Source organism: Pseudophryne corroboree, chromosome 4 (assembly GCF_028390025.1).
Source record: "Pseudophryne corroboree isolate aPseCor3 chromosome 4, aPseCor3.hap2, whole genome shotgun sequence".
Lineage (NCBI taxonomy): Eukaryota > Metazoa > Chordata > Amphibia > Anura > Myobatrachidae > Pseudophryne > Pseudophryne corroboree.
The window spans coordinates 432,241,416-432,385,594 of NC_086447.1; the positions used below are offsets into that span (position 1 = coordinate 432,241,416).

General features: G+C 42.5%; 2 long non-coding RNA genes across 2 annotated transcripts; both read left to right on the forward strand.

Moving 5' to 3' along the window:
• Positions 1-3,468: 3,468 nt before the first annotated feature.
• On the forward strand, positions 3,469-4,727 carry LOC134911475 (uncharacterized). The gene is made up of 3 exons (XR_010176606.1): positions 3,469-3,553; positions 4,358-4,411; positions 4,674-4,727. It is a non-coding gene; the product is annotated as an uncharacterized LOC134911475 (long non-coding RNA).
• A 33,760-nt stretch (positions 4,728-38,487) lies between these two features.
• On the forward strand, positions 38,488-97,971 carry LOC134911476 (uncharacterized). The gene is made up of 5 exons (XR_010176607.1): positions 38,488-38,576; positions 39,422-39,500; positions 92,135-92,232; positions 96,711-96,843; positions 97,666-97,971. It is a non-coding gene; the product is annotated as an uncharacterized LOC134911476 (long non-coding RNA).
• Positions 97,972-144,179: the final 46,208 nt, after the last annotated feature.

The window sequence follows — 144,179 nt, forward strand, 5'->3', positions numbered from 1 at the left end:
TGTCAGTCAGTTACATGGATTAATACAGGACTCACAAAACTCCCATTATCCATAGCTGCAGTTGCCAAATGTGGTGACATGCACCTGAAACAAAAGGGGTGGGATAATTAATTGCTGACGAGGAGGGAATGGAGAGACTACAGCCAGGGAGGAGCCACCCGAGAGCAGGTGCTGCACAGGCAGGCGACATCACAGCACATGACAGTCATGTGACTGTCAGTGCTGATGTTGTAGCCACACTGAGACTAGCACTTAAGGCCCATACACACTTGCTGAGAAAATGAACGACGTCACTCACTTTCCCCCTTCCTCAGCGACGTCGCTCATTTTGTCGGCAAATGTGTATGCTGCCAGCGACGACCGATGCGCGGCCCTGCAGGTCGGCAACGATCGTCGCAGTCGGCAGTGCATGCATGCTCTTTCTGGACTGTCGGCAGTGCATGCATAACCGGCGGCTGCATGACGTCACTGAGCGATATGAACGGTCATATAGCTCAGTGTGTATGGGCAGCTGCCGACCGCTCGGCCCGGGAGGGGAAACACCAGACAACATCGCTCATAGAGCATCGTCGTCTAGTGTGTATGGACCATTAGAGCCAGGCTGGCAGGTTAGTCATATGTGTAGGCAGGCACTGCCTGAGCCTAATTTTTTTGGTAAGAATAAATCCTTATTTAGCTCATCATGGCTACATCTGCGCTTAACGTGCACTCTCGGCGCGTATAGGTGCACCCATTCATGCGAGCGTAGCTGTCTGTAACTGTCATTTGCTCCATGTGTGAAAAAAAAACACACACTAGCCTCCACGTTAAAAAAAAAACCATACACATATACCCCACATAAAAAAAAATCCACATACTGGACCTTAGCCTCCACATGAAAATAATGAAATGCACTGGAGTATACTCAATACTGTACATGCCAAACACAAACTGCATTTGTATAGTATATAAATCCTGTCCTGTAGATAGACAATGATGCACATGTAAACAAGTTCAACTAAATTATTTTATTTTATTAATTCTACTTAGAATAATTCAGTAAGAACCTTTGGTAAATGTTAGTCAATTTGTTTGGAACAAAATGCAGAAATGCCTGCCCATGTTATTCCTCAATAACAAATGAATCCAGCTTCAGTCTGTAGCTATATATACTCTATTCACATTTGCCACTTGATCCACATTATTTGCTAACAAGAAAATTACACACCAAACCTTCTATATACTTTGACAAAACCGTGTGTGGGCACGGTACTGGTAGGCGCAGACGGGCAGCAGCCACGATGGGGTGATGAATGCACAGGCAATGAAGGGAGGAAGACTAGATCAGTCAGTGGGGACCAGGAGTTGGGAGGCACCGATGGGCAGGCAGCTACAGGTGAAGCTAACAGCGCAGGTGGTCATTGTCAGTACAGCAAGTGGAAGATGGCACCCTTGCAGATTTGTGCGGCACGTGACTGAGTACCTGGCATAACTGGGCGGCCAACCCTGACTGAATAACAAGGTGCACACAACTCACATCCCAACCCTATTGGTGACCATGTTACTGAGGGGGTGATTCATACCTGATCGCTGCTGTGCGTTTTCGCACAGCGGGGGATCAGGGCATAACTGCGCATGCACCGCAATGTGCACACGCGTCGGACAGCAACAAAGGGCATCACTGGTTAGCGAGGGGATGGAGCGAAAAAAACAAACACATGGGCGTTCGCAAGGTGATTAACAGGAGGAGGCTGTTTGTGGGTGGTAACTGAGCGTTTATTGGGACTGTCCGTAAAAAGCAGGCGTGCCCAAGCGTTTTCAGGGAGGGTGTCTGACATCAGCTCCGGCCCCGATCAGCCTGTTCTCATCACACAGGAGGAGTAAGTCCTGGGCTGCGCACACACTGCACGCACTGGATTTTTGTAGCTCTGCGTACACATAGCATCGCACACTTGCACTGCGAATTTACACTCCCCATGGAGGCGGCGACTGTCTGATCCCAGGACAACAAACTGCAGCCCAGCGATCAGATCTGAATCACCTCCTAAGCTCTCTGATTCTGCATAACTCTCCCATCGGAGCCTTAGTCATACCATGTACACAAAGGGGGGGGGGGGGGAGATATTGTGCTGCTGTTACCCCCTCCTCTGCTTCCATCTGCCCAGCTACAGAAAGAAGTGTGTCACTGTATCATACATATAAACCCTGACTGCACACGACTATACCGCAGCAGTGTACAGTGGTAGCAGCGCTGATCAAGTACCATCTCACTGCGGTGTGGGGGGTGCTGTGACTGCCGGATGAGAGGCCAGGCTGCGCGGCCCTTCTTCTCGTTGTCCCGAGGTGCCAGTAATGCCCCTCATGCTCAGCGTGAGAGGTAGGTGCCGCGGTGCAGTGCGCCCAGGCCCCTCATCTCATCCTCCATAGTCTGTTTTTCCCCTGGGTCCTAGAGCAGAAACATATCAGCTGGTGGCACCGCTGCTCCTCATTCTCCCCTATGACCCTGTGCAGGGACGTCAGCGTACTGTGGCTGAGCCTGCCGGAGTCCCTGTGCCTGGAGCTCCTCATGCGCAAATGTGGCTGCTTCGTGTGAGAGCTGCGAGGAGGAAGACTGGATACATCAGCGGTGACTGAGCCAGTAAGCACTGACGGGCAGGCAGCTGCGGCTTAAGTTGTCAGTGCAGCCTGCCCTTGAAGCTTGACACCATACGCGGCTGCGTACCTGGCGTAATTGGCCAGCCGGCCCTATGTGCATGGGCAAACGCAGGATTTATGCAGGGGTGTTTCCAAAGATGGTCTGGAGATGGGCTGGAGCCTATAAGCGGGGTTTGTTAGTGTTTGTGTATGAACTGTATGAATTATACATATATATACTATATATATATAAGTACACTGGCAGCAATAATTACAAGACAAACACAACATATTTCTAGTCTGTACTTACACCCCGTCCCCTTCATCCATACTGCTTAACTTACCGCTGACTGAGATCAGCAACAGGAGCAGCACAGTGGATACAGTAGGTCACTCACTGTGACTGGAAGAGGAGCTGGCCGGGTGCCTAACTCAATCAGGCCCCGCCCCCCTTGCAGTGTGCCCTGACATGTAGAAAGGGGGCGAAGCCAAATGCCGATTGGGGGCGGGGCTTAAATGGCGGGTAGCAGGGGGGGAAAATGCTAGCCTGTGTGGAAGAGGTGAGGGGTCGTAAGTCTGCTGCCGGCATTATCTAAATGGAAGGATGTCTCTCAGACAAGAGACATCCTTCTGTGTTTTTTGTTAGAGGATCAGTGCCGCCCTCCAGTGGCTGGCGCTCTAGGCAGCTGCCTAAAGCTGCCTAATGGTAGCGCCGGCCCTGCATCCGGCAGCCACAATAGATGTTACCTAAAGTAACCTTACTTAATCTGATTGTGTGGCCTGGAATCCATTGTGTAGGGAAGAATGAGGGGGTTGTATGGCCTGACATCTGATACTGGCTGTATCTACCCAACAGCTAATGCTGTGGCCAATGTGTTTAATACAGGCACCCCTGGACCAATTCCTCCGCCGCCGGCATTTGCGGACCCGCCTCGTCCTGGTAAGACATTTTTGTTAAGTTAAGGCTCATTTCACCACTGTTTCTAAACCTTATTACCCACCCTGTGCCTCTTATCCTACACCTCCCACTGTGCCTCAGCTTCCCCTTGTCTTTTTAGCCTATCCCTGCTCCTGTGGCTGAGCCTCCCCATGTCTCTGCTGTGGAACATCATGATGTCATGTAAACTGTGCTGTATAGGGTTCCTTGGAGGCCTGGTACAGTACAGTATTTACAGTCATTTATCTTTTTTCCCATAAAACAGGTACCGGACAAGTTCCAGTGCCTATTACAGTGACAATAAATATTTGATCACCCCTGCAAGCGTCTATTTTTATTTTTGAGATTTACGGGCATTGCATAGGAGTCACTTTATAAGTGGGACATAAGGGACACTCCTGGGGACATAAAGGGCACTACTACTGGGGGCATTTCTTTTATAGGCTCTACTGTACATAAGGGGCACTAACAGTACAGTGGCCATAGCATAAGGGGCAATACTGCTGTGGGCATTGTATAAGGGGTGGAAGAACCCAGCACTGATTTTGCCTATTACAGTGACAATAAATATTTTAATTGGTTCTTGATCACCCCTGCAAGCGTCTTTTTTTATTTTTGAGATTTACCAGTGTCTGTGAAACTGATCATAGATGTGCTAAATTTAGCACATCTACGATCTGATCTGAATTAGGCCCTAGGTGCGATTTGCACCTTGTGAAATGTACAGTAAACCATGAGGGTATGAATGCTTTTGTTTGATTACTGCTGGGGACAAAGGTAATGCTGTGGCCAATGTGTTTAATACAGGCACCCCTGGACCTATTCCTCCGCCGCCGGCATTCGCGGACCCGCCTCGTCTTGGTAAGACATTTTTGTTAAGTTAAGGCTCATTTCACCACTGTTTCTAAACCTTATTCCCCACCCTGTGCCTCTTATCCTACACCTCCCACTGTGCCTCAGCTTCCCCTTGTCTTTTTAGCCTATCCCTGCTCCTGTGGCTGAGCCTCCCCATGTCTCTGCTGTGGAACATCATGATGTCATGTAAACTGTGCTTTATAGGGTTCCTTGGGGGCCTGGTACAGTACAGTATTTACAGTCATTTATCTTTTTTCCCATAAAACAGGTACCGGACAAGTTCCAGGACCAGGGCGCTATGGCCCGGACAACCTGACTAGGGGTACAGTCATAATAGTGTTATTTTACATGCATACTGTTCATAAACTTTGATAAAGTGCTGTACAGTGGCCCTCATTCCGAGTTGTTCGCTCGCAAGTGAATTTTAGCAGATTTGCTCATGCTAAGCCGCCGCCTACTGGGAGTGAATCTTAGCATCTTAAAATTGCGAACGATGTATTCGCAATATTGCGATTACACACCTCGTAGCAGTTTCTGAGTAGCTTCAGACTTACTCGGCATCTGCGATCAGTTCAGTGCTTGTCGTTCCTGGTTTGACGTCACAAACACACCCAGCGTTCGCCCAGACACTCCCCCGTTTCTCCGGCCACTCCTGCGTTTTTTCCGGAAACGGTAGCGTTTTTTCCCACACGCCCATAAAACGGCCTGTTTCCGCCCAGTAACACCCATTTCCTGTCAATCACATTACGATCGCCAGAACGATGAAAAAGCCGTGAGTAAAAATCCTAACTACATAGCAAATTTACTTGGCACAGTCGCAATGCGGACATTGCGCATGCGCATTAAGCGGAAAATCGCTGCGATGCGAAGATTTTTACCGAGCGAACAACTCGGAATGAGGGCCAGTATACTGTACAGTACTCAACCTGTCTTACTGTTCTAATACTGTACATTGTTTTTTATTTTCACAGACCAACTCCGGCGATTGGTTCTAATTCTGAGGGCGGTGGTCCTTCAAATTTTTCGTTATATTTTACGTTGTTTATAAAAAAAAAGTATTTTGTGTTTTTTTCCTTCTAGTTTTTTTATTAAAGTTTTTATATAATTTACAGTTATTTTGTGTTATTATAATTTGTGTTAGTTTCCACCTTAGTACACTAAGGGGGGTATTCAATGCCGGACAAGGGGGCCAGAAGGTTCTGAAAATGGGACTTTTCACACGTTTTATAGGTAAATCATTTACCGGTAAATAATTTTCTCGTAGTCCGTAGAGGATGCTGGGCGCCTGCCCAGCGCTTCGTTTTCCTGCTGTTAATTGGTTCAGTACCACTTTGTTTAGTTGAGCACTGCATTGTTACTCGGTAAGTAATGTTTCAGCCATTGCACATCAGCTCCTAACTGTCATGGCAGACCCTCCAACATGACCCGCCCCACTAGGTACAAAATGCTCTGTTTCTGGACTTCCCTCTTAATTTATGATTTCCATCACCTGTGTTGAACTAGTTGAATGATAAGAAAGCTGTTTCTTCACAGGTGATGGCACTAATAAATTAAGAGGGAAGTCCAGAAACAGAGCATTTTGTACCTAGTGGGACGGGTCATGTTGGAGGGTCTGTCATGGTACAGACTGTTTTTGAAAATGAACAGTTATGAGCAGATTTGCTGGTGCAAATTTTCACTCACAGAGAAATGTATCACAAGGAGGGCTTTCTGTTTGCTAAGAAATGTCATTTACAGTATGACATACACAGTATTGTATGGCTGTCCCTCCCCCCAGACAAACACCATTTCTGCAGACACAAGATTTCTAAACAATAGAGTTAATCCACTTTACTCTGAATACACATTCAACTGACATTTCTTAGCAAACAGAAAGCCCTCCTTGTGATACATTTCTCTGTGAGTGAAAATGACATTTCTTAAAGCAACCAAAGAGGTTACTGCATATGGAGTTTGGCCTGCATGCTACAGTAGATCTCGCTGCCCTGCTTCATGTAAGAGAGAGAGAGGAATAAATTTGCAATGCACACCACCAAATACAAATTATTATTATATTAAACAAAAACAAAACAAAATAAATACATTTTACACATTATCAGCTATTCTATAAAATAATATATTTGCTATTGAAAGCAACTGGCGGATTCTCCGGAGTAGCACTGTAAAAAATAAAAAAAAATGGACAGTATTAGAGCATTAACACAGGTTCAGTTTTTGAATAGTATGCATGTAAAAATTAGTGATGTGCACCGGAAATTTTTCGGGTTTTGTGTTTTGGTTTTGGGTTCGGTTCCGCGGCCGTGTTTTGGGTTCGAACGCGTTTTGGCAAAACCTCACCGAATTTTTTTTGTGGGATTCGGGTGTGTTTTGGATTCGGGTGTTTTTTTCAAAAAACCCTAAAAAACAGCTTAAATCATAGAATTTGGGGGTCATTTTGATCCCAAAGTATTATTAACCTCAATAACCATAATTTCCACTCATTTTCAGTCTATTCTGAACACCTCACACCTCACAATATTATTTTTAGTCCTAAAATTTGCACCGAGGTCGCTGGATGACTAAGCTCAGCGACCCAAGTGGCCGACACAAACACCTGGCCCATCTAGGAGTGGCACTGCAGTGTCACGCAGGATGGCCCTTCCAAAAAACACTCCCCAAACAGCACATGATGCAAAGAAAAAAAGAGGCGCAATGAGGTAGCTGTGTGACTAAGCTCAGCGACCCAAGTGGCCGACACAAACACCTGGCCCATCTAGGAGTGGCACTGCAGTGTCACGCAGGATGGCCCTTCCAAAAAACACTCCCCAAACAGCACATGACGCAAAGAAAAAAAGAGGCGCAATGAGGTAGCTGTGTGACTAAGCTCAGCGACCCAAGTGGCCGACACAAACACCTGGCCCATCTAGGAGTGGCACTGCAGTGTCACGCAGGATGGCCCTTCCAAAAAACACTCCCCAAACAGCACATGATGCAAAGAAAAAAAGAGGCGCAATGAGGTAGCTGTGTGACTAAGCTCAGCGACCCAAGTGGCCGACACAAACACCTGGCCCATCTAGGAGTGACACTGCAGTGTCACGCAGGATGGCCCTTCCAAAAAACACTCCCCAAACAGCACATGACGCAAAGAAAAATGAAAGAAAAAAGAGGTGCAAGATGGAATTGTCCTTGGGCCCTCCCACCCACCCTTATGTTGTATAAACAGGACATGCACACTTTAACCAACCCATCATTTCAGTGACAGGGTCTGCCACACGACTGTGACTGAAATGACGGGTTGGTTTGGACCCCCACCAAAAAAGAAGCAATTAATCTCTCCTTGCACAAACTGGCTCTACAGAGGCAAGATGTCCACCTCATCATCATCCTCCGATTCATCACCGTGTACATCCCCCTCCTCACAGATTATCAATTCGTCCCCACTGGAATCCACCATCACAGCTCCCTGTGTACTTTGTGGAGGCAATTGCTGCTGGTGAATGTCTCCATGGAGGAATTGATTATAATTCATTTTAATGAACATCATCTTCTCCACATTTTCTGGAAGTAACCTTGTACGCCGATTGCTGACAAGGTGAGCGGCGGCACTAAACACTCTTTCGGAGTACACACTTGTGGGAGGGCAACTTAGGTAGAATAAAGCCAGTTTGTGCAAGGGCCTCCAAATTGCCTCTTTTTCCTGCCAGTATACGTACGGACTGTCTGACGTGCCTACTTGGATGCGGTCACTCATATAATCCTCCACCATTCTTTCAATGGGGAGAGAATCATATGCAGTGACAGTAGACGACATGTCCATAATCGTTGGCAGGTCCTTCAGTCCGGACCAGATGTCAGCATCAGCAGTCGCTCCAGACTGCCCTGCATCACCGCCAGCGGGTGGGCTCGGAATTCTGAGCCTTTTCCTCGCACCCCCAGTTGCGGGAGAATGTGAAGGAGGAGATGTTGACAGGTCGCGTTCCGCTTGACTTGACAATTTTCTCACCAGCAGTTCTTTGAACCCCTGCAGACTTGTGTCTGCCTGAAAGAGAGATACAACGTAGGTTTTAAATCTAGGATCGAGCACGGTGGCCAAAATGTAGTGCTCTGATTTCAACAGATTGACCACCCGTGAATCCTTGTTAAGCGAATTAAGGGCTCCATCCACAAGTCCCACATGCCTAGCGGAATCGCTCTGTGTTAGCTCCTCCTTCAATGTCTCCAGCTTCTTCTGCAAAAGCCTGATGAGGGGAATGACCTGACTCAGGCTGGCAGTGTCTGAACTGACTTCACGTGTGGCAAGTTCAAAAGGTTGCAGAACCTTGCACAACGTTGAAATCATTTTCCACTGCGCTTGAGACAGGTGCATTCCACCTCCTATATCGTGCTCAGTTGTATAGGCTTGAATGGCCTTTTGCTGCTCCTCCAACCTCTGAAGCATATAGAGGGTTGAATTCCACCTCGTTACCACTTCTTGCTTCAGATGATGGCAGGGCAGGTTCAGGTGTTTTTGGTGTTGCTCCAGTCTTCTGTACGTGGTGCCTGTACGCCGAAAGTGTCCCGCAATTCTTCTGGCCACCGACAGCATCTCTTGCACGCCCCTGTTGTTTTTTAAAAAATTCTGCACCACCAAATTCAAGGTATGTGCAAAACATGGGACGTGATGGAATTTGCCCATATTTAATGCACACACAATATTGCTGGCGTTGTCCGATGCCACAAATCCACAGGAGAGTCCAATTGGGGTAAGCCATTCTGCGATGATCTTCCTCAGTTGCCGTAAGAGGTTTTTAGCTGTGTGCGTATTCTGGAAAGCGGTGATACAAAGCGTAGCCTGCCTAGGAAAGAGTTGGCGTTTGCGAGATGCTGCTACTGGTGCCGCTGCTGCTGTTCTTGCGGCGGGAGTCCATACATCTACCCAGTGGGCTGTCACAGTCATATAGTCCTGAGTCTGCCCTGCTCCACTTGTCCACATGTCCGTGGTTAAGTGGACATTGGGTACAACTGCATTTTTTAGGACACTGGTGAGTCTTTTTCTGAGGTCTGTGTACATTTTCGGTATCGCCTGCCTAGAGAAATGGAACCTAGATGGTATTTGGTACCGGGGACACAGTACCTCAAACAAGTCTATAGTTGGCTCTGCAGTAATGATGGATACCGGAACCACTGTTCTCACCGCCCAGGATGCCAAGGCCTCAGTTATCCGCTTTGCAGCAGGATGACTGCTGTGATATTTCATCTTCCTCGCAAAGGACTATTGGACAGTCAATTGCTTGGTGGAAGTAGTAAAAGTGGTCTTACGACTTCCCCTCTGGGATGACCATCGACTCCCAGCAGCAACAACAGCAGCGCCAGCAGCAGTAGGCGTTACACGCAAGGATGCATCAGAGGAATCCCAGGCAGGAGAGGACTCGTCAGAATTGCCAGTGACATGGCCTGCAGGACTATTGGCATTCCTGGGGAAGGAGGAAATTGACACTGAGGGAGTTGGTGGGGTGGTTTGCGTGAGCTTGGTTACAAGAGGAAGGGATTTACTGGTCAGTGGACTGCTTCCGCTGTTGCCCAAAGTTTTTGAACTTGTCACTGACTTATGATGAATGCGCTGCAGGTGATGTATAAGGGAGGATGTTCCGAGGTGGTTAACGTCCTTACCCCTACTTATTACAGCTTGACAAAGGGAACACACGGCTTGACACCTGTTGTCCGCATTTCTGGTGAAATACTTCCACACCGAAGAGCTGATGTTTTTGGTATTTTCACCAGGCATGTCAACGGCCCTATTCCTCCCACGGACAACAGGTGTCTCCCCGGGTGCCTGACTTAAACAAACCACCTCACCATCAGAATCCTCCTGGTCAATTTCCTCCCCAGCGCCAGCAACACCCATATCCTCCTCATCCTGGTGTACTTCAACACTGACATCTTCAATCTGACTATCAGGAACTGGACTGCGGGTGCTCCTTCCAGCACTTGCAGGGGGCGTGCAAATGGTGGAAGGCGCATGCTCTTCACGTCCAGTGTTGGGAAGGTCAGGCATCGCAACCGACACAATTGGACTCTCCTTGTGGATTTGTGATTTCGGAGAACGCACAGTTCTTTGCTGTGCTTTTGCCAGCTTAAGTCTTTTCATTTTTCTAGCGAGAGGCTGAGTGCTTCCATCCTCATGTGAAGCTGAACCATAGCCATGAACATAGGCCAGGGCCTCAGCCGTTCCTTGCCACTCCGTGTGGTAAATGGCATATTGGCAAGTTTACCCTTCTCCTCCGACGATTTTATTTTAGATTTTTGAGTCCTTTTTTTACTGATATTTGGTGTTTTGGATTTTACATGCTCTGTACTATGACATTGGGCATCGGCCTTGGCAGACGACGTTGATGGCATTTCATCGTCTCGGCCATGACTAGTGGCAGCAGCTTCAGCACGAGGTGGAAGTGGATCTTGATCTTTCCCTATTTTTGGAACCTCAACATTTTTGTTCTCCATATTTTAATAGGCACAACTAAAAGACACCTCAGGTAAACAATGGAGATGGATGGATACTAGTATACTTATGGATGACGAGCGACTGCCGACACAGAGGTAGCTACAGCCGTGGACTACCGTACTGCGTCTGCTAGTATAGACTGGATGATAATGATATAAAAAATCTATATATATCACTACTGCAGGACAGGTATATATTGTATAATGACGGACCTGCTGGACACTGTCAGCACTGCAGACTCCTAAACTACTAGTATGAAGAAGATAGAAAAAAAAAAAACCACCACAGGTAGGTATACAATTATGGACGAGCGACTGCCGACACAGAGGTAGCTACAGCCGTGGACTACCGTACTGCGTCTGCTAGTATAGACTAGATGATAATGATATAAAAAATATATATATATCACTACTGCAGGACAGGTATATATTGTATAATGACGGACCTGCTGGACACTGTCAGCACTGCAGACTCCTAAACTACTAGTATGAAGAAGATAGAAAAAAAAAAAACCACCACAGGTAGGTATACAATTATGGACGAGCGACTGCCAGTGCCGACACAGAGGTAGCTACAGCCGTGGACTACCGTACTGCGTCTGCTAGTATAGACTGGATGATAATGATATAAAATATATATATATATCACTACTGCAGGACAGGTATATATTGTATAATGACGGACCTGCTGGACACTGTCAGCACTGCAGACTCCTAAACTACTAGTATGAAGAAGATAGAAAGAAAAAAAACCACCACAGGTAGGTATACAATTATGGACGAGCGACTGCCGACACAGAGGTAGCTACAGCCGTGGACTACCGTACTGCGTCTGCTAGTATAGACTGGATGATAATGATATAAAAAATATATATATATCACTACTGCAGGACAGGTATATATTGTATAATGATGGACCTGCTGGACACTGTCAGCACTGCAGACTCCTAAACTACTAGTATGAAGAAGATAGAAAAAAAAAAACACCACAGGTAGGTATACAATTATGGACGAGCGACTGCCGACACAGAGGTAGCTACAGCCGTGGACTACCGTACTGCGTCTGCTAGTATAGACTGGATGATAATGATATAAAAAATATATATATATCACTACTGCAGGACAGGTATATATTGTATAATGACGGACCTGCTGGACACTGTCAGCACTGCAGACTCCTAAACTACTAGTATGAAGAAGATAGAAAAAAAAAAACCACCACAGGTAGGTATACAATTATGGACGAGCGACTGCCAACACAGAGGTAGCTACAGCCGTGGACTACCGTACTGCGTCTGCTAGTATAGACTGGATGATAATGATATAAAAAATATATATATATCACTACTGCAGGACAGGTATATATTGTATAATGACGGACCTGCTGGACACTGTCAGCACTGCAGACTCCTAAACTACTAGTATGAAGAAGATATAAAAAAAAAAAACCACCACAGGTAGGTATACAATTATGGACGAGCGACTGCCGACACAGAGGTAGCTACAGCCGTGGACTACCGTACTGCGTCTGCTAGTATAGACTGGATGATAATGATATAAAAAATATATATATATATCACTACTGCAGGACAGGTATATATTGTATAATGACGGACCTGCTGGACACTGTCAGCACTGCAGACTCCTAAACTACTAGTATGAAGAAGATAGAAAAAAAAAAACCCACCACAGGTAGGTATACAATTATGGACGAGCGACTGCCGACACAGAGGTAGCTACAGCCGTGGACTACCGTACTGCGTCTACTAGTCTAGACTGGATGATAATGATATAAAAAATATATATATATCACTACTGCAGGACAGTTATATATTGTATAATGACGGACCTGCTGGACACTGTCAGCACTGCAGACTCCTAAACTACTAGTATGAAGAAGATAGAAAAAAAAAAACACCACAGGTAGGTATACAATTATGGACGAGCGACTGCCGACACAGAGGTAGCTACAGCCGTGGACTACCATACTGCGTCTGCTAGTATAGACTGGATGATAATGATATAAAAAATATATATATATCACTACTGCAGGACAGGTATATATTGTATAATGACGGACCTGCTGGACACTGTCAGCACTGCAGACTCCTAAACTACTAGTATGAAGAAGATAGAAAAAAAAAACCACCACAGGTAGGTATACAATTATGGACGAGCGACTGCCGACACAGAGGTAGCTACAGCCGTGGACTACCGTACTGCGTCTGCTAGTATAGACTGGATGATAATGATATAAAAAATATATATATATCACTACTGCAGGACAGGTATATATTGTATAATGACGGACCTGCTGGACACTGTCAGCACTGCAGACTCCTAAACTACTAGTATGAAGAAGATAGAAATATAATGAATGACGGACCTGCTGGACACTGTCAGCAGAATGCGTTTATATATAGAATTTAAAAAAAACACACGAGTGTTTAACTTTTTCAGGCAGACAATATACTGGTGGTCACTGCTGGTCAGTCACACTGGCACTCTGGCAGCAAAAGTGTGCACTGTTAAATATGTACTCCTGCTATAACTGCTCCCCAGTCTCCCCCACAATTAAGCTGTGTGAGCAGTGAGCACTACTCAGCACAGTCAGATATACATAGATGATATTATCATGCAGCACACTGAGGCTGAGCACAGATATGGTATGTGACTGTGTATCGTTTTTTTTCAGGCAGAGAACGGATTATATTAAATAATAAATAAAACTGGTGGTCACCACTAGTATAACTATCAGCAAAACTCTGCACTCTCTGAGTACTCCTAATGCTCCAGTAAATCAAGTGTCTCACTCTCTATCTAAACGGAGAGGACGCCAGCCACGTCCTCTCCCTATCAATCTCAATGCACGTGTGAAAATGGCGGCGACGCGCGGCTCCTTATATAGAATCCGAGTCTCGCGATAGAATACGAGCCTCGCGAAAATCCGACAGCGGGATGATGACGTTCGGGCGCGCTCGGGTTAGCCGAGCAAGGCGGGAAGATCCGAGTCTGCCTCGGACCCGTGTAAAAAGCGCGAAGTTCGGGGGGGTTCGGATTCCGAGGAACCGAACCCGCTCATCTCTAGTAAAAATAAGAATTTACTCACCAGTAATTCTATTTCTCGTAGTCCGTAGTGGATGCTGGGTACTCCGTAAGGACCATTGGGTATAGACGGGCTCTGCAGGAGACTGGGCACTCTTAAAAGAAAGATTAGGTACTATATCTGGTGTGCACTGGCTCCTCCCTCTATGCCCCTCCTCCAGACCTCAGTTAGGGAAACTGTGCCCGGAAGAGCTGACATTACTAGGAAAGGATTTGGAATCCAGGGTAAGACTCATACCAGCCACACCAATCACACCGTACAACTTGTGATAACTATACCCAGTTAACAGTATGAAAACAATAATGAGCCTCAGTTACAGATGGCTCAAAACAATAACCCTTTAGTTATGCAATAACTATATACAGGTACATGTATTGCACGGTCTTAAGTTGCTCAAACCAATGTGATTTTAGGAAATCCAACACCACGTTGAGATCCCAAGGTGCCACTGGAGGCACAAAAGGAGGCTGAATATGCAGTACTCTCTTAACAAACGTCTGAACTTCAGGCAGTGAAGCCAGTTCTTTTTTAAAGAAAATAGACAGTGCCGAAATCTGGACTTTTATGGATCACAATTTCAGGCCCATAGTCACTCCTGCCTGTAGGAAGTACAGAAATCGACCCAGCTGGAATTCTTCCGTTGGGGCCTTCCTGGCCTCACACCAAGCAACATATTTTCGCCATATGCGATGATAATGTTTTGCTGTCACATCCTTCCTAGCCTTTATCAGCGTAGGAATGACTTCATCTGGAATGCCCTTCTCCGCTAGGATCCGGCGTTCAACCGCCATGCCGTCAAACGCAGCCGCGGTAAGTCTTGGAACAGACAGGGCCCCTGCTGTAGCAGGTCCAAGTTCTTCTTGTACTATTAACTGATTTTGTCCGGTGTCTGTGTACAAACCATAATGGATGGTCACCAAGATGTCACATTAATGACATAGTGATCCAGTGGCATTGTGCATTACATATTTAGGGCTATTTGAAGCAAATGAACTGGAAAAGAAGTTCGTAGCAAATGGCCGGTCCCGCCACCTAAGCAGGATCAGAAGCTCCCCCCTGAAGTAGCGTCTCCCTGCCATTTTTGCCTGATGCCGGATGCAGTCCGCAAACCAAGGATTGAATCTGTAGCCCACAATGCGTGCAAACTGAATTTGCTTCCCCACCGCCTGCAATGTGTTGTACCCATAACGTATTTTATCCGGTGTCTGTGTACAAAACATAATGGAGCCCAGCTGGAAATAATAAACAGACCAAACAAGTGTATTTCTTTAAAAAAAAAACATATAAAAATAAATTCACCCAAAAAAAAAAAAATACTCCGGTGTCAACAGGATTCGAACACAGGACGCACGGATTGCAAGTGGACACTGTAACCACTATGCCACTGCTGACCATGTTTTGTGTTGGCACTCCAGGTAAATATATGATGTGATGTGATGTGTTGTACTATTAACGGATTTTGTCCGGTGTCTGTGTACAAACCATAATGGATGGTCACCAAGATGTCACATTAATGACATAGTGATCCAGTGGCATTGTGCATTACATATTTAGGGCTATTTGAAGCAAATGAACCGGAAAAGAAGTTCGTAGCAAATGGCCAGTCCCGCCACCTAAGCAGGATCAGAAGCTCCCCCCTGAAGTAGCGTCTCCCTGCCCTTTTTGCCTGATGCCGGATGCAGTCCGCAAACCAAGGATTGAATCTGTAGCCCACAATGCGTGCAAACTGAATTTGCTTCCCCACCGCCTGCAATGTGTTGTACCCATAACGGATTTTATCCGGTGTCTGTGTACAAAACATAATGGAGCCCAGCTGGAAATAATAAACAGACCAAACAAGTGTATTTCTTTAAAAAAAAACATATAAAAATAAATTCACCCCCCCCAAAAAAAACTCTGGTGTCAACAGGATTCAAACACAGGACGCACGGATTGCAAGTGGACACTGTAACCACTATGCCACTGCTTACCACAATATGACATGGCACTCCAGGTAAATATATGATCTGTTATGATGTGTTCTACTTTTAGTGAACGCGCGGCACCGTGCTTAACATGGAGCATTCGCCACCTAGCGGTGAAAATGTGTATTACATGGCGTGGGACATAACGCACGACATAACGTTATTACAACTCGCGATTCAGGACCCTAAATAGCGCGCTATGAGCAATGGTGTATGAGGATACATCTGTAGAGGTAGGAAGACCCTGCTCACAAGATTACAATCTATAGGGAAATAGGCATTGATACACATAGTTAGGTGCTACTTATTGCATAATGGTTCGGCCAGACAGCAAAGGTTCTTAATAGACTGTATGATATGGTCACTTAGCAATGCTGGCCTGGGGTCAGGAGGATGTGAAATTGAAGAAGGAAAATATGTGAGGTTATGTGTGGATTGTACAGAGAGAATGTAATTAGAAAGGGAGGTTGATTAAGTGATTTCCGGAATTTGATTAGCTTGCCTGAAGAGATGAGTCTTCAGGGAACGTTTTAAGGTTTGGAGACTAGAGGTGAGTCTTATTGTGCATGGGAGGGCATTGCACAGAGTGGGTGCAGCCTAGAAAAATTCCTGTGATTTTTAGTGGGAGCGAGTAATGTGTGTGGATGAGAGACACAGATCCCTCCACGTCTCATATATGCCATCAGTCCATTCCAAATCCTCCTCATCTGTCCCTACCACACTTGCCTTATTTTCAATTTGGCATTTAAAGTATGGGGGAGCGGGGCTCTATCATGTCTCGTTACGGCTCTTTTTTACCCATTTTGTTTCAGTCATTGACACAATGACTCAAAAGAGCAAACATTGTCATCAGCGACAGAGTACAGCATCAGCAAATGCATACACACTTAGCGGTGGGGGTGGGGGGGAAGCAGTGGCTATGCTGCATTTGCATAATGCCATAGCAGGGGAGACACTTGGTATGGGGGCCCCCTGCCATAACATTAATCTGCCCCCCCCCCCCCCCCAAACTAGTCATCCCAGGGCTGGAATTCCTCAGAAGTGGGGACCCCAAAAAATAAAAATGGGGTCCCCCCTCCCGAACAATAGCCATCACATAGCTATGCCCCGCACCCCTGGTGGCAGTGGGTGCGGGGTTCATTGTTAATATTGTTCTTTACAGGTGGCCTACAGGTCCCAGCAAGCCTGCCCGCTGGCACCTGTAGTCCACCTGTAAAGAATATATGAAAACAAAAACACCACACTATCTTTAAAAAAAAAGTTTATTAATCAGGGTCTTCACCTGGGGGCGGCAGTCTTTAAGATCTTTTGCATGGCCGCCGCCTTCCCAGGGCTTCCAGCGTCTTCACCTGGTGGGCGGCGGTTGTTAAGCTCTTTTGCATAGCCTCCGCCCATCCAGGACTTCCGGCATCTTCTGTCTTCAGGAGCTCTTCTCTGCTCCTCCTCCACCGATGGACTGACGTGCCACTGCCTCGCGCTGACTTTTATAAGTCAGCCGGAGAGGGCAGAGCGATGACGTGATTGGCTCGTGGCAGCCATCTTGAATTTAAAAAATTACGCTGAGGCGCCATTTTTGAAATTGGTACTGCTCCGCTGCCAAACTCTGCAGAATGGCCTGTCACTAATACTCTCAATGCCGCCCGCACCTCCGCCACCTTCCTCACCTGCACCTCTGCCACCCGCACCTTTGCCGCCCGCACCTCCGCCGCCAACGCCGCCTGCACCTCCACCACGACCACACATTGATTGACAGCGGATCCAGTAACGGATCTGCTGGCCAATCACTGTGGCCTCACTCACTGTATGAAAGCAGCACCTCTAATGGTGTCGCTTTCCCATGTATTTTCAATGGGCTTTTAATGCCCATTGCTTGGCCCCGCCCGCTCCATCCCCCCGCTCTTACACCTTTCCCCATTCATAATGGGAGGCACCACGATCGGTGCGTCCCAAACTCATTTAGAAAGGGAATTTGATTAGATTAATATAAAGTAGATACTTATGAAACATAATATGTGTCATAAGTATCTTTTTTATATTATTTTAATCATTAATAGCAGAGGATGCACTGCCTCCCCTGCCTCCCCTGACTGCACGTCCCTGTTAATTATACAGAAGATGAAAAAAACTATATTGACATACATTAAAGTTCGTACAATTGATGTGCTGTATGCTAGACTTAATTGCATGAGCCTGCCTGACATGCTACAAACCATATCCAAGTGGAAAGCTTCCTGGGTATGGCAGCTAGTATAACTTTCCTTTGGATTTGGTATTGATTAATTAAACACACAAAGACTTTGCTTCTGGTTGCATGGACACCATCTAAACATTGCGTACAGTGATTTGTGCCTGCTGGATGGATATTAGAGAGCAGTGCATATAACAATGTAAAAGTCTTCACATTTTGGATACAAGTGTTTGCTAATTGCTTTTCATGTCCAAGAACATATTACTGGGGAAGAAATAAAAGGACAGAGACCAGACCTGCTCAACTGGAGATGGTTGCGATTAGTCACACATCTTCAGTACTTTGCCAATGTCTATTTTAAAATTTACCATGCGGAATTCTATTTCCCATGCTGCCAAGCCCTACATTTTTCAGTATTATCAGAGGTTTCTTTAAAGATTTTACAAAACCCTTTGAATGCCTGCATGTCATATGCTGTATATTTATCAAGGCTGCATCATTTAAGTCTATAGATGTTTAAAATTAAGGCTGAAAAATACAATACATTACAATACATTTGTACCCTATATTCCATTGTGCAGATTAACTCTGTGGTGTGTCATTTCAGAGCCGTAACTAGGGATCAGTGAGCCGTGCCACTGCACAGAGTGCAGGACTCTAGGCGGCTGCAATGTCACTGTTCTGTAGCTCTTGCTTGCATGCATGGGCAAATTCAGGAGAGGGCACCAAGATATGTGACCCCCTGTCATTTAGGAACATTTTGTTTTATCTGAGTGCTGCAACAGGCTGCAGAAATACACACCGGTACTGTGGAGGATGGGGGGTGCCCATCAGAGTCAACAGCACTGCAGTCAGGGACATGTAGGTAATGGCCAAATGGTATTAGTTCCCTCAAGGCACTGCACCTGCACCCCACGACTGGTGCCCCTTTGCCCCCCCTAGCCCATAACGGAGCATGACTTTGTACACTGCACTTAAATAAAATAGTGTTGCTGCACTTAAATAAAATTAAATTAAAATATATCTAAATGACATGGGGGCCCCATTATTCTACGTCCCATTACCCTTGTGTGCCCCCCCCCCCCCCCCCATTATGTGCTCTGTGGCATGACAACAGAGACAATTGGATGCGTTGATTATTTTGTTTGCTAATTAGCCAACTAACATGACTGAGAGATTATTCATAGATTAAGTTACTCGGAGGATCTCAAGGAACATATCATGAAAGCCCAGTCAAAATCATTTCAGTACTTCTCGAGTTTATTGCAAAAACACATACAAATATATACATATATATATATCTGTATATATAAAAATAGATGTGTGTGTGTGAGTGGTACACATGGGACTTACAATCTGTAAACAAATACTGTGGGGGTAAAACACCCCTTGCACTTCTTGGGGTGGGGATGGGAAGGGGGTGACATGTAAAAATCCATAGTTTTCGGCCATAACTCTGGAATGCCTGGAGCAATTTACACAGAGGCACACATGGGTAGGGGCACAGGCACACATGGGTAGGGGTATAGGCACCCACAGGTAAGGATAGAGGCACACACGGGTAGGGGCAGAGGCACACATGGGTAGGGGCAGGGACACCCACAGGTAAGGATAGAGGCACATACGGGTATGGTCAGAGGCACCCACAGATAAGGATAAAGTCACACAAGGGTAGGGGCAGACGCACTTACAGTTAAGGATAGAGGCACACACGGGTAGGGGCATTGGCATACGAGTAGGTGCAGAAGCACACACGGGTGGGGGCAAAGGTACACTTTAGTTCTGAAGTTAAGCAAGGAGACCTAGGGCCCTTTGACATAGAGTCAGCCTGCAAACCTAACATATTTAACATAGAGCAGGCAGATTTTTAGCCTGTCATCCTAGCATTTACAGCACTGAGCAGGGCAACATCAGAGGTGGGACGGGGTGGATTATTCTCCTCAGCATCAGCATTTTGACAGCATCAATAGGGGAAGCCCAGAGGTGCGGCCTGACAAAGATTTAAATTATTCTTTCAATTCCGTTGCAAAGCACGGGTATTCAGCATTTATATATATACATATATATGTATAGAAAATGCGTTTTTGACCGGCACTCCACAATAGAAACAATAGCACCTGGGTGCCCTCCCAATGACCTTTGACGGACTGCATGTACTGGAAACAAACGGGCGGCACTTCAAAGGATTTCCAAAAGTAACACGACAGCAAGCAGCTTGTTATATATAACGTGCCTGAAACGTTGATATAACAAGCTGCTTGCTGTCGTGTTACTTTTGGAAATCCTTTGGAGTGCCGCCCGTTTGTTTCCAGTACATATATATGTATATATATATATATATATATATATATATATATATATATATATTAGAGATGAGCGGGTTCAGTTCTCAGAGAACCGAAATCCCCCCCCCCCCCCCGAACTTCACAATCTGAACCGGGAACCAAGTCCGCCACGGAATTTTCCGCCAGACTTGGCTCCCAGAACAAGGAAAAATGTCATCATCCTGCTGTCGGATTCTCGCGGGTTTTGGATTCCATATATGGAGCTGCGCGTCACCACCATTTTCATTCCGGACTTTGAGAGTGAGGGAGACAGACCTCTGTCTCTCTCTGTGGGTGGTGGTGTCAGGCAGGGTCAGTGTGTGCTCTCTAGGGGTGCTTTTAGGGGTGCTGTCCCGTCACTGTGCTGTTAGGGGTGCTGTCCTGGCGGCCACTGGTGTTTCTCGTGCTGTTAAGGGTGCTGCAGCTGTACATGGGTGTTGCTGTCCTGGCTGTTGTGCTGTAAAGGGGCACTGTCCTCCTGTATGCTGTGAAAATAAATGTACACTGGCACTGTTTTGTATGCTGTAAAACTTCAGGAGTGCAGTGAAAATAAATGTACACTGGCCCTGTTTGCATGCTGTAAAAATTCACAGGTGCTGTGAAAATAAATGTACACTGGCCCTGTCTTGTATGCTGTAAAAATTCAGGGGTACATAGACAAAAAGGAACACTGGCCCTGTCTTGTATGCTGTAAAATAGAGGGGTGTTGTTCAAATACAGGGGTGCTGCCCTGTCCTGTATGCTGTAAAAATACATGGGTGTTGTTAAAATAAAAGTACACTGTCCCTGTCCGGTATGCTGTAAAAATACAGGGGTGCTGTTGTTAAAAAAAAAATTACACTGGCCCTGACTTGTATGATGTAAAAATACAGGGCTGCTGTGAAATTAAAGGGGCACTGTTCTGTGTGCTGTAATAATAAAGGGGTGCTGTCCTGTGAAATGGAGAGCAAAAATTTGGAGGAAACAATAGTTAAAGATCAGGAACCACTTCCAGTTCCTAGTACTAGTGCTGAAGCTGCTGCTGCTGCCACCAGTCATGACATTGACAATGCAATTCCATCAATGTCATCTGCTAAGGCCGAAGCCCAATGTCATAGAGGGCATGTAAAATCCAAGAAGCCAAAATTAATAATCAGGAAAAAAAAAAAGAAATTATCTGATGAGAAATGTAAAATTGGCAATATGCCATTCACAACACAAAGTGGCAAGGAAAGGCTAAGCCCTTGACCTATGTTCATGACTGGTGGTTCAGCTTCTCATGAGGATGGAAACCTTTCTCCCTCTCTAAAAATTAATAAAATTAAGCACAGGAAAAAACAACTTTGCATTCAGAGATATCACAAATCCCAAAGGAGAGTCCAAGTGTTTCCGCGGTTGCAATGTCTAGGCCTGACATTCCCAAGACTGTCTGGGAAGAGGAGGCTCCTACCACCATTTGCACGCCCCTGCAAGTGCTGGGAGGAGCACAGCCAGTCCAGTTGTTGATATTTAGATTGAGGATGTCACTGTAGAAGTACACCAGGATGAGGAGGATATGGGTGTTGCTGGCGCTGAGGAGGAAGTTGACCATGAGGATTCTGATGGTGATGTGGTTTGTTTAAGTCAGGCAGCGGGGGAGGCATCTGTTGTCCGTGGGATGAAGAAGCCCATTGTGATGCCTGGACAAACTACCAAAAAAGCCACCTCTTCGGTGTGGAATTATTTCTCCACAAATCCGGACAACAGGTGTCAAACCATCAGTTGCCTTTGTCAATCCATAATAAGTAGGGGTAAGGATGTTAACCACCTAGGAACATCCTCCCTTATACGTCACCTGCAGCGCATTCATCAGAAGTCATTGTCAAGTTGTGAAACTTTGAGAAATAGCGTAAGCATTCCACCTAAATCCCTTCTTCCTGTTGTGCCCAAGCTCCTGCTAGCCACACCACCAACTCCCTCAATGTCAATTTCCTTCTCAATCAGGAACGTAAGTAGTCCTGCAGGCCATATCACTGGCATGACTGACAAGTCCTTTCCTATACAGGATTCTTCCAGAGGATCCTTGAGTGGTACGCCTACTGCTGCTGCCACTGCTGTTGTTGCTGCTGGAAGTCGATCTTCATGCCAGAGAGGAAGTTGGAAGACCACTTGTACTACTTAATCTAAGCAATTGACTGTCCAACAGTCCTTTGCAAGGAAAATGAATTATGACAGCAGTCACCTTGTTACAAAGCGGATTAATGAGGCCATAACAACTATGCTGGTGTTAGACGTGCATCCGGTATCCGCAATTAGTGCAGTGGGATTTAGACAGTTGATGGACATACTGTGTCCCTGGTACCAAATCCTATCTAGAGTCCACTTCTCTAGGCAAGCGATTCCTGGACTGTACAGGGACATTAAGAAAAGTGTCCTCAGTGTACTGAAAAATGCAGTTGTACTCAGTGTCCACTTAACCACAGACGTGTGGATAAGTGGAGCAGGACTACATGACTGTGACAGCCCACTGGGTAGATGTATTGCCTTCCGCAGCAACAACAGCAACAGCACCAGTAGCAGCATCTCAGAAATGCCAACTCATTCCTAGGCAGGCTATGCTGTGTATCACCATTTCCGTAAGAGGCAAACCACTGACAACCTCTTACGGAAACTGAGGAACATCATCGCACAATGACTTACCCCACTTAGACTCTCCTGGAGATTTATGATATCTGACAACGCTACCAATATTGTGCGTGCATTACATCTGGACAAATTCCAGCACATCCCATGTTTTGCACATACAATTAATTTGGTGGTGCAGAATATTTAAAAAAAATGACAGGGGCATGCAGGAGATGCTGTCGGCCAAAGAAATTGCGGGCCACTTTCGAATTTAAGCGACTGCTTGCCGAAGACTGGAACACAAACAAACACTCCTGAACCTGCGCTGCCATCACTTGAAGCAAGAGGTGGTAACGATGTGGAATTCAACACTCTATATGCTTAAGAGGATGGAGGAGCAACAAAAGTCCATTCCAGCCTATACATCCACCTATGATAAAGGCAAAGGAAGGGGAATGCACCTGACTCAATTGCAGTGGAGAATGATTTCTGTGTTGTGCAAGGTTCTCCAAACCTTCAAACTTGCCAGCTTGAGTCAAGTCATTCCCCTCATCAGGCTTTTGCAGAAGCAGCTGGAGAAATTGAAGGAGGAGCTAAGATGGAGCGATTCCACTAAGTATTTGGACTTGTGGATGGAGCCCTTCATTCGCTTTGCCAGGATTCAAGGGTGGTCAATCTGTTGAAATCAGAGCACTACATTTTGGCCACCGTGCTCGAACCTAGGTTTAAAGCCTACATTGTATCTCTTCTTCTGCAGACACAAGTGTGCAGAGGTGCAAAGACTTGCTGGTGAGTAAATTGTCAACTCAAGCTGCGAACAAAAGGATAAGATTTCCTAGCCTACCGGCTGGCGGTTATGCAGGGCAGTCAGGAGCAGGTGCTAACATCTGGTCCGGACTGAAGGAGGTGCCAACGATTACCAACATGTCTACTGTCACTGCATATGATTCTGTCACCATTGAAAGAATGGTGGAGGATTATATGAGTGACAGCATCCAAGTAGGCAAATGTCAGACAGTCCATATGTATATTGGCAGGAAAAAGAGGCAATTGGATGCCTTTGCACAAACTGGCTTTATATTACCTACAGTAATTTGCCCCCCCCCCCCCCAGTGTATACTGCGAAAGAGTGTTTAGTGTAGCCGGTAACCTTGTCAGCGATCGGTGTAGAAGGTTACTTTCACAAAATATGGAGATGATGTTCATCAAAATGAATTATAAATTCCTCTAGTTAGACCTTGACCAGCAATTGTCTCCAGAAAGTACACAGGGACCTGTGATGGTGGATTACAGTGGGGACGAATTAATACTCTGTGAGGAGGAGGAGGATGTACACACTGAAAGGGGTGAGGAATCGGAGGATGAGGATGAGCTCGACATCTTGCCTCTGTAGAGCCAGTTTGTGCAAGGAGAGATTGATTGCTTCTTTTTTGGTGGGGGCCCAAACAAACCACTAATTTCAGCCACAGTCGTGTGGCAGACCCTGTCGCTGCAATGATTGGTTTGTTAAAGTGGGGTGTAGTATGGTATGCCGGTGGCCGGACTACCGGCGACCAGCATACCGGCGCCGGGAGCCCGACCGCCGGCATACCGACATCGTGGCGAGCGCAAATGAGCCCCTTGCGGGCTCGTTGCGCTCGCCACGCTATTTTATTCTCCCTCCAGGGGGGGCGTGGACCCCCACGAGGGAGAATGTGTGTCGGTATGCTGGGTGTCGGGATTCCGGCGCCGGTATACTGTGCGCCGAGATCCCGACATTCGGCAACCTGAATACCACCCGTTAAAGTGTGCATGTCCTGTTTATACAACATAAGGGTGGGTGGGAGGGCACTTCCATCTTGCACCTCTTTTCTTCTTATCATCATGTGCTGTTTGGGGACTATTTTTTTAAAGTGACATCCTGTCTGACACTTCCATATATGTCCAGTAGTACTGCCATTTAATTGCAGTGATTTTGCCGTGTAATTCCAGTGATTTGGACATATAATTCCAGATATTTTGACATATAAGTCCAGTGATTTTGCAGTATAATTCCAGTGATTTTTCCAGATAATTCCAGTGATTTGGACGTATAATTCCAGTGATTTTGCTGTATAATTTCAGTGATTTGGACATATAATTCCAGTGATTTGGACGTATAATTCCAGTGATTTGGATTTATAATTCCAGTGATTTTGCAGTATAATTCCAATGATTTTGCAGTATAATTCCAGTGATTTTGCCATTTAATTCCAGTGATTTGGATGTATAATTCCAGTGATTTGGACGTATAATTCCAGTGGGAATTGTTTGTGTCGCTTGGCTTAGTCATACAGCTACCTCATTGCACCTCTTCGACATCTTTGCATGAGGTGCTGTTTGGGGCCTAGTTTTTGAAAAGTGCCCTCCTGTCTGACACTGCCATATGAATCCAAGGGTACTGCTGTATTAGTCCTGAGATACTGCCGTATAAATCCACCAATTGCAGAATTTTTTAAAAATGACAGGGTCATGCAGGAGATGCTGTCAGTCGACCGAACAATTGCAGCCCACTTTCGACATTAAGGCACTGCGTGACACTACTAGATAGGCCAGGTGGTTGTGTCGCTTAGCTTAGTCATACAGCAACCTCGGTGCACCTCTTTTTCTTCTGTGCATCATGTGCTGTTTGGAGCCTTGTTTTATATCTGCCTTCCTGTCTGCCACTGCAGTGCCACTTCTAGATGGGCCAATTGTTTGTGTCGCTTGGCTTAGTCATACAGCTACCTCATTGCACCTCTTCTACATCTTTGCATGAGGTGCTATTTGGGGCCTAGTTTTTGAAAAGTGCCATCCCGTCTGACACTGCAGTGCCACTCCTAGATGGGCCAGGTGTTTGTGCCACACACTTGTGTCTCTTGGCTTAGTCTCATTTAAACAAACCACATCACCATCAGAATCCTCATCACCATCTTCCTCCTCAGCGCCAGCAACACCCATATCCTCATCCTGGTGTACCTCAACAGTGACATCTTCAATTTGAATATCAGAAACTAGACTATGGGTGCTCCTTCCAGCACTTGTGGGCGGTGTACAAATGGTGGAAGGAGCCACCTCTTCCCGTCCAGTATTGGGAAAGTCAGGCATCACAACAGCCGACACACTTGGACTCTCCTTGGGGATTTGTGATACCATCTCAGAATGTACAGTTCTTTTCTGAGCTTTTTCCAGCTTAACTCTTTTAATTTTTCTAGTGGGAGAATGAGGGCTTCCATCGTCATGTGAAGCTGAACCACTAGTCATGAACATAAGCCAGGGCCTTAGCCGTTCCTTGCCACTCCGTGTCGTAAATGGCATATTGGCAAGTTTAATTTTCTCCTCAGACCATTTAAGTTTCTTTTCTTGGGTCTTTTTACTGAACTTTGGCTTTTTGGATTTTACATGACCTCTACTATCACATAGGGCATCAGCCTTGGCAGACGACATTGATGGCATTTCATCATCAATGTCATGGCTAGTGGCTGCAGCTTCAGCACTAGGAGTAAGTGGTTCTTGACCTTTCCCTATTTTATCCTCCAAATTTTTGTTCTCCATTATTTTTCTGGAGTTATACAACACAATATGCGGCACAGGAGCGCTGGACATACGGCAACAGAGGATAACACTGTGACTGGTCACTGGAATGACTGATGGCTGATGCACAGGACACTACCACTGGTCTGATGCAGGAAAACACAGCAACAATGTAAGGGACTTGTTATTATTATACAGCAGCACTGGACATATGGCAGCAGAGTATACCACTGTGACTGGTCACTGGAATGACTGATGGCTGATGCACAGGACACTACCACTGGTCTGATGCAGGACAACATAGCAACACTGTAAGGGACTTATTATTATACAGCAGCACTGGACATATGGCAGCAGAGTATACCACTGTGACTGGTCACTGGAATGACTGATGGCTGATGCACAGGACACTACCACTAGACTGATGCAGCGCAATACACCACCAGTGAACTGATGCAGCACAACACAGCACCCTATACAGCAGCACTGGACATATGGCAGCAGAGGACAACACCACTGTGACTGGACTGATGCAGCACAATACACCACCACTGAACTGATGCAGCACAACACAGCTCCCTATACAGCAGCACTGGACATATGGCAGCAGAGGACAACACCACTGTGACTGGACTGATGCAGCACAATACACCACCACTGAACTGATGCAGCACAACACAGCACCCTATACAGCAGCACTGGACATATGGCAGCAGAGGACAACACCACTGTGACTGGACTGATGCAGCACAATACACCACCACTGAACTGATGCAGCACAACACAGCTCCCTATACAGCAGCACTGGACATATGGCAGCAGAGGACAACACCACTGTGACTGAACTGATGCAGCACAATACACCACCACTGAACTGATGCAGCACAACACAGCTCCCTATACAGCAGCACTGGACATATGGCAGCAGAGGACAACACCACTGTGACTGGAGTGATGCAGCACAATACACCACCACTGAACTGATGCAGCACAACACAGCACCCTATACAGCAGCACTGGACACATGGCAGCAAGAGGACACAACCACTGTCACTGGACAGATGCAGCACAAGACACGGACACTGAGGACACTGAGAGAACGGAGACACGTCCTCTCTGTACACTCTCCAATGCCGGAGTGAAAATGGCGGGGATGCGCGGCTCCTTATATGGAATCTAAATCCATCAACAATCCGACAGCGGGATGATGACGTTTTGCCTTGCTCTGGTTTCCAAGTCAGGCGGAAAACCCCGAGCATGACTCAGATCCGGGCTCAGAGCGTGAAGTTCGGTAGGGTTCGGTTCTCTGAGAACCGAACCCGCTTATCTCTAATATATGTATAGCTGAATACCATTGCTTCGCTACGGAATTGAAAGAATAATGCCAGTCTTTGTCAGGCACGTACCTTTGGGCTTCCACGGAATTGATGCTGTCAAAATGCTGGTGCTGAGGAGAATAATCTGCCTCCTTCTCTGCCCCGTCCCACCTCTGATGCTGCCCTGCTTAGTGCTGTAAATGCTGAAATGACAGGCAAAGCTCCGCCCACCAGTGTCGGGCTGGGGCATGATGAGCCCACTGGGAAAATGCAGACGTAAAGGCCCATGCGTAGGGGTGTGGCCAGCTGCCATAGAGGCTTGGCTAACATGGTATGGGCCCCATGATATATATATATATATATTCCAAGAAGACGTGGCACTCGCGGCAGAATACAGACAATCAAACACTGATGTGTACTGAGCAACGTTTCAGTGGTACCCCACTGTCGTCAGGCTTTATTAACAATAAAAAGATTAAAACATACCTTTATAAGCACCCGCGTGAACTTCCTCAGCCTGTCCGGACCCGAACTTCCGGTCAGGAGCTGCGGAAATGATGTAACAGTGACCTTAGTACACCGCGTGAAAAAACCATCACCATGGAAACCAGACTATAACAATCAATTTGCAAGATTTTTACAGCAAGTACTATCGTAATAATGATCAATATGGTACATGTACAATGAAGTAACACAAAACGAATAACCACATCGAAGAAAAATAATAATATGCACAAACATATCAATGAAACAGAGTGCTTCTCAGATAATTCATCATGTCTTCATAAAAAACAAGCATATGACAGTTGTTCATTTAATCCTTTAGGAAAAATTACATCTAATTTAGCTATCCACCTAGCTTCCATCTGTAGCAATTTACCTGCTCTATTCCCACCTCTAATGCTAGCCGGTACATGATCAATCATCCTATAGCGAATACTGCTAATAGGATGTTTGAGAGCTGCAAAATGCCTGGCTACCGGCTGATCGCTAATGCCCGTCTCCAAGGCATTTCGGATGGCTGATCTGTGACAGGTCATTCTTTCTTTGAACTTACGTTCAGATTTGCCGATATAACTAAGTCCGCAAGGACACAGTATTTGATAGATTATGTGGGTAGAATTACAGGTCAAACGGTGTTTTATCAGAATTCGTTTACCAGTATGCGGATGATTAAAGGAGTCACCAGCCAGTAGATACTGGCAAGTGACACATGTACATTTAAAACATCCCTTTTTGCTGTTAATCTGTGATAGAAAATGCGTATTAGAGGTTGTAGATTTTAATTGCATCTTGGAGACATCTGTCTTAACCAGAAAATCTTTCAGATTTTTACCTCTAGAATAACAGGGCATAACACGGGAACCTGACAGATGTAATTGTTTGTCGGTTTCTACCAAAGACCAATTTTTCTTTGCAATACTGGCAATACTCTCAGATCTAGAATTAAATTTGTTAACCCATGGAAACCTATTTTGTTGTATATCTGGTTGATTCTTTTTCTTTAAGAGAGAGGACCTATCCATAGCCATAACCTTCGTTTTGGCCGAGTGCAGTAAATTACGAGAATATCCCCTCAATAGCAATTTATCCATCAGCAAATCAATTTGAATGGAGGCTGCTTCTCTATCACTGTTGATTCTCCTTATACGAATCATTTGGGAGTAAGGGAGTCCTCTCTTGAGGGACGGAGGGTGACAGCTATGTGCGTGCAATAATTGACTGCGGTCCGTCGGTTTAATAAAGACCGAAGTAATTAAATGATTATTTTTAATGGAAACTTGCACATCCAGAAAGTTCACTGTCTCCTGGTTCATCATATAAGTAAATTTAATGGTACTCATGCTGGTGGTATATTGTTCCAGGATTTCAATAAGATCTTTCTTATCCCCCTTCCATAAAATGAAAAGATAATCGATATAGCGATTAAATAAGATGGCCTCAGACCTAAAAATCTCATTGCCATAAAAAAGATCCTCTTCAACCATGAACATAACAATATTGGCGTATGTGGGGGAAACCGCCGACCCCATCGCACACCCTTGAATCTGCAGAAAAAGCTGTTTGCCATACAGGAAGAAATTATTGGTTAGTACCAAATCTAGTAATAATAAAATGGCTTCAATTTTTTCTGCATCAAATACCCGTTTCTTAACCAGAAAACGTTTCACAGCTGAAAGCCCCATAGCATGTGGGATAGAGGTATATAAACTCACCACATCAACGGTAGCCAACCAACAATCATCTGGCACCAACTCTATTGCATGTAAATTATTTAGAAATGAGGTGGTATCAGCCAGAAAACTGGTTTCCTTATGTAACAATGGTTGAAGCAAATAATCCAAAAATACAGAAAGAGGTTGGAAAAGCGAACCCCTGGCCGACACAATCGGGCGACCCGGGGGCGGATCCAACCCCTTATGAATTTTGGGAAGTAAATAAAACAAGGGGACCACTGGAAACTGAGGTATTAAAATATTCATGAGTTCTTCAGACAACAAATCAACAGACACAGCTTGTACTAATGTCTCTCTTAGTCGTTTCTTGCAACTAGTAGTAGGATTAGTTGCTAATGGAATATAAACATCCCTACAAGAAAGCTGGCGAAGGGCTTCATCATTGTAATCACTGAAATTTTGTAGTACTATCGCGCCGCCCTTATCGGCCGGTCTGATAATTAATTCAGTATTATTAGACAGTTTGTTCAGGGCCTCACGTTCTAATTTAGTCAAATTAGGGTGTATATTGACACTTCTGTCCACGGATTCACCAACCTCATGATCCAATATTCTCATAAATGTTTTTAAACTGGAGTTATTCGACAGAGGGTCAAATACTGACTTGGGACGAAATTGCTGCAGTTTAGCCGGGATCGAAGTATTGGTAAGAGAACTTGTGCTGTTACCAAAATGCTCTCTTAACTCAATTTTACGCTGCAACGTATATTTTTCAACATTCCATTGTAGGTTATTAAAGGGAACGGTCGGCACAAATGATAGCCCTTTGTTCAATAAACTCAGTTCGGAATCTGATAACTCATAGGAGGATAGGTTGCAAATTATTTCTTGTTTGCGGAGCGTGGCGGCCTGCCTGCCCGTCCTCTTCCTTTTGTATTGTTGGCCTCTACGTGTGAACCTCCGCTTTCTGAATTGATGATAGCCGTCGTGGCCACTCCTAAAGGGGCTGATGCTTGGTTGGATTTTTCTGATTCGCTTGTGGATTCTTGAGACGAGTCAGTGGCAAATCTTGCACCCAATTTAGGTTGACGGCGAAAGAAGGAACGTTTTCTATCGTCTGTCCTTCCACCCGAGAGCCAACGATATACATTGTGTCTTTCATAATCCTCCTCCACTTTAATGAGTTTACGTTTCTTGAACTCAATTAATTCTTTCTTGTATTGTGTAATTTGATGTTGCAATTTGTTCACCCAATCTCCCTCTTGATCAGCAGTCAGAATGGGCATATTAATATTCTCAAACGTTGTGATTTTAGATCTAACTGTCTCCAATTCTTTAGTGGATTGTTCTATTACAAGCAGGATCAAGTCAAATGAGCACTTGTTCAGAATGGCAATCCAACGCCGGCAAAAGGTAGCATCATGCCTCCCAATCGTGGGACAATTCCGGACGCGGAAGCCTCTTGGAATTTTCTTTGATCTAAAATAATCACTCAGTGACAGTCCATGCAAGTCAAAATCGACTTCTTTCTTTTTCATGTTTAATAGATCTCTGTATAGTATGCTGGGGGACATAGATTGAGCTTCATCCTGCATACCTTTCTTGCGCAGGATTAATTCCGCATCAGATTCAGAAAATGAATAAACGTCACCAATGGGATACTTGAAGTGGCTCCATTGGTCATGTACCTCCTCCGTCATATTTAAGTAAATGTGGTCAGGGCTTCCCTGAATTTATCCACACTACCGTGATAGTCTGGTTAGATACTCCTAAACACCAAGGCTGGTGTTCTGTTAAAACGTCCGACAAGCGGACATACAAATGAAAAGTCCCGCAGGCAGTACGGTGCAAATAGCTGGTTGCCGTTACCCGGAGAATCACTGCTTGTGATTAACCATACATACAAAAAGGTGGTAAGGCACTCCCAAAGCTTAATGAGTAAAGTCGCCGGTGCCTCCGTGAAGCAATAGCAGAATATTCCAAGAAGACGTGGCACTCGCGGCAGAATACAGACAATCAAACACTGATGTGTACTGAGCAACGTTTCAGTGGTACCCCACTGTCGTCAGGCTTTATTAACAATAAAAAGATTAAAACATACCTTTATAAGCACCCGCGTGAACTTCCTCAGCCTGTCCGGACCCGAACTTCCGGTCAGGAGCTGCGGAAATGATGTAACAGTGACCTTAGTACACCGCGTGAAAAAACCATCACCATGGAAACCAGACTATAACAATCAATTTGCAAGATTTTTACAGCAAGTACTATCGTAATAATGATCAATATGGTACATGCTCAGTACACATCAGTGTTTGATTGTCTGTATTCTGCCGCGAGTGCCACGTCTTCTTGGAATATTCTGCTATTGCTTCACGGAGGCACCGGCGACTTTACTCATTAAGCTTTGGGAGTGCCTTACCACCTCTTTGTATGTATGGTTAATCACAAGCAGTGATTCTCCGGGTAACGGCAACCAGCTATTTGCACCGTACTGCCTGCGGGACTTTTCATTTGTATGTCCGCTTGTCGGACGTTTTAACAGAACACCAGCCTTGGTGTTTAGGAGTATCTAACCAGACTATCACGGTAGTGTGGATAAATTCAGGGAAGCCCTGACCACATTTACTTAAATATGACGGAGGAGGTACATGACCAATGGAGCCACTTCAAGTATCCCATTGGTGACGTTTATTCATTTTCTGAATCTGATGCGGAATTAATCCTGCGCAAGAAAGGTATGCAGGATGAAGCTCAATCTATGTCCCCCAGCATACTATACAGAGATCTATTAAACATGAAAAAGAAAGAAGTCGATTTTGACTTGCATGGACTGTCACTGAGTGATTATTTTAGATCAAAGAAAATTCCAAGAGGCTTCCGCGTCCGGAATTGTCCCACGATTGGGAGGCATGATGCTACCTTTTGCCGGCGTTGGATTGCCATTCTGAACAAGTGCTCATTTGACTTGATCCTGCTTGTAATAGAACAATCCACTAAAGAATTGGAGACAGTTAGATCTAAAATCACAACGTTTGAGAATATTAATATGCCCATTCTGACTGCTGATCAAGAGGGAGATTGGGTGAACAAATTGCAACATCAAATTACACAATACAAGAAAGAATTAATTGAGTTCAAGAAACGTAAACTCATTAAAGTGGAGGAGGATTATGAAAGACACAATGTATATCGTTGGCTCTCGGGTGGAAGGACAGAAGATAGAAAACGTTCCTTCTTTCGCCGTCAACCTAAATTGGGTGCAAGATTTGCCACTGACTCGTCTCAAGAATCCACAAGCGAATCAGAAAAATCCAACCAAGCATCAGCCCCTTTAGGAGTGGCCACGACGGCTATCATCAATTCAGAAAGCGGAGGTTCACACGTAGAGGCCAACAATACAAAAGGAAGAGGACGGGCAGGCAGGCCGCCACGCTCCGCAAACAAGAAATAATTTGCAACCTATCCTCCTATGAGTTATCAGATTCCGAACTGAGTTTATTGAACAAAAGGCTATCATTTGTGCCGACCGTTCCCTTTAATAACCTACAATGGAATGTTGAAAAATATACGTTGCAGCGTAAAATTAAGTTAAGAGAGCATTTTGGTAACAGCACAAGTTCTCTTACCAATACTTCGATCCCGGCTAAACTGCAGCAATTTCGTCCCAAGTCAGTATTTGACCCTCTGTCGAATAACTCCAGTTTAAAAACATTTATGAGAATATTGGATCATGAGGTTGGTGAATCCGTGGACAGAAGTGTCAATATACACCCTAATTTGACTAAATTAGAACGTGAGGCCCTGAACAAACTGTCTAATAATACTGAATTAATTATCAGACCGGCCGATAAGGGCGGCGCGATAGTACTACAAAATTTCAGTGATTACAATGATGAAGCCCTTCGCCAGCTTTCTTGTAGGGATGTTTATATTCCATTAGCAACTAATCCTACTACTAGTTGCAAGAAACGACTAAGAGAGACATTAGTACAAGCTGTGTCTGTTGATTTGTTGTCTGAAGAACTCATGAATATTTTAATACCTCAGTTTCCAGTGGTCCCCTTGTTTTATTTACTTCCCAAAATTCATAAGGGGTTGGATCCGCCCCCGGGTCGCCCGATTGTGTCGGCCAGGGGATCGCTTTTCCAACCTCTTTCTGTATTTTTGGATTATTTGCTTCAACCATTGTTACATAAGGAAACCAGTTTTCTGGCTGATACCACCTCATTTCTAAATAATTTACATGCAATAGAGTTGGTGCCAGATGATTGTTGGTTGGCTACCGTTGATGTGGTGAGTTTATATACCTCTATCCCACATGCTATGGGGCTTTCAGCTGTGAAACGTTTTCTGGTTAAGAAACGGGTATTTGATGCAGAAAAAATTGAAGCCATTTTATTATTACTAGATTTGGTACTAACCAATAATTTCTTCCTGTATGGCAAACAGTTTTTTCTGCAGATTCAAGGGTGTGCGATGGGGTCGGCGGTTTCCCCCACATACGCCAATATTGTTATGTTCATGGTTGAAGAGGATCTTTTTTATGGCAATGAGATTTTTAGGTCTGAGGCCATCTTATTTAATCGCTATATCGATGATCTTTTCATTTTATGGAAGGGGGATAAGAAAGATCTTATTGAAATCCTGGAACAATATAACACCAGCATGAGTACCATTAAATTTACTTATATGATGAACCAGGAGACAGTGAACTTTCTGGATGTGCAAGTTTCCATTAAAAATAATCATTTAATTACTTCGGTCTTTATTAAACCGACGGACCGCAGTCAATTATTGCACGCACATAGCTGTCACCCTCCGTCCCTCAAGAGAGGACTCCCTTACTCCCAAATGATTCGTATAAGGAGAATCAACAGTGATAGAGAAGCAGCCTCCATTCAAATTGATTTGCTGATGGATAAATTGCTATTGAGGGGATATTCTCGTAATTTACTGCACTCGGCCAAAACGAAGGTTATGGCTATGGATAGGTCCTCTCTCTTAAAGAAAAAGAATCAACCAGATATACAACAAAATAGGTTTCCATGGGTTAACAAATTTAATTCTAGATTTGAGAGTATTGCCAGTATTGCAAAGAAAAATTGGTCTTTGGTAGAAACCGACAAACAATTACATCTGTCAGGTTCCCGTGTTATGCCCTGTTATTCTAGAGGTAAAAATCTGAAAGATTTTCTGGTTAAGACAGATGTCTCCAAGATGCAATTAGAATCTACAACCTCTAATACGCATTTTATATCACAGATTAACAGCAAAAAGGGATGTTTTAAATGTACATGTGTCACTTGCCAGTATCTACTGGCTGGTGACTCCTTTAATCATCCGCATACTGGTAAACGAATTCTGATAAAACACCGTTTGACCTGTAATTCTACCCACATAATCTATCAAATACTGTGTCCTTGCGGACTTAGTTATATCGGCAAATCTGAACGTAAGTTCAAAGAAAGAATGACCTGTCACAGATCAGCCATCCGAAATGCCTTGGAGACGGGCATTAGCGATCAGCCGGTAGCCAGGCATTTTGCAGCTCTCAAACATCCTATTAGCAGTATTCGCTATAGGATGATTGATCATGTACCGGCTAGCATTAGAGGTGGGAATAGAGCAGGTAAATTGCTACAGATGGAAGCTAGGTGGATAGCTAAATTAGATGTAATTTTTCCTAAAGGATTAAATGAACAACTGTCATATGCTTGTTTTTTATGAAGACATGATGAATTATCTGAGAAGCACTCTGTTTCATTGATATGTTTGTGCATATTATTATTTTTCTTCGATGTGGTTATTCGTTTTGTGTTACTTCATTGTACATGTACCATATTGATCATTATTACGATAGTACTTGCTGTAAAAATCTTGCAAATTGATTGTTATAGTCTGGTTTCCATGGTGATGGTTTTTTCACGCGGTGTACTAAGGTCACTGTTACATCATTTCCGCAGCTCCTGACCGGAAGTTCGGGTCCGGACAGGCTGAGGAAGTTCACGCGGGTGCTTATAAAGGTATGTTTTAATCTTTTTATTGTTAATAAAGCCTGACGACAGTGGGGTACCACTGAAACGTTGCTCAGTACACATCAGTGTTTGATTGTCTGTATTCTGCCGCGAGTGCCACGTCTTCTTGGAATATTCTGCTATTGCTTCACGGAGGCACCGGCGACTTTACTCATTAAGCTTTGGGAGTGCCTTACCACCTCTTTGTATATATATATATATATATATATATATATATATATATATATATAGTAAATACTGCTAGTGCATGCATGATAATGTACCAGATTAATAACTGCAATGCACTGTAGATTATATGTATAATGTACAATTCCAGTGCACAGTCGGGACCTGATCCATAGAGGGGAGGTGGGGGCCCAGGTAGTGGGGCCCACCAGTGGTTTCCCCTGTACCTCTGTGGGCCAGTCCAACCCTGACTCCCGCTGTATGTTAAATATGTTAGGTTTGCATAAGGTTTGTCAAAGGGCCTAGGTCTCCTTGCTTAGCTTTGAAACTAAAGTATGCCTCTGCCCCCACCCATGTGTGCATCTGTCCTTACCCGTAGGTGCCTCTGCTCCTACCTGTATGCCTATTCCCCTACCCATGTGTGCCTCTGCCCCCACCCATGTGTGCATCTGTCCTTACCCGTAGGTGCCGCTGCTCCTACCTGTATGCCTATTCCCCTACCTGTGTGTGCCTCTGCCCCTACCCGCATGTGCCTCTATCCTTACCTGTGGGTGCCTCTGCCCCTACCCGTGTGTGCCTCTGCCCCTACCCATGTGTGACTCTATCCTTACCTGTAGGTGCCTGTGCCCCTACCCGTGCGTCCCTCTACCCTTACCTGTGGGTGCCTCTGCCCCTACCTGTGTGTGTCTCTGCCCCTACCCGTGGGTGCCTCTGCCCCTACCCGTGAGTGCCTCTATCCTTACACGTGGGTGCCTCTGCCCCTACCCATGTGTGCTTCTGCCCCTACCCGTGGGTGCCTCTACCCTTACACGTGGGTGCTTCTGCCCCTACCCATGTGTGCCTCTGCCCGTACCTGTGAGTGCCTCTGCCCTTACACGTGGGTGCCTCTGCTCCTACCCATGTGTGCTTCTGTGTAAATTGCTCCAGGCATACCAGAGTTATGTCCAAAAACTATGGATTTGTACATGTCACCCCTTCCCACCCCCACCCCTAGGGGTGCTATGGATGTCTTACCCCCACAGTACTTGTTTCCACATTGTAATTCATATGTGTACCAAGTTTGGTGCAAATTACTCCAGGCATTCCAGAGTTATGCTGGAACACACACACACACACACACACACACACACACACACACACACACACACACACACACACACACACATCCATTTTTATATATATACTGTAGATGTATATGAACACTGTAGCATGGGTAACAAATGCAGTGCTTTTTTATTTAGCCTTTACAAACTATATACACTCTGTACACCAGACTACAGTACACCCACCCTAGTGACAGTCACTGAAGGTTCAGGCTTTTGTATCAAGTAAGGGAATGTCTACAAATATACTGTATAATGCAATAGTATTACACTCAGCATGCAGTGATGCACTTACCTGTGCCTGCAGCCCTGCCCCATCTGCGCAATGTCATACGATTAGGGGGCAGAGACATCACAGGCTATCTGGAGCCCTGATACACCTTTGTGAAATTTTAAAAGTGTGCTTTTTGTCACTGCAGTTTGTTCCACTGTTACAGTAGTTCCCACTGTAGATAATTGTAACCATGTTATCAAAAAGTGCTGAATGAATCACCTTTTTTGACTTATGTTCATATGTTTAGTTAACTGTTTATATGTTATTAATTCCATATGGCATTATGGTTTGTTTTTTAACCCCCTAAACTTACAATTTCCTATCAATGTCTACAACCTCCTGAGTACTATCCCTGCTCTTCCTGCAGTATGTCTTTATGTTGAATTACTCAGAGAAGCACCACCAGAAATGTAAACCATATTGTAAAATCTACTCCACTGATCTGGCCTTAAGATTTTCTTTTTAAGAATATATCCTGAGCGGGAATCTTATCTCCTTGCTAGTGGTTTCTCAGACATTAGATATATCTTCATTTTCTTATTTGATATATTCAGTTTCACACAACTGTATTTTAAACAGAACTTAATAATTATCAGTTATACGTAGATCCCAGACAAAGGTGTTGGAATGGGGGGGAGGGGGGCAAGGGGGAAGCACCCCACCCAAATGAGACAGAGGCACAGGTACGGGTGAGCGCTTACCCCCGGATCCCCAGCGGGCGACTCCTCCTGTAAAATCAGTGTGCTGCAGCAGCCTGCTATGCCCCATATCCTCCTCTTCACTGATGCATTATTGGGAGGGAGGCGTGGCCATGCTGAGCCTGCTGGGACATTCCCGCCTCCTCCCAGTAATGCATCTGTGAAGAGCCGACTAGGAGGCCATGGGGCATAGCAGGCTGCGGCAGCACACTGATTTTACAGGAGGAGTCGCACACGGGGATCCAGGGGTAAACGCTCCCACTCACCAGTGCCTCCTGCAAGACCTGTGCTCAGAACAGTCATCCTGCATGACCATTGCAGCAGCATCCAATCCCCAGCAATAAAACTCACAATACGCATCTCTTGTACATAGTGCTCTCTGCCTGCGATTGGAGGAGACTCTGCAGCATGTTGTATATCCACATTGTTTATGTGCATCTCCAATACACTTGACTCCTATAGACTTTTTTCTCTCTTTTTGTTTGTATCTCAATTCGTTTGTGTGGTGAAGCTTCCTCTTACATTTGCATCCGGTATGGACTGCTTAGCGCAGTATGAAATGATGAGGTTTTTGGAGGAGAGCGCCAAAATGTTTTTTTTACTTCTCCCCCCCCCCCCCCCCTCCTTCCCAACCTCGAAACATTCCAGTGCCCCTGATCCCAGACTACTGCTCCCTTTACTATAACTCTTGCTTGGCTAAGTGGCTGCCAGGGCCAGGTGACGTTAGCTCAAAGTATGGATGGGCATAATGGATGGTGTAATGGTTAGTATTACTGCCTCATAGCACTAAGGTCATGGATTGAATTACCACCAAGGCCCTAACTGTGTGGAGTTTGTATATTCTCCCTCTGCTTGTGTGTGTTTCCTCCAAGTACTCCGGTTTCCATCCACAATTCAAAAATATATTGGTAGGTTAATTGACTGTGTGTGCATGTACACATAGTTTGGAATATAGACTGTAAGTTCCACTGGGGCAGGGACTGATGTGAATGGGCAATATTCTCTGTAAAGCACTACGGAATATGCGTGCACTATATAAATAACTGGTAATAAATAAATAGTAATATGGGCTACTCTTATGCATTTTTTCCAGATAACCATTGTCATTCCCCATTGACGCATGCACAGCCCAATGTCCATTTACGTGCAGTACGCTGACCGGGTTCAAACCCGTAAGTAATATGATAAGATATGTTTATATGTATGTATATAGTCTGCTAATGGGTGGATGGGTGTCTCTCCAGCTGAAAGACTACCCAATTCTCCCTCCCATTTCAAACATAGCAGTGACAAATTAGCAAATTACCAATGTCTATGTCACTTATCAAATATGAATAATTGGTTTTGATTAATGTATTGGATCCCAGTACCATGAAATACTTTATTCCAGGGTGTATTAGCCAGGAACTATACTCCTCCCTCAAACTGTGCCCCCAAAGCCAATTATAGTTGGAGGTATCTGAAAAAATGCATAAGTTGGCAGGATATTACCAGCTGCAGATAATAAGGATACAAACACTTACATGGCTTAAGCTAGGCATACACTTTATAATTATCTAGTCTTGTAGATCATCTGCCAGATCTGGTTGGTTGGAATGAAAATCTGATAATAGATGAGAGCAAATGAAAATCGAGCATTTGCTCCCAAACACTGTAAAATGGACAAAACCTGTCCGTGATTTACGAATTTATATGAACAGTTTTTGTTCGTTTTCCATTGTTTGGGAGGAAATGGTCAATTGTCATTTGCTCTCATCCATTACCAAATTTTTATTCCAACCAGCCAGATCGGGCAGATTATCTGCCAGATATTGGTATAGTGCAGAGGTTCCCAAACGCGGTCCTCAAGGCACCCCAACGGTCCTGGTTTTAAATGTATCCATGCTTGGCCACAGGTGAATTAATTAGCACCTTAGTCAATTTAATTTTACCATCTGTGCTGAGCCATGGATATACCTAAAACCTGGACTGTTGGGGTGCCTTGAGGACCACGTTTGGGAACCTCTGGTATAGTGTATGCCCAGCTTTAAGAACGGCTTTAGTATGTTCATATGACATATATATATATGGAGAGTGCAAAAACTTTCTAACAAAATACTAGGGTACAGTTGAAAAGATTTCTGTTTCGGAGGTTATTACTGTGAATGTGTTTATGAGCGATATTTTAAAATGAAGTTAAAATTGCTGTCACAATGATTGGAACAGTAAGATACAACTTGCAAGACAGTTTGGAAGGAATGTGTGACTAATAGAAGTAAGAATGATTCAGCTATGGGATCCACTTTGTGACAGACACAAAGATATCATTTTAAAAGTTATTTCATATAACTACAGGAGACATGATTACAAAAATAAAAGACTAGAACCTTCCCCACTAACAGAATCAAAATAGCTATTTCTCCTTAGTGCCATGCCACAAAATTAGCTGTATTACTGTTACTGTTTTTTTTAAATTTTTCAAATAAAGAAAATGTAATTTGCAATATACTGTATATTACACAAATGATGCAACTGGAACAATAAACATCTGTAACTGATATATATATGTTTCAACGTTAATTTTTCTGTTGTCCACTAGCCTCTGCCCTTGAAGTCCACTCTGTTTTTTGTAGCTGTTTCTGAGCACGCCAAGAAGACAGTGTAATTGCAGGGGCTGTTACTATAATAAATTTGATGTCCCAGAATGCAAAGAGTGCAATTGACATTCTAGAGCGCCACCTGCAATGATGCTCAGAAAGGAAGTGTGGCTCGCCAGACACAGACCAGGCCAACATATGCAGTGTTAAGGGTCCCTGAGGAAGGGGTTGGGAAAAACTGCCTCAAATGATGGAAGTCAACAGGAGAGGGGGGAAAGTATGCCAATGAAATATGGCAGGTGGAAAATAGAAGGGCTTTGGTAGACAGTGGGCACAAGTGTTATGACAATTGGCAATTTGTATCAACATGATATGCCTTTAAGTGCTAGTAATGCCCCCTCCATTTGCTGGTCACATGCTCTCCATAAGGTGATTACATGAGCTACATGAGATGCTGCCCCCATTACCTGCAATTAATCATTTGGAAATTCCTCCCTAGAGTTATATACTTGAAAGTATGTAAAGTATGTTGATAACGTTTATCCTAACTTTGCAATATAGCTACGCTTGGGCAGGTATATACAACAGGGATTTTGTTGCAACAAATCTCGCATCACAGCACACTGTAGCAAATTGTATAATTTTCTACAACATGGCAGATTTTCAGTTATGATTATATTACATATGCTTTATTCACTATATACCGTATCTTGCAATGGTGACTTATTAAAGAAATACATAGCTGGGTTCATACAGATGTGTCTTCATACACTGTGGCATCAGTTGTGCCAAACAGCTCATCTGGTGCCCCAGGTCCCGGTGGCCTCCCCCACACTGAGCAGCTTGAAATGTATAAATAAAGAAACTGGAAGCAACAAAACTACTTTTCTAGACGCACTGATCAATATGATGTGCAACATTTATATATTTGTGTGTGACTGAGCCTGAATCTGTAATTGAAGTGTTACGATGCAGCGGGCGAGGCTTTTTCTTATCGCAAGTTACATTTTGCTTCATCTGTGACTTTGTAGGTGTTTAAAATAGAGATGTGATGTACGGTTTCCTTGGAGACTGAAACCACCTGAACTTCCAGTTTCCAAGTATTTGCAAGTTCCAGCTCAGTATTTCCTACCGAGCTCAGATCCGAATACGAGGAAAAACATCATCCCCTGGTCGTCAGATCACTCACGTGTTTTGGATTCAATCAAGGTTCATACTTTGTGGTTCGGGAGCCATTTCACACAGAACACAGTAGGGAGAGAGTGTGGGGTGGGCTGCAGTGAGATTAACGGGGGTTACTGTGACCGTGATAAAGGGCTTCTGTGACTTAAGGATTGTGGTATACTGTGTCACACACATCTCAGTGTCATTACTGAACTAAGGTTATAGGCACTGTCTGTGACTTTCAGATTCAGTATCATCAGTGAAGGGCTGTGGGCTGCAGTGTAAGGACTGGCTTGTTAGCTACTGTGTCAGTATCATCAGTGAAGGGCTGTGGGCTGCAGTGTAAGGACTGGCTTGTTAGCTACTGTGTCAGTATCATCAGTGAAGGGCTGTGGGCTGCAGTGTAAGGACTGGCTTGTTAGCTACTGTGTCAGTATCATCAGTGAAGGGCTGTGGGCTGCAGTGTAAGGACTGGCTTGTTAGCTACTGTGTCAGTATCATCAGTGAAGGGCTGTGGGCTGCAGTGTAAGGACTGGCTTGTTAGCTACTGTGTCAGTATCATCAGTGAAGGGCTGTTGGCTGCAGTGTAAGGACTGGCTTGTTAGCTACTGTGTCAGTATCATCAGTGAAGGGCTGTGGGCTGCAGTGTAAGGACTGGCTTGTTAGCTACTGTGTCAGTATCATCAGTGAAGGGCTGTGGGCTGCAGTGTAAGGACTGGCTTGTTAGCTACTGTGTCAGTATCATCAGTGAAGGGCTGTGGGCTGCAGTGTAAGGACTGGCTTGTTAGCTACTGTGTCAGTATCATCAGTGAAGGGCTGTGGGCTGCAGTGTAAGGACTGGCTTGTTAGCTACTGTGTCAGTATCATCAGTGAAGGGCTGTGGGCTGCAGTGTAAGGACTGGCTTGTTAGCTACTGTGTCAGTATCATCAGTGAAGGGCTGTGGGCTGCAGTGTAAGGACTGGCTTGTTAGCTACTGTGTCAGTATCATCAGTGAAGGGCTGTGGGCTGCAGTGTAAGGACTGGCTTGTTAGCTACTGTGTCAGTATCATCAGTGAAGGGCTGTAGGTAGCAGTGTAAGGGCTGTGGCTACTGTGTCAGTTTCATCATCATCATCATCAGTGAACTAGGACTGTCGGCAGCAGAACTGTATGTGACTGTGCCAGGCTCTATAATCAGTTAAGGGCTGTGGGCTGCAGAGTAAGGGCTGTGGATTACTGTGTCAGTGTCATCAGTGAAAGGCTGTGGGCTGCTACACTGTGACTGTGTCAGTGTTAGGAAAATCATCATTATAAAAGTGTGTGTTCAGGACAGGTCCAGGCAATGTACTTATAAAATAACATTCAGTTCAGGTGCCACTGAGTGATAAAAAATATAATGTGTGTGTTTTTGTTCAGGGCAGGTATTGTACTTAAAAATATAACATTCAGTAGGTGAAACCATTACTAATAGTGCTGTGAGTCAATATGGATCAGTTGATAGAAGAGCAGGAGCAACCCAGTACTAGTGCTGGGGCTGCTGCCCATTATTGATAGTACTTCAACATCTACTAAAGGTAATCCAGGGGACACAAAGTTTAAGAAAGAGCACCTGAAATCTAAATATTTTACACTGTTAATAAAAATATGCAGTGGTAACACCTTTAAAATGGACAAATTAGTGTGCCCCAAGAAGAAAAACACTAAGGCTGAAGAAGAAACTGTGTGTTCACAAAGCCCTGAGGAGAGTCTAGGGCTGTACATGTTAGCTATGTGTGAATCTGACATTTCTGACCTTGTACTCACAGAGAAGTCTCCTTCCCCTATTTCTACACCCTTTGCAAATGTGGGGATGAACAGTACAAGGAAAGATGGTAACATAATAGAAATTGAGGATGCTAGTGTGGAAGTGCAACAGTATAAGGGGGATACTTGTGTACTACAGTATCTGACACTAATGAAGATGATGATGATGATGATGATGATGATGATAAGGATGTTGTTTGTGTAACTCAGCCATACATGGTAGCAGTTCTTGCTTGTGATAAAAAAAAAAAAACAAAGTCATTGTCATGCCTGGGCATTAGACAAAAATTTGACAACATTTGTGAAGGCATCTGTACCAGTTGTGAGGCCAAAGTTAGTAGAGGTAGGGATACTAACAATCTAGCCACTCACTCCCTGTTATGTCATTTGCAGCAAGTTCATGTAACTTATTAAACAAAATTATAATAATTGTAAAATAACAACAAGCAGTCCAGTATCAGCTACCAGCTGTTTGGACTAGCACATGCAAACTCAATGGTCAATACCCTCTTTATCAACATCATAAATAATGATCGCAGGTATTCCTTCCAAAAAATTGTTTGGTGGGAACCCAAACATGCCAAGCACTTCAGCCACGAAAGTTGCAGTCCCTGTCGCTGAAGCACTTGGTTAGTTAAACTGTCCCTTTTTAATATACGAAATAAGGGTTGGTGTTTGGGCCCAATAACTATTTCATCTTGCACCATTGTGGACTAGATTTAGCAGAAAAATCATGGTATTATCCCTTATAATCAGTTTCTCTGGTGCACCTCAGAAATGTACTACAGAGGTATGTTACACAATTAGGAAGGAGTATGGGGGTAGGATGTCCATATTTGTATGTTTGTGTGAATTTGGTGGTTCTCTATTTCTATATGAGTGGCTGCTTCCTGTGTTGTGCCATGAGAACATATCCATTTCCTTTATTATAGATTTATCAACCGTAACCACAGCCTAAGCCTAACCATAAAATCACCTAAAACCATCTGTTGACATTCTGTTGACATTCATTGGGATGTATGTAATGCCGTCCGAGTTCAGTGGTCGTGCAGGATTCCAGCTGAACTCGGATGTTTTTTTTAAAGGGACAATCACTTACAAGGCATGGTTTTGCTTCCCTGCACAGTTTGGAAGGACTCCACTCAAGAATCCTTCAAAAACAGACTCAATACTTACCTCTTTACTCAAGCATCCCTTTTGTATTTTGTTTTGTGACAACAAATGTAAAGCATATTGAGGTAGATGTATTAAGCCTGGAGAAGTGATAAAGCAGTGATAAGTGGAAGGTGATAACGCACCAGCCAATCAGCTCTTAACTGTCAATTTACATATTGGAGTTGATTGGCTAGTGTGTTATCACTTTTCCAGGCTTATCACTGCTTTATCACTTTTCCAGACTTAATACATCTGCCCCATTGAGTCTTATTGGGAGAAAAGTGCTATATAAATATTATTATCATTATTAGTAGTAGTAGTGGTTGTAGTAATAGTAGTAGTAGTAGTAGTAGTAGTAGTAGTATTTGTTACTTACTGTTAATGCAACTTATAGGATATTGCTTTACAATTTGTCATTAGAAACATGCTGATTTTGGCAAGGCATGGACTAAGCAAGGTGTAAAAGTCAGGGACTTTTGACTCTTAGTTGTTTCAAATGAAGATACTATACATCTTTTCTGTTAATAGTTTCTTCCATCTCATCTCACAAATGCACAGTGACTTGGAATGGCAACTGTGTTATGATAAATTCAATGTCAGGTACCTGAAATGTCACATGTTAAAGACAGGTGTACTTAATAAACTGGTCACTAAAGTAATTTAAGCTGTATTTATTAAGTGTAAACAAATGCAATAAAAGTCTGTTGTTACCTCCTTTTTTTTTGTCTGGGATGACCTCTCTTGACCTGCAGCCAGCCATGCAGTGATTTTAGATCCTTTGTATTGTATGCTGCATCAGTCATTGTTCTATTTGATGCTCTATGATTGAAGTCCACACACACTGACTTTGCTTTGGTAAATTTATTTATTCTGTTTTTTTTTTTTATTCAGATGTTTGTTTTTGTTATGTTTTGTTTTTTGATGGTATTGTATGTTTTGCTGTTTTTTATGTTGTAACATACAAAATGCAAATAAAAAGTATGGAATTTAAAAAAAATGCACTATAGCAATGGAAAACATTTCTTAAAGTAAGATATATTTGTAGCATATGGTCATGGAAATCAGGGAAAACCAAAACATTACAAATTACAATGCTGTAGCCACATTTTCAATAAGGCAAAGGCTGGCAGAGTATTTAACAGGGGAATTGTATATTTCTTCTCTTTTGTTAGACAAAAATAGAAACTTGAAATTGAAGTTGAAGTAGTTCTTAAACATACAGACAAAAGTTAATATGACACATACAAATAATTAAACAAACTCACAAATTGTTCTCTGATTCAAAAATTAAAGAAAAAATTAATAAAATTCCTCTCCCTCCCACCTCAAGACGTATGATCACAGCTATTTAAAAAAAATGAATTATTTTAATGATCGTCCAACTAGAACTTTCAAAGGACCCTCACCTGTTGTAACAAACTACATGCACAGTATGCTATGCAAAATAATCAATTTAACATGGTCTGCCCCCAAATCCTACCCAGCAGTATTACCTGACCTGGTATGTACTCTACTATAACGGGGAGACAGTGAGAATGGATTCCTTACTTTAGTAAAAAAAAACAATTCTGGACTAATCAGTTCTTGTACCACTACTAGGGACCATAAAAATACCAGAATGGCCAGAGTAATAAAAAAAAAGATTGCAATCCTTGCTGTGACAATTTGTCAAACCAATTATCCTTATATAAAGACAGTAATCCCTAAAGCATAGAACAAAACTTTACTTGTATTGATTCTTTGCATTTTGTGGTATATTCTGGACTTTATTAATAAGTATAAACAGTATGTTTTTCTAATGGTACTCAAAGATACTGAGAAACAGATGTGTCCTCATTCACTTAACTTTTTGCATCTTATCTGCATAGTCACTTCTTACAAAGTCACTTAGGGGGTAATTCCAAGTTGATCGCAGCAGGGATTTTGTTAGCAGTTGGTCAAAACCATGTGCCCTGCAGGGGAGGCAGATATAACATGTGCAGAAAGAGTTAGATTTGGGTGGGTTATTTTATTTCTGTGCAGGGTAAATACTGGCTGCTTTATTTTTACACTGCAAATTAGATTGCAGATTTAACACACCACACCCAAATCTAACTCTCTCTGCACATGTTAAATCTGCCTCCCCTGCAGTGCACATGGTTTTGCCCAACTGCTAACAAAATTCCTGCTGCGATCAACTTGGAATTACCCCCTTAGTTATTAGGCGTATTAGTGATGAGAATAAAACACATATTATTAGAAAAACTCTCTGGCAAGATGCTTGGTGTGGCTACAGTAAGTCACAAAGCCAGTGGTATGGCTATATGGTGCCCTTTTGCGCCAAGGTATACTGTATGTGGATACATCTGTATTAGCAGCTTTTTTTATCTGGAAGCAGAAAGTTCTTCATCCATGATATCTGATATATTTTTACATTCCTGTCTGGTACTTGTAGACTTAACTATTCCAGCTATCTTATTACCTGACCATAAGAATACCTTCAGTTAGCCAAAGGTGAGTTTAGGTGAGTATTGGCCCCTTTTACATAGAAACAAAGTCACTCTACATAGATACAGTATATTCACGGCAAAAACAAAGATTTGTCTAATTGTTCAAGCAATGGTGTGTAAATACAGTCCACATCAATGGTATAAGTAAGTGGTTCTCAAACATTTTTGAATCATGGCGCCCTAGAGTATCAGAATTATTTTTACGGCTTCTCTAGGCCAAAGTTTCTTATAGAGAAATTTAGAAAGAAATATTAAATTAAATAAATTGTGTTTATATGTCATCCTTAGGTTCAGTTGTGTGGTGAGGGACAAGATTTGCTTCTGTTTGTCAACATATTTTATGATTGGCAGCCAGCAGCTCTGGTTTTGTCTATGACATTTACCATAAATAATTTGAATTGGTCCTGGACCACCAACCCAGGGCACTCCTGCAAGTGTCATGGGCACCACAGGGTGCCGCCGCACACAGTTTGAGAACCACTGCTATAAGGGTCAAAAATCATGGAATGCTAGTACTAATTAATCTTGCATGATTTTAAACTGGGTTTCAGACATGCTGCTCTACTTTCTCCAACTTAATAAATATTTTTACAAATTAATACATATAGATTTTTAACATTATAATTTTGTGACTGTCATCACTGTGCCTGTTTTTAATTGGATTGGTATTTGGCTGACAGCAAAGATGCTGTAACAATAAGTACATGCCAGAGGTTGGACAACTGTGTCTGGTTAAACTGATAGTAAATTATCCTGCTGAACTTTGTGAAAATCTGTGTAGAATGATAAAAGATTAAACTGATCTGTTCCTTTACTATAAATACTCTAAAACCCCAAACTAGATAGTAGTGCAAGATTGTGTAATGATTTCCACAAAAAAAAACCCCAGCTAAGGAAAGTCATGTTTGGGCATTATGGATGGTATATTGGTTAGCATTACTGCCACACAGCATGGAGGTCATGGGTTTGATTTCCATCACAGCCCTAACTGTGCATAGTTTGTATATTCCTCCATGCTTGCATGAGATACCTCAGGTACTCCGGTTTCTTACCAAACTCCAAAAATATGCTGGTATTGTAGGTTAATTGGCTCCCAAGAAAAAAGTTATCCTTAACGTGTGTGTGTGTGTGTGTGTGTGTGTGTGTGTGTGTGTGTGTGTGTGTGTGTGTGTGTGTGTGTGTGTGCATGTGTTAGGGAATATACATTGGTATAAAGACAAATGTGAAAAGGCCAAATATTCTCTTAAAATATGTATGCACTATATAAATGACTAGTGATAAATACATAAACAAATAAATAATGTAAGAGTATACAAGGTGTACTAAAAGGAATTGGTAGATACTTAATAAGAAAAATTCAAAAATGGTGCATCAGCTGCAGATACACGTTTAAATAATTTTTTTGTTTGTAAAATTTACATTCACTAATAAATTGCAAAAACAATTAAAAACTATCTCATATAATCTATAAAGACAATAAAACTGTAAGGATTGTGTCTCCAGCACTTTTTTTTTTTTTTTAGAAATATACTTATTTTTGTTTACGAGCTATGGAGATGTAAAAAAAACTGTTCAGAATTTTGTCTGTCAGTTAGTTTTGGCATCATGCAAAAACTACTGGATGAATTTGGATTGTGTTTTCACTATTGTATAGCTTAGTGACCTAGGAAGAAACTGAGGTGTGTATGATCCCGGTGTGACATCAGGGAGAGAAGCAATAAAAAAAAGCCATACACTTGATCTCTCTTCTCCCTTTTGCCTCCAAACTCTTGAGCGTATTGTCTACGACCGCCTCAGTGTCTTTCTTTCTTCCCACTCACTGCTTGACCCTTTCCAGTCTGGTTTCCGTCCTCAGCACTGCACTGAAACTGCCCTCACGAAAGTCTGCAATGACCTCCTTGCTGCGAAATCCAGGGTACACTACTTTCTGCTTATTCTCTTTGACCTCTCTGCTGCTTTTGACACTGTAGACCACCCTCTCCTCCTGCAAAACCTTTATTCCCTTGGTTTGCGTGATACTGCTCTCTCCTGGCTGTCCTCCTACCTTTCTGACCATTCCTTCTCTGTCTCCTCTCATGACTCCACCTCCCCCCCACTTCCTCTACCAGTAGGTGTCCCCCAAGGTTCTGTTCTTGGGCCTCTCCTTTTCTTTCTCTACACATCCTCATTAGGTGAGCTCATTAGCTCTTTTGACTTAAAATATCATCTCTACGCTGATGATACTCAAATCTACCTTTCCTCCCCTGACCTCTCTCCTGCTCTCCTCACTCATATCTCCAACTGTCTCTCTGCTATCTTCTCCTGGATGTCCCAGCGCTTTCTTAAACTTAACATGTCTAAGACTGAGCTGATCATCTTCCCTCCCTCTCGCATAACCTCACCTCCCACAATTTCATTATCCATTGATAGCACAACAATCTTCTCTAGCCTCCAAGTGCGATGTATTGGAGTAATCATTGACTCCTCCCTCTCCTTCAAACCACACATTCAGCACCTCTCAAAAACCTGCCATTTCCACCTCAAAAACATCTCCAGGATCAGACCCTTTCTCACCCAGGACGATACTAAGTCCCTCATTCACTCACTGGTCATCTCCAGATTAGACTACTGCAATCTCCTCCTATCAATGCTGCTGCCCATCTCATTTTCCTCACCAAATGTACTACATCCACATCCCCTCTCTTACAGGACCTTCACTGGCTACCCTTCCCATTCAGAATCCAATTCAAGCTTCTCACACTCACCTACAAAGCCCTCACCCACTCTTCTCTCTCTTACATCTCTGACCTTATCTCTCTTTACATTCCCACCCGTCCTCTTTGCTCTGCTAATGCACGCCGTCTCTCCTGCGTACTAATTACCTCCTCCCACTCCTACCTACAAGATTTTGCACGTGCTGCTCCCTATCTTTGGAATGCTCTACCTCTCCCCATCCGACTCTCCACCTCTCTACAAAACTTCAAACGGGCTCTCAAGACCCACTTCTTCAAACCCAGTCAACTCTCCTCCTAACCCTCCCTTTTATGCTTACTGTCTACCCCGTCTGTCTCACTCTGGTCTGTTAGCCCCTCAGCTTTTAGACTGTAAGCTCGCAAGAGCAGGGACTTTGTTCCTCATGTGCCTTTCCTTTTTTTACTTACACTATCTTATACTCCATACTCCCTTTGATGGCACTTAACCGGGTTTTCTATACCTGTCTTATATTGTCTTGTACTGTAAGTGCGGTTTTCTTGTTTGCTCATTTTATTATGTACTGTGTAATGGGCACTGCGGATCCCTTGTGGCACCATATAAATAAAGGATAATAATAATAATAATACTTGGCGCACTGAAGGTTGGTTTTCCGTTCATGCTTCTGTGGAACTTGACTCCTTCCAAGTTATGCAATGGAACCTGACTTAAAGTGACTGCTCTGCAAAGAAATCTAACTGAGGCAGATGTATTAACGGGATGTGGTGCAGGTGAGACTGTGTTTATACCATATATAACACTTATATCCACCAATTTTTATTTTCAATTCAAGTGCCTGCAATTTCCTGTAAGCATCTGCTTTACTATGATGATCAATAAGTCACAGGGGCATATGCATAGGGCTGCAGGCATACAGTAGATCTCAGGACCAGCTGTTTCCTCTCTGGGCAGCTTTACATGGCTTGCTTACAAGTTAGTAGCCCCAAGCATCTTTTGTGTTAATCCCTGAAGGAAAAACTAAAATATTGTTTACAAATAAATTTTGTGATCAATATGTACAATATAAAATGTACATCACAATATTAGATGAGCAATAACAGACATCCATGTGAGTGAATCTGTGGGCAAATGCTAATAAGAAATAAAATCTGCTAAAACCTGCACATACATATACGTAATATATGCAACAAGAACTTATCAGCTTCACAGATGAATTCTCAATCATCCAATATGAGATGCCTAATGCTATATATTATATTGTCTTTTAATATAATGGAACTTTAAATTGAAATTATCATTGTACATTGTATATTACAAGTATTTTTTAAGAGGTTTACATTTTTTTTCAAATTGGTCATTGGAGCAGAGTGCTGAAGTAGTTGCTTTCTTTACGGGTGGTATTCATGTGACCGCCGGTCAGCTGACCGAAAGTCACATGACCTCCTCCACGAGCCCGACGGCTCACTTTCCCGACAGTCGGCATGCCGACCAACAGGGACTATTTCCACTCGTGGGTGTCCACGACACCCAGAGAGTGGGAATAGAACCCATGGCGACCGCAGGTCGCCACCGAGCCCGCAAGGGGCTTGATGCACTCGCCCCTCCCTGCCGGGATCCCGGCGTCGGTAAGCTGACCGGCGGTCAGGAGACCGCCGGTCAGCCATACTACACCCTTCTTCACAATAGGGATTACCTGATTCAATTTCTTGCACACATGTGAAACTAACACTGGTTTTATAGCCTTGTGATATACAAGTTAATCGCTGAGGACCATGTATTAAATGTCCATGTGTAATTTTTACCTTTTGACATGAAGGATGAGTCTTGATATTTACTTACAAACTTGCTGTTGTAATACTTGCTGCTTGGACATTAGTTGAAGAAATTAGTAATTAAAAAAATGGTATGGTGATTTTCTTTTTTCTTTTAAGTGAATATTATAAGTATACTATCTAATTTAGTAACTATACTATTTAAGGCATGGGGAGAAGAACTCGTTGAAATAAATGTATTCCTAAAATTAGTCCATTCAAGGAAAAATTCAATAATAGCAAGATCATCGAACATCCTGAGTGAGTTTGGAGCTCTGAGTGCAATTCCTCTAGCATGTTAGTTTAGTTTCTTTTTCAATTTTTACAAAGAGGGAAAATAAAATTTCATTTGTTTGCTCTCAGTTATTCATTTGTTGATACCTATTCATGCACTTTCATCGTATGGCACCATATTTCCTCTTTTGGCAGATTTTAGAACTAATTCGGCTGGGTCTGGAGAGTTGACCAAACAGGCGCAATGCAGCTAAGGTGTTAAAGGCTTAGATAAATGTCACCACATTTAAAACAAGGAATACAATACAAGAATTTTAAGCCCTTTCTACACACTCAGCGCAACATAAAAATGTATATACGTCCCTTTGTTTCCTTCCTTGGACGTTGATGACTCCTTCTTGCAAATCTTCTGACAGCTTAATCTCTATTCCGTGAACTCCAGAATGTGAAAATAAAAAACAGAAATAACAACCACCAATGTGTAGTATTTCCTTGTTTGTAAATAGTCTCTATATCAAATGTCTCTATATCGAGGTTTATCTCCAGCGTACCAGGACTCACACAAAGTAAAAATAATATGTGCTCATAAAGGTATCTTTATCCTTTCCTTTCAGTCATCCAGTTTTCAATTCACCAAAGAATGTGAAGGTAGTGTGAAATATTTAAGTGAAGAATAGTCTGGTTGGGAGCGTACCCTCAGACTCACACAAGAAATGCAAGCTGCAAACACATCTAGGTTTCTTTGGGGTATAGCGCACTGCGTACCCAAACTCACAATGCACAACGTAAGATGACTCTCATAAAGGTATCTTTCAGAAATTGTGATCCGTCAGTCCTTTCTCCACCCAGATGTCTTGTGTGTTCAGTGTTAGCGTGAAAAACAAAATATACAATAGTGTGTGGTACGTTCTTGTGGGTCAATATATGAATTCAACAAGAGTAATTTGGACCAACTCGTACCTACGCACCAAACATAACATGTGCCCAAAATATTTCTATGTGTCCTTCCTTTTAACTCCTTTGTGTATTAAAAGTACACCACAAAGTGTGGGGGAAAATATGGAAGAGAAATTTGTCCAGAAAGGAGAAAGAGCCGTGTGGGATGCGTACCCCAAAACTCACAGAAAGAATACAGCTGGTAAGCACATCTAGGTATCTTTGGGGTAAATTATACAGCGTACCCGAACTCACACAGAAGGATGTATGGTGACTCCTATAAAGGTTTCTTTCAAACACTGTTTACTCCCATCCATACGTTTCCGACCCTTATGGCGTTATAGGCTCAGAAACGGGAAAAAGAGGAAAAAATAGAACAGAATGTGTAGTAGGTTCTTGAATAAGTTGACAAATTTAACAACAGTAATCCAATTCAAGCGTACCCCCACTCACACAAATTGAGAATGGTGTACACATATCAAGGTATCTTTAGATGTTCTTATCCTAGCAGGTCAAACAATCGAAATGGGAGCCCCCAGAGGAAAACTGATCACTAAAGGATGCGTACCACAACACTCACAGAAGCACGGTATCTTTAGCATTTATAATATCCCAAAAAAAATCTCGTACCCGGACTCACACTCTGAAGTGGAATGCAGCTCCTATCAAGGTATCTTTACTGGGTGCTCAGTGGGGTGTCTTTCTTTCCAGCTTACATCCACCCAAATGGCATGTATCCACAGGTTTTTTCATAAAAACAAATTTATTGATACAGAACAATAAAAAAATCCATAGAATAAAAAACCATCCGCATAGAAAAAATAAAAACAGAAATAGTCCTAAAAAAAGTGTATACAAGAATAAAACTTTCACAGATGAAAAATTGATGTTGGCTACTCACACTCCTGATGGCAGTATCAACGCGTTTCGGTCATGTGACCTTGAAATGCGTTGATACTGCCATCAGGAGTGTGAGTAGCCAACATCAATTTTTCATCTGTGAAAGTTTTATTCTTGTATACACTTTTTTTGGGACTATTTTTGTTTTTATTTTTTCTATGCGGATGGTTTTTTATTCTATGGATTTTTTTTATTGTTCTGTATCAATAAATTTGTTTTTATGAAAAAACCTGTGGATACATGCCATTTGGGTGGATGTAAGCTGGAAAGAAAGACACCCCACTGAGCACCCAGTAAAGATACCTTGATAGGAGCTGCATTCCACTTCAGAGTGTGAGTCCGGGTACGAGATTTTTTTTGGGATATTATACATGCTAAAGATACCGTGATGTGTTTGATCCCTACATTGCTTCTGTGAGTGTTGTGGTACGCATCCTTTAGTGATCAGTTTTCCTCTGGGGGCTCCCATTTCGATTGTTTGACCTGCTAGGATAAGAACATCTAAAGATACCTTGATATGTGTACACCATTCTCAATTTGTGTGAGTGGGGGTACGCTTCAATTGGATAACTGTTGTTAAATTAGTCAGCGTATTCCAGAACCTACTACACATTCTGTTCTATTTTTTCCTCTTTTTCCCGTTTCTGAGCCTATAACGCCATAAGGGTCGGAGACGTATGGATGGGAGTAAACAGTGTTTGAAAGAAACCTTTATAAGGAGTCACCATACATCCTTCTGTGTGAGTTCAGGTACGCTGTATAATTTACCCCAAAGATACCTAGATGTGCTTACCAGCTGTATTCTTTCTGTGAGTTTTGGGGTACACATCCCACACGGCTCTTTCTCCTTTCTGGACAAATTTCTCTTACATATTTCCCCCCACACTTTGTGGTGTACTTTTAATACACAAAGGAGTTAAAAGGAAGGACACATAGAAATATTTTGGGCACATGTTATGTTTGGTGCGTAGGTACGAGTTGGTCCAAATTGCTCTTGTTGAATTCATATATTGACCCACAAGAACGTACCACACACTATTGTATATTTTGTTTTTCACGCTAACACTGAACACACAAGACATCTGGGTGGAGAAAGGACTGACGGATCACAATTTCTGAAAGATACCTTTATGAGAGTCATCTTACGTCGTGCATTGTGAGTTTGGGTACGCAGTGCGCTATACCCCAAAGAAACCTAGATGTGTTTGCAGCTTGCATTTCTTGTGTGAGTCTGAGGGTACGCTCCCAACCAGACTATTCTTCACTTAAATATTTCACACTATCTTCACATTCTTTGGTGAATTGAACACTGGATGACTGAAAGGAAAGGATAAAGATACCTTTATGAGCACATATTATTTTTACTTTGTGTGAGTCCTGGTACGCTGGAGTTAAACCTCGATATAGAGACATTTGATATAGAGACTATTTACAAACAAGAAAATACTAGAGATGAGCGGGTTCGGTTTCTCTGAATCCGAACCCGCCCGAACTTCATGTTTTTTTTCACGGGTCCGAGCGACTCGGATCTTCCCGCCTTGCTCGGTTAACCCGAGCGCGCCCGAACGTCATCATGACGCTGTCGGATTCTCGCGAGGCTCGGATTCTATCGCGAGACTCGGATTCTATATAAGGAGCCGCGCGTCGCCGCCATTTTCACACGTGCATTGAGATTGATAGGGAGAGGACGTGGCTGGCGTCCTCTCCATTTAGATTATAAGAGAGAGAGATTTACTGGAGCTTAGGACTAGGAGGAGTACTGTAGAAGTGTAGAGAGTGCAGAGAAAATGGAAAAAGGTGAACTCTGGCGCAATAGGATAGGTCAACCCAATCACATCCCTATACCTGCCCACAACACAGGTAAAAATACATTTTGGAACCACAGCGCAAAATTAAGACCAATGTAAATGAACTGGCCTTCATATCTGGGTTCAGTTCTGATTCCAGAAAACAAGAACAGATCATAAAAAAACACTGGCATTTACTATTAAGAGACCCGGTTCTGAAGAACATCATACCCGATAGACCAAAATTCATATACAGAAGAAGCAACAACTTAAAAAACACTCTAGTAAAAAGTTCCCTGCCCTTTGACTCCCTCAATCCCATTAGAACAAAGGGATTTCATAGATGTGGGACCTGCATAGTCTGCAGGTCCGTACCATCAACCACCTCAAAATATACTGAATTCACTCATAATAACAACAACTATACAATAAAAGATTTTATCACTTGCCACACAACCAATGTGGTATACTACATAAAGTGCAGCTGCGGCTTAGTTTATATAGGAAGAACAGGCAGATCACTCATGACACGCCTTGCCGAGCATTTGAGAAACATCAAAAAAGGCGTCACTACCCACACACTTTCTGATCATTTTTAAAAAAAACATAACTCATCTATAAAACACATCATGTCTTTTATTGGCATACAACACGTCAAAGCAACTTGGAAGGACAGAGATACGGACGGGAATCTCGCCAGGGCAGAAATGCAATGGATTTTCAAACTCAATACAATTATGCCCGCCGGTCTTAATTCCGATTTTGAGTTAAAATGGTTTTTGTGAAACGCCCCTTTTTTCATTATATTTTTATCCATTTTCCTTCATATATTCCTAATCTTAAACTTCCTAATTTTAAATTTTCTATTTTTCTTTCAGTCATGCATTAATTATGGCTATAAATTTCTTATTTTATATTTTATTTTATTTTTTATTTTATTTTATATTTTATTTTTTATTTTTTATTTAATTTTTTTTATTTTTTTTATTATTTATTCGTATTACCAATATGTGTTTAAAATCAGGTCCCATTTCAAATTGTTTTAACAACATAAAATTGTTTTAACAACATAATATGCTTTTTCACTAATTAACCATTTAATTTTATCCACACAAATTCATTCTTGTGGAACCCAACTTTCTGTTACACCAAGCCACAGGCTCTTCCGGTTTGGTGCACATGCAGTGGAATGCACTTCCGTTTTTTACTATCATATATGTTGATAATTATGTTGTATCTGAAATGGTCAAAACTGCTTCAAGAATAGAACAGTATAATATGCTTTTCCACTTATTAATTATATTAAATGCATAGTTTTATTGTATAAACTGCCATGTATCCACATATATTCATGCTTGTGGAACACAATTTCCTGTCAGGTGGAACGCATGGCGTCCTTCCCTTTATGTATCACGCCTAACCAGGTCACTTCCGGTTTATCGTACATTCAGTGGAACGCACTTCCGGTCGTGTGGAACGCATGTTCCCACTTCCGGTATTTGGAACGCAATGCGGACCAAAGTAACTTCCGGTCCGGCGTTTCTTTTGCTTTTATGTTTATTCTTTCACCAATGTCCAGTTTTTTAATTTATTCACATTCGAAATATACACACAAACGGTTACCTTATAAGCATTGTCCTCATTTGTATACCCATTGTTATTATTATTACAAAGACAAAAAACGTTTTGTTACCATCATGCATTGCAAAATGATAATTTCCTGTGCAATAGGATAAATAGCTTTCATCCACACTCAGCTCATACACCTTGAAAAAGACCGACACGGTTGAAACGTCGTTGGTGCATGCTGAGCGTGGATTCACACTTTTAAACAGGTTTTTGACCATCTTAAAGGTATCTCCTTGGGGGTTTCTGCTTACAGAGGGGATTCCGGACTACCTTCTAGCATTTGGAGATTTTTTCAATCTTATCTCCCGTTACCCCCATTTTTTTGCCCGACGGATAAGGTCAAATTGTAAATTACCTGTATTTTTTTACTCTTTTTGACTCATGTCAAATAAAAAACTTTTTCTTTTATAAATTTACCGCTTTGGACCATTATTAAAGACCGCTAAAGATACCTTTATATGTGGAGAACACCTACTGGACATGTGAGTGAGGTACGCTGTACCTAAAATCAAACAAAGATACCTTTATATGTTTATTCCTACAATATATTATGTGAGTTTCGGTACGTCTTGAACCCTGAGAATATTGGTGGCGAGAATCTATCCTTTCTACTATCAAGCCCCTCATTCACCAGGGTTTCATTTTCTGGACACCCTTATTAAGACATTCTTTACAACAATTGTACTACACATTGGTTTTTTTCTTACTTTTTTGTTTTCACATATCAATTGAGGATTGTCTGAGGATTTAAATCACAAACGGACAGCTGATTGAGAACATCTAGAAGAACCCATAAGTATTGTTGTATCCACCATTTCTTCATTTATTTCATGTCAAAACTCTTTTATTTTTTATGACTAACATTATTTCCAAACATTCCTCCTAAATTTTGGGCGCCTTTGATCACATTCCCTCACCCCTTTTTTCTCAGAGAGTGCAGAGAGTTTACTAGTGAGTGACCACCAGACAGTGCAGTTTATTTAATATATCCGTTCTCTGCCTGAAAAAAGCGATACACACAGTGACTCAGTCACATACCATATCTGTGTGCACTGCTCAGGCTCAGCCCAGTGTGCTGCATCATCTATATATATTATATATCTGTCTGACTGCTCAGCTCACACAGCTTATAATTGTGGGGGAGACTGGGGAGCACTGCAGTGCCAGTTATAGGTTATAGCAGGAGCCAGGAGTACATAATATTATATAGTGAGTGACCACCAGACAGTGCAGTTTATTTAATATATCCGTTCTCTGCCTGAAAAAAGCGATACACACAGTGACTCAGTCACATACCATATCTGTGTGCACTGCTCAGGCTCAGCCCAGTGTGCTGCATCATCTATATATATTATATATCTGTCTGACTGCTCAGCTCACACAGCTTATAATTGTGGGGGAGACTGGGGAGCACTGCAGTGCCAGTTATAGGTTATAGCAGGAGCCAGGAGTACATAATACTATATTAAAATTAAACAGTGCACACTTTTGCTGCAGGAGTGCCACTGCCAGTGTGACTGACCAGTGACCTGACCACACTGACCACCAGTATAGTTAGTAGTATACTTATATTGTGATTGCCTGAAAAAGTTAAACACTCGTCGTGTGACTTCACTTGTGTGTTGTTGTTTTTTTTATTCTATAAAAATAAAACTCATTCTGCTGACAGACAGTGTCCAGCAGGTCCGTCATTATATAATATATAATATATACCTGTCCGGCTGCAGTAGTGATATATATATATTTTTTATATCATTTATCATCCAGTCGCAGCAGACACAGTACGGTAGTTCACGGCTGTGGCTACCTCTGTGTCTGCACTCGGCAGGCAGTCCGTCCATAATTGTATACCACCTAACCGTGGTTTTTTTTTCTTCTTTATACATACATACTACTACGACATCTCTTTATCAACCAGTCTATATTAGTAGCAGACACAGTACAGTACGGTAGTTCACGGCTGTGGCTACCTCTGTGTCTGCACTCGGCAGGCAGTCCGTCCATAATTGTATACCACCTAACCGTGGTTTTTTTTTCTTTCTTCTTTATACATACATAGTTACATAGACATCTCTTTATCAACCAGTCTATATTAGCAGCAGACACAGTACAGTACGGTAGTTCACGGCTGTGGCTACCTCTGTGTCTGCACTCGGCAGGCAGTCCGTCCATAATTGTATACCACCTAACCGTGGTTTTTTTTTCTTTCTTCTTTATACATACATAGTTACATAGACATCTCTTTATCAACCAGTCTATATTAGCAGCAGACACAGTACAGTACGGTAGTTCACGGCTGTGGCTACCTCTGTGTCTGCACTCGGCAGGCAGTCCGTCCATAATTGTATACCACCTAACCGTGGTTTTTTTTTCTTTCTTCTTTATACATACATAGTTACATAGACATCTCTTTATCAACCAGTCTATATTAGCAGCAGACACAGTACAGTACGGTAGTTCACGGCTGTGGCTACCTCTGTGTCTGCACTCGGCAGGCAGTCCGTCCATAATTGTATACCACCTAACCGTGGTTTTTTTTTTCTTTCTTCTTTATACATACATAGTTACATAGACATCTCTTTATCAACCAGTCTATATTAGCAGCAGACACAGTACAGTACGGTAGTTCACGGCTGTGGCTACCTCTGTGTCTGCACTCGGCAGGCAGTCCGTCCATAATTGTATACCACCTAACCGTGGTTTTTTTTTTCTTTCTTCTTTATACATACATAGTTACATAGACATCTCTTTATCAACCAGTCTATATTAGCAGCAGACACAGTACAGTACGGTAGTTCACGGCTGTGGCTACCTCTGTGTCTGCACTCGGCAGGCAGTCCGTCCATAATTGTATACCACCTAACCGTGTTTTTTTTTTCTTTCTTCTTTATACATACATACTACTACGACATCTCTTTATCAACCAGTCTATATTATTAGCAGCAGACACAGTACAGTACGGTAGTTCACGGCTGTGGCTACCTCTGTGTCTGCACTCGGCAGGCAGTCCGTCCATAATTGTATACCACCTAACCGTGGTTTTTTTTTCTTTCTTCTTTATACATACATAGTTACATAGACATCTCTTTATCAACCAGTCTATATTAGCAGCAGACACAGTACAGTACGGTAGTTCACGGCTGTGGCTACCTCTGTGTCTGCACTCGGCAGGCAGTCCATAATTGTATACTAGTATCCATCTCCATTGTTTACCTGAGGTGCCTTTTAGTTGTGCCTATTAAAATATGGAGAACAAAAATGTTGAGGTTCCAAAATTAGGGAAAGATCAAGATCCACTTCCACCTCGTGCTGAAGCTGCTGCCACTAGTCATGGCCGAGACGATGAAATGCCAGCAACGTTGTCTGCCAAGGCCGATGCCCAATGTCATAGTACAGAGCATGTCAAATCCAAAACACCAAATATCAGTAAAAAAAGGACTCCAAAACCTAAAATAAAATTGTCGGAGGAGAAGCGTAAACTTGCCAATATGCCATTTACCACACGGAGTGGCAAGGAACGGCTGAGGCCCTGGCCTATGTTCATGGCTAGTGGTTCAGCTTCACATGAGGATGGAAGCACTCAGCCTCTCGCTAGAAAAATGAAAAGACTCAAGCTGGCAAAAGCAGCACAGCAAAGAACTGTGCATTCTTCGAAATCCCAAATCCACAAGGAGAGTCCAATTGTGTCGGTTGCGATGCCTGACCTTCCCAACACTGGACGTGAAGAGCATGCGCCTTCCACCATTTGCACGCCCCCTGCAAGTGCTGGAAGGAGCACCCGCAGTCCAGTTCCTGATAGTCAGATTGAAGATGTCAGTGTTGAAGTACACCAGGATGAGGAGGATATGGGTGTTGCTGGCGCTGGGGAGGAAATTGACCAGGAGGATTCTGATGGTGAGGTGGTTTGTTTAAGTCAGGCACCCGGGGAGACACCTGTTGTCCGTGGGAGGAATATGGCCGTTGACATGCCAGGTGAAAATACCAAAAAAATCAGCTCTTCGGTGTGGAGGTATTTCACCAGAAATGCGGACAACAGGTGTCAAGCCGTGTGTTCCCTTTGTCAAGCTGTAATAAGTAGGGGTAAGGACGTTAACCACCTCGGAACATCCTCCCTTATACGTCACCTGCAGCGCATTCATAATAAGTCAGTGACAAGTTCAAAAACTTTGGGTGACAGCGGAAGCAGTCCACTGACCAGTAAATCCCTTCCTCTTGTAACCAAGCTCACGCAAACCACCCCACCAACTCCCTCAGTGTCAATTTCCTCCTTCCCCAGGAATGCCAATAGTCCTGCAGGCCATGTCACTGGCAATTCTGACGATTCCTCTCCTGCCTGGGATTCCTCCGATGCATCCTTGCGTGTAACGCCTACTGCTGCTGGCGCTGCTGTTGTTGCTGCTGGGAGTCGATGGTCATCCCAGAGGGGAAGTCGTAAGACCACTTTTACTACTTCCACCAAGCAATTGACTGTCCAACAGTCCTTTGCGAGGAAGATGAAATATCACAGCAGTCATCCTACTGCAAAGCGGATAACTGAGGCCTTGGCATCCTGGGTGGTGAGAAACGTGGTTCCGGTATCCATCATTACTGCAGAGCCAACTAGAGACTTGTTGGAGGTACTGTGTCCCCGGTACCAAATACCATCTAGGTTCCATTTCTCTAGGCAGGCGATACCGAAAATGTACACAGACCTCAGAAAAAGAGTCACCAGTGTCCTAAAAAATGCAGCTGTACCCAATGTCCACTTAACCACGGACATGTGGACAAGTGGAGCAGGGCAGGGTCAGGACTATATGACTGTGACAGCCCACTGGGTAGATGTATGGACTCCCGCCGCAAGAACAGCAGCGGCGGCACCAGTAGCAGCATCTCGCAAACGCCAACTCTTTCCTAGGCAGGCTACGCTTTGTATCACCGCTTTCCAGAATACGCACACAGCTGAAAACCTCTTACGGCAACTGAGGAAGATCATCGCGGAATGGCTTACCCCAATTGGACTCTCCTGTGGATTTGTGGCATCGGACAACGCCAGCAATATTGTGTGTGCATTAAATATGGGCAAATTCCAGCACGTCCCATGTTTTGCACATACCTTGAATTTGGTGGTGCAGAATTTTTTAAAAAACGACAGGGGCGTGCAAGAGATGCTGTCGGTGGCCAGAAGAATTGCGGGACACTTTCGGCGTACAGGCACCACGTACAGAAGACTGGAGCACCACCAAAAACTACTGAACCTGCCCTGCCATCATCTGAAGCAAGAAGTGGTAACGAGGTGGAATTCAACCCTCTATATGCTTCAGAGGTTGGAGGAGCAGCAAAAGGCCATTCAAGCCTATACAATTGAGCACGATATAGTAGGTGGAATGCACCTGTCTCAAGCGCAGTGGAGAATGATTTCAACGTTGTGCAAGGTTCTGATGCCCTTTGAACTTGCCACACGTGAAGTCAGTTCAGACACTGCCAGCCTGAGTCAGGTCATTCCCCTCATCAGGCTTTTGCAGAAGAAGCTGGAGACATTGAAGGAGGAGCTAACACGGAGCGATTCCGCTAGGCATGTGGGACTTGTGGATGGAGCCCTTAATTCGCTTAACAAGGATTCACGGGTGGTCAATCTGTTGAAATCAGAGCACTACATTTTGGCCACCGTGCTCGATCCTAGATTTAAAGCCTACCTTGGATCTCTCTTTCCGGCAGACACAAGTCTGCTGGGGTTGAAAGACCTGCTGGTGACAAAATTGTCAAGTCAAGCGGAACGCGACCTGTCAACATCTCCTCCTTCACATTCTCCCGCAACTGGGGGTGCGAGGAAAAGGCTCAGAATTCCGAGCCCACCCGCTGGCGGTGATGCAGGGCAGTCTGGAGCGACTGCTGATGCTGACATCTGGTCCGGACTGAAGGACCTGACAACGATTACGGACATGTCGTCTACTGTCACTGCATATGATTCTCTCAACATTGATAGAATGGTGGAGGATTATATGAGTGACCGCATCCAAGTAGGCACGTCACACAGTCCGTACTTATACTGGCAGGAAAAAGAGGCAATTTGGAGGCCCTTGCACAAACTGGCTTTATTCTACCTAAGTTGCCCTCCCACAAGTGTGTACTCCGAAAGAGTGTTTAGTGCCGCCGCTCACCTTGTCAGCAATCGGCGTACGAGGTTACATCCAGAAAATGTGGAGAAGATGATGTTCATTAAAATGAATTATAATCAATTCCTCCGCGGAGACATTGACCAGCAGCAATTGCCTCCACAAAGTACACAGGGAGCTGAGATGGTGGATTCCAGTGGGGACGAATTGATAATCTGTGAGGAGGGGGATGTACACGGTGATATATCGGAGGGTGATGATGAGGTGGACATCTTGCCTCTGTAGAGCCAGTTTGTGCAAGGAGAGATTAATTGCTTCTTTTTTGGGGGGGGTCCAAACCAACCCGTCATATCAGTCACAGTCGTGTGGCAGACCCTGTCACTGAAATGATGGGTTGGTTAAAGTGTGCATGTCCTGTTTTGTTTATACAACATAAGGGTGGGTGGGAGGGCCCAAGGACAATTCCATCTTGCACCTCTTTTTTCTTTTCTTTTTCTTTGCATCATGTGCTGATTGGGGAGGGTTTTTTGGAAGGGACATCCTGCGTGACACTGCAGTGCCACTCCTAAATGGGCCCGGTGTTTGTGTCGGCCACTAGGGTCGCTAATCTTACTCACACAGTCAGCTACCTCATTGCGCCTCTTTTTTTCTTTGCGTCATGTGCTGTTTGGGGAGGGTTTTTTGGAAGGGACATCCTGCGTGACACTGCAGTGCCACTCCTAGATGGGCCCGGTGTTTGTGTCGGCCACTAGGGTCGCTAATCTTACTCACACAGCTACCTCATTGCGCCTCTTTTTTTCTTTGCGTCATGTGCTGTTTGGGGAGGGTTTTTTGGAAGGGACATCCTGCGTGACACTGCAGTGCCACTCCTAGATGGGCCCGGTGTTTGTGTCGGCCACTAGGTTTGCTAATCTTACTCACACAGCTACCTCATTGCGCCTCTTTTTTTCTTTGCGTCATGTGCTGTTTGGGGAGGGTTTTTTGGAAGGGCCATCCTGCGTGACACTGCAGTGCCACTCCTATATGGGCCCGGTGTTTGTGTCGGCCACTAGGGTCGCTAATCTTACTCACACAGCTACCTCATTGCGCCTCTTTTTTTCTTTGCGTCATGTGCTGTTTGGGGAGGGTTTTTTGGAAGGGACATCCTGCGTGACACTGCAGTGCCACTCCTAGATGGGCCCGGTGTTTGTGTCGGCCACTAGGGTCGCTTATCTTACTCACACAGCGACCTCGGTGCAAATTTTAGGACTAAAAATAATATTGTGAGGTGTGAGGTATTCAGAATAGACTGAAAATGAGTGTAAATTATGGTTTTTGAGGTTAATAATACTTTGGGATCAAAATGACCCCCAAATTCTATGATTTAAGCTGTTTTTTAGTGTTTTTTGAAAAAAACACCCGAATCCAAAACACACCCGAATCCGACAAAAAAAATTCGGTGAGGTTTTGCCAAAACGCGTTCGAACCCAAAACACGGCCGCGGAACCGAACCCAAAACCAAAACACAAAACCCGAAAAATTTCAGGCGCTCATCTCTAGAAAATACTACACATTGGTGGTTGTTATTTCTGTTTTTTATTTTCACATTCTGGAGTTCACGGAATAGAGATTAAGCTGTCAGAAGATTTGCAAGAAGGAGTCATCAACGTCCAAGGAAGGAAACAAAGGGACGTATATACATTTTTATGTTGCGCTGAGTGTGTAGAAAGGGCTTAAAATTCTTAGATTTTAGAACTGCTTTTTTTTTTAACCTAATCTGATATACATGTACAGTATAACATGAAGTGTCTACCGGAAAATATCACTATATATTGCATCATCGCGATGCGGTAAATAGTAATGTTTTGTAGTCATTCCTGTCTCACAACATCCTCTGATAAACAACCCCTTCATGTTTCCATGAACCATCACAGACATGTCAGGAGTTTGATGTAGCTTCTTCTCACTGTGCATATGCTTGCAGTACCTTGGCTTCAGTGTCCGCTCATGTGACAGGATGGACACTTGGCACAAGTGGTGGAGTGAAATTCACTGCTCCTTTTTCCCCAGCTAGGTACTGTAAGCTTCAGCTCATTTTGACATCTCCTGTCGGAGAAATGAAATGAGAAATGAAATGTAAACAAGAAGTTTCCATTTTTCTCTATATCACTCTCCTCATAATAGTGTATAGGGAAGCGATATTTACACTAAGCAGGGGTATCGCTGGAAAAACAAACAAAGAAGAAAAAGAAAGAAGACTGGAAAAGTCTTAGTCTGTACGCGCAGAATTGATCTGGACTGAACAACTAAAATGGTAAGTCCCTGCTCACCGCTGCCAGTCAGTACTGCTGGGCAGTTGATCACTCAGGTGTCCTGGCAATTTCTATTTATTGATAAATTGGCCTGAATTTTTTCTCTAGAGGTGGTAGAAATCTTTGCTATTGGGCCATAGTGATATGGTGATAGTTCCTATAGCAGTGATGACTAACCTTGACACTCCAGCTGTTGTTGAACTACACATCCCAGCATGCCCTGCTACAGTTTTGCTATTTGGCCATGCTAAAACTGATGCAGGGCATGCTGGGATGTGTAGTTCATCACTGTTCTATAGGGTCTTTTATATCTGAACTGTGAATCATGCAGTATGCAGAGTCCTTTTAAGTTGTATTTCATTTTCTATAGCCCTGATAGTTTCAAATATTGTAGGTATAGAAATAAATATTGTGATAAATTCCATTTTATATAGCAAACTGGAAGTAGGTTTTTAAGTCACTAAATGTGACGGATATAATAGACTGTGGTTAGAGTTAATTTTCTGTCAAGGTACAAATGTCACTGCTGGCTGTGGATCCGAACACTTTTTAATAATTTCCCTATGTGGTGGTTTCTTAGACCAGTCGTGGCAAATCTTATGTTTCATATAATGACTTGTGCTTCAATTTTGAATTCAGAATCTGTGACTGCTCCACATGATCTTCTGACCTCTGCGAATTGATTTTGGAAAACAACAACGGTATTAAAAACACTTAACATTGGCCATGATGTATTTCCTTCAGTAACTGAAGGAATGCCTAAGGAGTTTGTCTTTTTCAATCACCAAATAATAAATTACCAAAAAGACAATTTCCTCTTTAGCCAGTTTAAAGCTATTAAGGTACATACACACTAGACAATGTCGCTCTATGAGCGACGTTATTTAGTGTTTCCCCTCCTGGCCCTGGCAGTCGGCAGCTGCCTGTACACACTGAGCGATATGACCACTCATATCGCTCAGTGACATCACGCAGCCGCCAGCTGTGCATGCAGCTCCTGGACGACAGTTCAAAAAGAGCATGCATGCACTGCTGACAGCCAAGATCATTGCCGACCTGCGGGGCCGCGCATCGGTTGTCACTTGGGGTATACACACTTGCCTAGAAAATGAGCGACGATTGCTCAGGAAGGGGGAAAATGAGCGACGTCACTCATTTTCTCGGCAAGTGTGTATACTCTAAATGAACCATAGTGGAAATATGTTTCCAGATAAACAGGCATTTTTTAAACTTCTTAATAGTCTAAACACTTTGAACATTTGTTCTAGCTATGTGAAAGTTTTTGACTAATACAGGTTGAGTATCCCTTATCCAAAATGCTTGGGACCAGAGGTATTTTGGATATTGGATTTTTCCGTATTTTGGAATAACTGCATACCATAATGAGATATTATGGTGATGGAACCTAAATCTAAGCACAGAATGCATTTGTGTTACATATACACCTTATGAACACAGCCTAAAGGTAATTTTAGACAATATTTTTTGTAACTTTGTGCATTAAACAAAGTGTGTGTACATTCACACAATTCATTTATGTTTCATATACACCTTATACACACAGCCTGAAGGTCATTTAATACGATATTTTTAATAACTTTGTGTATTAAACAAAGTTTGTGTACATTGAGCCATCAAAAAACAAAGGTTTCACTAGCTCACTCTCACTGAAAAAAGTCCGTATTTCGGAATATTCCGTATTTCGGAATATTTGGATATGGGATACTCAACCTGTATTTGCAATTTAATGTCTCATCAACTTTAATAGCAATAGCAAGATGGAAACATTAGCTTTCATTATTTACAACAGCTGTGGGGGGGGGGGGGGGGGGTTATGTCTGTAAATGACAATGTATATTTTAAGCTCTTTTGGACAAAATTAGTGCCTAAAAAAAACAGTGGAGATCACATACGAAGCTCAGCCAGTTTGTAGCAACTAAACACATTAGTTTTGCATCAGACATCACATTAAGGTGCATAACTATCCTTTCTTCTCAGAAAATGCCACCTTAACCTAGATAAAAATCTGAATGTGAACTGTGGGGGAGATTTATCAAAGCTTGGAGAGAGATAATGTACCAACCAATCAGCTCTTGTCATTTTTCAAACAGTCTGTAAGGTGATTGGTTACTAATTCATCGCTCTCTGCTTTATCTCTTGTCAATCTTTGAATAAAATCCCTCTGTGTCATTAAAGTCCAACCTCCTGCCACATTTATTCTACCCCTCTCCATTAACTAGTTAACTGGTGACATTGCATATGATGTGACCACAGCCAGAAGTGATTCAGCTAACAAGGTTGCATCACATGCGACCACATTGCCCCACTCTGTGCCCCGGCTTTAGAAGAGGAGATCTGTTCTGAATGGATCTCCTCTGACTCCACGGATCTCCCAGGAGTGATGCGGTGAATTGTGGCCACCGACATCACTTCCACAATCACCTGCCAGAATGCTGTGTTACTAGTGATGTGAAATAGATTTTAATCGAAGTTGGGCTTCCAGGGTTAAAATACACATTTACCAGCAGATGATTTTTTTATAATAATTTTTAAATGTTAGTAAATGTGTGTCTTAACCCTTGAAGCCCAACATTGATTAAAATTGATTTCACATCAATCTAACATCGAACAAAAACAAACAAAATCGAACTATAGTAAATATACCCCCAGGTGTCTATCACTACTGATCATCACAGTGATGAATTTTTCTTGAATCACAGCTGTCTGTTAATTAAAGGCTGCTCACGGCTGGTGTAATTGGCGCTCTCATGCCTGCATGACCGAGTTCTGAACTGAGCAATGCACAGGGAACGGGGGGGGGGGGGGGGGGGGGGGGCTCTCACAGACAAGGCAGTGGCTGCTGCATTCCCACTGTTGGAAATGATTTATGTGCAGGTGTTGATATTGCAGAGTTATATAGGCACACACCAGTGGATGACTCAAACTATGAGCAGCCCAGTTACTTAACCAGTGGTGTTGGCTTATCAACAGATAGGAGGTACAGTTATTCCAACTGTTACATGTACACTGGTGATGGAATGTAGCTGGAGCAGATCGGGGTGTCATACAACTCACCAGATGGTGAGTGTATAGGGTAACTGTGCGGGGATGCTGGAACAGCTGTATGGCAGGTGTTAACCAGGTCTCTCATAGGAACTAAGCAGGATACTTCTGTCTCCCATCATGTCACTGCACAGTCTTATACAGTTAAGGACTTTGCAGGACAGTGTGATTGTATTCCTGTCGCCCTCTTGCTGTCACCCACTGTCTCTCCCTGTCATCCTCTGCCTCACCCTGTCACCCACTGGCATATGGAATATTATGAACTTGGGGTGGGAAAGAGGAAGGGGACCTAAAGTACATTTTTGCACCTGGACCCACAACTCACAAGTTCCATGACTGTAAATTAGGGATATTTTTACTACTAAAGGGTTATGGGGGTATTGTTGCATTTATGACCACTGGGGTGTACATTGCCAATGGGGGGAGGGAATTTATTTTAAAATTGGAGCCTATGAACACTAGGGGATGGGCAGAGGGGTGCAAAACAACCCATTGTTTTTAAATAAAATATTTCAATATATTATTAAAATACCTTTTAAACTTTTTTTAAATAAAAAAATCAATTTCTGAGCTGTTTTGTGAAAAAAAATCAGCAGTTAAGTGGTTAAATAAATAACATACAAATAGAAGGATATCACGGTGCCAATAACAGCTGCTAGTGTGGGTATAACTAAAAAAGAGGTTCCTCCTACCTCCAAGACCAAACAAATAACAAAAACTTAGAATACCACTCAACCAGCGCTTGTACGGGGATCAATATTATGGTGTTTTCCTGAAGTATTTTCTCTCATGAGGTATTATCTAAATTTTTACCGGAAAGAGAGAGAAATAGGTAGAACATAGCGTAAAACCTTCTTTTAAAAATGCATATTTATTACAATAAAATCCACAATTAGACATAAAACAATTGATTGCCCAGATGGTTCATTGGCAATTAGTCCACAAAGTAGCAAATGACAATTAATTCTCAGCGTTGTTTGTATAAAAATAGCATTCACAGTTAGATCAAATCCTGGTTTAGGTTAGACAGTGGCTAATTACCCAATTCAGGCGAGAACTGGCAATGGACAGTTCTTAAATGCACATGAAAAACCAGATTCTTCCAGCCCTGCTCTAACGTGTATGATATAATACTGTATACTAAAGATTAAATAAATAATAGAAAGTTTGTAAAGAAATAAACACATACAACATATACTAATTTTCAAATAAAATGTTGCTACATAAACCAGTGTTTCTGGGTATATACTGTAGTTGGGCTACAGGGATATATGTAGAACACTTTGCATTCTCTACTCACAGTTTCTACTATAGTCTTCTTCTTTTTTCTAGTGAGACTGTTATTTTATAGTAGCGTTAAGTAAATAGCCTCTCTTTTAGGAATGCTAAAAGATATAACATATTGAAAGACTTTTTCCCTCTGACTAGACGAGTAAAAATATTTGCTTTATTATTTTAACTTTCTATAAATGTTTGACTTTTTGGAAAAAATGCATCAAAGAAGTCCATTGAAATAATTTCATTTTGCATAACTCCCACTGATTTTGTCATCATTGTTCCATATAAACTGTGTAACCTGGAAAAAGAGTTAAAAGTCTGCACTAATAATAATTTACACTTAAAAGCTGCATTGAACGTCTCTTGTTCATTGTAATTGTTCCCACGGGAGTTTTGCTAAAATGTTGAATTTTCTAAGTATTGCCATCTCCAAATCATTTACAGTTGTTGCATTGCTTTGATACTAAAGGCCAATACACACTAGTGATGAGCACCGGAAATTTTTCGGGTTTTGTGTTTTGGTTTTGGATTCGGTTCCGCGGCCGTGTTTTGGATTCGGACGCGTTTTGGCAAAACCTCCCTGAAATTTTTTTGTCGGATTCGGGTGTGTTTTGGATTCGGGTGTTTTTTACAAAAAACCCTCAAAAACAGCTTAAATCATAGAATTTGGGGGTCATTTTGATCCCATAGTATTATTAACCTCAATAACCATAATTTCCACTCATTTTCAGTCTATTCTGAACACCTTTCACCTCACAATATTATTTTTAGTCCTAAAATTTGCACCGAGGTCGCTGGATGGCTAAGCTAAGCGACACAAGTGGCCGACACAAACACCTGGCCCATCTAGGAGTGGCACTGCAGTGTCAGGCAGGATGGCACTTCAAAAAAATTGTCCCCAAACAGCACATGATGCAAAGAAAAAAAGAGGCGCACCAAGGTCGCTGTGTGACTAAGCTAAGCGACACAGGTGGCCAACACAAACACCTGGCCCATCTAGAAGTGGCACTGCAGTGTCAGGCAGGATGACACTTCAAAAAAATTGTCCATAAACAGCACATGATGCAAAGAAAAATGAAAGAAAAAAGAGGTGCAAGATGGAATTGTCCTTGGGCCCTCCCACCCACCCTTATGTTGTATAAACAGTACATGCACACTTTAACGAACCCATAATTTCAGCGACAGGGTCTGCCACACGACTGTGACTGAAATGACTGGTTGGTTTGGGCCCCCACCAAAAAAGAAGCAATCAATCTCTCCTTGCACAAACTGGCTCTACAGAGGCAAGATGTCCACCTCATCATCATCCTCCGATTCCTCACCCCTTTCACTGTGTACATCCCCCTCCTCACAGATTATTAATTCGTCCCCACTGGAATCCACCATCTCAGATCCCTGTGTACTTTCTGGAGGCAATTGCTGGTGAATGTCTCCACGGAGGAATTGATTATAATTAATTTTGATGAACATCATCTTCTCCACATTTTCTGGAAGTAACCTCGTACGCCGATTGCTGACAAGGTGAGCGGCTGCACTAAACACTCTTTCGGAGTACACTGGAGGGAGGTCAACTTAGGTAGAATAAAGCCAGTTTGTGCAAGGGCCTCCAAATTGCCTCTTTTTCCTGCCAGTATACGTACGGACTGTCTGACATGCCTACTTGGATGCGATCACTCATATAATCCTCCACCATTCTTTCAATGGTGACAGAATCATATGCAGTGACAGTAGACGACATGTCAGTAATCGTTGCCAGGTCCTTCAGTCCGGACCAGATGTCACTCCAGACTGCCCTGCATCACCGCCAGCGGGTGGGCTCGGAATTCTTAGCCTTTTCCTCGCACCCCCAGTTGCGGGAGAATGTGAAGGAGGAGCTGTTGACGGGTCACGTTCCGCTTAACTTGACAATTTTCTCACCAGCAGGTCTTTGAACCTCTGCAGACTTGTGTCTGCCGGAAAGAGAGATACAATGTAGGTTTTAAATCTAGGATCGAGCACGGTGGCCAAAATGTAGTGCTCTGATTTCAACAGATTGACCACCCGTGAATACTGGTTAAGCGAATTAAGGGCTCCATCCACAAGTCCCACATGCCTAGCGGAATCGCTCTGTTTTAGCTCCTCCTTCAATGTCTCCAGCTTCTTCTGCAAAAGCCTGATGAGGGGAATGACCTGACTCAGGCTGGCAGTGTCTGAACTGACTTCACGTGTGGCAAGTTCAAAGGGTTGCAGAACCTTGCACAACGTTGAAATCATTCTCCACTGCGCTTGAGTCAGGTGCATTCCCCCTCCTTTGCCTATATCATGGGCAGATGTATAGGCTTGAATGGCCTTTTTCTGCTCCTCCATCCTCTGAAGCATATAGAGGGTTGAATTCCACCTCGTTACCACCTCTTGCTTCAGGTGATGGCAGGGCAGGTTCAGGAGTGTTTGCTGGTGCTCCAGTCTTCGGCACGCGGTGGCTGAATGCCGAAAGTGGCCCGCAATTCTTCGGGCCACCGACAGCATCTCTTGCACGCCCCTGTCTTTTTTAAATAATTCTACACCACCAAATTCAATGTATGTGCAAAACATGGGACGTGCTGGAATTTGCCCAGATGTAATGCACGCACAATATTGCTGGCGTTGTCCAATGTCACAAATCCCCAGGAGAGTCCAATTGGGGTAAGCCATTCTGCGATGATGTTCCTCAGTTTCCGTAAGAGGTTGTCAGCTGTGTGCCTCTTATGGAAAGCGGTGATACAAAGCGTAGCCTGCCTAGGAACGAGTTGGTGTTTGCGAGATGCTGCTACTAGTGCCGCTGCTGCTGTTCTTGCTGCGGGAGGCAATACATCTACTCAGTGGGCTGTCACAGTCATATAGTCCTGAGTCTACCCTGCTCCACTTGTCCACATGTCCGTGGTTAAGTGGACATTGGGTACGACTGCATTTTTTAGGACACTGGTGACTCTTTTTCTGAAGTCTGTGTACATTTTCGGTATCACCTGCCTAGAGAAATGGAACCTAGATGGTATTTGGTACCGGGGACACAGTACCTCAAACAAGTCTCTAGTTGCCTCTGAATTAACGGTGGATACCGGAACCACGTTTCTCACCACCCAGGCTGACAAGACCTGAGTTATCCGCTTTGCAGCAGGATGACTGCTGTGATATTTCATCTTCCTCGCAAAGGACTGTTGGACAGTCAATTGCTTACTGGAAGTAGTACAAGTGGTCTTCCGACTTCCCCTCTGGTATGACGATCGTCTCCCAGCAGCAACAAAAGCAGCGCCAGCAACAGTAGGCGTTACACTCAAGGATACATCGGAGGATTCCCAGGCAGGAGAGGACTCGTCAGACTTGCCAGTGACATGGCCTGCAGGACTATTGGCTTTCCTGTGTAAGGTGGAAATTGACACTGAGGGAGTTACATAGTAACATAGTAACATAGTATCTGAGGTTGAAAAAAGACAATTGTCCATCAAGTTCAACCTATTTGTGGTGTCCTCTGCATGATGATTTGACTAAATAGTAACTATAATGCATGACTATGCACCATACCCCTGGATATCCTTATCCAATAGGAATTTATCTAACCCATTCTTAAAGGTGTTGACAGATTCCGCCATTACAACTCCCTCGGGCAGGGAATTCCAAACACGTATTGTCCTTACCGTGAAAAAGCCTTTACGCCGTATTGTGCGGAATCTCCTCTCCTCTAACCTGAGCGAGTGTCCACGAGTCCTCTGTGTTGATCTAACCAAAAACAGGTCCCGCGCAAGCTCTGTGTATTGTCCCCTTATATATTTGTAGATGTTGATCATATCCCCTCTTAGTCTCCGCTTTTCCAATGTAAACATGCCTAGTCTTTCAAGCCTTTCCTTGTATTCCATCGTCTCCATGCCCTTAATTAGTTTGGTCGCCCTCCTTTGTACCTTTTCAAGCTCCAGGATATCCTTTTTGTAGTACGGTGCCCAGAACTGTACACAGTATTCAAGGTGTGGCCTCACTAGTGATTTATATAATGGGAGTATAATACTCTCGTCCCTAGCATCAATACCCCGTTTTATGCATGCTAATATCTTATTAGCCTTCTTTGCTGCAGTCCTACTTTGGGTACTACTGCTTAGCTTGCTATCTATGAGGACACCTAAGTCCTTTTCCAGTACAGAATCCCCTAGTTTTACCCCATTTAGTAGGTAGGTGTAATTTTTGTTCTTGTTACCACAGTGCATTACCTTACACTTGTCTGTGTTGAAGCGCATTCTCCATTTGGTTGCCCATGCTTCTAATTTAACTAAGTCGTTCTGAAGAGACTTGGCATCCTCCTCTGTATTTATAGCCTTACACAATTTGGTATCATCTGCAAAAATTGACACCATGCTCTCTAGACCTTCTGTTAGGTCGTTAATGAAAATATTGAACAATAGCGGTCCTAATACTGAGCCTTGCGGCACACCACTTAGCACTTCAGTCCAAGTTGAAAAATATCCATTAACCACAACGCGCTGCTTCCTATTATCTAACCAGTTTTTGACCCAAGTGCATATTGTGCTTCCTAGCCCTGATTCTTGTAGCTTGTATATAAGTCTCATGTGTGGTACAGTATCAAACGCTTTGGCAAAGTCTACAAAGATTACATCCACGTCTTTACCCTGATCTAGGTTTGCGCTTACTGTTTCATAAAAGCCAAGTAAGTTGGTTTGACAGGATCTGTCCTTCATAAACCCATGTTGATTCCTTTTAATGACCTTATTGGTTTCAAGGAACTTCTGAATACTATCTCTTAGAATACCTTCCAATACTTTCCCCACTATAGATGTAAGACTAACTGGTCTATAATTACCTGGTTCAGCTTTACTTCCCTTTTTGAATATAGGCACTACTTCCGCTATACGCCAGTCTTTGGGAACCATACCTGATATAACTGAATCCTCAAAGATCAGAGATAGCGGTTTTGCCAGTTCAGAGTGAAGCTCCATTAGAACCCTTGGATGAATACCATCGGGCCCTGGTGATTTATTAATCTTTAAATGTTTTAATCGGTGACAGACTACTTCCTCGCTTAAATAAGTACCTATCAGTGTGATATTGTCCTTATTGAGATTGTGTGTCAGTCCCTGAATTGGGTCCTCTCTAGTGAATACTGTTGAAAAAAACTCATTTAGTGTGTCCGCTATGTCATTATCATTTTTGCTTAAGACTCCCAACGTGTCCTTCAAAGGGCCTATACTCTCCTTTTTTAATCTCTTGCTATTGATGTATTTAAAGAATTTTTTGGGATTTGCTTTGCTTTCCTTTGCTACTAGTTTTTCAGTTTCTACTTTAGCCGCTCTTATTTCCTTTTTGCAATTTTTGTTACATTCCTTATAGTGGTGGTGTGGTTTGCAGGAGCTTGGTTACAAGAGGAAGGGATTTAATGGTCAGTGGACTGCTTCCGCTGTCATCCAAAGTTTTTGAACTTGTCACTGACTTCTGATGAATGCGGACCAGGTGACGTATAAGGGAGGATGTTCCTAGGTGGTTAACGTCCTTACCCCTACTTATTACAGCTTGACAAAGGCAACAAACGGCTTGACACCTGTTGTCCGCATTTGTGTTGAAATAATTCCACACCGAAGAGGTGATTTTTTTTGTATTTTGACCAGCCATGTCAATGGCCATATTCGTCCCATGGACAACAGGTGTCTCCCCGGGTGCCTGACTTAAACAAACCACCTCACCATCAGAATCATCCTTGTCAATATCCTCCCCAGCGCCAGCAACACCCATATCCTCATCCTGGTGTACTTCAACAGTGACATCTTCAATTTGACTATCAGGAACTGGACTGCGGGTGCTCCTTCCAGCACTTGCAGGGGGCGTGCAAATGGTGGAAGGCGCAAGCTCTTCCCATCCAGTGTTAAGAAGGTCAGGCATCGCAACCGACACAATTGGACTCTCCTTGGTGATTTGTGATTTAGAAGAATGCACAGTTCTTTGCTGTGCTTTTGCCAGCTTAACTCTTTTCATTTTTCTAGCGAGAGGATGAGTGCCTCCATCCTCATGTGAATCTGAACCACTAGCCATGAACATAGGCCAGGGCCTCAGCCATTCCTTGCCACTCCGTGTCGTAAATGGCATATTGGCAAGTTTACGCTTCTCATCAGACGCTTTAAATTTTGATTTTTGGGTCATTTTACTGAACTTTTGGTTTTTGGATTTTACATGCTCTCTACTATGACATTGGGCATCGGCCTTGGCAGACGACGTTGATGGCATTTCATCGTCTCAGCCATGACTAGTGGCAGCAGCTTCAGCACGAGGTGGAAGTGGATCTTGATCTTTCCCTATTTTAACCTCCACATTTTTGTTCTCCATTTATTAATGTGTGGAATTATATGCCAGTATCAATAGCAATGGCCTACTACTATATATACTACGCACAACTGAAATGCACCACAGGTATGGATGGATAGTATACTTGACGACACAGAGGTAGGTAGAGCAGTGGCCTTCCGTACCGTACTGCTATATATACTGGTGGTCACTGTCAGCAAACTGCAAAACTAAAATGCACCACAGGTATAGAATCTAGATGGATAGTATACTTGACGACACAGAGGTAGGTAGAGCAGTGGCCTTCCGTACCATACTGCTATATATACTGGTGGTCACTGTCAGCAAACTGCAAAACTAAAATGCACCACAGGTATAGAATCTAGATGGATAGTATACTTGACGATACAGAGGTAGGAAGAGCAGTGGCCTTCCGTACCGTACTGCTATATATACTGGTGGTCACTGTCAGCAAACTGCAAAACTAAAATGCACCACAGGTATAGAATCTAGATGGATAGTATACTTGATGACACAGAGGTAGGTAGAGCAGTGGCCTTCCGTACCGTACTGCTATATATACTGGTGGTCACTGTCAGCAAACTGCAAAACTAAAATGCACCACAGGTATAGAATCTAGATGGATAGTATACTTGACGATACAGAGGTAGGAAGAGCAGTGGCCTTCCGTACCGTACTGCTATATATACTGGTGGTCACTGTCAGCAAACTGCAAAACTAAAATGCACCACAGGTATAGAATCTAGATGGATAGTATACTTGATGACACAGAGGTAGGTAGAGCAGTGGCCTTCCGTACCGTACTGCTATATATACTGGTGGTCACTATCAGCAAAACTCTGCACTGTACTCCTCCTATATAATACTGCTGGTCCCCAGTCCCCACAATAAAGCAGTGTGAGCACAGATATATGCAGCACACTGAGCACAGATATGGAGCGTCTGTCAGGCAGAGAACGGATAAAACTTGTGGTCACTGATCAGCAAAACTCTGCACTGTACTCCTTCTATATAATACAGCTGCTCCCCAGTCCCCACAATTAAGCAATAAGCACAAATATTTGCATCAACATTAATAAACGGAGAGGACGCCAGCCACGTCCTCTCCCTAACATTTCCAATGCACGAGTGAAAATGGCGGCGACGCGTGGCCTCTTATATAGAATCCGAATCTTGCGAGAATCCGACAGCGGGATGATGAAGTTCGGGCGCGCTCGGGTTAACCGAGCCATACGGGAGAATCCGAGTATGCCTCGGACCCGTGTAAAATGGGTGAAGTTCGGGGGGGTTCGGTTTCCGAGGAACCGAACCCGCTCATCACTAATACACACTGGACGATTTTGAGCTGAAAGCAGCTCACTTTTGGTGTCTTGAGCTGCTTTCAGCTCAAAACCGCCCAGTGTGTATGCCCCAGCGATGAGCGCTGAACGCTGATGCGCGCTCCCGCTTCATTGCCGGCGGCCGCCGTTCATCTGCTGGTATCACGGCGGGGTGAGCAGCTTTCCATAGTGTCCTGATATGGAAAGCCGCTCACCTCCGCTGACATCGCTGGGCAAGGGGGAAAATAGCTCAGTGTGTATGCACTGAGCACTTTTCAGCCCAGCGATGTCAGCGATGATCGCTGTTTTTGCCCAGTGTGTATGCACCTTAAGTGGCTGATTCACAGTTGGGAGCAATGCAAATCAAGCAAGTAATTTTTATTCTTGGTGAAACCATGTTGCGCTGCTGGTCGGTGTGATTTAAATTGTGCAGCGAGATATAGATACAGTATAACAGGGGTGTCCAAACTTAAACTAATATTGCAGTGGAAAAACAAAGCCGTACAGTGTTTGTGGGCTACATGCAAAGTAGCCATTATTTACCCTGCAGGAAAACTATAAGTGTATTTGCACCACATACTTTGCAATTTGTCCAGTGCAAAGTTACTCCATTTCTGTATGGTTTTTTTTTTTTTTGTTGTTGCTTTAATCCCAACTTCAACTTGGGGCATATCCAATTACCTGCCGTGTTAACTGCACTGGGGAAAGCTACAGGTTTTACTCTCAGAGCTAATAAATACTTCTGCATTTTCCCCGCTGGTATGCATGCTAATCCATAAACTCTGTGGAAAGTACTGGAATCTATGGGGGGAATTCAGAGTTGATCGCAGCAGCAAATTTGTTAGCAGTTGGGCAAAACCATGTGCACTGCAGGGGGGGGGGCAGATATAACATGTGCAGAGAGAGTAAGATTCGGGTGGGTTATCCTGTTTCTGTGCAGGGTAAATACTGGCTGCTTTATTTTTACACTGCAATTTAGATTTCAGTGTGAACACACCCCACCCAAATCTAACTCTCTCTGCACATGTTATATCTTGTCCCCCCCCCCTTCTCTTTAGTGCACATGGGTGGTCATTCCAAGTTGTTTGCTCGCTAGCTACTTTTAGCAGAAATGCAAACACAAAGCCGCCGCCCTCTGGGAGTGTATCTTAGCATAGCAGAATTGCTAACGAAGGATTAGCAATTCTGCTATTAAGTATTTCCTTGCAGTTTCTGAGTAGCTCCAGACCTACTCCTAGATTGCGATCAACTCAGTCCGTTTAGTTCCTGGTTTGACATCACAAACACGCCCAGCGTCCGGCCAGCCACTACCCCGTTTCTCCAGCCACTCCTGCGTTTTCTGCTGGCACGCCTGCGTTTTTTAGCACACTCCCTGAAAACGCTCAGTTATCCCCCAGAAACACCCACTTCCTGTCAATCATTCTCCGATCAACAGAGCGACTGAAAAGCTTCGTTCACCCGAGTAAAATAGCATAGTTTTGTGTAAAATTGCTTAGCGCGTGCACCCTGCGGTGCATACGCATGCGCAGAATTGCCGGATTGTAGCCTATTAGCAATTCTGCAAAAAATAGCAGCGAGCGAACAACTCGGAATGACCACCATGGTTTTGCCCAACTGCTAACAAATTTGCTGCTGCGATCAACTCTGAATTAGGCCCTATGTGTTTCTCCATGCATTAAACCCCAGCGAATGTATTTACCACAGATTTTCTCTTGCAGTTTGGGGATGCAGAACCTAATTGAATAGGTCTGAGCAGAAAATTAGCCAGGGATAAAAACCCTGCAGCTATTTCAATATGTCCTTAAATGTGAAAGCTTGTGGGTTTTTCTTATGGGTGATTGGTATAATATCCTAAATCCGAACTGTCCTGATTGTGTGGATTCTTTCCAATTTAATTCTTGTTCATTTTTTCTCTACTGTTCATCTGCATTGAATGGGTGTTTGGAGGGTAGGTGGGTAAGGAGCAGTTTAGTGCTTAAAATTTCCAAAGAAGTGACCATGGGTTATCAGCTCATATGTTTCTAGCCCTTGAATGTACCCTTACTGGGTGTACAATTTATCCTGTGTCTATAAATATGGTGATGTTACTGAGCTCAAACTAATGAGACTGCATTATGCTCTGTAACTACATTATTGTATTGTCATAATGTTGCTAACATATATATATCTAACCTATATATGAGTTATATATACTTAAAAACCATACAGAATGTATCTTGTAGGAATGTGGGGATGTTACATTGCTATTGTTATTATGCCCATGTAACACAGTGCATATGCACAGGATATGTTTTTCCCCCATGTAGGACATCAGCACTATATTTGATCCATATGGTGACCTCTGCTGTATTACACCAGAAAGCATAGGAAGTTGTGAAGAACAATTGGAATGAGAAATTACGGATTCAGTATGATATGCCGGCTGTCGCCATCCCGACAGTCAGAAGACCAACGCCAGGATCCCGACAGCTGGAATGCCGGCTGCGAGTGCAGCATGTCCCCTCGTAGGCTCGCAGTGCTCACCATGCTTCAGTCCCAGTGATGACATTAGGTCGCCACAGGATTATAATACCCCTTGGGTGGTGGTGGTGTGGGCATTTTACCGGGTGCCGGCATTCCGGCGTCGGCATCTTGACAGCCGGGATCCCGACAGAAGGCAAAATGAATGCCTCCCGGATTTACATTGTTAGGGTTCCCCTTTTAATGGATATTCCAATTTAAATTGATACTGTTCTGGTGAGATGAATAGTACAGTCCCGTTATGACCTCTTTACCTAGTGATCTCCAGATATATTGCTATATCGTTTGCTTTTTTCTTTTGTATCATACTTCTTTATGTATTCTTGTGAATCACCCACCAACATCACATATGTAAAAGATAAACTGAATAGAATTATGGCATCTACACTGTATTCACAGAAATGGGACATCTTTAATGAAATGGTGTACTGTAACTCTGGTCTTGGCAGAAGGCGGCTGCTGTAAAAGTGGCACTTTGTGTGGAGTTACATCATTTGTATGTGCCATTTTGTCATTTAATATTGTCTTTAGATTTTCTGTTAAAAAGACTTTTAATTGTTATACTTTAATAACCCTATTTTGCTCTTCATTCAAGATCTCTAACTTTCTGGAACACAGGAGGATTATGCACAAATCTAAGAATCCCACATTTTGCATTGGTGAAAACCAAATAGGATACTGAGAGTGATACAGAGGACAGTGTTCAGTGCCACTTAAAACATTGTAAAGGCAGGACTGAACCTGCAAAAGACTGATTATTTGGCTGATTATTGGACATCCAGCAACCCTAATATGCTCCCATTTTAACAGATAGAGATTAAGCCTTGCATGGTCACCATAAAAGACATTGGGGTACAATTACTAAGCAGTGATAAGAACGGAGAAGTGAGCCAGTGGAGAAATTTCCCCATCAACCAATCAGCAGCTCTGTATCATTTTATAGTATGCAAATTATAGATGTTACTTCAGTGCTGATTGGTTGCCATGGGCAACTTCTCCACTGGCTCACTTCTCTGCTCTTATCACTGCTTAGTAAATGTACCCCATTATCACTTTTTATCAATTCTGCTTAAAAATGAAAAGTACCCAAACCTGTACCTGAATATTAGGGTTTGTCACATGGATCAACCATCAGTCACTGTACTAGGACTTTCAAATGACCATATGGTCTGCTCTGGCAGCAAGCTCTGTATATTGGGTCTGTTTTCTGAAGGATACTAGAGAGGAGTGGTTCCCAGAGAATGCACCACCACTATTCTGGTATCATTAGATATAGGATGACCCTTTGAGAAAGGTGCTTCATGAGATGGTGTTGCTATGCTAATTAAAGATAAATCTTTCATGAATTTATTGCTGGATGTGCTGGTCTTTCCACCAAGAGAACCCCTGGGAACTTTTGATGGACTTTTTTTCTATATTATACAGACCTTGCACACCACATTGTGCTGAAGCTGTGCGGTTTACTACCTGCTTTATTTTTTTTAAATATATATATATATATATATATATATATTGTAAATTAGTAAATCAGTGCGCTTGTCCAAATTATGCGAAGTTCCTTACTGTAAAAGTGCAATCTAAAGTCACAAATAAATTTGGTCAAATGACCAGTCCAATAAATGAGTTCTTCCAAAACTCGTGTTTGGTTTAATTGCCAAACAGTCCACACTTTCCCCGTTTTAACGGGTGGCTGCTCAGTTCTTCAAAAAGTGCCACTAGGTATGCGTAGCCCGAAGGGGAATCTGAAAATAGAGGAAGAAACAACAGAGCGCCTATAGTGTAGTATCCTTTAAATTAGATTTTGTCACACACAAGAATAATATTGCGTACCGGATTATGGCTTGACTCAATGCCTATCGATCCCCTGGTCTTTTAGTCCACGTCTTTGTCGAAATCTAGATAGAGTCAGGAGACAGGGAATCGCTATATAGCGTAGTAATTACTCAGAAAATAGGGTCAAATTTTACGTCTCACATAAAATGACATGCGTACCAGATAAAGTAATAATTTGTGCATATCAGTACTTGTATCCTGGTCCTCATCAGAGGGTGGTGGTCATATGGAAACCTTACTTGAGATCAGGTGTGTAGACAGAGTGGTGCAATTTCCCAGGGCTCCTGTGTGAGCGCAGCGCGCTGCTATACATGTACACTGATTCCAGTGTACGTGCCAGGTACAGCTGCTCCCGTTCTGTACATGCCCCCCCGGTCGGCCTATTATTGCAGCCCGGGATTCCCTTTTCTACAATATATCAAAATTCTTGGATTTTTACCTACAACCCATTGTACAAGATCAGCCAGTATGTTTAAAGGACACGACTGCATTTTTGGTAGAGATTAAAAAATGATCTCCTTTACCAGATAAATATCTGATGTGCACGATAGATGTGATAAGCCTATATACCAACATCCCCCATCGTAGAGGTATTGAGGCTGTCAGGCGTTGCATCACAAGTACCCAGAAATATTCTGGTCCAGATGCAGATTTCTTTATTCAGCTCTTAGAGCTGACCCTGACCCACAACTATTTTTTGTTCGACGGGAAGATGTATAGGCAGAGCTCGGGCTGCGCGATGGGGTCTTGCGTAGCTCCGAGCTTTGCCAACATCTTTATGCGCGAAGTTGAAAATGACCTTTTTTTGTTTAATCCCAAGGTATCGGATAACATTAAGGCATATTACAGATACATAGATGACATCTTTGTGTTGTGGTCAGGCACTGAAGAAAGCTTCCAGCAAGCTATGCAAGATATCAACATTCTTGATACTTCCATTAAGTTCACTTTTTCTTCCAGTTTTGAAGAAATTCACTTCCTGGATGTGTCTGTCAGACAAGATATTTCTCATCAATTACACACTTCCCTTTTTGTATAGGACACTGATAGAAATACAACTTTACATGCGAATAGCTATCATCCTCCGGCTCTCAAATGGGGATTACCCTATTCGCAATTCATTAGGATCAAGCGTATTTGCAGTGATCCATTGGAAGCAATTAAACAAATAGACATCATGACCCGCAAATTTATCCTCAGAGGTTACAAATTAAAACATTTAAGGAAAGCTAAAGAAAGAGCGCTGATGCAGGATCGTTCAAGTCTATTATTAAAATCTCATTCCGCACAGAAGAATAATTGTATAGTATGGCCACAGGATTATTCCACATCAAATACGGAGGTCATGCGTAAGGCAAGACAGATATGGTCAATTGTCACCCAAGACAAACAATTAAGGGCTCTTAAGGACACCTCCATTCTACCCTCCTATCGTCGGGGGCGGAATATTAAAGATGCAGTGGTACATAATGACATCACCAACTTTAGATCTCCGCCGGCTACACACTTTCTAACTCGGAAACCGGGCAACTTTAAGTGTCTTGGCTGCACAACATGTAGCAGCCTGGAACCAGGTGCCACCTTTTATCATCCAAGGTCGGGCAAGGAATTCAAGATCAAGAAATCATTCACATGCTCCAGTCGGTATGTGATTTACTATATCAAGTGCCCTTGTGGTCTCCTATAAAGACCATCCGACAATTCAAAGAAAGAATTGCCTTACACCGATCTAGTATAAGAGCAGCCATAGAAGGTCGAGGGGGAGATCAACCGGTGGCCCAACGTTTCAAGGAATTTAACCACAGCATCTCTTCTATTCGATATAAAATTATAGATGGGGTGCCAGAGTCCTCAAGAGGGGGCAACAGAGGCCGTATTCTACTGCAAAAGGAGGCTCGGTGGATCCATACTTTACAGACTGTGAAACCTCTGGGACTCAATGACTTATTATCTTACACCTGCTTTTTATGATTTAAACAGATAGATATATCTAGTATACTTCAGGGAGATAATAGGGTCGGATGTTCATGGTTCAGTATGTTCAATAGTCATTGATTATATTCATTACAGTTTGCCATCTATTGTTGTATAATTGGTGAAGGTATGCCCCCGCTAAACGATTCACACATATGAACAATGAACTCATGGTCCCTTGTTTTGGCACTGCTGATTACTATGCATGCAGGCCAGCAGGGACAGTAATGATTTATAGTACAAAGCATTGAGTTTTCGTTATGCAGCGGTTATTTGTCCTTCCCACACACTAGTAAGTGTTTGCACAGCAAACTTTATATTACTAATCAGATATCCATTGCGTTCTCCCACAGCCGATTCTGGTTTCCATGGTGATGGCTCACTATTTACATTTCGGCCACGCCCCCCTCTGACGCCGGGTCGCCGGCGCTGGCCAGCGCCAATGACGTCATCGGGTCTCTGCGGGCGCCGTGGACGGACTGCACATGCGGTGTTTGGTAATGTATAAATGTTCTTATTCTGTAATTACATGGTTGTCTTGATAAAAGGGGTAATACCCTGAAACGTTGGCATCAAACTGTGTTGTTTGCATGTTTAAAAACAAGTCTCTGTTAGTGCCAGCTCATTTTCATGCCATATACTGATTCCAGAGGGTAGGGCACCGGAGCAGATTGACGTTTTTCACAAGCTTAGAGTGCCGGACTTCTCTTCATTATATTTGTATCCCGTTTGGATTAATTTCCAATAAGGACTGTTCGGGCACCTGATGTGCTACAGTACAATTTAAGACTGCTGCTTGTTTTTAACTGTTGACTGGCTGGAGAAGCATGACTACTGCGGATGCAGTACCTGGATTTTGCAGTGTAACACTTCCAGTTGGGGAAGGACTATGTCTGACAGACTCTGAAGCAGACGCGATTCTATTTACAGACAAGTTGGAGGATGCATGTGGAGCAGAAACAGCGGAACAAATCTTTATATCTTTAAACAGACTCAAGAAAAGGGAAATCGATTTTTATTTTCACGGGGTAACTTTGTCGGACTATTACCGGGATAAGAAAATCCCTCGCGGATTTCGGATCCGCAACATTCCCACAATTGGTCGACACAACCCAGAATTCTGCCGACGCTGGGCTGCAGTTTTAAACAAATGCTCATATGATTTGATCCTCTTAGTTATAGAGGAATCACGCAGGGAGCTTTCTCTATCCAAAGAAAGAACCACAGCCTTTGAAGAGAGTCACTCTGATATTATTCAAGCAGAGACATCTCAAGATCTATTAAGTAAACTTACAGCTGATATAGAGAAGTACCGCCAGGACCTTATACAGTTCAAAAAGACTAAACGCAACACTGTGGATAGAGATTACCTGGAGCAGAAGGTGTACGCTTGGGCATACAGCCGGCACCCAGACACTAATAGGAAACCTAAATACAGATGCTATAAGAAATTCAATTTGGAAACTGACAATTCCAGTGCGCTTTCATCCAGCGACGCAGAATGTGTAGAGGATACAACATCAAAAAACTTGAAAAAACCCCAGCGGGGGTCACTACTCGGGCAGCTCGTCAACCCAAAAAAGGCCCTATACCCGCCGAGGCGGACAATGGGCAAGGCAAATCAAAAAAAGCCAAAAGCAAGAAAACTTAGTTTTCAATTTGTCAACCCGTTTGTTAACAGCAGACGAGCTCGCTGTACTTAACAAAGGCTTGTCGTACGTTCCAACCAAGAAACCAGATACATTCACCAACAAAGTGGACTTATACAAATTCGGCCGGAGGGTGCGGCTGAAGGAACACTTTGGAGACGATGCATCCACATTGGTTCGGGACATCCCTCTACACAAACCTTCGAATTTTGATCCAGTTTCCACCAATTTGAATATCAAATGTTTTATTAATCACATGAATAGTGTCTATGGCGACTTCCAGCCACAGTTTAAATCCAAAGATAGTAATTTATCTTCTTTGGAATACACAGCATTGAACAACCTCGCCAAGTATAAGGACATCGTCATCCGCCCGGCAGATAAGGGCGGAGGCATAGTGGTTCAAGACCTACTGGCGTATAAATCAGAGATCTACAGCCAATTGGCGGACGCAGCTACCTATCAACTGTTGCCTACAGATCCAACGGCAGTTTATAAAACAGAAATTGACGAGATCCTGGATGAGGCTGTCAAGGAGAACATCATCAATTCCAGGACCAAAGAATTACTCACAGAGGAATGGCCGGTAATACCCGTTTTATATACCATCCCCAAACTTCACAAGAATCCAACATGCCCCCCCGGTCGGCCTATTATTGCAGCCCGGGATTCCCTTTTCTACAATATATCAAAATTCTTGGATTTTTACCTACAACCCATTGTACAAGATCAGCCAGTATGTTTAAAGGACACGACTGCATTTTTGGTAGAGATTGAAAAATTATCTCCTTTACCAGATAAATATCTGATGTGCACGATAGATGTGATAAGCCTATATACCAACATCCCCCATCGTAGAGGTATTGAGGCTGTCAGGAGTTGCATCACAAGTACCCAGAAATATTCTGGTCCAGATGCAGATTTTTATATTCAGCTCTTAGAGCTGACCCTGACCCACAACTATTTTTTGTTCGGCGGGAAGATGTATAGGCAGAGCTCGGGCTGCGCGATGGGGTCTTGCGTAGCTCCGAGCTTTGCCAACATCTTTATGCGCGAAGTTGAAAATGACCTTTTTTTGTTTAATCCCAAGGTATCGGATAACATTAAGGCATATTACAGATACATAGATGACATCTTTGTGTTGTGGTCAGGCACTGAAGAAAGCTTCCAGCAAGCTATGCAAGATATCAACATTCTTGATACTTCCATTAAGTTCACTTTTTCTTCCAGTTTTGAAGAAATTCACTTCCTGGATGTGTCTGTCAGACAAGATATTTCTCATCAATTACACACTTCCCTTTTTGTAAAGGACACTGATAGAAATACAACTTTACATGCGAATAGCTATCATCCTCCGGCTCTCAAATGGGGATTACCCTATTCGCAATTCATTAGGATCAAGCGTATTTGCAGTGATCCATTGGAAGCAATTAAACAAATAGACATCATGACCCGCAAATTCATCCTCAGAGGTTACAAATTAAAACATTTAAGGAAAGCTAAAGAAAGAGCGCTGATGCAGGATCGTTCAAGTCTATTATTAAAATCTCATTCCGCACAGAAGAACAATTGTATAGTATGGCCACAGGATTATTCCACATCAAATACGGAGGTCATGCGTAAGGCAAGACAGATATGGCCGATTGTCACCCAAGACAAACAATTAAGGGCTCTTAAGGACACCTCCATTCTACCCTCCTATCGTCGGGGGCGGAATATTAAAGATGCAGTGGTACATAATGACATCACCAACTTTAGATCTCCGCCGGCTACACACTTTCTAACTCGGAAACCGGGCAACTTTAAGTGTCTTGGCTGCACAACATGTAGCAGCCTGGAACCAGGTGCCACCTTTTATCATCCAAGGTCGGGCAAGGAATTCAAGATCAAGAAATCATTCACATTCTCCAGTCGGTATGTGATTTACTATATCAAGTGCCCTTGTGGTCTCCTATACATCGGAAAGACCATCCGACAATTCAAAGAAAGAATTGCCTTACACCGATCTAGTATAAGAGCAGCCATAGAAGGTCGAGGGGGAGATCAACCGGTGGCCCGACATTTTAAGGAATTTAACCACAGCATCTCTTCTATTCGATATAAAATTATAGACGGGGTGCCAGAGTCCTCAAGAGGGGGCAACAGAGGCCGTATTCTACTGCAAAAGGAGGCTCGGTGGATTAATACTTTACAGACTGTGAAACCTCTGGGACTCAATGACTTATTATCTTATCTTTTTATGATTTAAACAGATAGATATATCTAGTATACTTCAGGGAGATAATAGGGTCGGATGTTCATGGTTCAGTATGTTTAATAGTCATTGATTATATTCATTACAGTTTGCCATCTATTGTTGTATAATTGGTGAAGGTATGCCCCCGCTAAACGATTCATACATATGAACAACGAACTCATGGTCCCTTGTTTTGGCACTGCTGATTACTATGCATGCAGGCCAGCAGGGACAGTAATGATTTATAGTACAAAGCATTGAGTTTTCGTTATGCAGCGGTTATTTGTCCTTCCCACACACTAGTAAGTGTTTGCACAGCAAACTTTATATTACTAATCAGATATCCATTGCGTTCTCCCACAGCCGATTCTGGTTTCCATGGTGATGGGTCACTATTTACATTTCGGCCATGCCCCCCTCTGACGCCGGGTCGCCGGCGCTGGCCAGCGCCAATGACATCATTGGGTCTCTGCGGGCGCCGTGGACGGACTGCACACGTGGTGTTTGGTAATGTATAAATGTTCTTATTCTGTAATTACATGGTTGTCTTGATAAAAGGGGTAATACCCTGAAACGTTGGCATCAAACTGTGTTGTTTGCATGTTTAAAAACAAGTCTCTGTGAGTGCCAGCTCATTTTCATGCCATATATATATATATATATATATATATATATATATATTGTGATAAAACAAAGGATATTGTGCACAGCAAATGATGCTGGACATTAACACAAAAAATACATGTACATATAAATAAATTAATGTAATAAATGAAAGAAAATAAAATGAAATAAAAGAGAAACCACAGAAAACACAGAAGTAAAGAGGAATGATAAAAATAAAACAAAACAAATAAAAAACAATATAAAAAATAAATGTCATACAAAAAATATCAATACCATACAAAGATATAAAACAAAAATAGTACTCATAAAGATTTAATATATAAATCACAAAGATATATATATATATATATATATATATATCTGCCTGCTACAATCAGTGGGGCACTGATATATAATCAATGCAGTCACACTGACTGGAGGGTGTAATAATGGGCATTATAAAATGCAGTCACTAAAGGCCAGTACTCACTGGCCGATGCGGGAGAGATGTGTGCTAGTGATATGGATTGTTTGGAGAGAGGGGCCCCAAATTGGTATCTTGCATAGGGCCCCATGAGGTATAAATTCACCTCTGGAGAATCTATTTACTGTACTGAACCAGTCACTCCCTGATTTGAAAAAGGTCTTCAATGGAAGTAATGCAGTGCTTGTCTGTCCATGGCACCCACATAATTAGCAAGTACCAAAGTGCCTAACTGCTTTATAATTTTTCCTGTGGCTATTAGACATCCTTGTCACATAGCAGAAGCTGCAACTGAGATAACTGTACAACTCTGAGCTACACTTAATCTATAAACACACATTCTACTTCTACATCTTCTTCTTCATCTTCTTATTAGAATTTTTCTTCTTATTGTTTGATAGATAGACATCTTAAATATTTATGTCATTTTCACAGTCAGCCATAAGAATGCCATTTGTTTTCAGAATAGGCAATATGTCCTCAACATGACTTCTAAGTAACAGTTTGTCTTCAGTTTATTCATCCCAGTTTACAGAACAATTTGCCATTACTTCTGCATATACCCTAGTAAGTCTGTCTATAATTTTTTTTTTTTTGTGTGATTTTCACTGTGTGTGTTGCATGGTGCATAATTATGTGCAATTGTGAAGACAAAGAGGATTTCTCATCTCTGGAATGACAGTTTAAAAATAAGATTTTAATCTTTTTACCTTTAGTAGCTTTTCAGTTTAGAGCCTTGTATTTAACTGATAATCTGATTCTGAACTATTGACACAATTTACTCTTAATAGAGCTAATGCAAATTAATGAACTTGTATGAACTGGAGGAAGTACTACGTGAATAGCCAATCAGGATGCTCAAGCTGGCGGATAGTGTTTCAATTGGTTGTTCGCATATTGACCTCTCCAGTTAGTTTGGACTACTTTCATTGGATTTAGCACTTTATTAATGTGTTAAACAACAAAATGTGTTGGAGTATTTATTTAAATAAATATTGAAAAATATTCTTCTATAAATATTCTTGTATTTTTACAATATAAATATTCTTGTATTTTTTGTAGAGATGAGTAGCTTGGTCTTTGTTTGGATTATCCTGCCAGGGTCAGATTCTTGTACGTCATGTTTCTGAGCTGATAAATCATCATTATGTAACTCATGGCTTTCACAAGATTTAAATTGCATGCAATGTAATTGAATCTAAATCTGCAAGAGCCAGGATATAGCACTGCACTAGTTATTAATTTGAGGTTGTTTTTATTACTCTGTTTTTTCCAACAACTTTTAAAATGTCAGACACATAAATAATGTGTAAGCACGTAAACCTGTATAATTTAACATTTATTTATTTATTTTAAGAGAGTTATAAAAAATTTTTTTAAATATCCACATTGTTGGAATTTCTTAGGTAAAAAAAGTATTTGCTGTATCTGTAAAACTGTATAATGTGATGACTGTAAAGCTGTTATTTGCTGTATTATTTTTTATGCTAAGTACAAACTGAAGCTATTTTTCATCTTGAAAATCACGACCATTAGGATATTAAACAAGAGCTTGAAATTTGCACTTCTTGAATCCCTGTTAAAATAAGTTTGATTATAAAGCCAGCAGACAATGGAAGGGTCAGCAAAGATAAATTTATAAGAATTACATTGAACAAAGAGGAACATGTACAAGTGTTGAGGAGTAATCCAACAGAAATCTATATTTCTGAATTATGGAATTTATTAGATTCAGAGCAAAAGTCTATTGTAGTACAGATGTGTCCTCATACACTATGGGGGTCATTCCGAGTTGATCATAGCTGTACTAAATTTAGCACAGCTACGATCAGGCACTCAGACATGTGGCGATGCTTTTGCATTTGAGGAGTAATTCCCGGCCAGCGCAGTTCCTGTGGCTGGCCGGGAGAACCTCTTCGCTGCCCGGGTCACAGCGGCTGCATGTGACATCACACAGCTTCCGTGGCCCGCCCCCCAACAGTCCAGCCACGCCTGCGCCGCCGTCCAGACCCCTCCCCCAGCAACCGTCTCTGCCTGTCAATCGGGCAGAGATGATCGCTAGGGAACAACGGCCTTCGGCTGTCCAGCATGCGCCAGCACACTGCGGTGCCAGCACATGCGCAGATCCAACCCGATCGCTGTGCTTTGATAAACTGCAGCGAGAGATCGGGTAGGAATGACCCCCTATTGCTGTAGTTCTGCCAAACATGTTTGCTTGTGCCAAGTTTATTTTTTGCTTGAATGTACATCTTGATCACAACGTGATGTAACAAAACTGCATGAGACTACACTGATTAATTTGATATGCGACAGTTGTATATCTGGTACTACAGTATATTTTTTTGTCACACATAACTATTTTAGTTTAAAGGTATGTTGTTTAGACAAGTTAAAGTTACATCAATAGCTGCCTACTGTTTATACAGTTTAATAACTCTTTCTTAAGTAATCTTATCCAGTGGTACAGGTATATTGATGATTTCTTCAACATCATATTTCTTAATGTAATTAAATACAATTAAGAGGAACATTGTGTTATCAACAGAAAATAAAGATAAAAAGCAATATTCTTGGATTTAGCAGCAACTATATTTAGACTACCAGAAACCAGTGGAGTGTCACTTTTCTATTCTAACAACTACTATAAAAATGAATCGAAAGCAGTCTAGTGCTACAATTTAAAGAATGATGAGCACCTGAAATGACAACTTGGAACAGGGCTTTATTCTTGCTTAAATTCCCAAGAAAGTTAATAGGATTCTGATAGAATAAGCTTTTAATTAAGTTGCCACAATTGATTGAAAAGAAATTTGATGAAAGAACCAAAGTAAAAGATGAATGTAATCAAACAATATGGTAGCCCAGTAAGTACTTTAAAGGATTTTATGTTTTTAGCACTCAATTTAACTTTATAACATTTGATCAGCATCTTCCATTGATACATTATTAGTGATTATCATGCACTGACTGGGTTTCATATGTTTTTCTTCAGGTACTGAAGCTGGTTATGAGGACATTCCTGCCACTGTGCATCAAGCTATAAAGCATTCCTTATGTGGACATTTTGTTGGTGATCTTCAAACCGGACAGGTTTTATCTTATTTTTCCGAAAAACATTTGCTATCAAAAAAATGTCCCTGTGTTTTAGAATAATTTATATAACAACCATTTGACACATTTTAAGAATCCCAAGTACTTTTTTTATGGCCATTAATATACTTCTATACTGTTATCCTATATTCATTTGCCTTTTTGGGGGGTATAGACAGATTTCCCCATTTTCACCTAGACTTAACAGCAGTAACACCTGCAAGAATTGTCAGGTGAATGCTGATGTCACTGTTTTCTAATTAAACTTTGCGAAAAAACAGGAGCACATAAGCAATAAGCAGAATTACGTGATAAGCAGAATTAATGTGCATTACGTTAAAACATATTGAGTTAATGCTTTATCGCACTAATTGAATTCCCCCCAAATCTGTTTTCAGATTTTGGAAATAATGTAAAACCACACTGGTAGTTTTACAAAATGCATGTTTCATCTCATTATGGAGACAGTGCTTACCCTTTGTGACTGCACCTCCTCACACTGATAACTACAGACACAGTGCAGCAGGTGTGGTAGTAGACAGTCATCATGTCAACATTAGAATGTCAATATGGTTGCAGTATCAACATGGTCATATATTGACTCTTGTAAATCTGACCCTAAACCTCACAGCAACCCTACACCCAAGTGCGAACCCTAAATCTTAGCTTCCTCTAAATTAATTCATCATGAAAATGTAAACATTTCTGTTGTTTCTGCCATTTTGCATCAATGTCGACCTTCTGCTGTCAATATTATGAACGCTAACATTCTGAACGCAGACATTGTGACTACGTAAAGGAGCAACAACTGGCAAATTCCTCTAGAGTTATGGAATGAACACTATGCTGGCTCTCATTATCTAAACCTCTCTGTATGAGCCCTGCTGGATGCACAGAAAGTTGTGTGCCATGTAATTGATATGTGTGTCATTTGTCACATAGTAGCAGTACAGAGTGGGCAACATTTAGAGGAGGAGCAAAAGACCTAGATCAGTATTTCCCGCACTGGGTACCTAGGCCCCCTAGGGTGCCCCGAGGCTCTTGCATGGGTGCCTTAGATTAGTGTATAAGGGAAAAAAAATAAACATTTAGCAATGCTATTACTTTCAGAACATGCTTCCTGACACTATATAAATATCAAAACAGTATCCCGTTTGTCCTTATGATACAGAAAAATATATATGTCTATATATGTTAGTTCTTCTATATGTAAGTTCACTCACAGTAATAATTTAAAACATAATCTCCAAAAAGCAAAATATATGTTTTACATCTTCCTAATATTCGTATTGAAGGCTGTCAATCAAAATCCACAATGTCAGAATATATTTTTAAAGGTCCATCCTTTATTCCATATAAGAGTAAGTTTAAAAAAATATATATCACCACACCTGGATGCCTCTGTCTTTTAAGCTCAGCAGGGGTATATATGTCAGATTTGTTAAAAATACTGCTCACTGGACCTTCAGGAAGCCAATATCACATGGTATATCCCAGCTTAACATGTAGATGTTATACCCGGGATACCTGTCATGCTGCACCGCTAGCTCCTCCTGTATATTCCCAGTCTCCTAGTGCAAAGCACTGCCAACCTCCCTTCTATGTCGGTAAAAAGAAAAAAATATTGATCAAAAACAAACATTTTAATTCAAACTCACCTTTAAGGCCGTGTGGTTGTAAAGTATCTAGCTTGTATATCCAGCGCATTTCTGCACTGGACAATGCCATTTATATATCACTTATCCAATTTCCTTTAATTTGATCTATCACCTTAAAACTTATAATACTGTTACACAAGCATGCTTGTTCATAATTAAAATGAGCTGACATACAGTACATTGATTCTCCACCCCATTCCTAATAATCTTTAAATGCTCCCCCATTCTTACATTAAATGGTCTGCTGGTCTTACCAACATATTGTTTCAAGCATTTACATTGTATCAAATATACACATTATGGTTATTGCTATTTAATACTATTTAATACTATTTTAATAACTATTTAATATTATACACTTTCTTAGCGGTGTTAGATAAAAATGTTTCTATTTTATTTCTTTGTTGCTTCTATAGTTACTACAACCCACACACTGGCTGCACCTGTAAAATCCTTTATATTTAATTCTACTTCCAATAGGTTGTGAAGGAGGAACTGCACTTTAAAGTAGAATACTTTCAGACTCAGTGCTTGTTTATATATTACAGTTGGCTTTTCCAATAATATTTTATTTTAAACTGGGGCAATTTGCAAAAATTCCAATGCCTATTTAATATATTCTCAATTTTCCTAGAATCTCCATTGAAAGAAGTAACAAATGAACAGGAAAAATCATTTTCTTGCTTCCTATAATTACTTTATTTTAAAGGAGTAGGAAGGAAGATTTTTTTTTTTTTTTTTATGAATTATGTCTCAAAGATAGGCCATTTGGGCTGATATGTAGCCAAAAATGCCTGGTACTAAGGCAGGCCCACAACCCTCTTTAACATTCCTCTAAGTCACTAAGCATAAAATTCAATTACTGACTACTATTATTTCTATAGTGCAGAGTTTACAGCTCAGCTGCAATCCTGAACTCTCCAGGCTCCTCAGACTGTATGAAGTCAATAATAATAGAATGAAATTGCAGGTAGAACTTTGTCCTCACCTACAGTTGCTGACACCTGATGTCCTCTTTTGCTTTGCTTAGCCACACCATCAGCCCCCTTTGGTGACATCCCTACTCAATCTTGACACAGTGAAATTGGGGACGTCGGTCTGGAGATCCCTAGTGGTGAACTGGATTCTCCAACAGAGAACTTCATCCCTGTGACGCCTTCATCTATCTCCAATCTCATCCAGAGCTTAATTAAGGCATTGGGGGCCCAGGGTACTTTAGATAGGGGAGCCCCATGGTGTAATATTAAGAACTTAGTATCACTTGACATATAATCAGTTATTTTTTAACAAAAATAAATTAACTGCACATGCACACATCACATTCAGTAAATGGCCATTATCATCATCATCATCATCATCATCATCATCATCATCATAACAGAATTACCATATACATTATGGGCTCCATGTATGAATAAATCATAACCCTTTTGCCCTTGCTAAAGGGCTTATGACATACATTTAGTATTTAGCAAACACTGCAAAACTTGGCTTACATTTATGACTGTACTGCTGAAACTTTCCAGTCTTTGCTGAGTCTCTGTTGGGTTGAAGCGCTACAGGTTGAGTATCCCATATCCAAATATTCCGAAATACAGAATATTCCGAATTACGTAATTTTTTAAGCGAGAGTGAGATAGTGAAACCTTTGTTTTCTGATGGCTCAATGTCCACAAACTTTGTTTAATACACAAAGTTATTAAAAATATTGTATTAAATGACCTTCAGGCTGTGTGTACAAGTATATGAAACATAAATGAATTTTGTGAATGTATACACACTTTGTTTAATGCACAAAGTTATTAAAAATATTGGCTAAAATGACCTTCAGGCTGTGTGTATAAGATGTATATGAAACATAAATGCATTCTGTGCTTAGATTTAGGTCCCATCACCATGACATCTCATTATGGTATGCAATTATTCCAAAATACGGAAAAATCCGATATCCAAAAGTCTTCCGGTCCCAAGCATTTTGTATAAGGGATACTCATCCTGTATGTGCATGCACAGTCAACTGTCACACATGTGCATTAGTTAGTAGCCCGTTGCTAGCAGTGATATGGTGCTTTCAGCTTAGCAAAGGACACTCCAAAGAGAGGGACACCACAAGACTGAATATGTAAGTAATGTTAAATATGGGCAGCATATTCGTATGTATCATTATGATGCTAAACTAAATAAACCACTGGTATTTGTTATTATTCTTAAATGCAGTCAATAAACCCATGTATTATGCAAATTATCCCACCAACAATGACATTAGCATCACACAGTTATCCTCCAAATATTAACGAGCCAATCAGTGGCGAACCCTACCAACAATGACAGTAAGGTTACCAGCAGACCCCACCATCAAATAAATGTCTCTCACATCACCCCACCAACAAATAAAAAGCCAAATTTAATAATTAGCTCTATTCTCACCATACCAAGATATTAGTAACTTATGCTTCCACCCATATTGCTTGAAAAAACACTTTCCGCTATATAGCATAAGCTTGCGAGCAGGGCCTTCCTACCCCTATGACTGTTTGTTATTACCCAGTTTTGTTTTATCATTGTTTCCAATTGTAAAGCGCAACAGAATATGCTGCGCTTTCTAAAGAACTGTTAACAAATAATAAATTATATTGAGTATATCAATGCTTTTTTCCACCATCTCCTACACTTACATTAAAATGACACTCCTCCTATGATTACAAATGTTTTATTTACATTATACTTGCATTATTTAAAGTGTTTACTCACATGCCATACATGTGTGGCTCTGTGCTGTATCTTGCCATCACTGATGCATTTTGTCTCCTTCTCCTGCAGTATTGAACCACTATACACTTGCAACTGAGAGACGAGATTGGGGGAGGGGGACGATGATGACAACTAACACAGATGAGCGCATCCGTGGCCAAAGACCAAAGTGCACACCTGCACTGAGCCATTGAATCTTCAGGTGATGGCCAGGCAATGAGTTCTTGGAGGCCTAATCCAAACCTCTCCTTAACTGTACTTTTGAGCATAAGTGTACTTTTTAAGATAAAAGAAAAACAAGTCAACAACGGGCGAGCATGAGACATGGTGGACCATCAGAGATGGGGTCCTGGGGCTGTACCCCACCTTAATCCAGCTCTGCACCTACACCATGATGCCTTCTGCTAGTGTACCTCCCTACCCACCACATGACAACTTTGGCTACCTCCAAGCCCACCCCTTATTACTCCCCCAATGCAGGACAAGGATATAGTGTATAAAGTAATATTGTTTCATGTGGGGAGGTAGGGACTGGGGGAAAACATGCATTATGTGTGTATGTAAACTTTTGATCAGGGTCATTTGGGTAGTTACTGTTGTCATTATGATTTAAAAAGAGTAAACACAGTTGTTTGACAATAAATGGCTTCACCCAACCACTAACCATGAGTGAAAGAAAGTTTGTGAGTTATCATTCATATTCTCTGACAAATGGCCAAAAAATCGCAAATTCTGCTAGGGTATGTAAACTTATGAGCACAACTGTATTATGCCCACATAAAGTATCAGACCATTTCAATTCTAGCCTGGTCAACAGCACATCCATAAGAACAATACTCAAGTTAGCATAATACTTTGCGGAGACAGCATTACAGGGAATTGTGGTTCCATTGTTCCTCATACAGTGATCCGAGTGGTGAGCCCTAAGCTCACTTCTTTAGCACACTTACGCACACAGCATTTCATAGGAAAATGTTGCCATATTTTCTCATATTTTCATATTTGTCATATTTTTTTCTCATAGCCAAGTCTCATCCCATATCCAAGGAGCAGGAGAAGAAGAAGCAAAGGTGGAAAGAGAGCTCAGCTTTCCCAGCAAGATCTGCAAAGTCAAACAGTATACCTCCCACATGGGTGTGCCACAAGGCCATGCCGCTCCCTATGAGGCCATGCCCTCAGTTTTGATATGCAAAATTATGTGAGGTATGAAACAATGAGCTCAGTCCTCCTGAAGTTTGGTTATGCTCTGCATTCAGTGCCAACACTTCAGGGATGACCATTCTACAGATCAAACACACAGGATAAAGCACAGTGGTTTTTGAGGGCAGGATACTCCAACAGCTGCGGACATCATAAAAATAACACTTTGGCAGCCGAGAGGTCTGTAATTAAACACACATGCAGGATTGTGACACTGCGCATGTGCACAAATTAACAAGCCAACCAGCTGCTAGGGACTGCATTGGTTGTAGCCACTAGAGACCAGTTAGGGCTGACATGGAAGCAGGGGATTGGCTTCTGTGGGAAGAACTCTCTGCTAACACAGTCAGGACTGGCAGTCGCAGAGATAGAAAACTAGAGATGTGCGCCAACCCTTGTGTTGTGGTTTTGAATCTTGATTTTTTTCCCATGTTTTGTTTTTGTTTCTGGTTTTGCAAAACCACCCTCACGTATTTGGGTTTGTATCTGTTTTTTTAAAACCAGCTAAAATCATGTAATTTGTGGCTGTTTTTGTTCCGACAGTATTATTAACCTCAATAACATTAATTTCCAGTCAATTTTGACCACATCACAGCTCACAATATTCTTCACCAATATTGGCCAAAGGCTAATTGGCTGAACTAAAAAACAGGGCAGAGGCACAAACACCCAGCAGTTATCTCTGTTTAAAAATGCGTTGCAAATTAGTACTGTATTAGAACATTAACCAATATGTTTATGCAAAAAAGATTGTCCCTAATGCCCGCCAAAAATACAACCATTTATGAAAAGAAAGGTGGTGCGAAATGGAATAGTCTTTGAAAAAGGACATGCACAGTTTAACAAACCAAGCACCTCAGCAAAGGAGACTGCCACTTTGTAGATGAAGTGCTTGGTTTGTTTGGGCCCCCACAAACTGATTTTTTGGAAGGACTACCTTTGATCATTAATGAGGAAGGTGTTGGCTGTGGGGTTTGATTGTGCTCCTCCAAACTGCTGGTAGGTGATACTGTACTGCTTATTATTATTTTACAAATTATAATAATTTTGTAAAATAAATTCCATGAACTCACCGCAAATGATGTAACATGGACGAAGTGCCTAGATGGTTAACAGTCCTACTGCTACTAACTTTGCCTCACAAATAAGGTAGATGTCTACAGTATGTTGTCAGGATTTAGGTAAAAATAATCCGTCACCCAAGAGTTTACTTATTTGGTCAATGCACAGGCATCATAATGGGTTTCTTTTTATCATGGTTAAGAATTGCTGCCACTGGTGGCTGACTTACACAAACAAGATCATCATTACCCTCATTAGTGTTAGATAGTACACAAATGTCCTTCTCACCCTGTTGCACTTCTGCACTAGAATCCTCAATTTTTATTATGCCATCATCACCATCTTTTCTTGTACTGTTTATACCACTTTGCAGAGGGTGCAGAAATTGTGGAATGAGTCTTCTCTATGAGTACATCAGAACACCAAGCCTGCACATCTCTAGAGAGAACACATCCCCCTTGGACTGCTTGTCCATCATGTGATTAGCAGGGAATGCTTCCAATGTGAAGTCACTGCCACATCTGGGCAGTCGCTGCAGGTGGCGGATATTAATGGGTGTGCCGCAGTACTGCAGCCTCTAGGTACAGTAAAATCCTCCAGTAATTTTAATCCAAATGTCAATGTAATGGGTAGAAATGCACGCTGTACATAAATACTAATGAGCTATCACACTCCAAACTTTAATGATAGCCTCCTAAGTCTGGCAGTTACAAATATAGAGCTTCTTTGTTTGAAAGAGTGGCATTCCTACTTTCAAACTATGTACCCCATTATATATGCAAGCTGAAATGAGCATTAACTGCCACCTCGGGCTGATCATGGGGTCGACTGTAGGTCTGTAACTGAATAGCTTCAGACACTTTACCCAAGAGAACACATCTGTGGCTAATTGAATCTGTCCCTTACCGTAATATGTAAACATCATAGTCAAGGTACAGGACAAACAAAAAGCAGAGTACAACATCTGCAAAAGACATAATACAAGGGCACATAGATGGATGAAGTGGGAGTGGACCTAAAGTCATGAGCATAAAGGGCTCTGTTATTGACAGCATAATAAGAATGATAATATAACTTAATGGCATCAGATGTGCCTGGGGTGATACTCAAGCTCTCCAATTCCCTTAGTTAAGCAGTTTTCTGAAAAAAATAGGTTAAGCTCCTTGTCATCCACTCATCTACATAATGGGGGTGATTCAGAGTTGATCACAGCAGCAAATTTGTTAGCATTTGGGCAAAACCACATGCACTGCGAAGGGGGCAGATATAACATTTGCAGAGAGTTATCTTTGGGAGGGTTATTTTGCTTCTGTGCAGGGTAAATACTGGCTGCTTTATTTTTACACTGCAATTTAGATTTCACTTTGAACACACCCCACCCAAACCTAACACTCTGCACATGCTATATCTGCCCCCCCCCCCCGCAGTGCACATGGTTTTGCGCAACTGTTAACAAATTTGCTGCTGTGATCAACTCTGAATTAGGCCCAATGTCTTTTTATAATAAAACACTTTCAAGAGATGTCTTAAATGTTCAAGTGAGAGTGAAAGTGAGAAGTGGGGGGTGGGGGGATAAATTGAAGACCTAATTCTTCCCATGTTGGTAACTATCACATGCCTTAATTGAAGAAGTTTGTAAGCAGTTCAGTTGTACCACAGTGGTGTTGAGGGAAGTTCTTAAAGTGAGTGCCAGATGGCTGTGACAAAGTGACCATTTAACTTGCAATTAAAACCTTTACTTCTTGCACGGTACATTATGCCACTGAGCCATTTGCCCGAAGAGCTGCAGCTACAGAGTCTTCCTCACATTCCCCACATTCCACAGAAGCCAAAGTCTACTTTATAATCTACAAATTTAAGATTATTAGATGCCAAAATCAAATATGTCAGCTGTATAACCTGTGCAGTATGAACGGTGATTTCCTGAGTACGAATGCACACTGTATTTTACAAAGGGTGCTACAAGTAAAGATGTGCGCTGAACAAGTTTTGCTGGTTTTGATTTTGGGTCTAATTTGTCATCCGGTTTTGTTTTTGGATTTCGTTTTGGATTTCGGCCATGACTGGTTTTGTAATTTTTCCAGAAATTGGCAAAAAAAAGCTAAAATCACATTATTTGGGCCTTTTTTGTTTCTAGAGTATCAAAAACCTCAATAACATTAATTTTCAATCATTTCCAGTCAATTTTGACAACTTCAAAAATCACAATATTGTTTTCATACACTTTGGGCCAAAGGCTGCAGTAGGCTGGCTGGTTACTAGGCGACAGAGCAGCGGCACAAAAACATGGCAGTTTATAGCACATCTTAGAAAATTGTTTTGTTCCTCGAAAGAGATCAAGAGAACAGGAAGAAAACCTCTTTGTGGGGGCACTCTTTATCAAAATAATTTAATTTATTTAAAACATAACATTTATTGAGTCAAAAAATAAAAATATATGTCATACGTAGCCTTTCTCAAACAAAAAAAGAGAGATTTTTGACCTCTGAATATAGGTCACCCTCAGGTGAAAATATAGTGTGATATAAGATTATATCAAAAAAAGCTTTTTTTTCTTTCAATTTAATTATAAGATAAAATAAGCAAGGTCAGAGAGTAATGATCCGACCATGACGGCATAATGTATTCTCCTAACTGGACGATCTACCTGTAGTTAGTAGCTACTGTGTCACTTCTATTGAGGGAAATCAAAAGCAGTTTTATCAAATTAGTTTGTAGCTGATCACTATCCCTGCTCAGAACAGAATATACCTGAGCAGGCTTTATAGATCAGAACTTTATTGTATTGAAATCCTGATACATAAACAGTTGGTCATAAACATTCTTTTAAGAGTGAGTGTTTACCTGAATAGGGCAGATAAATCATATACTCCTCAATAATGAGAAGCAATTTGTTTATGGCCACAGTGACAGGTACAGATAGCAGAGAGTTTTATCTGCATTTATATGAGCATGATTTGCACAGAGGAAAAATATATATGTGTCCCCTATTGTTGTACCACCATTAATGGCAATATATAGTAGAGATGAGCGGGTTCGGTTTCTTTGAATCCGAACCCGCACGAACTTCACTTTTTTTTCCACGGGTCCGAGCGACTCGGATCTTCCCGCCTTGCTCGGTTAACCCGAGCGCGCCCGAACGTCATCATGACGCTGTCGGATTCTCGCGAGGCTCGGATTCTATCGCGAGACTCGGATTCTATATAAGGAGCCGCGCGTCGCCGCCATTTTCACTCGTGCATTGAGATTGATAGGGAGAGGACGTGTCTGGCGTCCTCTCCATTAGAATAGAGATAGATAGATTAGATAGAGAGAGATTGTGCAGAGTCGCAGACAGAGTTAGTTTACCACAGTCAGTGACCAGTGCAGTTGCTAGTTAACTTTTATTTAATATAATATATCCGTTCACTTCTCTCTGCTATATCCGTTCTCTGCCTGAAAAAAAAAACGATACACAGCACAGTCAGTCACACAGTGTGACTCAGTCTGTGTGCACTCAGCTCAGCCCAGTGTGCTGCACAGTCATCAATGTATAAATTAAAAGCTTATAATTAATTGTGGGGGAGACTGGGGAGCACTGCAGGTTGTTAGCAGGAGCCAGGAGTACAATTATATTAATTAACAGTGCACACTTTTGCTGCAGGAGTGGTGACCAGTGCCTGACCACCAGTATAGTATTGTTGTATACTACTAATATCTCTTTAAATATCAACCAGTCTATATTAGCAGCAGACACAGTACAGTGCGGTAGTTCACGGCTGTGGCTACCTCTGTGTCGGCACACGGCAGGCAGTCCGTCCGACCAGAATTGTATTATTTATTATTATATACCTACCACCTAACCGTGGTTTTTTTTTCATTCTTTATACCGTCATAGTGTCATCCTAATTGTTACGAGTATACTACTATCTCTTTATCAACCAGTGTACAGTGCGGTAGTTCACGGCTGTGGCTACCTCTGTGTCGGCACACGGCAGGCAGTCCGTCCGACCAGAATTGTATTATTTATTATTATATACCTACCACCTAACCGTGGTTTTTTTTTCATTCTTTATACCGTCATAGTGTCATCCTAATTGTTACGAGTATACTACTATCTCTTTATCAACCAGTGTACAGTGCGGTAGTTCACGGCTGTGGCTACCTCTGTGTCGGCAGTCGGCAGGCAGTCCGTCCATCCATAATTGTATTATTATTATAATATATACCACCTAACTGTGGTTTTTTTTGCATTCTTTATACCGTCGTCATAGTGTCATACTAGTTGTTACGAGTATACTACTATCTCTTTATCAACCAGTGTACAGTGCGGTAGTTCACGGCTGTGGCTACCTCTGTGTCGGCAGTCGGCAGGCAGTCCGTCCATCCATAATTGTATTATTATTATAATATATACCACCTAACCGTGGTTTTTTTTTCATTCTTTATACCGTCGTCATAGTGTCATACTAGTTGTTACGAGTATACTACTATCTCTTTATCAACCAGTGTACAGTGCGGTAGTTCACGGCTGTGGCTACCTCTGTGTCGGCAGTCGGCAGGCAGTCCGTCCATCCATAATTGTATTATTATTATAATATATACCACCTAACCGTGGTTTTTTTTTCATTCTTTATACCGTCGTCATAGTGTCATACTAGTTGTTACGAGTATACTACTATCTCTTTATCAACCAGTGTACAGTGCGGTAGTTCACGGCTGTGGCTACCTCTGTGTCGGCAGTCGGCAGGCAGTCCATCCATCCATAATTGTATTATTATTATAATATATACCACCTAACCGTGGTTTTTTTTTCATTCTTTATACCGTCATAGTCAGTCATACTAGTTGTTACGAGTATACTACTATCTCTTTATCAACCAGTGTACAGTGCGGTAGTTCACGGCTGTGGCTACCTCTGTGTCGGCACTCGGCAGCCCGTCCATAATTGTATATACCAGTGACCTAACCGTGTTTTTTTTTTCTTTCTTTATACATACATACTAGTTACGAGTATACTATCTCTTTATCAACCAGTCTATATATTAGCAGCAGACACAGTACAGTGCGGTAGTTCACGGCTGTGGCTACCTCTGTGTCGGCACTCGGCAGCCCGTCCATAATTGTATATACCACCTAACCGTGGTTTTTTTTTCTTTCTTTATACATACATACTAGTTACGAGTATACTATCTCTTTATCAACCAGTCTATATATTAGCAGCAGACACAGTACAGTGCGGTAGTTCACGGCTGTGGCTACCTCTGTGTCGGCACTCGGCAGCCCGTCCATAATTGTATATACCAGTGACCTAACCGTGGTTTTTTTTTCTTTCTTTATACATACATACTAGTTACGAGTATACTATCTCTTTATCAACCAGTCTATATATTAGCAGCAGACACAGTACAGTGCGGTAGTTCACGGCTGTGGCTACCTCTGTGTCGGCACTCGGCAGCCCGTCCATAATTGTATATACCAGTGACCTAACCGTGGTTTTTTTTTCTTTCTTTATACATACATACTAGTTACGAGTATACTATCTCTTTATCAACCAGTCTATATATTAGCAGCAGACACAGTACAGTGCGGTAGTTCACGGCTGTGGCTACCTCTGTGTCGGCACTCGGCAGCCCGTCCATAATTGTATATACCACCTAACCGTGGTTTTTTTTTCTTTCTTTATACATACATACTAGTTACGAGTATACTATCTCTTTATCAACCAGTCTATATATTAGCAGCAGACACAGTACAGTGCGGTAGTTCACGGCTGTGGCTACCTCTGTGTCGGCACTCGGCAGCCCGTCCATAATTGTATACTAGTATCCAATCCATCCATCTCCATTGTTTACCTGAGGTGCCTTTTAGTTGTGCCTATTAAAATATGGAGAACAAAAATGCCACTCCTAGATGGGCCCGGTGTTTGTGTCGGCCACTAGGGTCGCTAATCTTACTCACACAGCTACCTCATTGCGCCTCTTTTTTTCTTTGCGTCATGTGCTGTTTGGGGAGGGTTTTTTGGAAGGGACATCCTGCGTGACACTGCAGTGCCACTCCTAGATGGGCCCGGTGTTTGTGTCGGCCACTAGGGTCGCTTATCTTACTCACACAGCGACCTCGGTGCAAATTTTAGGACTAAAAATAATATTGTGAGGTGTGAGGTATTCAGAATAGACTGAAAATGAGTGTAAATTATGGTTTTTGAGGTTAATAATACTTTGGGATCAAAATGACCCCCAAATTCTATGATTTAAGCTGTTTTTTAGTGTTTTTGGAAAAAAACACCCGAATCCAAAACACACCCGAATCCGACAAAAATAATTCGGTGAGGTTTTGCCAAAACGCGTTCGAACCCAAAACACGGCCGCGGAACCGAACCCAAAACCAAAACACAAAACCCGAAAAATTTCAGGCGCTCATCTCTAATATATAGTTTAGAAATTGGGTACTCCACTGTGCTTGCAGCAATTACTAAAGAAAAAGACACAATGTAAAATCTCAAAAGAGTGAAGCAGTAACTCCTTATATGGACTCTGATCTGGAAATTTTCTCCTTAATTATCTTCCAGATTGTTGGTTTACAATATTTATCAATATTTATCATCATTTTCTGAAAGGTTGTGCAGGAACATTCCCCCCTCCCAGTTTATAGCACATCTAAGAAACATTGCCACACAGCAGTGGCAAAAATGAAAGTTGGTACAAGATGGAATTGTTCTTTGGCTCTTCCACCCTTATATTGGATATTTATAATGACATGTATAGCTTAACAGACCAAGCACTTCAGCGGCAGGAACTGCCACTTTTGTTGCTGAAGTGCTTGGTTTGTTTCGGCCAGCACAAAGCTATTTTTATAAAGGCTACCTCCAATCACAAATGAGGAGGTTGATGATGAGTGTGTTAATAACATTATAATCTTGCAAAAATAAATTTCATGAACTCTCCGCAAATGATGTAACATGGAGGAAATACCTAGTTATCTAATGTCCCTACATCTACTACGTTTGGCCTCAAAAATGGAGCAGACACCTTCACAAGTGTTGGAAGGATTTGGATAAACATAATTGCACATCCAAGAGGTTGTATTTTTTTGGTCTTATGCCCAGGCTCCACAATGGCTTAATTTTTATAACACGGGCAAGAACTGCAGCTACTGGTGGCTGACTTACACACACAACATCATCAACATCCTCATTGTCAGTATCAAGTGTTAGTAGTACACACATATCTCCCTCATCCTGTTCCACTTCCACACAAGTATCCTCAATTTCTATTATGTTCTCATCAACATCTTTACTTATACTATTCCCCACATACAGTATGTAGATGGTGCAGAACTGGTGGAAGGAGGGGAAAGAGGCTTCTCTATGAAGTCAGTGTGAGAAATGTTGGACTCACGCATTGCTAACATCTTCACCCCTACACTCTCCTCCGGAATGTGTGCATGTTTTGAACACAGAGTTTGTTTTACTGCCTTAGTGATTTTCATTTTTTTTACACCTCTTCTAGACTCTGAGTGAAAAGTTCTTGCATCATCATGAGAGGCAGAAGAAGATGTCTCACTGACAATTTCAGAACCACCACTCATTAATAAAGGCCAAGGCCTGAGCCTTTCCTTGCCACTGCATGTGGCAAATGGCATTTTGCCATTTTATGTTTTTATGCAGTAAACTTTCCCTTTAATAAAGGTGTTTTTGTCTACACTCCTGTTAAATATTGTTTTTTTTTATTTCAGATACCATGTTGTTTTTTTAAACCTCTATGCCCTTGAGCATTGGCTTTATATGATGTTTAATAACTAGTATCATCATCATGACTGGTTGCAACAGCTGCAGCATTAGTTTTTGTGTGCTGCTCCTCCTCTTCTCTTAACTGATTGCTATCCATTTTTAAACTGGGGTACAGAGCGTATTGGGGAGCAGTATGCAGAACAGTACAAACAAATTATACAACAATACAGGAGAAACTCAGAAAATTAGAATATCATGCAAAAGTTCATTTATTTCAGTAATTCAACTTAAAAGGTGAACTAATCTATATATTATAAAATCAATAAAAAAAAGAATTTTAAATAAAGAAATGTCGACCCTCTAAAAAGTATAATCATGCATATGTACTCAGTACTTGGTTTTGGCCCCTTTTGCATTAATTACTCCCTCAATGCGGTGTGGCATGGATTCTATCAGCCTGTGTGGCACTGCTGAGGTTTTATGGAAGACCAGGGTGCTTCAATAGCGGCCTTCAGCTCTTCTTGCTGGCCAATCCAGCACAGTAATCCCATGGTCATTGAACCAGGTTTTGGTACTTTGGCAGTGTGGGCAGGTGCCAGGTCCTGCTGGAAAATGAAGTCAGCATCTTCATAAAGCTTGTTTGCTGAAGCAAGCATGAAGTACTCTAAAATGTCCTTGTAGACGGCTGCATTGACTCTGTACTTAATAAAACACATTGGATCAACACTAGCAGATGACATGGCTCCCCAAATCAACACAGACTGTGGAAATTTCACACTGGACTTCAAGCATCTTGGATTGTGTGCCTCTCCATTCTTCCTCTATACTCTGGGACCTTGGTTTCCAAATGAGATGCAAATTTTGCTCTCATCAGAAAAGAGGACTTTGGACCACTGAGCAACAGACCAGTTCTTTTTTTCTTTAGCCCAGGTAAGAAGCTTCTGACGTTGTTTGTTATTTATTAACAGTTTCTTATATAGCGCAGCATATTGCACTTTACAATTAGAAGAACAGTAATAGAACAAAACTGGGTAAATACAGACAGACATAGAGGTAGGAAGGCCCTTCTCGCAAGCTTACAATCTATATTTGTTCAGGAGCTGCTTGACAAGAGGAATACGACATTTGAAGCCCATGTCCAGGATCTGTCTGTGTGTGGTTCCTCTTGATGCACTAACTCCAGCCTCAGGTCACTCCCTGTGAAGCTCCCCCACACTCGCCTGACCTGAATCCCATAGAGAACCCCTTATCGTGCAACTTCAGTGCCCATTCCCAAAAATAGGGTATGATCCTTGGAAGGGGCGTGGCCTTGCAGGGAATTCAGGGAATATTCCGATATACTGTACATATTTTTTTCAGTAGACACCTTTGCCCTCTAATGGTTCAATGTACACAACTTTGTTTAAAAATGCGGAAAGATCCAAAATACAAAATACTGCACCTCTGTCCCCAAACATTTTGGATATGGGAGACTCAACTTGTTGTATATAGACATCTTCTCATATTGAAAGCCATGTCTGTGCATCAGCAGCTAATAATGGTGCCAGGCATGGTATGAGGCTGGACGGGGACATGGTGACATGTTCGCGTTATCATGGACATGCATTGAAATCTTTAGTTGCCACCGATGCCCAGGTCCATTGTGTGCTCTCTCTGGAGGTGATGATGGAGGATAGAAGTGCCATGCAAGTGCCATAGATTGCAGGTCACTGTAATGTACTATACTATAGTGTGAAATGCTGCCATACCCGAGACCACCATGTGTAAGGTTTATATGGGCTACTCATTCAGTAGCAGACAAGGCAGACATTGAAGTCAGAAAACCCATACTCACCTGAGACACTTTAGCAGTGAAAAAATGCTGGGTAGAAGGTTAAGGGCTTGATTGTGAGTAAGACGCATCCGCACACTATGGGGGTCATTCCGAGTTGATCGCTAGCTGCCGTTGTTCACAGCGCAGTGATCAGGCAAAAAATTGGCACTTCTGCGCATGCGTATGGTGCGCACTACGCACGTGCGACGTACTTTCACAAAAGCCGATGCAGTTTTACACAAGGTCTAGCGACGCTTTTCAGTCGCACTGCTGATCGTTGAGTGATTGACAGGAAGTGGGTGTTTCTGGGTGCTAACTGACCGTTTTCGGGGAGTGTGTGAAAAAATGCAGGCGTGCCAGATAAAAACGCAGGAGTGGCTGGGGAAACGGGGGAGTGGCTGGCCGAACACAGGGCGTGTTTGTGACATCAAAACAGGAACTAAATAGTCTGAAGTGATCGCAAGGTAGGAGTAGGTCTGAAGCTACTCTGAAACTGCACAATTTTTTTTTTGTAGCCGCAATGCGATCCTTTCATTCTCACTTCTGCTAAGCTAAGATACACTCCAAGAGGGTGGCGGCCTAGTGTTTGCACTGCTGCTAAAAGCAGCTAGCGAGCGAACACCTCGGAATGAGTGCCATTGTTCTGTACGGCTGTGGAAGCCTACTTTCTTCCATATACTAATGCGAGAACCCTCCCATGTATACTAATCTGTACTAATCTGCTCTTACATCCACAGTCGCAGGCATCATCATTAAATCAAACAAGGAAGCGAGTATACACGGCCATGACACTCCCAATGATTCCTGTGTGGAGAAAGAGCGCTATATAAATAAAATTATTATTATTATTATTATAATAATAATAATAATAATAATAATATTAATTATTATTATTATTATTATTATGATAAGACAATTCAGTGAGTTCACATGGCTGCAGACCAGTTACCACCCAGAAACACCCACTTTATGGATAATGTGCTCTGTTGATGAATAGTGTCCTCTAAACCTGATCACATGCATGTGATTTCTTTCTTTCTTTCAACTAATGCTGTAGCAGTGAAAATAGCTGAAAAAACGTATGCCCTTCAATAACGCAATGAAGACTGCAGGAATACTCCCTACCAGACTAACAATGCCAGAGCTGTCTTTGTCAGATAAAACAGCAGCCTCTGACTCTTTCACTTCCTTCACTGACAATGCTGTAACCTGATTTAGGGAACACAGGTAGGTCCAGCCGTTTTCAGGGGTAGTTGCGTGACATCAAACGTGGCCGCTGTGACACGTAAGATGGCCGACCAGCACGTGCCTTTGCAGCCAGGCATCCTTTATTTTGCGGGGACAGCAATGCGATCACAATTGAATTGCTATAGCATCACTGGCGGCCATTTGCATGCTGGAGGACCTTGCCCTGTGCATAGCAGCACCCAGCATGTGATTGCAAGCAGTTGCAGTTTCGCTAATTTAGCAAAACCGCAACTCATGCTAAACAAGGTTTTTAGATACTATTATTAACAGGGTGTCCTTCAGGATTATTTGTTCTTAATTATTACATTTATGTTTTGCTTTATGATGTGAACTATACATAAAAATACATTTTGGCTGGGTACACATTACAGCGATGTCGGCACGATTTGCTGTGTGGACACAATAAATCATCTTCAGTACATTGCTATGTGTGTACCCATGATTTGCATGCTCCCATGGGTTGCTAGCAATATCTTCTGTTGGCCTTGCTGCAAAGCCGATGGAAAATATCGCTAGCGACCTGATGCAGTGCAAATGAAGGATGGAACGATATCTCCTTCATATGTATACAGTCAATCCTCGCTGCTCCGGGCTGAAGGAAATTTTGCCCGACCATCGGAATGATTGTCCATCGCTTAGGTGTGTACCAGGCCTTACTGTTTATAGAAAATAAGCCATTCCACTCTACTATTAAATAAGAGGAATTTAGAGAAGCGCCATCCATAGAGCAAAGGTGCAATTATTTAATGTATTCAGTAGATCATGCAACATCTGCATTAGCATAACATACTCATTGAATGCAATATCACCCCCAATAATAAACATATATATTGAGCAAATATAAAAAGTCAAATATATTGATAACTGACTTCGATATATCAGATAAATATCTACAACAGCTGTTGGTAAAAACAGGGGGAAAGAAAAGGGAAAGCGCTTTTCAAAAAATAAAATAAAAATGAAACAATCAAAGTTGAAACGTGAAAATATAAAATGATTGAACTGTCCAATTACAGACAACACTGCACCAGTCCTTTAAATTCACAGTAAGGCTTCATATAGCAGACTCCTTAAGATGTGTTTATAATTTGAGTGCAGCAAGCACTTCCAGGAAAGTTCTGTTAAGCGGGTTCTTGCTTCAACAGTTAAAACTGCAATGTGAAAGGGTCTGTGGTTGCTAGGACCCGGGTTAGACCCAAGTACAAAAGTTGGGTCTGTCCTGGGTTTGCCATGTGAAAGAAGGTATTATTTTCAATGGGCTTTTACTGCCCACGGCTTGACCCAACCCGCGCCCGCCACCCAACCGGCCCCCACCCCCGCCCCTTTCCTATTGTCAATGGGAGGCACCGCTATCGGTGCCTCCCAAACCTAATTTTAATGTAAAAATAGTTAGTTTAACACAAATCAGATACTTATGACATAGAATATGTGTCATATAAGTGTCTTATTTGTATTATTTTAACCACTAATGACAAGGGAGGCACTGCCTCCCCTGCCTAACCCTGACTGCACGTCCCTGCACTGTATGTAGTCTGTTCATGTAGACTGCAGAGCAGAAATGGAAGGATACTGCCATGGTGAGTAATCAGGGAGGGGATGGGACTAAGGGGATGGGAGGGTTATAACTGGGGGGGGGGGGGGCTCAAAGGAAACGTTTTTAAGGGGCCCCCGCAACATATTTGCCTTGAGGCTCCCACAAGCCTTAATCCGGCCCTGGTCTGAAGAAAGCAACCCTTTTTGAATGCATGCTCACACAAATGAGAAAGTCTGGCTGTATGTTGATGACATTCCCATGAGATGGATCTGTTTCCTTGGGATCCACCAAGAAATGCACTTTTCATGGACACAGCAATCTGGCCTCTGGCAAACCATCCGCATGAACCAGAATATACTTAGTGCATCACATGTAAAGTCTGCGATTGCAACTTGCAGGGTATGCGCAGTCTGCTGAAAATCCAGTGAGGTGTCTGCTTGTAGACTTGCATGTAACTTCTTGAGTCAGGCCCTCTGTGTGGGTATGGGTCATTGGGTCGACACAACTTAGGTCGACAGTCATGTCGACCTAATGTCCATGTCGACCTAATGCATGTCGACCTATAGTGGTCAACCTAATGACTGTCGACCTAAGTTGTGTCGACCTAATGACCGTATCTCCTCTGTGTTTACTTTACCTACAATGCATAAACCTGCTGTACCGGTCATAGTACATGCTGTGGCTACTTTCAGTTTTGGAAAACTTGCAATATACTGTAATACAAGAATGTATTCATATAAAATGGTAGTTGTCCATAAACTAGTATAAAATTGTTTGCAAAAACTGACTTGGTGCAGGATAAGATTTATTACATCAATAGCTTACGTACATTAGAAGATTTTGTTTGTCTTTTAGAGCTATGTGCATATTCCTTTCACATAAAGTGGAATTCTCAGACCTGCTAAAATCTTCAGCAAAGATCTATACACTCAACTTTGTTCCAGACTTTTTAAACAGACTTGTTTTGTGCTCAGCATGAGACAATTTCCTACATTCTCAATAAAACAAACCCTTTATACTCGTAGCAAATATTTACTGTGGCATGTGAAGCGTAAATTAGTTCATGTAATGGTACGAACTGAAATATTTCTTATTACCAAACACTATATTTATTTTGTCTTTGAAATTTAGCATACAAGCTAAATGAATAATGAATACCATCCTACCCAGGGCTGGATGCAGACCTTGTGGCACCTTGGAGCAAACGTTTCCTTTGAGCCCCCCCCCCCCCCCCCATTCAAAACAGGGACAGTGCATGCCAGAGGTGTGGGGGTGTAGCTTCATGGGGAAGGGACCTGGCCACAGAATAGTACCAATTCACATTACAACCTCATAGTATGTCCGTTAGTCACATTACACCACACAGTAGTACCCCTTTTACACATTATGCAATGTTAGAACCCCTTACATGCATTATATCACAGTACAGCAGAGTCTCTTTTATATATGTTACGCCAGGTAGAGACACTTACACACAATATGCCAGGTAGAGCCTCTTACATACATTACGCCAGGTAGATCCCCTTACACATGTTACGTCAGGTGAGACCTGCATGGAAGGGACACTAAAATAAATAAAGGGAGGTCAACATAAGAGATCATATAAGAGACAAATTTTGTTGACTTTCACTCATTTTGCACACAAGGGCTCTAGACCATTAGTGAAGCATCTAACAAGTAAGTAGATTTACAGTTACAGTACCTGGTTTTCCTGTTGTGCTCTGTCAGCCCTCTCACATTGATCTAGAATAGCAACAGTAGCCCACCCACAGTTACATGAGGACCAGGAGATCATACAGCCTGCACTGTGTAGAATCAATGGTAGCCAACCCTGGTCCTCAAGAGCTACCAACAGTTCACGTTTTCCAGCTCACCTGGCAGGTGCACATGTGCAGTTATTACTAACTGTCACATTTTAAAAGATCCACAGGTGGAGCTAATCACTTAAATGTGAGGAGACCTGGAAAACGTGCACTGTTGGTAGCTCTCGAGGACCAGGGTTGGCTAACACATTATGTGACTGCAGCAGTCACATGACTTAATCCAGCAGCAGGAACTAGGAAGTGTTTTGCAGGGGTTAAGTGTAGTCACTGCCATGCGGAGCAGAGCCTAGGTGCCGGTGTCACCATCCGGGTACCTGAAGAGGCGAGTCCTTGATGGCCGCCTGACAGCTGGCGCCTGGAGGCAAATGTATCCATAGCCACCAGGAGTTACGCCACTGTCAGGAAGCGGGGGTCGGGCAGCGCGGTGTGAGCAGTGGGTAGGTGCTGGCAGAGTGACTGCGGCCTTGCCACAGTCACAGCGTCCCGAGTGGCAGCCCTGCCAGCCTGAACCTAAAACCGCCACTAATCCTACCCAAGGTAGGAACTAATTAAAGTGACTACCATGCCTTTTATTTTGTCATATGCTAAATGACTATTGGTATAAAAATATGCATTTTTTTACTGAAAGTCATGTATAAATAGTCCATAATGTACAGTACAATATGGATTTAAAATGATGTACTCAAAGCAAATATGGTATAAAAGTAGAACGGAGGAAAAAGGGAGACATTGCAAAGTTGCAGAGTTGCTGCCATCACAACATGTTTTGTGATGGCATGTAACTATTGCAATTCAATTACTTTTGCTAAAAGTTATGATTCAGATGGCAATTATTATCACATGGCTGGCCTTTGGTTTATGGTAAGTGTCCATAATGGACAACCAAGACAAATATCACATACTGTACCAATGTCAAATTTAACTGTGTACGGATTGCAAAACAAGTTAAACTTCAAGGTAAATATATTGTATGCAGTTCAAAAAGAATTGTCAGTGTTGTATCCATTGTATGGCATGGCGGAATAAAAATCAATTTATCTATGTATCTTTCTTATTCTTCGACAATATAGAGTATAACCTCCACTGGGGCAGGAACTTATAAGAATGATTCTATATTCACTGGAAAGTGATAAAAGTGTATATAGGAATACCGCCCTCCCCAGCGTGCCCTCCTCAGTGTGCCAGGTCTTGTGCAACTCAGGTTTTGCTGTATGTCTTTTCTGCTCAAATGTGCTTCTTAGTCGCACAAATGAAACAATAAAGGTGCATACACACTGGGCGTTTTGGTCCAGCGTGTATGCACAGTGATGAACGTGAACATCGCTGGCAGGAAAAATAAGTCAGTGCATACACACTGAGCTATTGTCCTGTGCCCAGCGATGTTCAGGGGGGGGGGGGGGTGTTAAGTACTTTGCACAGTAGGAGCCTATGAACGGCAGCGGGCAGTGATGATGCGGGAACGCGCATAAGTGCTCATCACCCAGCCATACACACTAGTCGAGTTTGAGCTCTAAGTAGCTCAAAATGCCAAAAGTGAGTTACTTTGAGCTCAAAATTGCCCAGTGTGTATGGGCATTAAGATGCAACAAAACTGCTTCACCAGACTGCACTGAATAATTTGATATGCGACACTTGTACATCTGTGTGTGATGAGTCTGAATCTGTATAAGAACAGAAGTGCCAGAGTCAGACATAGGCATAGGTAAACTAGGCAACTGCCTAGGGAATTTGGGATGTGTAGGGGCACAAGCAGCTTCTGCTGATTAAAATGATATGCGGCATGCCTATATTCTGTGAGTGACTGTGGCTGTATCTGCATTCAAAATGTTTTCCTGGAAATCAAGTAATATTTCGTATGCAGATACAGCCACAGTCGCACACAGAATATAGACATGCTGCATATCATTTTAATCAGCAGAAGCTACTTGTTCATCCTAGTCACATAGCAATGCAAATAAGTTGCATTTTCAGCAAAAAAAGGTGCCTAATGTTAGCAGAGCCGGCCTACAGCTGCCAGCTAACTCACGCCAGGCATCTCCTGCTGCATGACGTATTGAGGCAAGATGTATGAGGACACATCTGTATCCAAGCAGAGGCAGAGGTCACAGTGTTAGAGGGCATGTGAGTGCTGTGTACAGGTGGGTTGGTTGTGCTATAGTGTTCAGCATATGTATAAATGGCAGTATGTGTGTCATGTTTATAAATGCATTAATAATGTGCGGCATATGTGTGAAGGACACTGTGTGTGTCATTATGTGTATGGGGGCATTAATAATGTGCGGCATATGTATAAGGGACATTATGTGTGTCATTATTTGTATAAGGGCATTAATAATGTTGTAAGTATGTGTATGGGACATTATGTGTATAAGGGCATTAATAAAGGTTGGCATAATGTGTAAAGCACATTATATTTCTAAAGACATTAATAATGTGTGTCATATGTGTAAGGGCCCTTACTGTGTGGTATTATATGCATAAAGGCAGTGGTACACGCAGGGTGGGTTTCCAGATACCTGGAAACCCCCCCCCCCCCATTGATGAGCTGAATCTTTTATTCTTGAGACGGAGACACAGCTGTCTCCATCTCAGTTAAAAGCTGCGATCATGACTGCAGAGCCGCTGCACTGCTGCAGCACCAGAGAGCTATCATAGCTCTCTACTATAGAATGTCCAGAGGGGTGGATGGGGGAGCTGCTGGCTGTGCATGCTCATCCACAGCAGCTCCCTCCATCCTCACAATGCTGCCCATCTGCTCCCAGCCCCTGGTGGAACGGTATGCATATAACTGTGTCTATGTTTGTATTTGTAGTAATATATGTATGTGTGCTTGTGTATAAGTGTGTGTGTGTATGTATATATATATATATATATATATTCAGTATATATATATATATATATATATATATTCAGTATATATATATATGTGTGTTTATATGGTGCAATGGGTGCCTGAGTGGAGACTGGCGTGTCCACCTTCCTCCATGCAGTAGAAACCAGGTGGCACTCTGTGGTCTTTGTGAGTAAATTAATGTATTAAAGTACAAAAGGCATAGTGTAGCGATTGTTTCAATGCCGCGCAGGGCATTTTTTTCAAGGTGCTATGCAGTAGGCTTCAAAAAAATTGCCTTGCGTGGCGTTGAAACATCAGTACACTATACCTTTTGTACTTTAATACATTAATTTACTCACAAAGACCGCTGAGTGCCACCTGGGTTCTACTGCACAGAGGGGGCACGCCAGTCTTTACCCAGGGAACCGTTACACCTATTACATATAAAGAGGGCACCTCGGTATTGAGCAAAATCAACAGTGAGTACCTGCTTTTTGTCATATATATATTAGTGATGAGCGGGTTCGGTTTCCGAGAAACCGAACCCCCCCGAACTTCACCCTTTTTACACGGGTCCGAGGCAGGTTCGAACCTTCCCGCCTTGCTCGGCTAACCAGAGTGCGCCCGAACGTCATCATCCCGCTGTCGGATTCTCGCGAGATTCGGATTCTATATAAGCAGCCGCGCGTCGCCGCCATTTTCACACGTGCATTGAGATTGATAGGGAGAGGACGTGGCTGGCGTCCTCTCCGTTTATATACGAGACAGTTGATCTGATTGCTTTGCTTGTTTATTTTACTAATGTGGGGAGGATTGGGGAGCAGCTGTTAGGAGGAGTACAGTGCAGAGTTTTGCTGATAGTGACCACCAGTTTTATATCCGTTCTCTTCTCTGCCTGAAAAAAACGCTCCATACCATATATGTGCTCAGTGTGCTGCATGATATATCTGTGCTGAGTGCTCACACTGCTTAATTGTGGGGACTGGGGAGCAGCTATAGCAGGAGTACAGTGCAGAGTTTTGCTGACAGTGACCACCAGTATATGTTTGTCTGCCTGAAAAGCACTCCTGTGGCTTTTTTTTTTATACTAGTAGTTAAGCAGTTTGCTGACAGTGTCCACCAGGTCCATTATACTGTATATAGCAGTACGGTAGGCCACTGCTGTACCTACCTCTGTGTCGTCACTCGTCATCCATAAAGTACACTATCCATCCATCTACATTGTATACCTGTGGTGGCTTTTTTTTATACTAGTAGTTTAGCAGTCTGCTGACAGTGTCCACCAGGTCCATTATACTGTATATAGCAGTACGGTAGGCCACTGCTGTACCTACCTCTGTGTCGTCACTCGTCATCCATAAAGTATACTATCCATCCATCTACATTGTATACCTGTGGTTGCTTTTTTTTATACTAGTAGTTTAGCAGTCTGCTGACAGTGTCCACCAGGTCCATTATACTGTATATAGCAGTACGGTAGGCCACTGCTGTACCTACCTCTGTGTCGTCACTCGTCATCCATTAAGTATACTATCCATCCATCTACATTGTATACCTGTGGTGGCTTTTTTTTATACTAGTAGTTTAGCAGTCTGCTGACAGTGTCCACCAGGTCCATTATACTGTATATAGCAGTACGGTAGGCCACTGCTGTACCTACCCCTGTGTCGTCACTCGTCATCCATTAAGTATACTATCCATCCATCTACATTGTATACCTGTGGTTGCTTTTTTTTATACTAGTAGTTTAGCAGTCTGCTGACAGTGTCCACCAGGTCCATTATACTGTATATAGCAGTACGGTAGGCCACTGCTGTACCTACCTCTGTGTCGTCACTCGTCATCCATAAAGTATACTATCCATCCATCTACATTGTATACATGTGGTGGCTTTTTTTTATACTAGTAGTTTAGCAGTCTGCTGACAGTGTCCACCAGGTCCATTATACTGTATATAGCAGTACGGTAGGCCACTGCTGTACCTACCTCTGTGTCGTCACTCGTCATCCATTAAGTATACTATCCATCCATCTACATTGTATACCTGTGGTGGCTTTTTTTTTATATTAGTAGTTTAGCAGTCTGCTGACAGTGTCCACCAGGTCCATTATACTGTATATAGCAGTACAGTAGGCCACTGCTGTACCTACCTCTGTGTCGTCACTCGTCATCCATAAAGTATACTATCCATCCATCTACATTGTATACCTGTGGTGGCTTTTTTTATACTAGTAGTTTAGCAGTCTGCTGACAGTATCCACCAGGTCCATTATACTGTATATAGCAGTACGGTAGGCCACTGCTGTACCTACCTCTGTGTCGTCACTCGTCATCCATTAAGTATACTATCCATCCATCTACATTGTATACCTGTGGTGGCTTTTTTTTATACTAGTAGTTTAGCAGTCTGCTGACAGTGTCCACCAGGTCCATTATACTGTATATAGCAGTACGGTAGGCCACTGCTGTACCTACCACTGTGTCGTCACTCGTCATCCATTAAGTATACTATCCATCCATCTACATTGTATACCTGTGGTGGCTTTTTTTTTATACTAGTAGTTTAGCAGTCTGCTGACAGTGTCCACCAGGTCCATTATACTGTATATAGCAGTACAGTAGGCCACTGCTGTACCTACCTCTGTGTCGTCACTCGTCATCCATAAAGTATACTATCCATCCATCTACATTGTATACCTGTGGTGGCTTTTTTTTTATACTAGTAGTTTAGCAGTCTGCTGACAGTGTCCACCAGGTCCATTATACTGTATATAGCATTACGGTAGGCCACTGCTGTACCTACCTCTGTGTCGTCACTCGTCATCTATTAAGTATACTATCCATCCATCTACATTGTATACCTGTGGTGGCTTTTTTTTTATACTAGTAGTTTAGCAGTCTGCTGACAGTGTCCACCAGGTCCATTATACTGTATATAGCAGTACGGTAGGCCACTGCTGTACCTACCTCTGTATCGTCACTCGTCATCCATTAAGTATACTATCCATCCATCTACATTGTATACCTGTGGTGGCTTTTTTTTTTTTACTAGTAGTTTAGCAGTCTGCTGACAGTGTCCACCAGGTCCATTATACTGTATATAGCAGTACGGTAGGCCACTGCTGTACCTACCTCTGTGTCGTCACTCGTCATCCATAAAGTATACTATCCATCCATCTACATTGTATACCTGTGGTGGCTTTTTTTTATACTAGTAGTTTAGCAGTCTGCTGACAGTGTCCACCAGGTCCATTATACTGTATATAGCAGTACGGTAGGCCACTGCTGTACCTACCTCTGTGTCGTCACTCGTCATCCATTAAGTATACTATCCATCCATCTACATTGTATACCTGTGGTGGCTTTTTTTTTATACTAGTAGTTTAGCAGTCTGCTGACAGTGTCCACCAGGTCCATTATACTGTATATAGCAGTACGGTAGGCCACTGCTGTACCTACCTCTGTGTCGTCACTCGTCATCCATTAAGTATACTATCCATCCATCTACATTGTATACCTGTGGTGGCTTTTTTTTTATACTAGTAGTTTAGCAGTCTGCTGACAGTGTCCACCAGGTCCATTATACTGTATATAGCAGTACGGTAGGCCACTGCTGTACCTACCTCTGTGTCGTCACTCATCATCCATAAAGTATACTATCCATCCATCTACTTTGTATACCTGTGGTGGCTTTTTTTATACTAGTAGTTTAGCAGTCTGCTGACAGTGTCCACCAGGTCCATTATACTGTATATAGCAGTACGGTAGGCCACTGCTGTACCTACTTCTGTGTTGTCACTCGTCATCCATAAAGTATACTATCCATCCATCTACATTGAATACCTGTGGTGGCTTTTTTTTTTATTCTAGTAGTTTAGCAGTCTGCTGAGCGTCCACCAGGTCCATTATACTGTATATAGCAGTACGGTAGGCCACTGCTGTACCTACCTCTGTGTCGTCACTCATCGTCCATTACGTATACTATCCATCCATCTACATTTTATACCTGTGGTGGCTTTTTTTTATACTAGTAGTTTAGCAGTCTGCTGACAGTGTCCACCAGGTCCATTATACTGTATATAGCAGTACGGTAGGCCACTGCTGTACTTACTTCTGTGTCATCACTCGTCATCCATAAAGTATACTATCCATCCATCTACATTGTATACCTGTGGTGGCTTTTTTTTATACTAGTAGTTTAGCAGTCTGCTGAGCGTCCACCAGGTCCATTATACTGTATATAGCAGTACGGTAGGCCACTGCTGTACCTACCTCTGCGTCGTCACTCGTCATCCATTAAGTATACTATCCATCCATCTACATTGTATACCTGTGGTGGCTTTTTTTTTATACTAGTAGTTTAGCAGTCTGCTGACAGTTTCCACCAGGTCCATTATACTGTATATAGCAGTACGGTAGGCCACTGCTGTACCTACCTCTGTGTCGTCACTCATCGTCCATAAAGTATACTATCCATCCATGTACATTGTATACCTGTGGTGGCTTTTTGTTATACTAGTAGTTTAGCAGTCTGCTGACAGTGTCCACCAGGTCCATTATACTGTATATAGCAGTACGGTAGGCCACTGCTGTACCTACTTCTGTGTCGTCACTCGTCATCCATAAAGTATACTATCCATCCATCTACATTGTATACCTGTGGTGGCTTTTTTTTTTATTCTAGTAGTTTAGCAGTCTGCTGAGCGTTCACCAGGTCCATTATACTGTATATAGCAGTACGGTAGGCCACTGCTGTACCTACCTCTGTGTCGTCACTCGTCATCCAATAAGTATACTTTCCATCCATCTATATTGTATACCTGTGGTGGCTTTTTTTTATACTAGTAGTTTAGCAGTCTGCTGACAGTGTCCACCAGGTCCATTATACTGTATATAGCAGTACGGTAGGCCACTGCTGTACCTACCTCTGTGTCGTCACTCGTCATCCATAAAGTATACTATCCATCCATCTACATTGTATACCTGTGGTGGCTTTTTTTTTTATACTAGTAGTTTAGCAGTCTGCTGACAGTGTCCACCAGGTCCATTATACTGTATATAGCATTACGGTAGGCCACTGCTGTACCTACCTCTGTGTCGTCACTCGTCATCTATTAAGTATACTATCCATCCATCTACATTGTATACCTGTGGTGGCTTTTTTTTTTTACTAGTAGTTTAGCAGTCTGCTGACAGTGTCCACCAGGTCCATTATACTGTATATAGCAGTACGGTAGGCCACTGCTGTACCTACCTCTGTGTCGTCACTCGTCATCCATAAAGTATACTATCCATCCATCTACATTGTATACCTGTGGTGGCTTTTTTTTTATACTAGTAGTTTAGCAGTCTGCTGACAGTGTCCACCAGGTCCATTATACTGTATATAGCAGTACGGTAGGCCACTGCTGTACCTACCTCTGTGTCGTCACTCGTCATCCATTAAGTATACTATCCATCCATCTACATTGTATACCTGTGGTGGCTTTTTTTTTATACTAGTAGTTTAGCAGTCTGCTGACAGTGTCCACCAGGTCCATTATACTGTATATAGCAGTACGGTAGGCCACTGCTGTACCTACCTCTGTGTCGTCACTCATCATCCATTAAGTATACTATCCATCCATCTACATTTTATACCTGTGGTGGCTTTTTTTTTTAAACTAGTAGTTTAGCAGTCTGCTGACAGTGTCCACCAGGTCCATTATACTGTATATAGCAGTACGGTAGGCCACTGCTGTACCTACCTCTGTGTCGTCACTCATCATCCATAAAGTATACTATCCATCAATCTACATTGTATACCTGTGGTGGCTTTTTTTTATACTAGTAGTTTAGCAGTCTGCTGACAGTGTCCACCAGGTCCATTATACTGTATATAGCAGTACGGTAGGCCACTGCTGTACTTACTTCTGTGTCATCACTCGTCATCCATAAAGTATACTATCCATCCATCTACATTGTATACCTGTGGTGGCTTTTTTTTATACTAGTAGTTTAGCAGTCTGCTGAGCGTCCACCAGGTCCATTATACTGTATATAGCAGTACGGTAGGCCACTGCTGTACCTACCTCTGCGTCGTCACTCGTCATCCATTAAGTATACTATCCATCCATCTACATTGTATACCTGTGGTGGCTTTTTTTTTATACTAGTAGTTTAGCAGTCTGCTGACAGTTTCCACCAGGTCCATTATACTGTATATAGCAGTACGGTAGGCCACTGCTGTACCTACCTCTGTGTCGTCACTCATCGTCCATAAAGTATACTATCCATCCATGTACATTGTATACCTGTGGTGGCTTTTTTTTATACTAGTAGTTTAGCAGTCTGCTGACAGTGTCCACCAGGTCCATTATACTGTATATAGCAGTACGGTAGGCCACTGCTGTACCTACTTCTGTGTCGTCACTCGTCATCCATAAAGGATATTATCCATCCATCTACATTGTATACCTGTGGTGGCTTTTTTTTTATTCTAGTAGTTTAGCAGTCTGCTGAGCGTTCACCAGGTCCATTATACTGTATATAGCAGTACGGTAGGCCACTGCTGTACCTACCTCTGTGTCGTCACTCGTCATCCAATAAGTATACTTTCCATCCATCTACATTGTATACCTGTGGTGGCTTTTTTTTATACTAGTAGTTTAGCAGTCTGCTGACAGTGTCCACCAGGTCCATTATACTGTATATAGCAGTACGGTAGGCCACTGCTGTACCTACTTCTGTGTCGTCACTCGTCATCCATAAAGTATACTATCCATCCATCTACATTGTATACCTGTGGTGGCTTTTTTTTATACTAGTAGTTTAGCAGTCTGCTGAGCGTCCACCAGGTCCATTATACTGTATATAGCAGTACGGTAGGCCACTGCTGTACCTACCTCTGTGTTGTCACTCGTCATCCATTAAGTATACTATCCATCCATCTACATTGTATACCTGTGGTGGCTTTTTTTTTATACTAGTAGTTTAGCAGTCTGCTGACAGTGTCCACCAGGTCCATAATACTGTATATAGCAGTACGGTAGGCCACTGCTGTGCCTACCTCTGTGTCGTTACTCGTCATCCATTAAGTATACTATCCATCCATCTACATTGTATACATGTGGTGGCTTTTTTTTATACTAGTAGTTTAGCAGTCTGCTGACAGTGTCCACCAGGTCCATTATACTGTATATAGCAGTACGGTAGGCCACTGCTGTACCTACCTCTGTGTCGTCACTCGTCATCCATAAAGTATACTATCCATCCATCTACATTGTATACCTGTGGTGGCTTTTTTTTCTATACTAGTAGTTTAGCAGTCTGCTGACAGTGTCTACCAGGTCCATTATACTGTATATAGCAGTACGGTAGGCCACTGCTGTACCTACCTCTGTGTCGTCACTCGTCATCCATTAAGTATACTATCCATCCATCTACATTGTATACCTGTGGTGGCTTTTTTTTATACTAGTAGTTTAGCAGTCTGCTGACAGTGTCCACCAGGTCCATTATACTGTATATAGCAGTACGGTAGGCCACTGCTGTACCTACCTCTGTGTCGTCACTCATCGTCCATAAAGTATACTATCCATCCATGTACATTGTATACCTGTGGTGGCTTTTTTTTATACTAGTAGTTTAGCAGTCTGCTGACAGTGTCCACCAGGTCCATTATACTGTATATAGCAGTACGGTAGGCCACTGCTGTACCTACTTCTGTGTCGTCACTCATCATCCATAAAGTATACTATCCATCCATCTACATTGTATACCTGTGGTGGCTTTTTTTTTTATTCTAGTAGTTTAGCAGTCTGCTGAGCGTTCACCAGGTCCATTATACTGTATATAGCAGTACGGTAGGCCACTGCTGTACCTACCTCTGTGTCGTCACTCGTCATCCAATAAGTATACTTTCCATCCATCTACATTGTATACCTGTGGTGGCTTTTTTTTATACTAGTAGTTTAGCAGTCTGCTGACAGTGTCCACCAGGTCCATTATACTGTATATAGCAGTACGGTAGGCCACTGCTGTACCTACTTCTGTGTCGTCACTCGTCATCCATAAAGTATACTATCCATCCATCTACATTGTATACCTGTGGTGGCTTTTTTTTCTATACTAGTAGTTTAGCAGTCTGCTGACAGTGTCCACCAGGTCCATTATACTGTATATAGCAGTATGGTAGGCCACTGCTGTACCTACCTCTGTGTCGTCACTCGTCATCCATAAAGTATACTATCCATCCATCTACATTGTATACCTGTGGTGGCTTTTTTTTTATACTAGTAGTTTAGCAGTCTGCTGACAGTGTCCACCTGGTCCATTATACTGTATATAGCAGTACGGTAGGCCACTGCTGTACCTACCTCTGTGTCGTCACTCGTCATCCATTAAGTATACTATCCATCCATCTACATTGTATACCTGTGGTGGCTTTTTTTTTATACTAGTAGTTTAGCAGTCTGCTGACAGTGTCCACCAGGTCCATTATACTGTATATAGCAGTACGGTAGGCCACTGCTGTACCTACCTCTGTGTCGTCACTCGTCATCCATTAAGTATACTATCCATCCATCTATATTGTATACCTGTGGTGGCTTTTTTTATACTAGTAGTTTAGCAGTCTGCTGACAGTGTCCACCAGGTCCATTATACTGTATATAGCAGTACGGTAGGCCACTGCTGTACCTACCCCTGTGTCGTCACTCGTCATCCATTAAGTATACTATCCATCCATCTACATTGTATACCTGTGGTGGCTTTTTTTTATACTAGTAGTTTAGAAGTCTGCTGACAGTGTCCACCAGGTCCATTATACTGTATATAGCAGTACGGTAGGCCACTGCTGTACCTACCTCTGTGTCGTCACTCGTCATCCATAAAGTATACCATCCATCCATCTACATTGTATACCTGTGGTGGCTTTTTTTTTATACTAGTAGTTTAGCAGTCTGCTGACAGTGTCCACCAGGTCCATTATACTGTATATAGCAGTACGGTAGGCCACTGCTGTACCTACCTCTGTGTCGTCACTCGTCATCCATTAAGTATACTATCCATCCATCTACATTGTATACCTGTGGTGGCTTTTTTTTTATACTAGTAGTTTAGCAGTCTGCTGACAGTGTCCACCAGGTCCATTATACTGTATATAGCAGTACGGTAGGCCACTGCTGTACCTACCTCTGTGTCGTCACTCGTCATCCATTAAGTATACTATCCATCCATTTACATTATATACCTGTGGTGGCTTTTTTTATACTAGTAGTTTAGCAGTCTGCTGACAGTGTCCACCAGGTCCATAATACTGTATATAGCAGTACGGTAGGCCACTGCTGTACCTACCTCTGTGTCGTTACTCGTCATCCATTAAGTATACTATCCATCCATCTACATTGTATACATGTGGTGGCTTTTTTTTATACTAGTAGTTTAGCAGTCTGCTGACAGTGTCCACCAGGTCCATTATACTGTATATAGCAGTACGGTAGGCCACTGCTGTACCTACCTCTGTGTCGTCACTCGTCATCCATAAAGTATACTATCCATCCATCTACATTGTATACCTGTGGTGGCTTTTTTTTCTATACTAGTAGTTTAGCAGTCTGCTGACAGTGTCCACCAGGTCCATTATACTGTATATAGCAGTATGGTAGGCCACTGCTGTACCTACCTCTGTGTCGTCACTCGTCATCCATAAAGTATACTATCCATCCATCTACATTGTATACCTGTGGTGGCTTTTTTTTTATACTAGTAGTTTAGCAGTCTGCTGACAGTGTCCACCTGGTCCATTATACTGTATATAGCAGTACGGTAGGCCACTGCTGTACCTACCTCTGTGTCGTCACTCGTCATCCATTAAGTATACTATCCATCCATCTACATTGTATACCTGTGGTGGCTTTTTTTTTATACTAGTAGTTTAGCAGTCTGCTGACAGTGTCCACCAGGTCCATTATACTGTATATAGCAGTACGGTAGGCCACTGCTGTACCTACCTCTGTGTCGTCACTCGTCATCCATTAAGTATACTATCCATCCATCTATATTGTATACCTGTGGTGGCTTTTTTTATACTAGTAGTTTAGCAGTCTGCTGACAGTGTCCACCAGGTCCATTATACTGTATATAGCAGTACGGTAGGCCACTGCTGTACCTACCCCTGTGTCGTCACTCGTCATCCATTAAGTATACTATCCATCCATCTACATTGTATACCTGTGGTGGCTTTTTTTTTATACTAGTAGTTTAGAAGTCTGCTGACAGTGTCCACCAGGTCCATTATACTGTATATAGCAGTACGGTAGGCCACTGCTGTACCTACCTCTGTGTCGTCACTCGTCATCCATAAAGTATACCATCCATCCATCTACATTGTATACCTGTGGTGGCTTTTTTTTTTATACTAGTAGTTTAGCAGTCTGCTGACAGTGTCCACCAGGTCCATTATACTGTATATAGCAGTACGGTAGGCCACTGCTGTACCTACCTCTGTGTCGTCACTCATCATCCATTAAGTATACTATCCATCCATCTACATTGTATACCTGTGGTGGCTTTTTTTTTATACTAGTAGTTTAGCAGTCTGCTGACAGTGTCCACCAGGTCCATTATACTGTATATAGCAGTACGGTAGGCCACTGCTGTACCTACCTCTGTGTCGTCACTCGTCATCCATTAAGTATACTATCCATCCATCTACATTGTATACCTGTGGTGGCTTTTTTTTATACTAGTAGTTTAGCAGTCTGCTGACAGTGTCCACCAGGTCCATTATACTGTATATAGCAGTACGGTAGGCCACTGCTGTACCTACCCCTGTGTCGTCACTCGTCATCCATTAAGTATACTATCCATCCATCTACATTGTATACCTGTGGTGGCTTTTTTTTTATACTAGTAGTTTAGCAGTCTGCTGACAGTGTCCACCAGGTCCATTATACTGTATATAGCAGTACGGTAGGCCACTGCTGTACCTACCTCTGTGTCGTCACTCGTCATCCATAAAGTATACTATCCATCCATCTACATTGTATACCTGTGGTGGCTTTTTTTTTTATACTAGTAGTTTAGCAGTCTGCTGACAGTGTCCACCAGGTCCATTATACTGTATATAGCAGTACGGTAGGCCACTGCTGTACCTACCTCTGTGTCGTCACTCATCATCCATTAAGTATACTATCCATCCATCTACATTGTATACCTGTGGTGGCTTTTTTTTATACTAGTAGTTTAGCAGTCTGCTGACAGTGTCCACCAGGTCCATTATACTGTATATAGCAGTACGGTAGGCCACTGCTGTACCTACCTCTGTGTCATCACTCGTCATCCATAAAGTATACTATCCATCCATCTACATTGTATACCTGTGGTTGCTTTTTTTTATACTAGTAGTTTAGCAGTCTGCTGACAGTGTCCACCAGGTCCATTATACTGTATATAGCAGTACGGTAGGCCACTGCTGTACCTACCTCTGTGTCATCACTCGTCATCCATTAAGTATACTATCCATCCATCTACATTGTATACCTGTGGTGGCTTTTTTTTATACTAGTAGTTTAGCAGTCTGCTGACAGTGTCCACCAGGTCCATTATACTGTATATAGCAGTACGGTAGGCCACTGCTGTACCTACCTCTGTGTCGTTACTCGTCATCCATTAAGTATACTATCCATCCATCTACATTGTATACCTGTGGTGGCTTTTTTTATACTAGTAGTTTAGCAGTCTGCTGACAGTGTCCACCAGGTCCATTATACTGTATATAGCAGTACGGTAGGCCACTGCTGTACCTACCTCTGTGTCGTCACTCGTCATCCATAAAGTATACTATCCATCCATCTACATTGTATACCTGTGGTGGCTTTTTTTTTTTATTCTAGTAGTTTAGCAGTCTGCTGACAGTGTCCACCTGGTCCATTATACTGTATATAGCAGTACGGTAGGCCACTGCTGTACCTACCTCTGTGTCGTCACTCGTCATCCATTAAGTATACTATCCATCCATCTACATTGTATACCTGTGGTGGCTTTTTTTTTATACTAGTAGTTTAGCAGTCTGCTGACAGTGTCCACCAGGTCCATTATACTGTATATAGCAGTACGGTAGGCCACTGCTGTACCTACCTCTGTGTCGTCACTCGTCATCCATTAAGTATACTATCCATCCATCTACATTGTATACCTGTGGTGGCTTTTTTTTTATACTAGTAGTTTAGCAGTCTGCTGACAGTGTCCACCAGGTCCATTATACTGTATATAGCAGTACGGTAGGCCACTGCTGTACCTACCTCTGTGTCGTCACTCGTCATCCATTAAGTATACTATCCATCCATCTACATTGTATACCTGTGGTGGCTTTTTTTTTATACTAGTAGTTTAGCAGTCTGCTGACAGTGTCCACCAGGTCCATTATACTGTATATAGCAGTACGGTAGGCCACTGCTGTACCTACCTCTGTGTCGTCACTCATCATCCATAAAGTATACTATCCATCCATCTACATTGTATACCTGTGGTGGCTTTTTTTATACTAGTAGTTTAGCAGTCTGCTGACAGTGTCCACCAGGTCCATTATACTGTATATAGCAGTACGGTAGGCCACTGCTGTACCTACTTCTGTGTTGTCACTCGTCATCCATAAAGTATACTATCCATCCATCTACATTGAATACCTGTGGTGGCTTTTTTTTTTTATTCTAGTAGTTTAGCAGTCTGCTGAGCGTCCACCAGGTCCATTATACTGTATATAGCAGTACGGTAGGCCACTGCTGTACCTACCTCTGTGTCGTCACTCATCATCCATTAAGTATACTATCCATCCATCTACATTTTATACCTGTGGTGGCTTTTTTTTTTAAACTAGTAGTTTAGCAGTCTGCTGACAGTGTCCACCAGGTCCATTATACTGTATATAGCAGTACGGTAGGCCACTGCTGTACCTACCTCTGTGTCGTCACTCATCATCCATAAAGTATACTATCCATCAATCTACATTGTATACCTGTGGTGGCTTTTTTTTATACTAGTAGTTTAGCAGTCTGCTGACAGTGTCCACCAGGTCCATTATACTGTATATAGCAGTACGGTAGGCCACTGCTGTACTTACTTCTGTGTCATCACTCGTCATCCATAAAGTATACTATCCATCCATCTACATTGTATACCTGTGGTGGCTTTTTTTTTATACTAGTAGTTTAGCAGTCTGCTGAGCGTCCACCAGGTCCATTATACTGTATATAGCAGTACGGTAGGCCACTGCTGTACCTACCTCTGCGTTGTCACTCGTCATCCATTAAGTATACTATCCATCCATCTACATTGTATACCTGTGGTGGCTTTTTTTTTATACTAGTAGTTTAGCAGTCTGCTGACAGTTTCCACCAGGTCCATTATACTGTATATAGCAGTACGGTAGGCCACTGCTGTACCTACCTCTGTGTCGTCACTCATCGTCCATAAAGTATACTATCCATCCATGTACATTGTATACCTGTGGTGGCTTTTTTTTATACTAGTAGTTTAGCAGTCTGCTGACAGTGTCCACCAGGTCCATTATACTGTATATAGCAGTACGGTAGGCCACTGCTGTACCTACTTCTGTGTCGTCACTCGTCATCCATAAAGTATACTATCCATCCATCTACATTGTATACCTGTGGTGGCTTTTTTTTTAATTCTAGTAGTTTAGCAGTCTGCTGAGCGTTCACCAGGTCCATTATACTGTATATAGCAGTACGGTAGGCCACTGCTGTACCTACCTCTGTGTCGTCACTCGTCATCCAATAAGTATACTTTCCATCCATCTACATTGTATACCTGTGGTGGCTTTTTTTTATACTAGTAGTTTAGCAGTCTGCTGACAGTGTCCACCAGGTCCATTATACTGTATATAGCAGTACGGTAGGCCACTGCTGTACCTACTTCTGTGTCGTCACTCGTCATCCATAAAGTATACTATCCATCCATCTACATTGTATACCTGTGGTGGCTTTTTTTTTATACTAGTAGTTTAGCAGTCTGCTGAGCGTCCACCAGGTCCATTATACTGTATATAGCAGTACGGTAGGCCACTGCTGTACCTACCTCTGTGTCGTCACTCGTCATCCATTAAGTATACTATCCATCCATCTACATTGTATACCTGTGGTGGCTTTTTTTTTATACTAGTAGTTTAGCAGTCTGCTGACAGTGTCCACCAGGTCCATAATACTGTATATAGCAGTACGGTAGGCCACTGCTGTGCCTACCTCTGTGTCGTTACTCGTCATCCATTAAGTATACTATCCATCCATCTACATTGTATACATGTGGTGGCTTTTTTTTATACTAGTAGTTTAGCAGTCTGCTGACAGTGTCCACCAGGTCCATTATACTGTATATAGCAGTACGGTAGGCCACTGCTGTACCTACCTCTGTGTCGTCACTCGTCATCCATAAAGTATACTATCCATCCATCTACATTGTATACCTGTGGTGGCTTTTTTTTCTATACTAGTAGTTTAGCAGTCTGCTGACAGTGTCCACCAGGTCCATTATACTGTATATAGCAGTACGGTAGGCCACTGCTGTACCTACCTCTGTGTCGTCACTCGTCATCCATTAAGTATACTATCCATCCATCTACATTGTATACCTGTGGTGGCTTTTTTTTATACTAGTAGTTTAGCAGTCTGCTGACAGTGTCCACCAGGTCCATTATACTGTATATAGCAGTACGGTAGGCCACTGCTGTACCTACCTCTGTGTCGTCACTCATCGTCCATAAAGTATACTATCCATCCATGTACATTGTATACCTGTGGTGGCTTTTTTTTATACTAGTAGTTTAGCAGTCTGCTGACAGTGTCCACCAGGTCCATTATACTGTATATAGCAGTACGGTAGGCCACTGCTGTACCTACTTCTGTGTCGTCACTCATCATCCATAAAGTATACTATCCATCCATCTACATTGTATACCTGTGGTGGCTTTTTTTTTTATTCTAGTAGTTTAGCAGTCTGCTGAGCGTTCACCAGGTCCATTATACTGTATATAGCAGTACGGTAGGCCACTGCTGTACCTACCTCTGTGTCGTCACTCGTCATCCAATAAGTATACTTTCCATCCATCTACATTGTATACCTGTGGTGGCTTTTTTTTATACTAGTAGTTTAGCAGTCTGCTGACAGTGTCCACCAGGTCCATTATACTGTATATAGCAGTACGGTAGGCCACTGCTGTACCTACTTCTGTGTCGTCACTCGTCATCCATAAAGTATACTATCCATCCATCTACATTGTATACCTGTGGTGGCTTTTTTTTCTATACTAGTAGTTTAGCAGTCTGCTGACAGTGTCCACCAGGTCCATTATACTGTATATAGCAGTATGGTAGGCCACTGCTGTACCTACCTCTGTGTCGTCACTCGTCATCCATAAAGTATACTATCCATCCATCTACATTGTATACCTGTGGTGGCTTTTTTTTTATACTAGTAGTTTAGCAGTCTGCTGACAGTGTCCACCTGGTCCATTATACTGTATATAGCAGTACGGTAGGCCACTGCTGTACCTACCTCTGTGTCGTCACTCGTCATCCATTAAGTGTACTATCCATCCATCTACATTGTATACCTGTGGTGGCTTTTTTTTTATACTAGTAGTTTAGCAGTCTGCTGACAGTGTCCACCAGGTCCATTATACTGTATATAGCAGTACGGTAGGCCACTGCTGTACCTACCTCTGTGTCGTCACTCGTCATCCATTAAGTATACTATCCATCCATCTATATTGTATACCTGTGGTGGCTTTTTTTATACTAGTAGTTTAGCAGTCTGCTGACAGTGTCCACCAGGTCCATTATACTGTATATAGCAGTACGGTAGGCCACTGCTGTACCTACCCCTGTGTCGTCACTCGTCATCCATTAAGTATACTATCCATCCATCTACATTGTATACCTGTGGTGGCTTTTTTTTATACTAGTAGTTTAGAAGTCTGCTGACAGTGTCCACCAGGTCCATTATACTGTATATAGCAGTACGGTAGGCCACTGCTGTACCTACCTCTGTGTCGTCACTCGTCATCCATAAAGTATACCATCCATCCATCTACATTGTATACCTGTGGTGGCTTTTTTTTTATACTAGTAGTTTAGCAGTCTGCTGACAGTGTCCACCAGGTCCATTATACTGTATATAGCAGTACGGTAGGCCACTGCTGTACCTACCTCTGTGTCGTCACTCGTCATCCATTAAGTATACTATCCATCCATCTACATTGTATACCTGTGGTGGCTTTTTTTTTATACTAGTAGTTTAGCAGTCTGCTGACAGTGTCCACCAGGTCCATTATACTGTATATAGCAGTACGGTAGGCCACTGCTGTACCTACCTCTGTGTCGTCACTCGTCATCCATTAAGTATACTATCCATCCATTTACATTATATACCTGTGGTGGCTTTTTTTATACTAGTAGTTTAGCAGTCTGCTGACAGTGTCCACCAGGTCCATAATACTGTATATAGCAGTACGGTAGGCCACTGCTGTACCTACCTCTGTGTCGTTACTCGTCATCCATTAAGTATACTATCCATCCATCTACATTGTATACATGTGGTGGCTTTTTTTTATACTAGTAGTTTAGCAGTCTGCTGACAGTGTCCACCAGGTCCATTATACTGTATATAGCAGTACGGTAGGCCACTGCTGTACCTACCTCTGTGTCGTCACTCGTCATCCATAAAGTATACTATCCATCCATCTACATTGTATACCTGTGGTGGCTTTTTTTTCTATACTAGTAGTTTAGCAGTCTGCTGACAGTGTCCACCAGGTCCATTATACTGTATATAGCAGTATGGTAGGCCACTGCTGTACCTACCTCTGTGTCGTCACTCGTCATCCATAAAGTATACTATCCATCCATCTACATTGTATACCTGTGGTGGCTTTTTTTTTATACTAGTAGTTTAGCAGTCTGCTGACAGTGTCCACCTGGTCCATTATACTGTATATAGCAGTACGGTAGGCCACTGCTGTACCTACCTCTGTGTCGTCACTCGTCATCCATTAAGTATACTATCCATCCATCTACATTGTATACCTGTGGTGGCTTTTTTTTTATACTAGTAGTTTAGCAGTCTGCTGACAGTGTCCACCAGGTCCATTATACTGTATATAGCAGTACGGTAGGCCACTGCTGTACCTACCTCTGTGTCGTCACTCGTCATCCATTAAGTATACTATCCATCCATCTATATTGTATACCTGTGGTGGCTTTTTTTATACTAGTAGTTTAGCAGTCTGCTGACAGTGTCCACCAGGTCCATTATACTGTATATAGCAGTACGGTAGGCCACTGCTGTACCTACCCCTGTGTCGTCACTCGTCATCCATTAAGTATACTATCCATCCATCTACATTGTATACCTGTGGTGGCTTTTTTTTTATACTAGTAGTTTAGAAGTCTGCTGACAGTGTCCACCAGGTCCATTATACTGTATATAGCAGTACGGTAGGCCACTGCTGTACCTACCTCTGTGTCGTCACTCGTCATCCATAAAGTATACCATCCATCCATCTACATTGTATACCTGTGGTGGCTTTTTTTTTTATACTAGTAGTTTAGCAGTCTGCTGACAGTGTCCACCAGGTCCATTATACTGTATATAGCAGTACGGTAGGCCACTGCTGTACCTACCTCTGTGTCGTCACTCATCATCCATTAAGTATACTATCCATCCATCTACATTGTATACCTGTGGTGGCTTTTTTTTTATACTAGTAGTTTAGCAGTCTGCTGACAGTGTCCACCAGGTCCATTATACTGTATATAGCAGTACGGTAGGCCACTGCTGTACCTACCTCTGTGTCGTCACTCGTCATCCATTAAGTATACTATCCATCCATCTACATTGTATACCTGTGGTGGCTTTTTTTTATACTAGTAGTTTAGCAGTCTGCTGACAGTGTCCACCAGGTCCATTATACTGTATATAGCAGTACGGTAGGCCACTGCTGTACCTACCCCTGTGTCGTCACTCGTCATCCATTAAGTATACTATCCATCCATCTACATTGTATACCTGTGGTGGCTTTTTTTTTATACTAGTAGTTTAGCAGTCTGCTGACAGTGTCCACCAGGTCCATTATACTGTATATAGCAGTACGGTAGGCCACTGCTGTACCTACCTCTGTGTCGTCACTCGTCATCCATAAAGTATACTATCCATCCATCTACATTGTATACCTGTGGTGGCTTTTTTTTTTATACTAGTAGTTTAGCAGTCTGCTGACAGTGTCCACCAGGTCCATTATACTGTATATAGCAGTACGGTAGGCCACTGCTGTACCTACCTCTGTGTCGTCACTCGTCATCCATTAAGTATACTATCCATCCATCTACATTGTATACCTGTGGTGGCTTTTTTTTATACTAGTAGTTTAGCAGTCTGCTGACAGTGTCCACCAGGTCCATTATACTGTATATAGCAGTACGGTAGGCCACTGCTGTACCTACCTCTGTGTCATCACTCGTCATCCATAAAGTATACTATCCATCCATCTACATTGTATACCTGTGGTTGCTTTTTTTTATACTAGTAGTTTAGCAGTCTGCTGACAGTGTCCACCAGGTCCATTATACTGTATATAGCAGTACGGTAGGCCACTGCTGTACCTACCTCTGTGTCATCACTCGTCATCCATTAAGTATACTATCCATCCATCTACATTGTATACCTGTGGTGGCTTTTTTTTATACTAGTAGTTTAGCAGTCTGCTGACAGTGTCCACCAGGTCCATTATACTGTATATAGCAGTACGGTAGGCCACTGCTGTACCTACCTCTGTGTCGTCACTCGTCATCCATTAAGTATACTATCCATCCATCTACATTGTATACCTGTGGTGGCTTTTTTTTATACTAGTAGTTTAGCAGTCTGCTGACAGTGTCCACCAGGTCCATTATACTGTATATAGCAGTACGGTAGGCCACTGCTGTACCTACCTCTGTGTCGTCACTCGTCATCCATAAAGTATACTATCCATCCATCTACATTGTATACCTGTGGTGGCTTTTTTTTTTTATACTAGTAGTTTAGCAGTCTGCTGACAGTGTCCACCTGGTCCATTATACTGTATATAGCAGTACGGTAGGCCACTGCTGTACCTACCTCTGTGTCGTCACTCGTCATCCATTAAGTATACTATCCATCCATCTACATTGTATACCTGTGGTGGCTTTTTTTTTATACTAGTAGTTTAGCAGTCTGCTGACAGTGTCCACCAGGTCCATTATACTGTATATAGCAGTACGGTAGGCCACTGCTGTACCTACCTCTGTGTCGTCACTCGTCATCCATTAAGTATACTATCCATCCATCTACATTGTATACCTGTGGTGGCTTTTTTTTTATACTAGTAGTTTAGCAGTCTGCTGACAGTGTCCACCAGGTCCATTATACTGTATATAGCAGTACGGTAGGCCACTGCTGTACCTACCTCTGTGTCGTCACTCGTCATCCATTAAGTATACTATCCATCCATCTACATTGTATACCTGTGGTGGCTTTTTTTTTATACTAGTAGTTTAGCAGTCTGCTGACAGTGTCCACCAGGTCCATTATACTGTATATAGCAGTACGGTAGGCCACTGCTGTACCTACCTCTGTGTCGTCACTCATCATCCATAAAGTATACTATCCATCCATCTACATTGTATACCTGTGGTGGCTTTTTTTATACTAGTAGTTTAGCAGTCTGCTGACAGTGTCCACCAGGTCCATTATACTGTATATAGCAGTACGGTAGGCCACTGCTGTACCTACTTCTGTGTTGTCACTCGTCATCCATAAAGTATACTATCCATCCATCTACATTGAATACCTGTGGTGGCTTTTTTTTTTTATTCTAGTAGTTTAGCAGTCTGCTGAGCGTCCACCAGGTCCATTATACTGTATATAGCAGTACGGTAGGCCACTGCTGTACCTACCTCTGTGTCGTCACTCATCATCCATTAAGTATACTATCCATCCATCTACATTTTATACCTGTGGTGGCTTTTTTTTTTAAACTAGTAGTTTAGCAGTCTGCTGACAGTGTCCACCAGGTCCATTATACTGTATATAGCAGTACGGTAGGCCACTGCTGTACCTACCTCTGTGTCGTCACTCATCATCCATAAAGTATACTATCCATCAATCTACATTGTATACCTGTGGTGGCTTTTTTTTATACTAGTAGTTTAGCAGTCTGCTGACAGTGTCCACCAGGTCCATTATACTGTATATAGCAGTACGGTAGGCCACTGCTGTACTTACTTCTGTGTCATCACTCGTCATCCATAAAGTATACTATCCATCCATCTACATTGTATACCTGTGGTGGCTTTTTTTTTATACTAGTAGTTTAGCAGTCTGCTGAGCGTCCACCAGGTCCATTATACTGTATATAGCAGTACGGTAGGCCACTGCTGTACCTACCTCTGCGTTGTCACTCGTCATCCATTAAGTATACTATCCATCCATCTACATTGTATACCTGTGGTGGCTTTTTTTTTATACTAGTAGTTTAGCAGTCTGCTGACAGTTTCCACCAGGTCCATTATACTGTATATAGCAGTACGGTAGGCCACTGCTGTACCTACCTCTGTGTCGTCACTCATCGTCCATAAAGTATACTATCCATCCATGTACATTGTATACCTGTGGTGGCTTTTTTTTATACTAGTAGTTTAGCAGTCTGCTGACAGTGTCCACCAGGTCCATTATACTGTATATAGCAGTACGGTAGGCCACTGCTGTACCTACTTCTGTGTCGTCACTCGTCATCCATAAAGTATACTATCCATCCATCTACATTGTATACCTGTGGTGGCTTTTTTTTTAATTCTAGTAGTTTAGCAGTCTGCTGAGCGTTCACCAGGTCCATTATACTGTATATAGCAGTACGGTAGGCCACTGCTGTACCTACCTCTGTGTCGTCACTCGTCATCCAATAAGTATACTTTCCATCCATCTACATTGTATACCTGTGGTGGCTTTTTTTTATACTAGTAGTTTAGCAGTCTGCTGACAGTGTCCACCAGGTCCATTATACTGTATATAGCAGTACGGTAGGCCACTGCTGTACCTACTTCTGTGTCGTCACTCGTCATCCATAAAGTATACTATCCATCCATCTACATTGTATACCTGTGGTGGCTTTTTTTTTATACTAGTAGTTTAGCAGTCTGCTGAGCGTCCACCAGGTCCATTATACTGTATATAGCAGTACGGTAGGCCACTGCTGTACCTACCTCTGTGTTGTCACTCGTCATCCATTAAGTATACTATCCATCCATCTACATTGTATACCTGTGGTGGCTTTTTTTTATACTAGTAGTTTAGCAGTCTGCTGACAGTGTCCACCAGGTCCATAATACTGTATATAGCAGTACGGTAGGCCACTGCTGTACCTACCTCTGTGTCGTTACTCGTCATCCATTAAGTATACTATCCATCCATCTACATTGTATACATGTGGTGGCTTTTTTTTATACTAGTAGTTTAGCAGTCTGCTGACAGTGTCCACCAGGTCCATTATACTGTATATAGCAGTACGGTAGGCCACTGCTGTACCTACCTCTGTGTCGTCACTCGTCATCCATAAAGTATACTATCCATCCATCTACATTGTATACCTGTGGTGGCTTTTTTTTCTATACTAGTAGTTTAGCAGTCTGCTGACAGTGTCCACCAGGTCCATTATACTGTATATAGCAGTATGGTAGGCCACTGCTGTACCTACCTCTGTGTAGTCACTCGTCATCCATAAAGTATACTATCCATCCATCTACATTGTATACCTGTGGTGGCTTTTTTTTTATACTAGTAGTTTAGCAGTCTGCTGACAGTGTCCACCTGGTCCATTATACTGTATATAGCAGTACGGTAGGCCACTGCTGTACCTACCTCTGTGTCGTCACTCGTCATCCATTAAGTATACTATCCATCCATCTACATTGTATACCTGTGGTGGCTTTTTTTTATACTAGTAGTTTAGCAGTCTGCTGACAGTGTCCACCAGGTCCATTATACTGTATATAGCAGTACGGTAGGCCACTGCTGTACCTACCTCTGTGTCGTCACTCCTCATCCATTAAGTATACTATCCATCCATCTATATTGTATACCTGTGGTAGCTTTTTTTTATACTAGTAGTTTAGCAGTCTGCTGACAGTGTCCACCAGGTCCATTATACTGTATATAGCAGTACGGTAGGCCACTGCTGTACCTACCCCTGTGTCGTCACTCGTCATCCATTAAGTATACTATCCATCCATCTACATTGTATACCTGTGGTGGCTTTTTTTTTATACTAGTAGTTTAGAAGTCTGCTGACAGTGTCCACCAGGTCCATTATACTGTATATAGCAGTACGGTAGGCCACTGCTGTACCTACCTCTGTGTCGTCACTCGTCATCCATAAAGTATACCATCCATCCATCTACATTGTATACCTGTGGTGGCTTTTTTTTTTATACTAGTAGTTTAGCAGTCTGCTGACAGTGTCCACCAGGTCCATTATACTGTATATAGCAGTACGGTAGGCCACTGCTGTACCTACCTCTGTGTCGTCACTCGTCATCCATTAAGTATACTATCCATCCATCTACATTGTATACCTGTGGTGGCTTTTTTTTTATACTAGTAGTTTAGCAGTCTGCTGACAGTGTCCACCAGGTCCATTATACTGTATATAGCAGTACGGTAGGCCACTGCTGTACCTACCTCTGTGTCGTCACTCGTCATCCATTAAGTATACTATCCATCCATCTACATTGTATACCTGTGGTGGCTTTTTTTTATACTAGTAGTTTAGCAGTCTGCTGACAGTGTCCACCAGGTCCATTATACTGTATATAGCAGTACGGTAGGCCACTGCTGTACCTACCTCTGTGTCGTCACTCATCGTCCATAAAGTATACTATCCATCCATGTACATTGTATACCTGTGGTGGCTTTTTTTTATACTAGTAGTTTAGCAGTCTGCTGACAGTGTCCACCAGGTCCATTATACTGTGTATAGCAGTACGGTAGGCCACTGCTGTACCTACTTCTGTGTCGTCACTCGTCATCCATAAAGTATACTATCCATCCATCTACATTGTATACCTGTGGTGGCTTTTTTTTTTATTCTAGTAGTTTAGCAGTCTGCTGAGCGTTCACCAGGTCCATTATACTGTATATAGCAGTACGGTAGGCCACTGCTGTACCTACCTCTGTGTCGTCACTCGTCATCCAATAAGTATACTTTCCATCCATCTACATTGTATACCTGTGGTGGCTTTTTTTTATACTAGTAGTTTAGCAGTCTGCTGACAGTGTCCACCAGGTCCATTATACTGTATATAGCAGTACGGTAGGCCACTGCTGTACCTACTTCTGTGTCGTCACTCGTCATCCATAAAGTATACTATCCATCCATCTACATTGTATACCTGTGGTGGCTTTTTTTTATACTAGTAGTTTAGCAGTCTGCTGAGCGTCCACCAGGTCAATTATACTGTATATAGCAGTACGGTAGGCCACTGCTGTACCTACCTCTGTGTTGTCACTCGTCATCCATAAAGTATACTATCCATCCATCTACATTGTATACCTGTGGTGTCTTTTTTTTTATACTAGTAGTTTAGCAGTCTGCTGACAGTGTCCACCAGGTCCATAATACTGTATATAGCAGTACGGTAGGCCACTGCTGTACCTACCTCTGTGTCGTTACTCGTCATCCATTAAGTATTCTATCCATCCATCTACATTGTATACATGTGGTGGCTTTTTTTTATACTAGTAGTTTAGCAGTCTGCTGACAGTGTCCACCAGGTCCATTATACTGTATATTGCAGTACGGTAGGCCACTGCTGTACCTACCTCTGTGTCGTCACTCGTCATCCATAAAGTATACTATCCATCCATCTACATTGTATACCTGTGGTGGCTTTTTTTTCTATACTAGTAGTTTAGCAGTCTGCTGACAGTGTCCACCAGGTCCATTATACTGTATATAGCAGTATGGTAGGCCACTGCTGTACCTACCTCTGTGTCGTCACTCGTCATCCATAAAGTATACTATCCATCCATCTACATTGTATACCTGTGGTGGCTTTTTTTTTATACTAGTAGTTTAGCAGTCTGCTGACAGTGTCCACCTGGTCCATTATACTGTATATAGCAGTACGGTAGGCCACTGCTGTACCTACCTCTGTGTCGTCACTCGTCATCCATTAAGTATACTATCCATCCATCTACATTGTATACCTGTGGTGGCTTTTTTTTTATACTAGTAGTTTAGCAGTCTGCTGACAGTGTCCACCAGGTCCATTATACTGTATATAGCAGTACGGTAGGCCACTGCTGTACCTACCTCTGTGTCGTCACTCGTCATCCATTAAGTATACTATCCATCCATCTATATTGTATACCTGTGGTGGCTTTTTTATACTAGTAGTTTAGCAGTCTGCTGACAGTGTCCACCAGGTCCATTATACTGTATATAGCAGTACGGTAGGCCACTGCTGTACCTACCCCTGTGTCGTCACTCGTCATCCATTAAGTATACTATCCATCCATCTACATTGTATACCTGTGGTGGCTTTTTTTTTATACTAGTAGTTTAGAAGTCTGCTGACAGTGTCCACCAGGTCCATTATACTGTATATAGCAGTACGGTAGGCCACTGCTGTACCTACCTCTGTGTCGTCACTCGTCATCCATAAAGTATACCATCCATCCATCTACATTGTATACCTGTGGTGGCTTTTTTTTTATACTAGTAGTTTAGCAGTCTGCTGACAGTGTCCACCAGGTCCATTATACTGTATATAGCAGTACGGTAGGCCACTGCTGTACCTACCTCTGTGTCGTCACTCGTCATCCATTAAGTATACTATCCATCCATCTACATTGTATACCTGTGGTGGCTTTTTTTTTATACTAGTAGTTTAGCAGTCTGCTGACAGTGTCCACCAGGTCCATTATACTGTATATAGCAGTACGGTAGGCCACTGCTGTACCTACCTCTGTGTCGTCACTCGTCATCCATTAAGTATACTATCCATCCATTTACATTATATACCTGTGGTGGCTTTTTTTTATACTAGTAGTTTAGCAGTCTGCTGACAGTGTCCACCAGGTCCATAATACTGTATATAGCAGTACGGTAGGCCACTGCTGTACCTACCTCTGTGTCGTCACTCGTCATCCATTAAGTATACTATCCATCCATCTACATTGTATACCTGTGGTGGCTTTTTTTTATACTAGTAGTTTAGCAGTCTGCTGACAGTGTCCACCAGGTCCATTATACTGTATATAGCAGTACGGTAGGCCACTGCTGTACCTACCCCTGTGTCGTCACTCGTCATCCATTAAGTATACTATCCATCCATCTACATTGTATACCTGTGGTGGCTTTTTTTTTATACTAGTAGTTTAGCAGTCTGCTGACAGTGTCCACCAGGTCCATTATACTGTATATAGCAGTACGGTAGGCCACTGCTGTACCTACCTCTGTGTCGTCACTCGTCATCCATAAAGTATACTATCCATCCATCTACATTGTATACCTGTGGTGGCTTTTTTTTTTATACTAGTAGTTTAGCAGTCTGCTGACAGTGTCCACCAGGTCCATTATACTGTATATAGCAGTACGGTAGGCCACTGCTGTACCTACCTCTGTGTCGTCACTGGTCATCCATTAAGTATACTATCCATCCATCTACATTGTATACCTGTGGTGGCTTTTTTTTATACTAGTAGTTTAGCAGTCTGCTGACAGTGTCCACCAGGTCCATTATACTGTATATAGCAGTACGGTAGGCCACTGCTGTACCTACCTCTGTGTCATCACTCGTCATCCATAAAGTATACTATCCATCCATCTACATTGTATACCTGTGGTTGCTTTTTTTTATACTAGTAGTTTAGCAGTCTGCTGACAGTGTCCACCAGGTCCATTATACTGTATATAGCAGTACGGTAGGCCACTGCTGTACCTACCTCTGTGTCATCACTCGTCATCCATTAAGTATACTATCCATCCATCTACATTGTATACCTGTGGTGGCTTTTTTTTATACTAGTAGTTTAGCAGTCTGCTGACAGTGTCCACCAGGTCCATTATACTGTATATAGCAGTACGGTAGGCCACTGCTGTACCTACCTCTGTGTCGTCACTCGTCATCCATTAAGTATACTATCCATCCATCTACATTGTATACCTGTGGTGGCTTTTTTTTATACTAGTAGTTTAGCAGTCTGCTGACAGTGTCCACCAGGTCCATTATACTGTATATAGCAGTACGGTAGGCCACTGCTGTACCTACCTCTGTGTCGTCACTCGTCATCCATAAAGTATACTATCCATCCATCTACATTGTATACCTGTGGTGGCTTTTTTTTTTTATACTAGTAGTTTAGCAGTCTGCTGACAGTGTCCACCTGGTCCATTATACTGTATATAGCAGTACGGTAGGCCACTGCTGTACCTACCTCTGTGTCGTCACTCGTCATCCATTAAGTATACTATCCATCCATCTACATTGTATACCTGTGGTGGCTTTTTTTTTATACTAGTAGTTTAGCAGTCTGCTGACAGTGTCCACCAGGTCCATTATACTGTATATAGCAGTACGGTAGGCCACTGCTGTACCTACCTCTGTGTCGTCACTCGTCATCCATTAAGTATACTATCCATCCATCTACATTGTATACCTGTGGTGGCTTTTTTTTTATACTAGTAGTTTAGCAGTCTGCTGACAGTGTCCACCAGGTCCATTATACTGTATATAGCAGTACGGTAGGCCACTGCTGTACCTACCTCTGTGTCGTCACTCGTCATCCATTAAGTATACTATCCATCCATCTACATTGTATACCTGTGGTGGCTTTTTTTTTATACTAGTAGTTTAGCAGTCTGCTGACAGTGTCCACCAGGTCCATTATACTGTATATAGCAGTACGGTAGGCCACTGCTGTACCTACCTCTGTGTCGTCACTCATCATCCATAAAGTATACTATCCATCCATCTACATTGTATACCTGTGGTGGCTTTTTTTATACTAGTAGTTTAGCAGTCTGCTGACAGTGTCCACCAGGTCCATTATACTGTATATAGCAGTACGGTAGGCCACTGCTGTACCTACTTCTGTGTTGTCACTCGTCATCCATAAAGTATACTATCCATCCATCTACATTGAATACCTGTGGTGGCTTTTTTTTTTATTCTAGTAGTTTAGCAGTCTGCTGAGCGTCCACCAGGTCCATTATACTGTATATAGCAGTACGGTAGGCCACTGCTGTACCTACCTCTGTGTCGTCACTCATCATCCATTAAGTATACTATCCATCCATCTACATTTTATACCTGTGGTGGCTTTTTTTTTTAAACTAGTAGTTTAGCAGTCTGCTGACAGTGTCCACCAGGTCCATTATACTGTATATAGCAGTACGGTAGGCCACTGCTGTACCTACCTCTGTGTCGTCACTCATCATCCATAAAGTATACTATCCATCAATCTACATTGTATACCTGTGGTGGCTTTTTTTTATACTAGTAGTTTAGCAGTCTGCTGACAGTGTCCACCAGGTCCATTATACTGTATATAGCAGTACGGTAGGCCACTGCTGTACTTACTTCTGTGTCATCACTCGTCATCCATAAAGTATACTATCCATCCATCTACATTGTATACCTGTGGTGGCTTTTTTTTTATACTAGTAGTTTAGCAGTCTGCTGAGCGTCCACCAGGTCCATTATACTGTATATAGCAGTACGGTAGGCCACTGCTGTACCTACCTCTGCGTTGTCACTCGTCATCCATTAAGTATACTATCCATCCATCTACATTGTATACCTGTGGTGGCTTTTTTTTTATACTAGTAGTTTAGCAGTCTGCTGACAGTTTCCACCAGGTCCATTATACTGTATATAGCAGTACGGTAGGCCACTGCTGTACCTACCTCTGTGTCGTCACTCATCGTCCATAAAGTATACTATCCATCCATGTACATTGTATACCTGTGGTGGCTTTTTTTTATACTAGTAGTTTAGCAGTCTGCTGACAGTGTCCACCAGGTCCATTATACTGTATATAGCAGTACGGTAGGCCACTGCTGTACCTACTTCTGTGTCGTCACTCGTCATCCATAAAGTATACTATCCATCCATCTACATTGTATACCTGTGGTGGCTTTTTTTTTAATTCTAGTAGTTTAGCAGTCTGCTGAGCGTTCACCAGGTCCATTATACTGTATATAGCAGTACGGTAGGCCACTGCTGTACCTACCTCTGTGTC